The sequence below is a fragment of the Haliotis rubra genome, unplaced genomic scaffold, assembly GCF_003918875.1.
Source record: "Haliotis rubra isolate DU_JTF1 unplaced genomic scaffold, ASM391887v1 Scf121, whole genome shotgun sequence".
NCBI lineage: Eukaryota > Metazoa > Mollusca > Gastropoda > Lepetellida > Haliotidae > Haliotis > Haliotis rubra.
In genome coordinates this window covers 1,630,659-1,774,837 of record NW_025765126.1, presented here as the reverse complement: position 1 = coordinate 1,774,837, position 144,179 = coordinate 1,630,659, and the positions used below count along the sequence as shown (strand labels likewise).

General features: G+C 40.7%; 1 protein-coding gene across 3 annotated transcripts; it reads right to left on the bottom strand.

The window, feature by feature from the left end:
• Positions 1–47,106: 47,106 nt before the first annotated feature.
• On the bottom strand, positions 47,107–109,206 carry LOC124265115 (protocadherin beta-3-like). 3 transcript variants are annotated; one of them, XM_046699924.1, is made up of 4 exons: positions 109,147–109,206; positions 61,892–64,718; positions 52,513–52,636; positions 47,107–50,578 (listed from the first exon to the last, which is right to left on the bottom strand). In XM_046699924.1, exons 2-4 carry the CDS (start codon positions 64,676–64,678, stop codon positions 50,085–50,087), a joined length of 3,405 nt encoding a protein of 1,134 aa, XP_046555880.1. In that variant the 5' UTR covers positions 64,679–64,718; positions 109,147–109,206; the 3' UTR covers positions 47,107–50,084. The 3 variants fall into 3 exon arrangements, with proteins under 3 accessions (XP_046555880.1, XP_046555873.1, XP_046555867.1); XM_046699917.1 differs by lacking the exon at positions 109,147–109,206 and adding an exon at positions 97,835–98,315; XM_046699911.1 differs by lacking the exon at positions 109,147–109,206 and adding an exon at positions 84,167–84,323.
• Between the last annotated feature and the right edge of the window lie 34,973 nt (positions 109,207–144,179).

Sequence of the window (144,179 nt, the reverse complement as noted above, 5' to 3'; positions counted from 1 at the left end):
TCCTCATCCTTCCTCCTCTTTCCTCCTTCCATTACCCCTTTCTATCTTCCTCTCTTCCTCCGTCCTTTCCTCCCCAGCTTTCTCTACCTGTTCCTCCTCTCCTGCCTCTACTTAATCTCCTCTCTCCGTCTTCTCATCCTCTCATTTCTCAGTCTCAATCCTCCCTCTCCTCTGTTCATTTATCATCTACCTTCTAATCCACTAGACCCGGGTTCGATTCCCCACATGGGTACAATGTGAAGCCCATTTCTGGTGTCCCCCGCCGTGATATTGCTGGAATATTGCCAAAAGCGGCGAAAAACTCACTCACTCACTCACTCACTCACTCACTCACTCTAATCCACTTCTCCTTTCTCCTCCACAAGCTCACTCACATATGTAATGTTAGTACTGCTGTTTGGCGTACACTCTGCAATCAGAGAACTTCGAAGACACATCCATATATAGATACGTAACATGAAACACAAACGATTGCAATTGGTATTGCAAGGACAATGTGATAAGGTAAATGAAGTAAGGCCAATGTATCTTTCAGAAAAATAGCATAGTTTATTACATTCGACATATTCTGAAATGATGCGAGAAGGATTGCAAACCACGCCGCTGTCAAGGATCTAACTAGAGTCATCATGTTTCCTGCAGCTAGTGGCGAGTGCTTTTTCACCGGAGCGCATATGTTCCCGTATCGGCCAACTGCAAACAGTCAATGGGCTAACTGATGTCAACATCCAGAACGCAATAGGTTTCTCCCGTGAGGAAGTACCACCTTGATAGTATATATGGCTCCAGTGGAACGAAAGTGAGACAGTTATAAAGATCCAAAGTAGCAATCACAATGAGAAGCTGACAAAAAACTTTCTGTCGTAAAGTTACAAGGCACGCCGACCATTCCATACATCCCAACGACTTTGACAATACCCAGAAACATAGATACGTTCTAGAAGACAGGGGAAGATCCTGATTAGACTTACTGAGCCTGACAGTCTGGTCTCCCTCAATGGTTATACACTCAGTTCACCATACGCTAGGTCCCTGTTTAAAAAGAAACGCAGGTTGTTACGGTTTAGAAATTACTGAGGTAAAAAGGCTTGTGGGTCCCCTTTAAACCAGCAAAATAAAAATAATACTATTCAATTGTATATTGAATACACATGGTTACAATGAATGACAGTACAGATCTAATACAATGCTATTGGATCAAAAATCTAAAATATTGGTTTACAATCTAAAATATTAACTCACCAAAGTATTGATATTCCCAGTAAAAACAGATGTACTGATTGAAGATTTTGACAGTTGTTGAAAGTTCAATGTAGACGAGGCCTGTTGGGAGTTCGGTCTTGAAACGTTGATGTTAGCAGACAGATGAGTGTAAATCGAAATAAGTAGCCCCCATACATCTCAACAACCATCCCTTATATATCTATTATTCAGTTCTAGAGTCATTTACGGAACCCAAGCCTGTCGTAAGTGAAGATTAGGGTTTGAAGCGTGTCATCGTGATATCCTACCGTGATATCAATCACTGGATTGTCCGATCGAGACTCCATTATGTACAGACCTCCATCACATAGCGGCATGGCTGGGAGCGGTGTTAAACATGAAAGGCATGAAGCAAACACGTAAACAAACATCTTTCATAGAAACAATGAATATGCCAGTGTAATCCGATAATAACAAATACATCTAGTCCATACTGTAATCACCACACGAAGAAGATTATCACGGACTATTGATATATCCTGAATATGTAAGTCTGAGAAATGATTATGTGTAACATCTCACGACGTGTTCTATACACATACACACACATTTATTGTGAGGTGGTACATTGACAAAAATGTAAAAATGATAAAGAAATGGGAATGTTTAATATAAGTCAGCCATGTTGTACCAATATGTGTTATGAGGGTATGGAAGCCACTTTACATGTACAGTGGAAACCATGTTTGTAACTCGTCCTATATATTTCGAAACTGCAATGTCAAGGTTGGGCTGAAACTTTGTGCATTGGCATTATTAAAACAACGTGCTGCACTATTGGCCTTTAGCCTCATATGCAAATAAACTGTCTAACTGTCTAACCGCTCGCCCATCCGACTAACCGTCTACCTGTTAGATCAGATGTTGGCCAATAATCGTTTCCAATTGATCGGAAGTATAAAGGCTTGTATTACCTGCGGGTGATTGTTGGTGTGAAGGAATCATGTTTGTAATTACTACCACAGTGCAATGCTCATTACCACAGATCAGTCGACGTTACTGATTAAGCTGCACGTGTCTCATCCCAGACATTATCGACGAGCTGCATTGAATTGGTGTGTGTTCATGACAGAAGGGTGGTCTCAATGAAGACCGATGTCACAACTGTGAATCTGATAATGCAAAACATCTTCATATACATGGAGGTTATGTTCATCCAACGCGTGAAATACCAAAACAATAGCCGTATGCATATTTTGTAATCACAGCATTGCGATACAGAATTCCAATAAGACCAAGCCAGATTATGGTCCAACACTTTCCCAGACATTTCTGTCGGAAATGCTATTTTCAATGACGCTCAGTCTGATCCGCTTTGTCCAGGGGATTGCAAAGAGACAGGGAAGACGGTGGGTTGAATATGGACACCACTGTTAGCCATGAGGCTGAGGTACTCTCGGGCTTTAAGTGGGGAGGCCACACAGCACCATATGTCACACAAGGAGAAGAGGGGACAGATTGAGAGTCTAAAGGGTTACAGATCAACTCCATTGATGACACAATGTGTATGGGTCCTTCCAGCGATCTCTTTCATAATCTTCCCACGATCACGTCACATCGTTGTGAACAGCATATCAATTCACGAACGTTGCGGGGATCCTTTGAGATAACCATTCTTACAGAATGTCTACTTCCAAAAGGTCGAAAAAGATTTGCACCATACCTTCAGTATTCATTTCTGAAGTTTGACCTTCAACATTTACTGCTGAAGGTCAACTGCCTGTTTGCCCTTGGGATAGGACCGCATCGTTCCATATGCCGTTAACATATACAGTCCAAATTATTTCACATTCGAGAGATCAATTGTAGTCCTCTGATATTGTCCAAGCCCCTAGCACGTCATTTTACCTAAGAGACGTTCAATGGGCGGATTTTAAGGCCATGTGGAGCCCATTTGCCACAAACATTATCTCCATGTTGATCCAACTACCTTGAAAGTGTGTGCTTTGTACAGAAGTTTAATTCTGTTTGAACGCAACAATATAGTCCGGTAGCTTCTGGACAGCAGTGCACTGCTTTTCAAGGCTTTCGGTAATTGGATTCCTTCAGATACGCGGTTACTCACAGTGCCATTCACTGTCAATGTTGAATCATGGGTGTTTTACAACCTATTGTCCAACTATTTGTTAACTTCAGTGCCAATCACAAAATGCATGTCATAACTGAATTGCCTGAAAGGGATAGTACAACTATTTGGAAAGCACAAAGATATGACTTAGAAATCTACAGTTCCTCTGGTGGAGCAATCTCCCAGCAGTTCCGTTGTTGGAGTCCATATTCCTTCGATAGTTTTAATCGAATATGAATAACGTGTCATGGCTGAAAGTTCACTTCCTTGTGTAAATGATGGTTCCAACGGTGGTGCAACATACGCCTAATTTTTCGCGAACACTTGGTATAATCACTATAACATGGTCATAATATCGTAAATTTGCACAGTGGAGATATGTTGTAATTTGGGGAAAGGTTTTAGCGCTTATTTAAATCAGACACAAGTACTATGGCAACTAATATTGCATACTCGTTGACAAAATATTATTTTTAACATATATTTTTAAGATTAATTTTGATCTTAGAAAATGGAATCAATAAATGTATCGATTTGAACGTCGTTGTGATCCATATTTCAGTTCAGTCCTGCGAGATTTTTTGACGAAAATGTCTACCATTCCAGCAGAAACCGCTGGGATACGGCTGCCAATCCACCAAAGACAATAATAAAACGTTGAGGAATTCCAGCCATCTTTCTTTTACCCTGGTGCAACTGGGGAGCGAAACCTGCAGGGAAATCCCGGCTTCCAGGACTATTTGACAAGCAGTGCCTCAATACTGAATAAATATTGAAGGAAATATTGATGAATTACTTTGATTCCATGTCTATTTTACAACTACAACGTGTCACCCAACACATACATCTTTGCTCTGTATGCACTGACCACGAACCAAAATGCACGACGTTAGTTATGTCACGTATAATTTCATTACTGATATTCTCTGAAAGACCATCAACTCACCAACCTTGGGCCTGATATATCATTGTTTCTCTTAACTACCTCCAAAGAATAATCCAGTTAGATGTGTACATTTAATTCTCCAGCGTGACCGTAGACTAATGTGAAAGGGGATAATTACTTTCCCCGTTACAGAGTCTTCATTGGGGATCGCTGACGGTGGATTATCTGTAGCTTACCTCAATTCTTTGTCTGTGAGGGAAAAGTATGTCAGCAGTGTGTTTAGGACCACGGCTGGAATATATGTAGCCAACCTTCTGTCCACAAGACGGAGGATTTGATGGCCATGATCAAAGAGTGTAGTAAAATTACATCTTTGGTTATTATTTTCGACAGTTATTTAAAACAATTCCGTAATTCGTGATCTTTTTCTCATACATACTCTCATGACCCATCGAAAGCGCGAAAGATTTTACATCAGTGATGTTGTTTTCTGCAGTAGTGATCCACATAACTATTCCGTTCAGCGCCTTAAATATCATTTCGTCCCTCGTCCGTTCTGAAAAGAGTTTGATAATGTGGGAGGGATTAAAACGGAAGGATTTATATTTAGTAGCAAATCTTGAGGGATGATCCTATTCAGAAATAAAGTAATAAAGTAAAGACCTCTCTGGGTATTTTCATTTTATTTTCCAGTCTGACGATTTCAACAAACGAAAATGTAAAAAAAAAATTCAAATACGATTTATCTTCAACTTTACCTAATTTATTCGTCCACTACCCTTTCGCAGGAAATGCTAATTGAAGAAATTGACTGAATAATACGAAATATACCATGATAAAAAAATAACCATTTTGCATTTAATGTATCGCAAAAATAAGAACATTAATTGGTTCTTTTCAAAATTCAAGTCTGCATTCACCGTTACAGTTCAAACAGTATAAATACTTGAGATTATTTATCAATTGTGGAGTATAAGGGTCACCAACCACAAAGCGACTGTCGGACATGACGGCAATACTGTCTCTGACACACATTATCGAACTGCATTATCTCCTGTTGTGAGCTAATGTGTCGCTTCCATATTGTGACAGGAATTATTTCTCATGATAATGACTGGTGTATTTCTTTAAGCATTTAAATGCTTCGGCTTGATATCAATATTGTGACCGCTGATTATTCACGTTTAACTATTTTTCTGTTCATTCACATATTTTTGATATTTTTATTACCGAACAAAAATTCAAAAGTAGGAAGCTATCACAAGGTCGCATCACAACTAGCCACTGGGCTACCCAACCACCCAATGTACGACAGGAGAAAGACGAAGGATTACCGAATCACAATTTAACCACTAGGCTTCCACAGCGCCAAAAGTCGTAGGATTACAGAACCACAATATAACCTGTGGGCTACCCCACTAGTCCGTGTTGTACGTATAATTAGTCGCGAACAACTACACGTAACAAAGACATACATCATGTCTAAAAGTCTGTCTGATATTTACACAATGCGGTTGGATGTTGGTGGAGGAGAGAGACCTGGATACCCCACTGAAGAACTGTATGATGACGTTGTTTTAGGATTCTTTCTGAAGGATGCAATATGATGAAAGAACTCACAACGGAGAGGGAGTAGGGGAAATAACACGTTAGAGTAATGTCCAAAGTAGCTGTTTAATTCAGGAATGTTATGTAGGGAAACTTTGACGCCAGGAATTAGTGTGTTCGCAGTGTTCCAATCTAACGTAACATCAGTGTTTGAACAACGTTACTGTATTGTCTTGTCCATGAGAACAGATGTTCTTCACTGACTTCACTTTTACAATAAGCAAGTACATATTTTGAAGCTGTGGCCCAAACAGCTAATCAGACTGCCGGTGATGACACCTCCCCCCCCCCCCCCAGCAGGAATGCACTGCTCCAAGCTTCAAGCACATGAACGCATTTCTTCCAGATTCATTAATAATAATAATAATTATTATTATTATTAAGGTGTTATCACACTCTAACACCGTGGTTTGTTTCATTATGTCTGTGTTGCGGTGGGTAGCCTAGTGGTTAAAGGGTTCGCTGTCATGCCGAAGACCCGGGTTCGATTCCCCACATGGGTACTATGTGTGACACACCATTTTGGGTGTCCCCCGCGGTGATATTGCTGGAATATTGCTAAAAGCGGCGTAAAACCATACTCACTCAGTCAGTATTACATTATTAAGGAGCAGCATGAAAAGGCTTTAATTAATCTTGTGATCTTGTAAATGCGAAATGACATGTTCCGATAGAAGTGTTTCATTCTCACCAGTGTCGTACACTAAAGGAGTAATACTGTTTACATTATTTTCTGTGTTATGTGTAGCACGTATATGTTTTATCTCGGGTTATGTTGTTACGTTATGCATTGCTACTATAACCATCAAGACAAATACTTGTTTCTTATCAAAGGATCATTTTATGTTGCTTTAAGTGTGATTCTTCTCTGATCCAAAGCCATACACGCGATATTTGTAATACATTTAAGATTATAATTACAGCCATTGCGCAGAAAATCTTCTCTTAAAATGCTTTTACATGATCAGCACGATAGTTGAAGTGTCATATCACAGTCATATAAGCTGCGCCCATTATTTTCTCATTATTCATAATTAATGAAGTGGTTTTGGAAAACACTATACACGTATACAGCCTCCAATATAGGAATTAACCAAACTCATTTGTAAAAATGTTTTGATCACTCAGTTACGTCAATATCTGATTTCAAAAGCACAATATCCAAAACCATCATTAATTTTCTATATAACGCCATTGTCAGTGATAATGCCAATCCCACTGGTGCAGAGCTGCTCACACATTCTGCATTCAAAAGACCAGCTCGTATTTTTGGCTTTGTCGAGAAGTGCATTAGCCAAGAGCACCATGGTTCCCAAGAGGTTTGGTTTAACTCAATTGTTTGTCACGAACGCCGAGGCGTTGCACGAGCCCATCAGCCAACCATAGACGTTCAGGGGTCATAGAAGCAGTATCTCTTCCACCCATTGTCTCTAACTCAGTTTCAATGAATCTATTTCAAGTAGCCATTCCTCCAGCTCAGTGTTTTCCAGTGTTATGTTAACAATTCGCTTCAGTGCCGTGTATTGATATCAAGCACGTTTGCTCTTTTCGAGATTAACTTGTACAAAGGTAAAAAGATGAAGAGTCAATATTAACTATATTCAGACCAATCTAGAATTCAAATGATAATTTGAATATGGGATTTTTTAAAATACGTGCTGAATTTTTGTGAGCATAAGATTCTCCTCACGTGTCTGGAGAACGCCTTGTAAAACGGATTACCTCATCCGCTGAACATTTTTCAATAATGTTACAAATAGTATTTTCAGACAAACGATAATTGTTTTAATTCTACACATTTAAAATACAAATAATTGGCTTAGGTTCTGTTTCAAATTATAAAAAAGCCCGTCATTTTGTAAATTTCCTAATCTTTCCTTCAAAACAGAATTATTGCATTTTGTTCCTTTATTACATATATCACTACACTGAATATTCAATTCATTGGAAATCTCATAAACATTACATCGAAAGTAGAGTTAGGAAACAAAGAAACAGTTTCATTATCTGGAATATTGATCATGTCGACTTAGTGAAGGGGTGGACTTGGTTAATTTACTGATGTCATATTACCGTACTCTGACTTGGGGGCGGTGGGGTAGCCTTGTGGTTAAAGCGTTTGCTCGTCACGCCTAAGAACCGGATTCGATTCTCCACATGGGTACAATGTGTGAAGCCCATTTCTGGTGTACCCGCCATGATATTGTTGGAATATTGCTAAAAGCGGTGTAAAACCTCATTCACTCACTCACTCACAAAGGTCATTGGTCATTAACAGGTTTGTCTGGCCTAGACATGTTTGATTGGAAGATTCGGACAATTATTGACCTTCATTTTAATAGGTTCACAATTATTTTGTTTAAGGCGCTTTGTGATATTTTAAAAAGTTAAGATAATATCATCAGCGTACAGTGTAAGTATTGTACAGTTATGGATGTTTGTGTCCGCTAATGTTTTGTGGGGCACTCAGGATGTTGTAAATATATATATCGTTCGTCCTTGTTTGTAATATGGGTTAAAACGAACTTTTAGACGCCCGTATCTGTGTCTCTCTTGTCATTGTAAATAACTAATCGCTTTTAGACCACAGTCTGTGTGCGTCCATTACGCAGAGGTAACTAAAAGGTTACACCAATTACTGCCTGTGTTTGCAATGTACACGTTGCTGTTTACCCACTCCTAGCCTCCGGGCAGGCTCCAATGTACGTGTGTGTACGCGGTTGCCATACTTTGTATCTCTAGGAGCGAGATAATTGTCCTTTGTGTAAAATGTGCCAATCATTGTCTTTCTACATTACCTGCCAATGGAATCTCCTCCTTGAGTATTGCGTAAAGTCATGCTGTCACCTACCCCCGATATGTTGCAAAAACTTTAGGCTTCGGCCACAACCGCGGCTACCGCCAACGTCACGAAACGTCTGATGTGATTATTTACATGTGTCATTGCCTGGCTGCCATTAAATACCTCTCAGGGCAATGTGCTTCTTCTGTCTGCGTGTGTCTCTATCGTAATGACTCCAGTGGTGTTGGCAAGTATGTTCATCTATGACTATTGACGCCATCACCATAGCATATCCAGTCTGAGGAACAACTTCAATAAGGAATAAGAGGTCAAATAGTGAGGAAAATGATATTAACAGATCACTGGAACTCAGTGGTGACACCAGGTGTTACCGGAGAGGCATTTAGTTTTCATAAACAGATTTGTTGTAGACCTGCAACATTACTGCTATATAACTGTGGATTGCAAGTATGTACCAGACAATCCAGTGATCAGAATATATCATGCGCAATGATCAACGTCATCTGTGTACAGCAACTCGCTGTCACCCAGGTTTGTGTCCCCAGTAGTACCAGCGAGTAAGGAGGTGTTAAAACCCCTTTAAAGAACACAATATGGGATTGCCTCATGTTAAGAACACAAACGAAAAATGACTGCACTGTAGTCATAATACTATACCGATTCCGAAAGTAATCTTAAATATAAATTTTAAAAGCAGTGTCTATTGTACGACTCCGACTATAAAAATATGCATACGTCATGTATGAATAACGATCAAACCGTGCTGAAAACCAGGTCTTCGTGAAATGTGAGCGAATCATGTTCTAACCGATGGTTATCACCAGAAGTGCAGGTAAATAAATTTTCCCATACGTTTCCATATTCACAAGAGATCCCCGCTAAGAACAAGGTCGATTGTACGATTTCGCCTATGTCATGAGCGCGTGGTTGTAAATATTGCGTGCCATACATGTATTCAGTAAATTCATGTGAATGTACAATGCAATATCTGGAATGATTGAACCAGGGTTTTATGGTGAAACCTTCAAGTAAAATGTGTCATTCCTCCAATTTGATACGAAGTTTATGCTCTTATCTGCGCAACTGGGAAATATAGACTCCACCAAATGATCTGATGGTGCATTTCTCAATATGAAGGAGACACTGGGAAATGAAACCACCGCCCCACTTCCCTTCAGCACAGTATGCTTAACTATGTCAGTATGTCATTCCCCTATACTGCCTTCAAGGGATACATTATCCGTGCCTGTTTACGTGTGTCTCTGTGTCTGTTGCTATTTGCTTCAGCTTAAATGCCGCCAGTGTCTATGGGGGTATTATTATGTCTGAAGTAATAAAGGTGTTTGTGGAATCTGATGCAAATATATATTTGACAATACAGTAATTATCCGTGGGAGCAAATGTTTAAAGGGCTTATTAATTTTAGAGTGTTGTCGTGACCAGAGACGAGTTATCACCCTTTATAAATGGACATGAGGCTTGATCGAATTAGAGAGGTGGTACCAGGAGGCCGGAGGGACATAAATACGAGCGGTAAGAGAGCGACTCGGTGACCTTTTCGACACAACTTGCGTCACCGAATTCTTGCCATGTTGCAACATTATTCTGGAACAAAGAACGGAGACATGCCTTTCTATAGACATATGACAGTATTGAAAGTGTAGAAAACTTATTTTTTTGTTTATTCATTTATCGTTTATGGAAAAGGTACTGGTTTCTTAATATAGTTCTGCATGTTACACTTTTTGGGTTAAGATCATATTGCGTTTCAGTTTGGATATATACAGAAAATACAACTAAATATGTACAGTATACACGGCGACAGGACCATGTACTAGAACTTACTTGGTTAATAACCATTAAGGTTTATTTTACAGGGTATACAAATATATGCGACAGAAACATTCCATGACCTGAGGAAATATCTGTTATATGAATAGTCACAGATTCGGCTGTATGATAACAATGTGTTTATAAATCACTATCACGATGATGCCAGGTTTTTTCGAAATGGTAAGCGTTGGTCAAGATACATAGGTGCGTCATGTTTTAAGTGCCAATCTGTGATATACAAGTAACGATAACGAGCTAGTGTTTACCTTCCACACCGATGGAAGCAATCACACGAGCATTATATTCATCTTAAGACCTGTGATGATCCGGGTTAGAACTGATCTTCAGCAACCCATGCTTGTCGTGAGGCGACTAACGGGATCGGGTGGTCAGGCTCGCTGACTTGGTTGACACATGTCATCGTATCTCAATTGCGTAGATCGGTGCTCATGCTGTTGATCACTAGATTGTCTGGTCCAGACTCGATTATTTACAGACTGCCGCCATATAGCTGGAATACTGCTGAATGCGGCGTTAAATAAGTACCAACCAACTATATTCATCATGTTGATATTCGTCTTGTAATCCTTTTACACACGGGTTCATATTCCATTTGATGTTTCCTAAACACTGTTTGGCCATCAACTATGTCAACCACAGCGTACGCCTTCTCAAACAGTATTTTGTAGCTTATTGTTGATGAAGTAATACAACGTTAGCAGTTTTTGAAACAAACTATAGGAACTATATTTTAAACTATTCTGGAACTAAGCATTCCTGGTATAACATAATGATTGATCTTCCTCCACTTTCCAAACAGAATGAAAGAACGATGCAAAACAAAACCCATGTGCTAAAATCAATTCTCGCGTTTGAGCACTGAATATTTTTCAAGATACTGTCCCAGTATATAATATTTTTCAATTTTAGATGTTTTGCTTGTTAATAATTTGGTACCCTAATCGTCAACATGAAATGTTCGAGTTCATAAATATAACATTCCTCATAAAAATATAATTGAAGGTTTTGAAGGAAAGGATGAATCCATATAATGGAGACTTTCTACTTTATCAAAATACAGTACAAAATAATCAAATCATCCATCGTTCTCCAATTTTGCACAGAATGCTCTCAGTGACTTTATGTCATTACAACCAGCGAATGATTAATATCGTCATGCGTGTTATTGTGTGTAATATATCACTTTGGAAACAAATACCATAACTGGATAAATAATCAGATAATACACACATAAACGTCCTGACCGTATCTCAAACAACATATTGCCTACAAATTACATTTAGATGAGAAATGTCCAGATAATGTATATTTTTGTCCATTCATCTTGCTAATGGCCGTTGGATGAGTTACAGATCATATAAATATAGTCTCTTATTAGTTACAAGTTTCATAATTGATAGATCTGAGTCCCTAATGACAACAAAGTGGGGATTTAAGCTGTTTTCGTTAAATATGATATCATTAAAAATATATCGAACCTGTTAGTTTTAACTTACATTAGAGATTTAAAAAATGTCAAAAGTAAAGATAGGAAATGGACAAGGTAGCATTTCCTATTGCCTCTCATTAAAATTCCTTTTATTGAAACATGGGACATCATTCTTTCTAGAATTTTCATAAAAGCCATTTCTACTTGTCAAGCAGCAGTTTACGTATCGTCAACATTAAAATTGCATGACTTTCATCTTTGCAACTATATTTCCAATACAGGGCCAATCAATCAAGAAAATGTCCCAAACAGAAGATTTTCATTGGACGAAAGTTTGTCTCCAGATCCCTCACACGGCCTGAAGTGTGTTACCTCGGACCAGTATGCGAGCATCCCGATATAGCATATGATATATGACTCGTCGGAGACTAAGCATGACAAGCCATCAACTGTTAAGACTGTTTGTTAATATTTAATGCAAATGGAGGAAAATATCGTATTTGCTTGATAAAGCGATGAGATGGGTGATAATAGAAACTACTCACTGTTGAGTGGAGATAGGCCAAAGTATATACTGATTGTCCCAGCATTGTGTTTGGTTCCTGGGAAATGGAAAATTGATTTATATATTCTGTCGATCTGCTAGCTATTTCTTCTGTGTAGTTATCTGCTTTTTTAGCATAGCGAGTGCCGTATAAAAATACATACCAGTTGATGTTATTGTTATTGTTACAGTTTTAGTTATAGTATGTTTTTTGATATTACATCTGAAGAACAAGTAGATTCCATTTACTCACAATTTCCCATTATATGTAAGCTGACAAAGTTCACCCAGTCATAACATTTCATGTCACAAACATTTACACAAAACATCGTAGGTTTAATGGCTGCAATTCAAAACACAAGCAATAGATAACAACGTAATATAGTATCATATGTATAACCATTTTGATCATATATTTTTATGTGACAGAAATTTGTTTCAATTACTTACATGACTTGGACCGTGAAGTGTATGTAAAAAAACAACGAAAATATCAAATGGTTTTGTTCACATTGTTCTGTTTTAAAATATCACAATAATAACTAGTAAAATAGTCTGATTAATACACTCGGAATTTAAAAACGCTTCAAGGGACTGTTTAACTGTTTAAACAGCGAACTTTCAAATTACTCCAGAAAAAACAAGTATGTGCTATGGTATATCATTCTCCGAGATCCAAGGCTGATCCCTTGAAGTGATGCTTCTGTATGTATATTTACTTTAATAAGGGTTCCAACTGAACGGTCAAGAACGTACAACTGTAATTATATACTGACATATACATGCGCTATGTTGCTTCAGACATGTGACGTGGAGTTTCTAAGGGGAAATCCGGCTTGCACGTACATAAAAGCGACAAAACCATTTCCACATCCACAAGAAATTTAGAAATCAATAAAAGTGGAGAGTACAAGTCAAGGGATGGTTTATGAATCACAATCAAATGGTGATGGTGGCAGGTGTTTGCGCGAATTCTACCCCACCGGTGGCATCTGTTAAATGCAAAAGCAATTCATTACTGCATCTGGGGAAAAACCACGGGAGCGCATAGTGTTAGTCAAACCAGGGAACTGCATCGGGCATCATTTATGTCACTGTTGGGTCAGATTTGGAATTACACTCAACATGTCCCCCAAGACGTTTTTGAAAGCTTTACTGATTCCTTGAATGTTGTAACCTTGATCAAACACTTCTGAACAAGAGTGGTATGACGTTCTGTGAAATCTTGGTAATAAATACCATGCAGGAACGTATCTCAAAAGTTGTGGAAAGACTGGAATATGTTTGACAAAAATTAAAAGTTGACTGTTGGAAAGTGGAAATGCTGGCAAGGCACGTCATTATTTCCAAACAACCACTTCACGTCGCTGCACACATCTTACACTTCCACCACATCTTGTGAGGCAACACGTCCAGTCCTGTTTTCCTGATAAAAGCAATCACTTTATTCACATCGCTGAATTTCTGTCCGTTTTGACGGCAGTGTGATTGACAAGATTGAGTATAAACGGCCACAAAACGCAGACCTTCTTTTTTAAAATGTCAGATCAAAGAGGTCTCTCAGTCTGACAACAAGGGTGCGTCACATCTTGCTATCTGTACAATGCAGAACGGCGTTGATTGGTTCAGCTGGTGCCTACAGGACCGTGGTCTGTCAGAATGGCGTTTTGATCTCACTGCTGGATGAAAGGAATGTGTGCTGATCCCGAACAGTGTAAAGCCACTGACTGCTACCAAATGTCCTGCTATTGTTATTACAAGCAAATACACTGGTACTATTACCACGACCACTGCTTCAACTGCAATACATTCTCTACTACTGCTGCTGCTACTGATACTACCACTACTAGATCTTCACCTCCTCCCCTTCCTCCAACTACTACAACTACTACTACTACCACCACCACACCTATTACAACCACGTCTACGCCGTTGCTACTACTACTACTACTACTACTACTACTACCAACACCACATCTATTACAACCACTTCTTCTACGCCGTTACTACTACTACTACTACTACTACTACTACTACTACTACTACTATTACTACTGTTATTACTACAAACACCACATCTATTACAACCACTTCTTCTACGCCGTTACTACTACTACTACTACTACTACTACTACTACTACTAGTACTACTACTACCACCAACACCACATCTATTACAACCACTTCTTCTACGCCGTTACTACTACCACTACTACTACTATTACTACTGTTATTACTACTACAACCACATCTATTACAACCACTTCTTCTACGTCGTTACTACTACCATTCCACCTACTGCCGTTGCTGCTATTATTACTGCTACTACCACTACTGTTGCTGTTATTACTACTGCTAGTACTGCTGCTGCTACTATTACTTCTACTTCTACTACTACTGCTACTGCTACTGCTGATTTTACTACTGCTGCTTCTGCTACCGCTGTTTCTATTACTACCATGTCCACCACCACCATCATAAAGAATATCCACAATACCCTTCTGTATTTCCCAGAGTATCTGAAGACCTATCCTCTTGGTACAGAGTCAGGTCCTATTCCTAATTTGCATCAACAGATCTGACACTAGATCCAGTGCTCGAGAACAATGGGGAATTTAACATCATACTTCGTGCGATATTTCGTAAGGGAAGTTTTCGTCCTAAATCAATTACGTTGGTGTCAAAATGGAATGAGAGAGTTCAGTAATATATAATATTTCAATGAATATCTCATTAATACTATCCGATGGAATGATTTCCATGGGCTTCTTAACCTGACATACGGCGGTCCTACCTAGCACAATCAATTATCGATTTATATGCTCTTTTTCTCAGCCTCCTGCTTGTCTTTATCCAACATGTCGCATGCTTTGCATCTCCGTCGGTAATTAATGTGCTCACGTCATTTCTTACGGAACAACTTTGAATAAACGTCCATGATTCTACCTTCCTGTTGACAACTAACATAAACCGAACGTCGGTTTCTTAGAAGCTCGTTGACAGAAGGTATATTTCTCTAAAGGAAATCTGTAGCACTAAGGAGTAGCGAGTCATATAATCCATTTTGCACTGCACATTCTGTATGTATATACACCATGCATAATTCACACATTGTATTCACTTCATCACGGCTAATGTTTAAATCATTATTATACATCTAATGTATTTTTTATGTATTCGAATTATTCAAATATATCCAAATACAGAGGCGATTGTAACACTAGTTCAGCATCTTGTCCATTTCATTGAATTTCATTTCCATTTTCTATGGTTCTCAGCCATCAAAACTATGAATATCTTAGTGATAGGCTTCTCGTCAAAGTGGGTATCATCACTGGCTTATACAATCTCTGCAAACTGGGTGTCTGGGACCCTGGGATGCAATTCTAGTTTCTGAAGACCATCTTTCAGACACCAGGGAGATTCAGAATATCAGGATTCCTTGCTGCACTGTGCAGTTCCTGAGGCCCCTTTAAGTCTAAGGTCGCCTTGAGAATAGAGAAAATGACGATCGTGAAGCAGACAGAGCCAACATGGGAAGATATTGTTGGGTATTGTGATCTCCTTGTGATCCTTGAGACCACAGAGATCTCCTTGTGATCCTTGAGACCACAGAGATCATTGATGCCTTTAATATTATTTCATCAGATCGGGGAGCTCGGAGAACCTGTACCTCCTTGATACAGGGCAGTTGTTTCAGGTCATGTTTTGTATGGAGACCTTGGCCATTGGACACTTGTAGGAACTGGAGATCAATGAGATCCTGGAATACTCTCAGTTGTGTGTTTCCTGCGTTTTATTCATAAATACTGATCATAACTTAAGACCAGTGAAATAGGAAATATGGCAATTTGTATTTGATGCTTTGAATTCTGTTAGGTCAACATTTGTACACTGAAGCTGAGTAAGCATCATTATTCATCATCGATAAAATACCAAACAAAGGTTAGTTTAATTGTTGAAAGATTTGAGTTTTGTTGTTCGTTTACTTGTGTCAAACTTCGTAGGTAGACGTGAGTTAACGTTCATGTTCTCCTTCATCCCATTGATACTGAGTGTTGAACTTATTGGTTTGGCCAAGTTCCAACCACACGATCCCCATTTTGTTTGACTATTTATCTAGGTATCTGCATTTGTTTAGAAATACTATACCCCAAACTGTTGTGATATCTCGTTAACCACATTACCCACATATGTGAAATTTTGTATATGGCTTTGCTCATGAATTCTTCGGGAAAAAGTGGAAGCTTTTCAAACATTGGACAACGGGGATATAGTTAGGCCGACTACTTTTGATCGTCCCTCGCATGTACACATTAATACCGTTTACGACAGGCACTGTGCGCCAGATTAACTCACCAACTTTGAAATAGCTTTATTGACTGGCTGAGACGCAACATAAAATGAGTCTGTGCAGCAATACTTATGGGGAGATACTTCTGAATTATTTCCCTTGTATTCCAACGTCCAGTGCCTCTGTGTTGAATAAGCATGAAATATTTTGGTAGACACAACCCTGGAACAATGGGGGTAGCAGTGAATGAAGCTGAGGTTAACGTGTTGATAATTTGAATTCGAGAACACTATAAATATGGATTTGAATTCTGAAAGCCCCCGAGTTTTTCGCGATTATGCCAGCAGTTATCATTACTGGTTCAGTGTTCCTTGACAAAAACGTAATGTTGTGGAACAATGATGAGTCGCCGTGATATATATGTAGCCGAAACAAATAAATATCTACATTTCTACAATATTACTGTATTTGGCATTGTCTGTATGTTATGAAGATGTCCAGAACCAAATCTATTTTATTGTTTTTATAATTGATAATTTTTATTTCCTGCTTCACTTTTACTGAAGGATACATTCTTTTCAAAAAATACCTATCTTGTAAATAATGTTTAAAACTAAGAGTAGTTTTAATACCTTACATTTATATATGAAGAATTTAGCTAACAACAATATTAAATCAAACACATCATCAGTATATACATTTGTTCTCATTCCAAACACACTAAGTTGCAGGTCCAATTTCATGTTGTGAACATGTTGACATTTATTATTCAATAAATGATTTCCAAAAGGCTTGCACATGTTCACAATACCAAAACTATTGTTTCAACCTAACATTGACAAAAGGTACATAAGTTGCTTTCAGCTAATTTGATCTTAAATAAAAATGAATTAGTTGATAGAATACCATGTATAATCCTGAACTGAAACCTTTGAAGATTAGTATCCCTTGTAGTCTTTAAAGGTTTTAAAAATATTTTTCCTATTCAAGTTCAGCAAGCATGCCATCCTTCCACTCATTCATGAATTAAACAAAGTACTATTTAAATGTTTTTCCAGGTACACTCTCCAAAGATATTAAGAATGAATTTTGGCTTGATTGTATTTCTGCTTTTGACAAGTTTGCTCATAAGATTCAACCATGTTCATTTGATGAATTCATCACAGAACCAATCTATTATAATAAGCACTTAAAAATTGGAAAAGAAGTTATTTTCTGTTCTGCTTGGTTTGAGAGAGGTGTTAGATTCGTGATTTTATCAATTTAGGCGGAACATATCGTACTCTCGAGGAATTTCAGAACACTTTTGAACTTGACATACATTTTCTCCATTATCATGGTCTTATCATGGCTATTAAAAGTTATCAAACTAAGTTAAAGCTAATGAAACCTACTTCTTTTGAGCAGTTAGATGGTAATACAGTTAATCGAAAACTGATGTCTGTTAAGAGGGGAGCCAAGTGTTATTAGTATGTTTTTGACTGCATCGGATTAAAACTTAAAGAACCAAGTCTAAATAGTTCTTTTCTTCGTCGTCCGGGTCATTCAAAACATTGATTATGGCCGATTGTGTTCAGTAGTATATGGTCTTGTCTGGTTTAAATGTTAGTTCAACAATTATGGGAATTTTAAAGTTTTGATGAAACACGTCTGATTGGGTTCATTATGAAACAAATTACTCTAGCCAATTACCTTTTATTTTGTTTCAAGCATAGTCGGGACTGGGTGTTCTTTTGTACATACAGCATGAACCTGGTCGATGTTACTGCTGGTGGACTGAAGTCCCGGAGTTCCATAAGAAGTTGAATAGTATTTATCTATGCTGAGTCAACTACAACAGAACTGTTTGGTCCAGTACTATCCCCACTGGGTTTAAAACAAAACGGTGTAAGCGTGGGAATATCTGCCCTTCTACCCAATTGTCGGAATTCAGAATGAACAATTGGATTTTCCGGTCTATTGTTTGATAGTCTGGTTTATTTTCAGGCCGCTTTTCCATGGTATAATTACTTCTCGGCAGGTTGTATATACTTAGTTGTTAGGTATATCATTCTGTCATGGTGGTCATATAGCAGCAGAAACGGGGGGATCTTTACCTTTAGTTTCAAAACATGCTTTTATGCCAACTGAATGTAACATCGTTTTTAATTGTAATTTCCTTTCATCCTAACACAAAGGTTCTCTATAATATCATCAGTGTCACAAAATCTGATGCTTCCCTCAAAAAGGCGTCTTTGAAAACCGGACACACAGAACCGCGGTTATAAGGATGCCTTACAACGGTTTGTTTGATCTTTGTGATAGACAGTAGTTTTCGATACTTTCAAAATGTTTTTCAGTACTTCATCTCAATTTGATCCAGGGAAATGAAATACGCAGCGTTGAAATGATGAGAGTAATCTTTACTGTTACCATCGAGGCTTCAGTACTCGGATGCTATGAGAAGGGACATCCAAACTCAATACAGGCTGAGGTAATTCTAGATTAAGTTATAGAAGATTCAGACCAACCTTGCAAGCATGATGTTAATTTTCTTCTGTAAAATGGATAGAGATGTCATCGGCAGCTATCAAACTTCAACAGTACTGGTATAGATATCATGTATTACTTGAAGCAGTAGGGATTTCTTGTAATGTATCGCCGTGTTCTCAGCAACAAAAGCAAGAAAATGTCACAGAAGATGCAAACCAAAGAGGAAACTTGATGTTCGTGTTCATCTATAATTGGATAGAGCACGGTTCCTTCATTCGCAAAAATGTCGAAATGTCATTGGCAACTTTCAAACTTCGACTGTACTGATATGGATCTCGTATTTCATAAATGAACTAAGGTTTCGTGTGTTGCAGGAAGCTGTTCAGATCCTAGGGACCCAGTGTTTCAAGCCATCGATGCAGGGTTTTCAGAAATAAATCATTTTTTCCTCATTTCCGTTTGGAAATATTCCTGTAGATGCCGATATGTAGATAGTGAACATTGATCCCCACAATGAAAATGAATAGTTAATTGGGAATCAGACTGCAAGAGATACCCGTGAATATCCGGGTTAGAGCTGGTCTCCCGCAACCCATGCTTGTTGTAAGAGGCGACTATCGGGATCTGGTGGTCAGGCTCGCTGACATGGTTGACACATGTCATCGTATCCCAATTGCGTAGTTCGATGCTCATAGTGTTAATCACTGGATTGTCTGGTCCAGACTCGATTATTTACAGACCGCCGTCATATGGCTGGCATCTTGCTGAGTGCGGCGTTAAACAACAGCCAAACCACAACTGCAAGAGGACTTTGCGTGATTCCAACAAAGCTATGTGACGTAACCAACAATTGCACTCTAACCTTAACTAATTTTACTGAATTACTACAAATCAATATAAAGGTTACACTATGGTACTGTGTGGCAGTGATTTTAATAATAAAGACAAAGATGGTAATATTCAGAACTAAACAGAGAGTATCAAAGTTGACCTTCTTCTGAAATGAGACGCAATAGCTAGCTCCCTTTATATACACAAGAACAGGATGCAACTTCTACAATACTTTCTAAGGCAGATGATTCTGGAATAAGCCCATTGGAGCACTTTCCAGATAATTCTGGCTACATCTAGAATAAGTCTAAACATAACACACCCCTGTCACTTACTGAAGCTACAGGTATAATATAAACTGAACAAAAATAAAAACTTGACACTGTATTTTCTGAGGTGGAAAAATATCGAATGCAAATTTCGAAATATTGTACAGTCAGTGAACATCATCAGTAAACATTCGCTGCAACACAGCCAAAAGTTTTCACCAAATGCCTTTATTGCTAGTGCAAATTGCAAAACGTGGAAAAAAACAAAACTTGGTGTTACCCCGACAAATTTGCAATCAATCACGAAATTGTTTGTCTGTACGGCTGAAGGTGATTGTTTCATACCGGAAAACACTTTAAAATTGGAATAATTTCAAAATTGTTGAAATGCAAAGACTGTCAAATCAGGACCGGGAGCGCGCCATTGGTAGGCTGAACGCTGGACACGCGCCTTTGGATGCAGCAGACTGACAATTCATAACCTCAGGACACGTCTGCTTCAAACAAGATCAACAGCTGATCACCCACGGCCAGGGGCGCCCCGTGTGACGTCACAACGAGATGACGTTGCAATACAGCTGCGTCATCTTCGTAATCGATTTGTGACCGCTACTTTCACTAGTAGAGAAATGTTCAATGGTAGAATGACACCACAGACAATACGCAATCGTTTACGACGTGCAGGCATTAGGACCCGGAGACCATACACTGGACCCGTTTTGACTCATGTTCATCGACGTCAACGTTCTCCCAGGGCGCGACGTCACCTGCGATTTACCCAAAGACAATAGAACAGAGTAACATTTAGTGATGAATCACGTTTCAAATTGCGTTTTGCCGACGGAAAAGTGAGGGTATAGCTTCGGAGAGGGGAACGACATGCTCAGTGCTGCGTCAGGAAAGTTGACAGGTTCGGAGATGGGAGCATGATGGCGTGGGATGCCTTCATGGCAAATGGCAAATGGACGTACTCAAATCATGATTGTTCAAGGCAACCTAACTGCCAGAGAATACAGAGATCAGATTCTTTTTCCCTTTCTTCTTCCTTTCTATAGGCAGCATGGCCCAGGTCTTACGTTTCAACATGATAACGCTACGTTTTTAACCAGAAACTTTCTGCAAAATGCTGGTGTTGACGTCATGGAGTGGCCGTCTCGCTCACCTGACCTCAACCCAATCGAACACATCTGGGATGAACTGGGCAGGCGATTACGCATGCAAAGGATTCAACCACCGACGTTGCAGGATCTGGGACATGATTTGGTGAACCAAAGGCGTCGACTTCCGGTGCGATTCTTTGTTCAAGTCTTGGGGTCAATGAGGAGACGGTACTAGCGTCTGACGGGAGTCACACACGATACTGACATTACTTTGATTGCCTTTGTTACCAGTGTGATTTCCTTTCCTGACAGTCACTATACATTTACCCTCTTCGTCGATTAAAAATGCTCTAGAGAACAACATTGTGCGTGTCTTTTTCTGAGTTAATGCTGTCTTAAGCGCAGTTTAGGGTGAAATCATCTATTTTTAAAAAGAAGTGTTTGTGGGGTCGAGTTTTACCAGTGTCAAGTTTCTAATTTTGTATAACGGGGTATATGACGGGGGAAACACTGTTGCACAACGTCTAACACTGCCACATAATACAACGGTATTTCAACGGACCTACTTAAGGATTGAATGCCAAATTTATGAAGAGGTGGGATGGTCAATTAAAAGCCTCATATCTGATAGATATTTATTAACGGATGAGAGCTAATCCATAGATGATAATGACGTGACGTGACGGAAACGACAATTTCTTGATGAATGAAAGAAAAACATATAAATAGATGTATGTTAATTCTTCGTTGAAAATGCTTTTAATTGGTTCTTTGAAGGAGTTAAAAGACGGTAGTAGACATTGTGCTGTTGATTGCATTGTAATTGACTTTGGCAATATAAATGAGTATGCTAATAAATGACTTCCAAACAACATCGTACAGCTGTAATACTGCTGAAACAAATACATAGTTTACTCATGGTATAGTCACAATTGTACAATCGACGCTGCTTTTAGCAGATATTTCTTATGGATGTGGAAAGGGTTTGTCGCTTCTATTTAATGGAGACACACAATACCCAATGTTGCACACACTAACTCCCCTATACTAATGTGCCGCGAATAGCTGCAACCTTGTTCACGAGGCGTGAAGCAATGTTTGCTCACCTCCTATACTTGGGGTATTCTATGCTGGACGCTGACAAGGGGTTCAGTATCACTGGTTTCTTGTTTCTTCTCATAACGGCAGTGGAAAGGAAACCATATATTTAACGTTCATATCGTCTCCTAGTATTTCCCGAAGTAACCAGTCCATGGAAATGAACGTGTACTCGCGATCCTTGTAATATATTCTCTGTTTCATTATTCTACCATCAATAACCAAATATGTATGCATATACATGACAGAGTTATGTGAATGTAGACACTATGTTCATCTACAGTCTGCTTTGTGTAATAAATGTGTATGGGCGTTGGTGTTGTATTAATGGAACTGTATAAAGGAGCCGGAGCATCAAACACTATGTATCACGACAATATAGATTAGATAGATGTTCCCAAGGATCATGCGGATAATCGTTAGAAATGTCCTCATTATGCAAATTCCGTGTCAATATTTTCTGCCCCATAGCTGTGTGCATAATGAACAAATTTCATAAATCTTTACCTCCACAGTAGAATGCATTGATCGCTGCTTTAAATCTGTTTAAACATGTCATTGTGGGCATTTTAGGATTCACATAGATAGCGAGAGCTTCATCGGTATGGACACTGCGATCGTTGAATGGGAAATGTATTTAATCCTATAGACTGTTGATTGTCATGTGTAAGTTTCTTTCTGGTTTCACCGTACGATAACTTATGACTCCCTGTCTATTAACGTCCCATGCACGTCTCATGTATCGTTAACTGATGGCAACTCGCGGAGTGATGTGTATTAGACAAGTGTTTTAGTTACTGCTCAGTGCAGTAGTTTCTTACCGCCCGTGACATGTTGTTTATGTATTTGTCAGTAGACTCTTTTGAACAAAACATTAAGCCGCTGAAAGATGCCCACTGGAGAACGCACTTCACACATTCTCAAAGATTTACTGAACGATCTCGGCCAAATGACTCTGATCTGGTGATCCTCAGATGAAAACAGATTTGGTTTTCGAACTATTAACTTCTCTGCCCATCGGAACACCGATCCTACTGGCCTTGCAGTGGCATTATGACTTTGAACATCGTCCCCTCTTAATACACTCAATCAGAATCAACAGGATCCTTTATTCAGATCGCGCGAAGCGTTTCCTTGGACGTTCATCATATTCACTGAAAGTATTAGAGACACGTGGAAAGCACTGAGTTAGTGACCTCCCCGAGAAGAACCAATGCCAAGGCCGTCAAACAGTCGACTTTTCAACTTTGAACATCACTATTCCACATGATCAACGTAATGAAACATTTCATTCCTTGATCACAATCCATTTGGTGACTATAGATGCATAACTACCTTCAAAGGGGTGCTACAATTTGCCACACATGAACACAAAACTAAGAACACAAAACGTGAAATGATGGACTTTGTCAGGGATAGTCTCTAGTATGGTGATCTACCTTCAGTTGCTGGTGATCTATAGCCAGTTTATATTGTATTGTCTTGGATTATAGTATATGGTTTAGTCACATGCTGGTTTTATATCTCTATCTGTGATATACTAGTAGTTTTACTGTTCACCGTAAACAGTTTTATATCTCTATCTGTGATACACTAGTAGTTTTACTATTCACCGTAAACAGTTTTATATCTCTATCTGTGATACACTAGTAGTTTTACTGTTCACCGTAAACAGTTTTATATCTCTATATGTGATACACTAGTATTTTTACTGTTCACCGTAAACAGTTTTATATCTCTATCTGTGATACACTAGTAGTTTTACTGTTCACCGTAAACAGTTTTATATCTCTATCTGTGATACACTAGTAGTTTTACTGTTCACCGTAAACAGTTTTATATCTCTATCTGTGATACACTAGTAGTTTTACTGTTCACCGTAAACAGTTTTATATCTCTATATGTGATACACTAGTATTTTTACTGTTCACCGTAAACAGTTTTATATCTCTATCTGTGATACACTAGTAGTTTTACTGTTCACCGTAAACAGTTTTATATCTCTATCTGTGATACACTAGTAGTTTTACTGTTCACCGTAAACAGTTTTATATCTCTATATGTGATACACTAGTAGTTTTACTGTTCACCGTAAACAGTCTTATATCTCTATATGTGATACACTAGTAGTTTTACTGTTCACCGTTAACAGTTTTATATCTCTATCTGTGATACACTAGTAGTTTTACTGTTCACCGTAAACAGTTTTATATCTCTATCTGTGATACACTAGTAGTTTTACTGTTCACCGTAAACAGTTTTATATCTCTATATGTGATACACTAGTAGTTTTACTGTTCACCGTAAACAGTTTTATATCTCTATCTGTGATACACTAGTAGTTTTACTGTTCACCGTAAACAGTTTTATATCTCTATATGTGATACACTAGTAGTTTTACTGTTCACCGTAAACAGTTTTATATCTCTATATGTGATACACTAGTAGTTTTACTGTTCACCGTAAACAGTTTTATATCTCTATCTGTGATACACTAGTAGTTTTACTGTTCACCGTTAACAGTTTTATATCTCTATATGCGATACACTAGTAGTTTTACTGTTCACCGTAAACAGTTTTATATCTCTATATGTGATACACTAGTAGTTTTACTGTTCACCAAAACAGTTTTATATCTCTATATGTGATACACTAGTAGTTTTACTGTTCACCGTAAACAGTCTTATATCTCTATATGTGATACACTAGTAGTTTAACTGTTCACCGTAAACAGTTTTATATCTCTATATGTGATACACTAGTAGTTTTACTGTTCACCGTAAACAGTTTTATATCTCTATCTGTGATACACTAGTATTTTTACTGTTCACCGTAAACAGTTTTATAGCTTCTAACTTTATTGATCTTTACTGATAACTAATTGTTCTCGTCACGATGTGGCTGAAATATTGCCAATGTGACGATAGATATTAACTCACTCACTCACTAAGTCAGGGATAACACCTTCGTAACATTTCGGCAAGACGTTTAGCTTGAATGTTGGCGAAGTCAAAACAAGGCGCTTTTGGGCATACACTTAAACTGCTGTTTCAGATATATATGTGGTCCAACATCCATCAAATATCCAATTCCCATCCTCTGATTAAGCTCCTGAAGTAGACGGCGAGCAGTTACACCGCCTCGTCTGTTGAGATACATGCATACTGATTGACACAGGAACTCTCCACAAGATAATGACTGAGCTTCCGCTTTCCAAAAATCAACTTTCCCTTAATGTCAAACAATATACCCCAAGCTCCACTGTTTATATTATAAATAGTTCACGTACAATCGAATATGATCTCTCTCCTAAGATGTAAAAGAGTGTCCTCTGTGCAACATCTAGGGGTAAAACTATGTCAACAACTCCAGCCCTGGATAGATAGGCCAGAAGGATGGTATTGAGGAATCGGCTGCAAACTGGAGTTGAGAGCAGGGAGTGGTGTCAACAGGCTACTGGTGTTGTGCCAAGACGGTACGTAATCGTGTGCGTAGATCTCATGTGCGTGCACGGTGTCCTCCTGCCATCACCGTCTTTTTGCACGTTGAATCAGTGTTATCAGTGGTGTAAGTACGTCAGCGATGGGGAAGTCGACACTCGGCTGGGGTTGTGTTTTCTCACGAATCGAGGTCCACTCTCGATTTCCATGACCATGTCAATTCAATTTAGAAACTTCCTAATTATCGTTTTATGGACGTTAACGTAGTACAGCTTTATCGTTTTCAATGTGGGTCAATAATGATATGGGGTCGTAACACAGTGACTGACTGAACTGTGCTCCATATTGTCCATGACACAGGTCAATACTGTCGGGACCGTTATAAAACTGCGGTTATTACGTGATGGCGTCGATGCTGTCGTAGATAAAACATATTAATCGTGAGCAACAGAATGTATAACACTCTTAAGGTATTAATTAAAGTATGGTCATGGAATGGTGTAACTTCTGGGGAATCAAAGAGGTCCGAGGTCAGGCTCGGATTTCAAAGTCAGCAGACTATCGAACCTCGGTCGTTCCAGTTCCCAATTTTGTGATGAGCCTGCCCTTACTGAGTCAGTCAGTAATGAAGAAAGGGATCGGCCCACAGTAAAGGTTGTTTGGATACGGAATCTGTGTTCCGTTACTTAGTGAATGAATGTGCGCCAGTCCATGATGTGTCGATAGTTAGGAGCAGCGGTCATGCGACACCCCTTGCCCATGCAACGGCAATAAGTTAGAAAACTGTAGCGGGGCTTCCAGGCATCTCAAACCCAGGAGATAGACCCCCAACATGCTTGCACCACTCGTGGTGCCATTTGCATATCGTGCTCGTGGTCAGCACTCAGACCTGACTGTTCCACCATTGGGCAGCGCTTGGTCATCATTAGCGTATACGTCAACGTGAAAATACATCAATCACTCTCAATGAACTGGGTGGAGTGGAACACCATTGGTCAAGATGCAATCAGTCGTCTCATTAGAAACATGCCTCTAAAACGTCGGGCATGTCTGGCCAACGCAGGAGGTTTTTCCAGACCGGTATAAGTGACATTGGCGACAAGACGCATATTTCGACAATTTGTACCTTGAACGACCTCGACCGCCACCATCTCATCACACCAAGCATAGAGAACACACTACGTCTGATCACCTACCTCCCCAGCCGATTTGGTTATATCATTTCAGTTTGCCAACTGAAGATGTGTCTTGACGATTCCCACCATCCCTTACCAGATATGTAAGTGAATGAAGCTTACTTACTGCAGTTGTGTCACCTGGTAGACCATAACACAGCCATGTTCTCAAATCCAACCGATTGTCTATTATCAGGAGGATAGCAATTCTGAACGTAAGACCACAATCGGATTAGAGACGTGCGTGTAGCGTGCACAGACACACCACTTCACACGCACAAGGTCCCTAGCATGGACCCTAGCATGGACCCTAGCATGGACCCTGTGGGCTTCACAAGCTACGTGTGTAATGACAACTTTCACATCGGAACCGTGTATAGCCGAATCTCTGGTCCACAGAGTCCAGTCCAGGAACTCTAAAACATGCAGCGCTCTGTTGGGGCATAATGACCCGCATCCAGCTGATCCAGTTTGTAGTCCCCGCGTCCTCATTAGTCGGGATACAGTATCCGTGTCCCCTTGGCGATGGAGTACTTGGACAATACGTAAGTCCTATGCAACTGACCACAAACACATGCGTATGTTTCTTGCGTGGTGTTTTGCATGTTGGGCGTGAAGGCCGCATTCTTCCAGCGGCCTGTGAAAAAGTGGACTCAGATCAGACAATTCAGTGGCACCAGACGATCCGGTGGTCAATATCACGATCCACATGCAATCATCACCCAAGTGACCAACCTCATCATCAATTCAATTTAGTCGCCTCTGTCCAGGATGTGTTGCTGGGGACCATTATTCCTATCCGAAAACCCACGGGTCTCAGGTGATATACGCTTACCTCTGCACAGTTATCGCAGGACGAAAGTGTTGATCATGTGCCACTGCTGCTAGATATTCCCTTGATGAATGAATGATGGATGCATGTCTGTGAAACGTGTGGCGTTTCTGTTGAATCTTATGTTCATAAACTCTCCGAAATAGGCAATACAATCCAGTGTTAAAATGTGCAGCCATTATACAAAACATCATTCAAAGCACTTACAGAAAACAAGGCGATGTGCCGATAATTACAAAATGTGTAACTGTATAGCCAAACGGGATTTTTTGTCACTTGAGATCGCACCCAAGTTGTACTCTAGGTGTTTGTTTGACACTCGTAAAAGTACTTGACACTAGGACTGTCAGAAACTTCATACGTCCACGGCACAAACCTTAGAATGATGGAATGTTTAGAAAATAACTTACGAGCTGCAAGGAATTATGGATTATGTGTCACGAGTGAAATTAACATCCATAGTTCCAAGCATTGGCGAGGGATTTCAATATCAATTTCACCAGGAAAGTGCAACCTCTGTGTTCATGTCTTGGAATTCGGGTCAGTTGTCGTCAGCTGTTAGATCTACGACCCTTTTGTTATTACAAGTAACCATCCGCGTGTGCACAATCACCTAATACAACATTATTTCTCACCTCACTGATGGTGAGGTTGGCGAGCAGAGTGTCCTCTAAATAAAGTAATCTTTGATGAACAAAACACAGAAATGTGTATGACTCACCCCATCATAAAGATTTCAAAACGTATTTAGTAGAACATTTAAAGATTTTTTTTCAAAATGATGCCATATTTGTTTTGACTTGGAGCACGCTCTCCCTTGGGTTTTGTTCATTTGTATTTGTTCATTTTCATTTTGTTTATTTGGAAAGATCTAGTTAACGTTATATATTATCGTACAGTTATGTCATGGTTGCTATATCATTTGAAAATGACCTGTTTTGGCCGGGAAACAGTCCCCAGAACAGTTATTATTTAACGGTGGTAGCTATTGGAAGATGTGACAATCGGCATCTTAACGAGCATTTTCTGTGTACAAATATATTTGATTTCAATTCTAACAGCCCGTAACAGGTCTTCAACAATCTGTACTAAGCTGAAATATTTCAATTTCTTTTGAGGGGATTGTTTTATAGTCATGTATGCGCATAATGTATGGAAAGAAAGAGACGTTCTAAGTTCTTAGCCGATGAAGTTCCTTAATTTATTACGAGTCAGATACCCAACTAAAACCTGACAATTTCTAACAATGAATTCATCAAAAGATACGACAAAATTCTGTTTTTCCAGCACTTTCTTATAAAAAGAAACGCATAGGGGATTGAGATTTTTCTATTGCATTTTCATATCGGCAATCGATCTATAGACTAAGTTTATGGTTGAATGATGTGATGAATGTGATTTGTAATGGTTATGTCGCGCAAACACAACCAAAAAGTGAATGTTACCGTTGTAAGCAATTGTGAAGAAATTGCATGAAATTCGCGTGCAACGCATATGCTGACCACAATGCACGTGAAATGAGTGGAATTCATCAGTAGAGACAATGACTATAAAAGCCCGATACATTTACTCCATTGTATCACAAATATTGATGAGGAATGAACGACTCAAAATCCCAAGACTGAATGCCGCTGACCGGAACATTGCTCTTGGACGTCTTGAAGCTGGAGAAAGCCAGTCTGCCGTTTCACGTCATTATAACGTCCGCCAAAGCACAATATCTCGTCTGTGGGCCCGTTATACAGCATTCAATTCGACGTGCCAGGTGTACGTCGAGTATCCGACCAAACGATCCGCAACCGTCTGAGAGAGGCGGGACTTCGAGAGAGATGGCCTATGATTGGGCCTGTGTTGCGCCGTCTACATCGACGTCGACGTGACCGTTGGTGCACCACCGTACAGCCCTGGAATCTGGATAACTGGAGGAGAATCTGGTTCAGTGATGAATCACGTTTTCTCCTGCAACACCATGATGGAGAAAACGTGTGTACCGACGTAGGAATGAACTGCGTACGACAGGTCGATCGCTTCGGTGTGGGGAATGTTATGATGTGGGGTGTCATACCATACACCGATAGGACCGACTTAGTCAAGATAACGCGGGACCCCATACGGCAGGTGTGACAATGGCCTACCTTGCCAATGAGAACATTAATGTCTTGCCATGGCCGTCCAGGTCCCCAGACTTGAACCCCATAGAACATCTTTGGGATCAGCTGGATCGACGTGTTCGTCAGCGTCAACGGCCGCATACGCTTGGAGAACTTGCAGTGGCGTTACAGGAGGAATGGCGGAGGTTTCCCCAGGCAAGAATCCAACGTCTCACCCGGTCTGTTCCGAGGAGGTGTCGAGCAGTGATGGCAGCTCGTGGTGCTCACACTAGGTACTGACTATAACGGCCCCTGGGGCCACACCTTGTGCAGTGACTATTATGACAACGTAATGCCACTATTCAGAATACAGTTGTCAATCTGTGTACGAAATTTAGCTCTCTAAGTTCATTCTGCTATGAGATATGCTTGTTTGAATAAACACAATGTAATCCTGATTTTTTCCCTATGCGTTTCTTTTTTGGGAGAGTGTGTGTATATATATATATAGGTATGCATTCTTTCAAACAAGTACCTAATTGGTATAACACCACATTTAACCCACATGAATGGGGCCAAAACGACTAGATAACCATGCAATAAGGGTCTCAGAACAAACAGATGATGACCTTTCTAACATTTGCCCTGATCGCTTTCATGAAACAACAGAGGCCCGTGAATGGCAAAACACAACGTCAGATGCAGAGGCTTTCCTAAACATCACTCTACACCGAATGGGTTTAATCTGTAAACATCAAGTTCGACATTAAGCCTACTGGGACAATCATTTGGATTGCTTCTTCGCTTTTAAGTGTAATTAAATAAACGTATTGATTCGTAATATTTCATTAAGTTTGACAGCCAACAAAAGTGTACATATTAGATTATAACCCCTCGGGTGAAAGGTCATCTCTTGGCCATTGAATAAGAGCTGCCAGATTTCACACGAATGGCTCCCACGAGGAACACCGAATTCTTCACATGAAGGTTTTCCGGAATCTCAGCTCTCGACACAATTATACGTGTCAATTCTCAGGAATGATCCGGCAAAGTGAAAAATGGCTCGGCAAACGTTTTAAAAGGAAAGTTCTGTTTTCCAGTTGCTAGATACAACTATTTGTCCGTGGATTAAATGACGAGTTTATTTCACAGATGTAGTGAGTGATAAAGGATGCCAAATTTGATTAAGATTTGATAGGTCCCCTTTCAAATGCTGAAACGATTCGCTCCGCTCTGTGCAAGTCGGTCTGCAGTACAATGTTTCGGTAAATTTAATTACAATTTACAACCGTGTGTTGCTTTAAAAGGGGCTTATGGTGTGCCTTGATCTTAGTTCACAGTACTGGCTAGGTTTAATGCCGGACAGACTGTCGCTGTTTCCCTTTGTATCGAATGGGTGTATGGTGTTTCTTAAAAGGATCATTAACCAACATATTAAAGTCTTCATTCCATCAGATAGGACATGTCCCCGGGGTATTAGTGCCAAGTATCTGTGCTCATTACGGACTGCAGTCAAACTGCAAAACAAACATAATATGTGTTACTTAGAGAACATCGTGTATTTTCAGACTGTATTGAAATTCGAACAAAAAAAATAGATCGAAGTTGTTCTTGTACATATTGATCAAAGTTGATATTTACGGAACGTGGTATCCATTCGCCAACTGAATATAACTTTTTATAAATTGATTTCGAAGAACGATACATATTACGAAAAGTATCTCAATAAGGTGGACTTGAATACGTCCAAAATTCACATGAAAAGATCCAAATTGCAACCCACATTCCCCAATTCAAAACAAAATATGTTTGTTTAATTGCTTTTTACACCTTTCTTGCATTTGTATGGCAGAACTGGCATACGTCTTCACGCCTGTGGGTTTAAGATAGGGTGTGCATGGGCTGAGAAGTATCATTGGCCACGTGGATACGGGATGTCGTGACAGTAGGTATTGTCAGCAAGTTATGTTATAAACTTATCATTACTTTCACATAAAACAATCTGTATGCCATCAGTTAGCAAGGAAAATTGTCCATATTTCAGACGTTGAAAATAACGTAGATGACATAATTCAATATATTTCAAAATATTCATTATATTTTCAACCGTGAATAGTAAAGGAATGGTTGGAGTTGTTTCAGAAATGTTTTTAATTTCCCCAAAAGCTGTACCAAAGGTTAGAAAATATTAACCGAATTAAAGATATTTCAAGATGCCTGATTTGATTTCAAATTAATTTTAGAAAACCTATTTAACAGGTTAGAATTTGGTCCCTTCCGAAACATGTCTTAATGCAGATATAATTATATGATATTATGATTCACACAAGTTTTCACAAGCAAATAAAATATAATAAGGTTTGTATTTCTTGATGTCCATTTAGCAACTGCACGATTTCCAATTAATTTGGAGTAGTTGTGTTTCATTTCGTCCACATATGGGCACGGAAGGGTGATCTGTTGTTGTGGAGTATGTTGAAATAAGAGAAGTTGTTAATACCCAGAGGAACTGCGTAAAAGGGGGCATGCTAAATCTTTGACCTTCGATTAAATCCTCCATTCGCATCATTTGTGTACCAACTTCATCAAGAATCGACACCTAATAGTGTACCATTAGATGCTGAAACAATATCATACAGATACGCAGATACACAGAGAGCAGATATGGAGGGAATTAGATAACAAGGGACTTAGCGATGCTAATGAGGTTGAAATAACAACAGATGAGCATAAGGTCTGCGTTGTATAAATCCCAGACAAATGGGTGGCAGAACCAATCCAGCTCTCCGTTTGAATCTCTCAATGTAATATGGTTACATACTACATAATATGGCTGAATACTTGTGCTTGTGGAACGTCACAATAACAGAAGCATTCGATTGCAAGAGGAACAGGCGTTAAATCATGAACAGTCATGATGTGTGTACCTTTGATAGCAACCCTTTCTGATAACATGTGAGTCATTAGTTCTGTGTTGGTACAGTTCACACCAACGTTTACTCACCAATCAACCCTGTCTTAAACACCCAAGCAGGTACCTAGCAGTTGCCATCACGTGCATTGCAGTGGTGGTAAATCAAACAATTTCAAACTCTTCAACGTAAAAGGTTCTTTCATTCAATGTCATTATTTTATCAAAAAGGCAACCAAACCCTACCACACCCATAGAAAACCTCTGAATTCGCCATGATGAATTCATGTATTGGTAGAAAATAGTAATGGTCCAAGTGTTCGGGAAATGGTGAGCGCATACTGTCTATTTCTGCCATCCATCAGAAACACGTGCAAAGGCAAGTCAATTTGTTACCTGAAACAATCGGGAACGTGTGGCATAAATAGATATTATTACACGAGCAAGTGTGCCATACGACTTATACGAAACGAGAGCGAAATTTTGTACGAGTTTCGTATAAGTCGTGTGGCACACTTGCAAGTGTAATAATTTCTTTATTATCCATTTTATTCATGTACATTTTCAGTAAAACACGGTAAGTAATTTCTTTATTATCCATTTTATTCATGTGCATGACGTCACAGACGACGAAACACAGAAACCATGGTTGCTAGGCAAAAGTGATATGTACACATGTGCACATATGATATTTGTGACTCTGGTTATGTTTCGACATATGGATAATAAGTCAAAATAGGCTGCTGCATCGGACTGTTTTCTATCACTGATGTGTCAAACTGGGAAATGTCCTCCACTTGTCTACCATAAACGTTTTGAGAGCTTTACTCAGGCCTTGAATAGATCATACAAGTTATAGCCCTGAATCGTTGGGCACTTTTTTGAATAAACTTTAACATATAAGAGTATGTTCGATTTTACCGCAAAAGTTGTGACATACCGAATGGCTTCGGTTGCAATCTACCGCTGGACATAAAGGGTTTTCTATGGGGAAGCTGAGGTCACCCTCCTTATCATATATATTGTGCAGTATGTATGTGTTTTGATACACGGAATATTTATGCACAACTATGGGCGATGAGCATTCATAACAACTTTATTTCGCATGTGCTGTATATGTTTTGCATGATATAAAACTATTCTGGCAAGACTTCTGTTTTTTTAACCTGAGTACATGTTGTATATTCAAAGATCTAACATACAGTTTAATCGCCTCAGTGATTCTTTCCGTCATGTATGATCTGGTACATACAACTCACAAGACGTTAAGCAATACCCTATTGTTCATATGACCACAGGTAATGAGTTACGCGTTGACAGATTACATATGGTCATGTACGTGTTTTGCACGTGTTTACTTCTTTTACAATAGATTATAACGTGGAGGTACCGAATCACCTACTTAACAGACAGGCACACAAGATAACATGTTATTACCTTGTTATTACATTGCGCTTGTTTCGATGTTCGGATATTGGAGAAAATGATTAGCTACCTGTGCAGATATTGATAACAGCGGGTTGTTGCCATGGCAAACAGTAACGTTTTGCAGGATGTTCCTAACGCGTTACATGTCTAATTCCTTTATACTAGTCACGTACTCTATACTCGTGAGCACGCCACCATTCCCAAACCAACCAAGTTGCCACGCAAAATGGCGTGTGCTTACATAGGTCACCGAAACATGTCCGACGATCAAAGAGGGAGCCAATTCTTTGAGAGAAGAAAAAGATGCATATGTTTGTTTGTGTGTTTGTTATTGTTTAGCGACGCAAACGGCATTATTCTTGTCATCAGACGTTGGCACTCATTTCCGTGAACATCGCTGAGACATATGAGCTTCCTGTTCGATGTTGCTATAGTCTGTTTGCAGTGAAAACGTACCGATGAATTTCGCTTTAAACGAAAAAGTAAATAAAATAAAGTGAAATTAAGATTGCGAATCCTCTTACTTTTACCTTGCCAATTGAACATTTAAATCTCAGAATATTTTTCATCTTAGGATAAAAGTTGTTCAACAAACGATGATAGATTCAAATCGCTATTATTGGTTTGTATTACAAGGGGGTAAGTGTAGTAGTTGGAACAGTGAAACAAATGCACGTGCGGTACTGATGAGCGTTAACTTAGACCAACTATACTTGTTCTAGGTGTTTCATCTAATGTGAATACCCACTTGTAATACAAACCAATAATAGCAGTTTGAAACCATGATCGTTTGTTAAACAACTTTATCCTAAGCTGAATAAAATTCTGAGATTTAAATGTTCAATTGGCAAGATAAAATTATGAGGATTCGCAATCTTATTTTCACTTTATTCGATTTACTCTTTTGTTTAGAGAAATTCATCAGTACGTTTTCACTGCAAACAGACTATAAGTTCACGTCTACTCTGTCTGAAATCAGATACATTACTTATCCACAACCCGTGCTCACAGTAGGCCATGTGTAAGACTGACTTACCGAGCCACTGAACAAAAGGGACTCAATATAGGATTTGATACCTTTAATACCTTCAGTACTCCCGAGACAGCTTTGTTGATACTCCGTGCACCGTTCCATTGGTCTCCGACTTCTAAATAATAGCCTTAATCATTTCGAGGTCATTAAACCAATCCGTATAACTTCCAGCACACAAAGGACATCTCTCCTCCCATATCTGATTTAATTCCATTTATTTCCAATATGGCAAACATCGATGTTTTAAGCATATTATAATTCCATTAAATTCTACAACGACCTCTGTGGGAGTTATCCAAGATATTAATCATCGATGACAGTTCACGTCTCCAGTCTTGTGCTCTTTGATCCGCACCAATCATGTATAAAGAGCCCTGCTAAGGAGGTTATTTTGCACATCACCTACCTTGCAACTAATGGTTCATGGAAGGAAACTTGATAAGATGAGAAGAAGAAAGCCGAAAGCGGAATCCGTCATTGAACAGTGCGACGGCCTGAAAATTCGGGGATATCATTCTTTCCTGATGTTTAACGCTAGGGAGGTGTTAAAATATTGCATTACAAATTACGCTCTTTGAAATGGAAGCTTTGCTGGTTTTTTGGTCACCATACACGACTTTCGATATTGATTTGGGAATGTCGTATTGTGTTGTGCCACTGTTGAGCAATGGAAATCCTCGCAGAGTTTACGTGCAAATGCTGTTTATTAGCTGATATTTCCAAAGCCATCAGAGCCATTGTTTCTAGATGGCTTCTAAAAAGGCCAGACTTTATACTTCAGTGAGCATCTGTCCAAAATTGAAGCCGGTATGATAATGTCCTGAAAATGAAACCGGCAACAAACTGATTCCTGACACATTAAAAGTTAAACACTGCCTCCTACGCTATACTTCGGGTTTGTTGATGTGGAGAGACGATCGCTGTCATAAATATGAACGTGTAGTCCATCACTTTGCGGGTGTCTCACGGTAGAGGGTTTAAATCTTACCCTCTGTCAACATCTGCGACTGTCCAGGGTATTATGTCTCCATACTCTTTGGATACTCTGGACCCAAAGCTTCGTTTCGGAAGTGAAGTCAAGGAATTTGTTCAACTATGACTGAATTATCTCATGTATATTTTGATTGGACAGCAATTTCTAGCTTATTCGAATCTGAACGAGGTTATACCTGCGACCTGGTCCAGGTTATTTATCGTAATGCGATAGATGATTTGAGACTGTGTCAATAGAGACAAAACGGAAGTTGAGTGAGTGAATGAGTTTATAAAGCATAGTCGTGGTATCGAATAGGCCCAGTCACTCCTCTGTCCCGGTATCTGGTTAACACAGAAATGTATGACTGCTCAAAGTAATCCCCAAAGACCTGAGTGAGTGAGTGAGTGAGTTAAAATGTAAAGTCACATCGGCAATATTTCAGCCATATCGTGACTAAAACAAGTGTTTAACTTCATCATAAATACATAAATTACAGCCAGTCAACGAAGGACAGTAAAACCAACTGGAATACCAAAGACACAAAAACTAAAACTAGTATCGTATCTATCTCTAAAACCGGGTAACACATGCTTGTCGTAAGAGACGACTAACAGGATCGGGTGGTCAGGCTCGCTGACTTGGTTGACACATGGCATCGGTTCCCAGTTGCGCAGATCGATGCTCATGCTGTTGACCAATGGATTATCTGGACCAGACTCAATTATTTACAGACCGCCGCCATATAGATGGAATACTGGTAAACTCACTCACTCTAAAACTGGATTTCAAATAAGGACAATGCAATAATTATAAAAACGGGCTGGAGATCGCCAGCAACCGAAGGTAGATCACCATACTAGGGACCATGGGGACACAAAGGCCTGAAGTAAGGGAGTATGTTACGTATATTACGTTCTTTCAACAGTATGGCAGTCATTCCACGTCCTGTCAGCATGATGTAGGGTAAGAATGAATAAATGAATATTGTCTTACGCCGCTTCAGCAATTGTGCAGCTATTCGCGGCTGGTTGGAGACGAGGTAATTGACCTATTTCAACATCAAGGTGAAATCCACGCGAATGGGTATGTAAGACTGATCCAGACCAGTTGCGGTTGCCAGTTATTGCCAAAGTACTGATTCATTCAACACCTACAATAACCACTAAAATGAAGAAGTTTAGTTTACAACAGAACTCTTTGATCTCTGACAATCAATTCAAATTATTGTAACATTTTATGCAATTTATCTTTTGAAATAAAAACGTAAATTCGCTGCAATATTTTAGAAAAGTGAGTTTCCAGACAATTATCACTTCGCAATACCCAGGGATTGAGATGTCAATGTACAGGTGTTAAAAACAACAGTCTGTGATGTACAACGTTTTGAACTGTCCCATGAACTTTCCTCTGCAAACATGACGTCCTCCCTGCCCACGTTTTCAACAGCGAAGCAAACCATCACTCTACTCCTAATCCGGGCCCCTAGAACAACATCTCCTGCTATAAACAAATCCTCCAGCAGCGTTCCAGCAGAGAACAACCAAGATACGTGAGAAGACGAGGCTTCAGTCGGGGCTGCCCGAGACCTAGCACAGAATGATAGCCTGAAACACGTATCTGTAATGACAAGCAGTCTTGAGAAAACAGTGACTACAGCCCTACAGTTGGTTGAGGTTAGAATTACATAAATACAAGCTCTGCCGTTTGATTTGTGGCTTCTGAAACATGAAAGGTCTTGCTTAAGGTTTTCTTGTGTCCGTTGTCTTAAACCAGAAAAGATTAACCTCATGAAATTGTTTTCAGGTAACGACTTCTTTTGGAAAGTTTCATAAGTGTGCATCCATTTAAATGCTAAAAAAATTGTTGTGCTTTTTTCTTTGTTTGATTGTTATTTAACGCTGCATCCAGTATTATTCCAGGTAAATAAAGGTGACCTGCATGGTGACCTGATGTGGCCCAGGACACTTGCAGAACTGTTGTGGGAGTGATCTCCTCCTTGCGGATCTGTTTTGTTTTGATGGGTTTGTTTTTCAGTAATTTAATTATTTTCTGCTCGAGAAGGAAAGAGTGAAAACAAGTGAGTTTGGTCAAGAAGTTGAAACTAATCTTCAGTAATATAGATCAACTATTATCATTTAATAATAATATAATAGCAATAGTCAACTTTCCTTTCATGTCGAACAATATTCCAATAGTTCCAGCCTTTAGAGTTGACATTTCACAACTTCTGAGATACGATCGAGCATGCCCTTTACTAGTATTTCAAAGTCCGTCATACGACTCTTCCTCAGAGCATGCTGAATCAAGGTTACATCATCCAAGGCCTCAGCAAAGTGTGTAATACGTCTTATGGCAGACATGAAAGTTCCCTCAAGTAAACTATACCACACGTCCCCATCATTGTCATTTTGTGGAGGTAAACGTTTCAACAAACCAGACTCCATTACATGAATGGCCGCATGTCACTGATCTGCAAACTGGAAAGCAGCGAACCAGACATATGGAGTGAGTTCGTATCGTTTTATCGCTGAGCTTTGAGACAAGTCTGTGTTGATCACAAGCAATGGGTTATTTTCATGGATTATTTTTAAGGGTCGTTTTCATCACAACACGCAATTTGTCTTAGGTGTCTGAGGTACATTGCGTCCACAATCTCTGGTCGTCTTGAGGCTTCAGCTATATTCCATGTTAATCTCATTGACTTCGTGATTTCATTGTTATATTTGTACATTTATCCTATTTCACTAGCTTCATCATTACATCGTTATTTTTTATTACTAATCCTATGTGGACAAGTATATTATTTATTGTATCTTTTGAGAATCCTTAACCGTGATATTATATTTGTAAAGTTCTGTATTTCTGAACTCCATTCCACATCACCATACACCATTGGCTTTGTTACATTGGTACATTCTCCTTGTGTTGTATTAACATAACATGATATGTATATAACCTCCATGTACTTATCCAGCACCTACCTCACTAAGGAGCAACAATTAGATCTGGAACGACGTGATAAAGAAGTAAGAAAAGTTGTTGTCCATAAAAGTGTCATGTATTTATGTTCTTCAAACTTTTGAATGTCTACATGTTCATCTACTGAAGAGATTGAATCGTTGATGCTATAAGTCAATGTTCAAATTATTTTCAGGTCCTTGAATGACATTTAGAAGTGATGCACATAAGTAAGAGTGTTTTATGTATGTCACGTCTTTATTATGAGGAATACAACGTTTCTGAGTATGCATTTAGTCCTTCATTAGGTGAATGAATGCTATGAGGCAAAGGGCATATATGTGTACTTGTAAGAACAACAAAAATAAAAAGACAGCATATATTTTTGGGGGGTTGGTAATGCTACGATATAGTGTTTTATATTTGTTTACGCATTCGTAGAATACAGGAAGACCCATTAAACCCTCAAGTGTATGAAAGTTTACTCTCCTGCAAATAAATGGGACAAGGACACACGCATGTGTTTATGTGTATCGAAAAGTGATGATGTCAGGTCTTCGCCAAAAGCGTGAGCGTATCCTGTCCAAAAGGTACAAAGGTATTGTTTACCTGAACAAAACAAAGGAAGATATGGTGTAAGCCAAAAAAGGGAAGTGCATCTGACATCATTTTTTAACATCGGACAACAAATTTTGAAACTTAAACCACAAGTAAACATTTTAAAAGCTCTATGACCTTCAATATGGTAACCTTGATCAAACAACATTCAAAATTAATGGTATAACGTTTTCGTAAATCTGTTATCATAAAGGGATTTACCTTGGATCCGTATATACTTTGTGTCATTTTGAAAAGCTGTCTTCTCGGGGTGTTGTGAATCTTCACCAATACGTTTTTAAAGGTGTGCGCCGAAGACCCGGGTTCGAATCCCCACATGGGCACAATGTTTGAAGCCCATTTCTGGTGTCCCCCGCCGTGATGTTGCTGGAATATTGCTAAAAGCGGCGTAAAACCAAACTCAGTCAGTTTAAAGGTGTGCAAACTTTTATTCATCAATCAAAACGTTTTGTGTGATCATATGAGTTGTATCCCTTCCTCTACTTAACTTTCCTATCTCTTCTCTCTATTCTTTCCTAATATGTATATAATTGAAAATGTATGTATGTAAATATTAGGGAGCGGGTATTTTAAGTTGGATTACTTGTCCCCAATCCCTTTCACATTTGTGAATAAAATATGTTTAAATCAATCAATCTTCACCAATTTCAGCTTGTAAACAAATGGTACACATCCCACCAGCTTGTAATTGTGATATGCCTTCTTGATGACGGTGGTCTCTAAATAATCTAATATGTTATATTGACCACTTTCTAAATGGCATAGTCACAATCTGATCCGGTCCTGAGATCAACTGTCCACAGAGTCGGTACTAGATGACTGTCAACTGTTAAGTGTCGTGGTAGGACCAGCGAAGATTATGTTCGGAGACAACTGTTGGTCAGAAAATACATGGAAACCCATGAGGTGAAGGATCGCCCACATTCTGGACGACCCAGGGTGACGTCAGATCGTGAAGACAGGGCATGAGTGAGGCTAACTGACAACCATTCGCCACAAAGCTGTTCCAAAGCATCCCTGGTTACAATTGCTCTTGAAGAACATTCTGGGATCACCTACTTAAGGACAGACGGGTACACCTCCATAAGGGCTACTGTCCTTTGTGTGTCTTCTCTGGCAGTCAAGACATGTCTTTACAGAAAGCATACAGCTTTACCAACGTACTCTATATATGTACATCACAGATGTGGTGGATATGGATATGGTATGCTACGCTTTGCTCCGCTGTGCCTGTGCTGTCCCCCACCCACCCCCACCCCTTGACAATTTATTAAATGACCATTGAAACTCCCGTGGAAACGAACTGTGCACTCCTCCTTCCCCCCTGGCACCCCATGCATTGTGTTTAGGGGTGGTGATAAAGAGAAATGGTGGTGCGTTCTGTCTTTGAAAAGTTTGTTAACGCTTGTTCCCCTACTTTTTTTAAGAGTATATATTGCATTGTACTGTATTGTACCTCAAAGTTAGGTAATGGCTGAAATATTGCCGATGTGACTTAAAAGTTTAACTCACTCACTCACTCACTAAAAGTAGGTAGCGCGTGGTCATTTACTATTGTGCTGCTGAGAGACGGTCCATAATTAGCGCATCCTGACCCAACCAAGGGAGTTTAGACCACTAAGCCACACGTGCTTTCTTAATGAAGCAGGTAAACCAACATCTCAAAAGTTAACCTGACCAACAGTTTTTGTTGATCATTAATAAATATACCGGCGATATCACTGTTGCCGGTGGACGGATGGAAATCGTTGGCAATATGATATGCATGTTGGACAAATACCAGTGCTCATTAAAGGGCCGATGCCTGCTTTTGGTTGGTTAAATTGTACAGAATCGATTTCCTGTCTTAACTATGAAATATACCGGTACATCTGAAAACCTAGAAATACCATTGAAACATTCCGTGGAAGCCTTGAGTAAAACTTTACAGATCAATACTCATTAGGAGGCGAAAGTGTTAGTGGTTTACAGCTCTGTGGGAAGTCCAGGTTATCCCACAGAGTTCTATTATCAAGCAATTTGAAACCCCAAGTGAAAGTACGCATTAAACATTTAATATACTTTAGCAACTCGAGCACACAAACATAAAATGACCTATCAAATTAAATGTAGCTTACCTGAATACAATACCATTTGTGTTGCCCCCTACACACAGTCACCAGTATCATGATGAATCATAGCTATTTCAAAAGTAAATAGAAGCTATCTCAAATGTTATTATTTGGTTAATCAGTCACACCTGTAATGAGGGAGTTCAACACAAATGAACTTTACAATCAAATTCATTAAAATCTATTAATAGTATTACCCTTATAGTATTTTTTTAATAAGGATTTTGAATATTATTGATGTCATAATGCTAATCCTGACGTCGTAATTCCGTTATGAGAGAGTGAGTGAGTTTACACACACTGTACCCATGTAAGGAATCGAACCCGGGTCTTTGGCGTGACGACCGAATGATTTAACCACTAGGCTACCCCACCGCCCCAATTCCGTTATGAAGGTTTTTCATATCTTTAATGAAATCATAAAGAAAGGCTGTGAGCTATGTTTAAACAGTTTCGTACTGTTTTCATATTGAGCAAACCCCGCCTATTTTATCATCTAGGACAGTTTTGATTTAATTAAATGGACAGGACTAACTACAAACATAGAACCTATATATAGTTCATGGGCCAAGGGATGTGTTAATCCGAGCTGTGTAGGTAAAGTCTTTACTTTCCCCCTCAACATAGTATCGCTCTATCGCTACGTGTTCAGGTGAGCTTCATGTTGATGACAGATGGATAATGTAGTTTGTTTTAATAAACTCCGTTGTTCGAGGATATAAAGTCGCCGGATCGATGCGATAAAGCCATCCCGCGGTACTGCGAGCGTTCTAATACATCGTGTTTGTGATTCGGTCCCTCCAAGCCCCGTCTAGAGTTATCGCGATCTGGTTACTCATTAAGAAACTGATCTTTGAAATATATCGACTTGGGAATACGATAAGAGTTTCTTAGTGTATATATCGAGACGCCTGAAACATATCACTTAGAAAATGAATATGTCAGTAAATGAAATTCTATGTAAAAGGGGCTGAATGATGAGCTAACTCGTCTCTGACATTTGCTAAAGTCGTAAACATTGCACTATTTTCACACACGTTGTAAGAAGAGCGGCGGCAAACGTGTCATATAGATGGGTTCAAATCCCTGATTCGCGCCGATTATGATGCATGGTCTCTCAGCACCATACTCGTGGTCGTGGTAGAAAGAAGTGTTCACGTCGAGCCCCTGCATGTCTTGAGCTTTGCTACAATTAATTATACTGACACAGTGAGTTGAAACTGCAAAGAAGCGTTTATCCATACTCACAAGAAACTTGAGATTGATCTGAGCGAACATTGTTTCCCACCTCAGTCAGCTTGTATATGACTGCAGACACTAGAGAACAAGAACATGCCACTGTGACTCATATTATGAGCAACGATCCGCCTTATGTTGACCTAAAGCGTACAGTGTGAGGTCAGTAAAGTAGCAAGGTGCATTACTGGTACCGTAAAGTGGCAAGGTGCATTACTGGTACCGTAAAGTGGCAAGGTGCATTACTGGTACCGTAAAGTGGCAAGGTGCATTACTGGTACCGTAAAGTGCAAGGTACATTACTGGTACCGTAAAGTGGCAAGGTGCATTACTGGTACCGTAAAGTGCCAAGGTGCATTACTGGTACCGTAAAGTGCCAAGATGTATTACTGGTACCGTAAAGTGCAATGTGTATTACTGGTACCGTAAAGTGCAAGGTGTATTACTGGTACCGTAAAGTGCAAGGTACATTACTGGTACCGTAAAGTGCAAGGTACATTACTGGTACCGTAAAGTGGCAAGGTGCATTACTGGTACCGTAAAGTGCCAAGGTGCATTACTGGTACCGTAAAGTGCCAAGGTGCATTACTGGTACCGTAAAGTGCCAAGGTGCATTACTGGTACCGTAAAGTGCCAAGGTGCATTACTGGTACCGTAAAGTGCCAAGGTGCATTACTGGTACAGTAAAGTGCCAAGGTGCAGTACTGGTACCGTAAAGTGCCAAGGTGCATTACTGGTACCGTAAAGTGTCAAGGTACATTACTGGAAAACAACGGCTGAATAGTGTGAACTCCTTTGACTGGACATATGGTAAGCGAAATGACATGATTGCACAAAAACTATGGTTTCGAACTCGCGGAAACGTTCGACGGTTCAAGAACTTAGTTAACAAGGCTTAACGGTATTCTTTCCCTTATTGGAAAATCATTGCTGCGGGCGGGAAAATGAGGTTGTGGTGTTATCGACGCATGTACTACCTGCTGTTTGTGCTGAGTAAGGTTAAGACCTTGTGCAGGATAACAGTATTCTTAATGACGAATTTGCCAAACATGCAATTGTGCCGCTGGTTATGTTTACGCATGGCTGTCAAAGAACTAGTCGTGCTGGCGTGCATGGCGTGTAATTTCAGAATGCCAAGGTTTTCGATTGTTCTTGGTGTTTGGTTTTGTCTTGTTTTTATTTTATTTTGGGGTTTTGTTTGTGATTTCTTTCAAAATAACAGCTTTCATTGCGTGTTCCACTCTAGTAACTTTATTATATCTAAAACAGTCAACATGTTTTATTATGAACTACAAACTATGCTGTTCGCCGAGCTCTTCAGTGTGGCGGTATGAGCAGCCTGGTGGAGTATCGTCATCTCAAGTAAACAAATAAACAACATGAATGATCAAAAGTCGGGTGTCTGCAGCGTTCGAAATTAACGCCGGTCCTTAGGCCTGAAGCCGACTGAAAACCACTCGGACCTACAGCTTTTGTTTTTCTGCAGGTTCTTATGGCCGACAGCTTTTTATCCCCAATAACTAAGAGTATTATTTCCATTTTAAAATATAGGGTCTACACATTCTGATCAGGACCCACAATTTTTATGGTTCTGGGCCCTTCCAGCTCTATTCAATCTTGATGCCATTTGAAACAACAACATCCTGTTTTCAATTTAAGGCCGTGTCTCTCCTTCACCGGTTATGTGTTTTGTCTCTTAATTTGGCAATTCCGATCAACCTTGATGAAATGAAATATCAAATATTTTGTTACTTTCAATAACAGAACATTTACTTGAGTCTGCACGAAGTACCATTGTAACTGTAATATATATCTATATATTTTATAATAGAGCCTTCTAGCAGCAGACATAGATTTGACCCTGAAGACAGGCTATAAGAATTCTCAACACCTACACAGATTGTCTAGAACTAAACTGACTAATATCGTTTACACAGACGGTTGGCAAGGCCTGAATGAACATTTGGTTACCACACACTCCCGGCCACGACATAGCTGGCTAATGAATTGTAAAGAGCACTCGGCACGGTCCATGTCAGAGATGTAAACCACTTGTGTACGAAATAAGCCCGGAGTACCCGCTTCCCGATACATTAGAACGATATGTTGCCTGGTAATCTAATGGTGCGAAAGAATGATGGAGACAATCGTTTTTCGTAAAGTGCTGTAACTGTCTGGAGTACAACGCCGCTACCACGAACTGTCGTGAGTTCGGGAGAGAGATTTAGAAATCAAATATAACCAGTTGCCAGACCAACATAACAAAATCACGAACCAATAAAAGTATTGTATCGTTTTCCACTGAGGATTAAGGAGAGACATTCATTTGAAAAGTGTTTTTGAATAAAACAATGGTGACTAGTGACTAAAGGTAAATTAAATTTTGATAAGAGTGAGTTGGTTAGGTTGAACTCCGTTTCGGGGGGCTCAGACAAACTAAACACAGATCTCAATACCAGTTTGCCTGGACCATCCAGTCAGAGAAACGCCACTAATCCGAAACCATCAAATGGGAGATAATCCGGATTAACAGATGTCCTGATGAACTAATGGCTAGCACAACGTTAACATTGTACAAGGAACTTCCTAATAGTAATACTCCTCGAGAACAGTGAATCGGATAAAAGAGTGGAGACTAATGTTGAATGGGTTAGATTGCTGACGTTAGGTGCTGGCGATTAGGTGCCTGACTCTTAGAGTGCGGGTTCGAATCCCGGATGGGACTCAACCGAACAATAGTACTAGACTCTGTACTTTACTTAGAAAGTATAATCCCAAATATAACATATGTTACATTTGACCACTTTCTAAATGGCATTATGTATTCATTGTATAGATCTGGATTAAAACTAATCAATGATTAAATTCCAGGATGGATTGTACAATTATCTGGAGACAGTACACGCTCGGAAGAAGATTACCAAGTCACTGTACACACAGTAAATAGTGAACTAGTATTAACGTGGGCGTCAGTTACAACTGATGCTCTTAAACACAGACCTTCGACACTCTCAACACGGGTCGCAACATCACCTATAAATGATAAGTGCATTAGAAGGGTTCTGCGCTGTCCAGTATCTCCATATCCCAATAAATACCTCCACACTGCGCCAGAAAATTCCAACATGTTCACACAAAGTCACACTACAACAACCTCATCGTGATATGAAGTAATGCCAGAGAACGGAGAGTCCATATTACATATCAACAGTGAAATATGTCATAACCTGTTAATATTGGACTTTATTTACATTATTTTGAGGTTAATTCTCATTTTTGTAAGTAGCCCATGTGGCCAGAAGAAACAAAGCTCGGTCAGCAGCAATGAAGGTATTACTGATGAACATCTACCTCGAGGCCTGTTTTGTAGCATTACAATGACACCAGGTGGTCACTAATAACTAAACAGTGACGACATTTCTTATAAGGAATAATGTTAGATATGTTAATGTAACTAATATCTACCAAGATGCTTCAGATAGACATTTATTCTGACACCCGGTGTGGACAAAGTATCAATGGTGTCATCAGACATCCATCATGTTTGCTATCTTCTTGGAGGCATACACGTGTTCAGCATTGCCATGGCAACACAGTCTAGAGTAGCCTGCTATTTTGGAAGCAACCCTTACATCAGTCTTCTGAATACCCAATGATGTTGACCTTTGTGAAGACATTGGCTGTCCGATCTCCACCGACCTCTTGTATCAGGGTATGTACAGAGACATTCTGGATGTTCAATATTCCAGAATATGACATGAAAAACACAAAAAAAACGTCTTTTATAGAGATGAAATGTTTATTAAGGCAAGAATACTGTCGGGGCTGGTCAGCAATAGAGTCACATCAAGAGTCACACAGAGTCACATCGAGAGTCACACAGAGCGATCGCGGTGTTGTAGCAGGGAAAACAAATATTGTGCATATTCCACCTCCTCGTCCTCCTACGGGTGCCTAGTGGGAAATGTACCAGCCAGTTGTGCTGACGAAACGGTTTCATAAGGTTAGTTGTTATAGTTAATGCTATCATCTGTTGTACTGGAGACCTGGGTTCGACCTCTCCCACCCCCTACACACATTCCTCACTCGGTATATACATTACTCCCAAGTGGTTAGCCCAGTAGTCCATGTGTTTGCCGATGTCAGTACATTGGTGTAATATGTTAACTCATATCGTTGAAATACTGGCAGGGCGTGGAACAGTACCTCGGCATACTCACAAAGTCACTCCTGCATGCACTAAGTGTACAACTTGTAGAGCCATACAGTCATACAGCTGGCCCAAGCGCCACATCTGCGCAGAGTTGCCTCCCTTGTGCACGCTCAAATCCTATGACTCGGGTTTTCTGGTTTCAAGACTCACAGATTTTCACCAAACTGGTTAGCGTCTGTGGCCTGCATCAAATCGTGCTGACACGCAATGGTACATTGTTCCAGGTGACTTTAACCCCATCTCACTCTGGGTTACTGAGGGTCGAACATTCCCTGATTTACTGATAAAAGTCAAACCTATATTCAACTGTAAGTACATGATATGAAACTATCGCTAGAATAAGCCAATATATCAATTAAGGACAAAACAATATTACATGTATGTTTGCATTTTCAACATGGCATTTCTAGACGCCATCTTTAAAATATTGTCAGAAACTAGGGTGTGGTGAAAACGTTTGGCATATTACAAAAATGGATGGGTTTAGTTCCGTCAGCCTATAACTACCGAGTGTATGATTCAAATCATTATCCGAGGTACAGGAATTCGTCAGTATACGTCCCCAGTCGGCCATTTCCGTAAACTGAAAGAAACTTACACCCAGTCGATCGATGAGAGGCACCAAAACACGACAAAGCAATCTGAATGCATGTTAAACTACAAGTGCTTAAGTAATAGAATCCCTTCTTTTTTAACTAAATATACCCAAGTGGCAGCTACACGGCCTGTGACACAAAATGGCCAGAATTTGTTTTAAAATCCCTGTGCTATTAATAAAATTTTATCGGCGATAATTATCTTCATACCATTTTGCGCTGAGACGAATCCGAGCACAATTATCACAAGAAGGGTTCACGTCGATATTCGGATTGTCCCGGAATGAAACGACTGGTCACGAATGAACCCTGCGGGTGACATGAAAACTAGGGCGTTGTTGTTCAATAGGAAACGAAAGAAGTGGAAGTTGCACTAAACATTTCTTAACCCTAGCTACAACAACCCAGCGGGTGTGAGGACGGAGAGAGAAACATGGAGGCGTTGAGAAATGTACATCACTGAAATACGATTACACAATTCCTCATTAAAAGAAGCCTTACAATCGATACATTGATTATACAAACCATTAAAGAATATCGTGTTCTTTAAGGTAAGAATGGCTCTCCACTCTCCATTAAGTGGTTTGGGAATGTGTCGTGGTGTTATAGAGAAAGAAATCAATGTTGTTATAACGAGGTATGTATTGCAGTTGAAAGATACAAGTTATAACGACGGGTGTATTGCGATGAAAGATATATCTGTCAATCAACCAGAAACTGAATGTTGAAACGTTCTGCCGACAATTCGGGATAATATTATAATAACAATAACAATAGTATCTCACCAAGCATATCGACCGGCAAATAATTGTTCTAACAATGAAATTAATTATATATTACATTGATCACAAATCATAAACAATTTCATTGATCACGTCTAATTAGTGATTCAGTATTTTCATTGTCACATGTCACACTTCACTGATCAGACAAGTCGAAAGCTGGGGAGGGACATTTTATATACAACACAACGAGGATTCCAATTTAGCAACACATTTCGGAGATTGTCATTAAACGGGGTTACGAAGCTGAGCGAAGTCCACACAGAAAAAGCACAGTGAAAAACAGTAGAAAAATATATTGTAGACTCACGGAGCAAAGATCTGTTCGTTTACTGGCACTTTGAGCGTGTGGTCACCGTACACGGCATGTATGAAATGTACAAAAGTAGATGCAACATTTGCCTTGTCACTTTTTAAATGCACAACGCATCTGAACATGTCGATTTAACTGAATGTACACCGTTATTTGACCCAAATACTGTATGTGACGCAGAATACCAGCACCATTGGTTTGCTGGGTTTCCTTGTTCTACATGCTGAACACAATTACATTGTATAACATATTCGTCAATTTCTTAAATTGAGACGTATGAGATGTGGAGCTGCGATTACTATTTGAATGAATATATTTCACTGATATTAATGTTTTAGAATATTACTCAGTGAAAAGAGGTATGTTTATATTAAACAACCAAGGAGGATAGAATCCTACCATTTCCAATCATACTGGATGAGTTTTTTATTCATACCATGACACGGAGTAGTATATTCGAATGTTGAATCTAACGCAGCGAGACAATTATCCTCAAAACACTTCCAGTGAACAAAACGACAATCTGAGCAAATATTTGGCATGAACGATATCCTGCATGAACGCTTATCGATCGCACGGCCGATCGCAACGTCACCAAAGTAACATGACATATTTATCACGCACCTCTTTTTCACATTAACGAAATAAATAATGCATAAAAAACATTTGTACAAACTTTTGCAAAATACGAACACATACATTTACATATACCAACAGGAATGAAATACGGTCATGCTGAATAAGCATGTATTGTTCATCGCAGTATTGAAACTGTTTATTAACAGTTAAGCCCTCATGACTTGTATATTGTCTTCACTTCGTTCAGGCACTGTCACTATTCACAGTAGTTATTGTCATCTTTCACAGAACACTTCTTCAAAGTCATCAGGGTTTAACGTGTAACTCCCTGACGTTGTCGTGTTATCGTCATCCTCAACACTTCGAGGGAGGCTATGGTAAGAGCCAAGATGCGAAAATCCGGATTGGTCGTGTTTCGTATAGTACTCCCCGTTACTGATGATAGGAACATTTGTTCTTCCGTTAAACTCCTTCGGAAACTTCCCGTGTTTTCCGTTTCCTTGATATCTCGGCCCGTTAGGTATACTGTCTGTACTGAATCTAACTTTTGGTTGATTTCTTTGGTTATTACGAAATGTAGGATCTTGAATGGAATGGATGTCTCGAAACGATGACGTTGGAGGTAACGATATTTTGTTGGCCGTATTTGAGTTGGAGAAGGTTGAGAGAGTGCGGGACTTCTCCGGCATGTCTTGCGGGGTGGACTGGGGAGAAAATTCCTCATTTTCGTCGATAGCAACCGAAAATATCTGATGACTGCCGCTAAATCCTGAAGTAAAGCAGAAACATTCAGTTTGAATATAATGTCTAATGTGGCAAAAAACGTAACAAAAAGAACAAATAGTCTTACTTAGTTTCAAAATGATTTTCGAAGGTACTAAACAACAAAATTTAACGTCAACGTAAACGTCAGATCAGCTGAAACAGTCAGTGAGGACTATTGTTGTCCTGATCAACCAAGTGCATGTGTATATGTGTTAAAACTACACAATAAATATAATGAATCTCATTCACACATGCATCTCGATATATCAAGCTTTCGTATTTATAAATCATGGGGCGGTGGAGTAGCCAAGTGGTTAAAGCGTTCGCTCGTCACTTCGAAGACCCGGGTTCGATTATCCACATGGGTACAATGTGTGAAGCCCATTTCTGGTGTTCCCCGCCGGGAAATAGCTGGAATATTGCTAAAAGCGGCGTAAAACCCAACTCACGCACTCACATAATATATACATAATTACCTCATGTGCTTCTCATACCCGTGTGCATCTGTCGTAATCGAAAGTAGAAATACATCTCCCGTACGTATCAATACATCTCCCGTACGTATCAATACATCTCGTGTACGTATCAATACATCTCGTGTACGTATCAATACATCTCCCGTACGTATCAATACATCTCCCGTACGTATCAATACATCTCCCGTACGTATCAATACATCTCCCGTACGTATCAATACATCTCCCGTACGTATCAATACATCTCCCGTACGTATCAATACATCTCGTGTACGTATCAATACATCTCGTGTACGTACATCATCTCGCATATGCATTTTCAAACACGTGTTCACTCCACTATAGCAGAATCATCTCATTCACGTGTAGATCGCACTAGCACACATATCATGCAAGTGACCATCTCACTAGAACACATATCTCATTCACGTGTACATCTCACTAACACACACATATCATTCACGTGTACAACTAATCTCACTCACTCGTACACGATCAATACGTCTCAGAAGTAATACATTCATCATTTGATCTCGGCTTTGTTATAGATAAGTAACGTGGAAGGTTCCAGTCTTGCAGATAATGTCATCTGCAATGTCCAATTGCTCCCAGAGTATACGTCCTAATGTCTCCTGTGATAGATGACTGAATAGGAGATACATCAGGTATCTAGGCAACAACCGATCAGTAGAAACGATCGATCAACGGAACCACAAGCCGACATTTCGTATAGGTTCCTTCTTTGGATATTGACACTGCGTACACACTAATCTAAACATTGACTTTGATAATACAATTTACGTACTTCCTGCTCTATGTATACTCACATACAACCCTGACTGTAGGCTATTGTTGCTCGGTTTATAACTGAGGAAGAAAGAACTAATTGGACCATAGCCTGACCTTTCGATTTTTAACAAAATATTATTTTCTTCTAATCGTTTCCCTGGTCTTTGAAATGGGCTACGGAAACAGCATTGATTTCCGTTACTAGAAAAAATAAACGAGTTTTCAGTAAGAACATGGCTTAAGGCTATTTATAATTCTTAAATAGCATCCCTTTATACCCCGTGACGGTGGAACCACAGTGTTTCTTGAGGAAATACCACATGCAGTTGTGTCAGTTTTGTGAAATACAACTATTCTCATTGCTGGTTGTGGTAACCATTTGTATTTTTCTCCATAATGAATACGCGATCGCCGCACTGGTAATGAGGAATTCTTTTAAACGCGGATGTACAAATGTTGTTATGTTGTACCTAATTGCAAATGTCCTTCTACTCAAATAACGATTCGGCATAGAGCTAGAATCTTTGCAACTCAGCGATTCATTAGCCTTTTTATGCTGAGAAATGCGAACACGTTCACAAGAACCACACTAAAAAATGGATGAGATTAGTAGTAGTAGTAGTAGTAGTAGTAGTAGTAGTAGTAGTAGTAGTAGTAGTAGTAGTAGTAGTACCTTTCAGATCCGGGAGTGGCGGTAGTTGAATATCCTCCTCACTTCCGCCTCGGCCACTGTCGCTTGTGGTTGTCTCCCCTGATGCATCACTGCGTACATCTTCGCTGAATGGCGGCCCGTGCCCCTAAAACGGAACGTCATACATTAATGCCAATGCTTTACGCATCATTTTAAATCGATTGAAATAGGACCATGTTTTCTATCTGGCATTACAAGCATGAGCATGAGATTTCGTCTTTCTTTCCCGTATAACCTAGTTCTATAACCTAATTACCCTGTTACAAATGTACTTCACCATATCTGCCCTCAGCACCAATTAGACAGTCTCAGCACAGGTGTGATTGGTCTAGACTAGACATACGCACGGGCGGTAGTAGACTCCAACAACATTTAATTGCAATGGTAATGCGTCTAAATATCTGAAATAGATCTTACAGAATTAAAGGTAGGAGTTTGTCTTTGTACGAGGTGGTGGCTCTCTATCTGTAAATGTCCATCCACGTCAATGGAGTACCAATTAGACAAATTAATTGGATGATTATAATTCGGCTAAAACTCGACATTTGTGCAGCAGCATCAATAAATAGAATTAAAAGGAATTACAGACAAACACTCTCTTTTAATGATTCGTCAGAAAACAGTATACCACTAATAATTACAAAAAACGTGTGTCGCATAGCTTAAAATATAATTATATTAATAACTATGCAAGCAGCCACAATCTTGCATTATGTAATGTTTCGAAATGCCGACCAACCTGTAGATGACAATGAAAACCCCAAAGTGGGCATTACGGTTTTGCAAGCCAATCACATTGTGATTCTAAAAAAACAAACAACAGTCAAATACGCCAGCGTCAATTGCTAAAATGACAGCAATGGGTTTTCAGGGTTACAAATATGCTGCGGTTCCCTAAAGAAGATTAACCATATTTCATATTAAATCAGACAAATACGATGCTCAAAGTCTTATCAATACAACTGAAACGCTACCACCATATTAATACAATTCGGATAAACGCGAGTATTAAAGTTTTTAGATAGCTGCCTTTACACTAACGACGAAGGGTTGCATTTAGATATTAAATCTGTCTAGCTATTGTATTGCACACGACCTATCGCTTAGCTGCCATATAAAGATAGGACCGGAATCCGTCTATTGACACAATCACGTTTAGAACGTTCAGGCGGATAATTCAGCCTTTTGAACAGGCGTTTAGGGATCCCATTGAAGCTAAGTACAACCGATGACGTTAGATAGAGCTGCATAACGTCATGCTGGGGAATTAAACGTGACAGCTTTGGTTGTATTGGCCTCACAGTTATAGGATCTTTAGGGATATAACCATTGCAGGTCAGCTAACAGATAGAGGTTCGGGCTCGGAATCGTTTACAAAAAAACGTTCTTAATTTCTTTTTGCAGGTTTGTACTTTTAGATCGATGGCTTTGTTTGTCGTGAAAGAAATTCAGAGGGGAATAAGGTTTGGCACATAACATCAATTCAGAACAAATTTGTTTTGCTTGGTTGTTCTTAGATTCAATATAGTCCTTGAGGGAGAGCTTCTGCTGATTCCTTAAGACCATGTACTATGCTTCAAACACAAATCTGTTACCAAGAACATAATCACTTGGGGATATTGCTGAAGATTGATAATTCGATCTGGGCAGGTCTATGATTGTAATCCTTATTGTATGTGCCAGACTCCCAGTACACCGTGAGCGTAAAACAGCCGAACTGAAGGATACAGTAGAAGTGTCATTGCTTCGTATTATATCATAGTGCCCCGAGACGCTTGATAAACTGTGAAGGATAGCTCGGATATGTATTACTGCCGATCAAATTATTGCTACTGCCCCCTTTGTGTACCCGTGATCGTGTGTATTATTCAAGCCATTGACCGCTCATCGACTTGACGATGTCCAGTTTGGACAAACAACTGACATGGCTCATTCCTGACCATTGATCGCAGTCGATAGATTTCCGTGAATATGACAAAATAGGTTTTAAGCTTGAATCTTTATAACGATGATAACTCCCTTTGTAGTTTTAATTGCATGGTGTATGGTGTTTGGCTTGCCTCGACCCGCCAAGCCCCAGGGGTTCAACCAGACAGGGTATTCACGTCAGGGCGGTTTGATGCACCAAGCCTTTCAGTCCCGTAGTCAAACACGACAATGAAATATTATTTTTCGATGAAAATCATCAAATTGAATGTTCCAAAGATGAAAGATAATGACAAAGGCTAGATCCCGGAGAACATTTCTTTTAGTTGGAATTTCCTCAGGGAAATATCAATCCCGGTATCTTCAAACCGCTTGACACTACAGTGTAATGGTTATAGCAGAGGTATGTTCCATCAAAACAGGGTGCTCGCCACAAATGTCGCCTGCTTCTTGAAAACAAAGACGGCATCGCCAAGACATCTAATTATTTCAGTTCGTGAGTCAACATGATGAAATTACATTCAAACCACTAGTGCATTCCCACGGCTTTCTCTGCGAAGTCTCCAAAGGAGACGTGTATTTTGATTGACAGCAAGAAACATGATTCTAAAACTAGTGCAACGATAGTTGTCGCCGGCTTTAGGTTTTGCTGGACTAATATAGTTAACAGTAGAGCTGCGATGAGTCAACGTTTTTATGCACCATAGAAAATCCATTACTGCAATGGGCATTTTATTCACAGGCATGAGAGCTCAAGCCTTGCACACGCTGTATACAAACATTCTTATGATCAACCATTGTCTTTGAGAGCTCTTACGGTTCTAATTCCGTTGAAGGTGGCATGACAATATCCATGTTTTCTATTATTCATGAATTATTCGCAAATTGAGTTCGGGGAAAGTTCGCTTTGGAATCCTTCGATGCTAAATTCGTCGGGGCTGCAGGGTGTCATTCTGTATAATCAACCTGCAATCTAATAATCGGCCTTCGCGCAACAGATCTCAAAAACAATAAAACTGATCCGCGCATTTCTGCTCGATTTCTTCCATCAGTGAAATCCTTTTAAGTAGAGAAAGACAGGTTGATAGGTTTCAGAGAAACTTTGACAAAATAATAATGGTAAAAGCATGGGTGCATGGTGCATATTGAATCAATTTCAAATTCAATTTTGTTTTTAACTGAACCAGATATAAAACATGGCCGAGATTCGGCTGACCGTCTTGTAATGGCTTTTTTGTCTAAAATTCTTAACAGAAAATCTGTCATGAAAGCTTTTTAAATGACAATTATTCCAAAGCCGTGAAATTGACAATCGTATGCTATAGTGTCAGTACTTTGCCTCATGTACAGTGCCAAATTGGAGCAACAGAATGCTACAAAACAAGCCATTTTCCTACTTAATCGGGCATGGAATAGCGAATCATAGAAAAACAGCCATAGGGGACCTATCAGAATCCCGTCAATTTCGCCCTTTTAGTAGCTCCCCTGATTCGCTTGCTCATCACCCTTAAGAATCGATAGCCACACGGAGTTCAATGCAATAGCCCCCAAGGAACCCGAGTCGTGATCTTTCACACGTAACTTTAGGGCGAAAGTATCCCTGTGGCACCGTCGTCGTATGCCGAGTATCAAAGTGCACCCATAGGACTGCCATGTCTTATAATGACATGTGGACTCATACAAGTCCTCCGCAGGATTCAAAGAAAACGTTATAACGAACAGAGTGGAGACTTCAAAGACACGGGGTCGCATTTAGGCTTAGGCCTATGGATATAACAGACTTATCTTTTAGCCAAACACTTTAATTGGGTGCCAGGAAAGAGTTGAACTTCATGAGACGTGCTAATCCCATTGATTCATATGAGGGCACGTTCCTGATAGGCGCCTCGATATCCTGTGGTACTGAAATGTTTGTAGCATGTCACTGCCAGCCCAGTATGACATAAACTGAGGTCAACAGCCAAGGCTAATCGACGAACAATGTCTGGTTTTTCAAATCTAACATAGTGTACAGTTCGATCACCGTTTTATTTGTATATATGCTCCTTCTTCAATGCCAGATCCTACCGTAAATATATTCAAATGTTGTTGTAATGGAATTAAAGTTTAAGAATTACCTTGTGCTAGGGTTCACTTCAATGCATACGATATCAGTCATATCAGACAGAACACAGAATGAGACAACATCAAAACAGGAACCCGCATTTGAAGGAGTTTCAAATTCGGAACAACACCTCATATGCCGTTACAGTAGTTGAGGTAACCCGAACGACTGTTGGTACTTGTATACAGTGCCCTTAGTCCTGAAAGGTCGCATTCCGGGACATCACAGTAAGCATGTACCGGTATGAATTAATACTCCGTTACACTGAATCGTTAACCGGAAATCTATTAATCCTAACGATTTCAATGGGAACGTCCCCGCCTGTATTCACGGTTGTGGCTATATCTGAGCCGGACGCCTACTTGTGAAGTAGTTCGTAAGACGCCAAACAAGAAATCAATTTGGAAAGCACCATCGCATTATCACAAATCACACGAATAACCTCAAGAGAATACTTTGTCCGAGAACAAGATATGAGGAGAGACCGATTGGAATATTCATCATAGAAGAACAAAGAAAATCATTTTCCTGTCAATCCGTCATAACAACCACAGGCTGTGTATCTGATAGTTCTTGTAGTTGACAAATGTAGTTTACACACGTTTACCGCTGTTTTTGATTTATGTCAGTATGAAGCTGATTATTGTATATTCCTGAAGGATAACCAGGGGAGTATTTTGCGGGAGAGAATATGGTTCTTTTGCCATTGCTTCTAGACGTATGCTTTTTTTCTTAAACGAGGAAACGAACATTTTGCAACAACGCATTTTTTCACGTAACTCATTCCGTGGAAGATATTTCTCAGAATATCAAATTCCCGGTCGGTTATATCAGGGGATGTCAGTTTTATGTGAACGGAAAGCCCTAAATCGCAGATCCTAGACCTTTAGCGCCAGTGTTAGCAAGACAAATTGATGTCTCCAAGTCAAGCGTGCACTGTCAGCTAACACACAGGAGCATACATCAAAACAGCCAATCTTAAAGAAACCCGGATATGATGCATCAAGTTAGCTTTTCGTGGCGGCCTTCACGAACAACTAAGTCAAATCCAATTCATTAACTGTACTAACCACTAACACAATTCAACCTACGGTTGCTATGGTTTCGATGCCATTGTTGCTTTGAAGGGTCCTTACTTCTCCTTCAGATGGAAGGTAGTGTTTACAAGGTATTTGGCAGAACGAACGGCCCGGGTTCTGGATCAAGCGCACAATAAAGCTCGTTCACGTGGATGTATGGCATTATGTGAGCTGCCATGTCCTATACGTATCAAGCACGCAATGTCATTACTGCGCGATCCACTCTGTGTGTGTTGAATACACCCTTGGATGTGTAAGCCAGTGTAAATCATACCTTCATCTATGAAATGAACACGATATCAACACTACAAGGGGTGTAGTGTCTAGCCATCTTAGCTAATTAGTTAGTTAGTTAGCTATGGCTTCACTTCGAATATCACTTCCAAGATACTTATGCATGTGGGGTCAACGAATTAAGGGGTGGAAGTGTTTGAATTTCTTCTTGACATTCAGTCGACCTCGTTGAAGTAGAAATCAAGAATGGAACTTCAGCCACTTCACACAGGTCGCTGATTCCGGAACACAGTGGTTGATGATTTAGGAAAGAAATATAACAATTGGGTTTGAAAATTTAAAGTTTGTCTTTTGAAGCTGAGTGCAAGTCGGCTGTGCTTGAAGGGATAATTGGAATAACTTGACATGGTTGCGTTGACGGAGAGGTCATCTTGTTACACGTGTTGGGATACCCATGGGAAGCAGTGTCGAGTTTGATGTGGAAAACCCACCGCTAATACCCTCCGTGTCCACGACCTAACATTGGTGAATTGTGTAGTTTGAACAACATGGAAAAGGCGTTGGTAACACACTACTGTCGACTATGGCCATCTCAGGAGGTAATTATCTCACGTGTTAGGACAGTTTCCTTAATGAAACAGGGAAGCCGGAGCTGTGCCGTGGAGGTGTGTGAGCTCTCCTTAAGCAAACACTTCAAACAGAATAGGGGTTATATGTACACGCGAAAGACACACACAGATTATGGGCTCAGACCGTTTATTAACTTTCTTCTGATGGACTTCGTCAAGGGTTTTTGGAGGCCAGAGACACTGGGCAACGGTCAAGAGGGAAGGGGGGGGGGGACTTAAGAGGGGTGTTTTGGGGGGGGACTTGGAGGGCGGATTTGAGAGATTGATGAGGAAAGTTTGGTCGTGTAGTAGTCATGTTAATATTTGGGTATTGCCGCGTTTGGGTATTGCCGCGTTGTAAAACATGTTTGATATTCTCAACAGGGGTACAATGTCACCCTGCGCCATTATCATCATCCAAAATGCAAAGACACGATCCGGTTCGTCCAGGACCCGCGTTATGGCGTTTCTTAACAATTGCAATAGGCCGTTTAACAATGGAACAGACGCCTTGTGAATGGGTGATTCGTGAAAGCCGTCACATTCAGTATGATGAACGGAGTGAGTGAGTGAGTGGATGAGTTGGGTGGGTGAGTGAGTGAGTGTAGCATGACGCCGTTGTAAAACACTACTTGGTCAAAACCACGACGGGGACCATGAAGACATTTACACTGTTGGTAACCAACGCTTGATCATAGACGTTACGAGGCAACGCTTTAACCACCAGCATTTCGCTTCGTAGCGCACCATTTGTTCCGTAGGCTATACATCAATAACATATCTTTGTTCGTAAAATACATCGTATATATTTACAGCCGATGCAATAAATAGTCTTATCGGGAATCAAATTATGAATGATTTATTAAACAACGTCAAGCTCACCCATGAGCAGGTCTGCGATCACTGATAAACGCTAGGGATCCTATAACGTTTCCAAACCACTAACGGCGCAGAGGAACTGAGGTTGAAGCCTCATGCCCACTGTAGGCGACGAAAGTTACCACACCAATCCGGTGGTGTTGCTGATCGGCCAGAAAGGATAATGAAATAATCCTCATCCAAACAGACACCACAATTCAATTATTTATATATTCCGCCGTTTGTTCAAATACGCTCTTTGCCATCACGCTGTGTTCAACGATATGTCGTGCGATCAGCGTGCTTTATGAAATATGTATTTTAATAATATTTTCTTTCCCCTGAAAGGGAATTAAATACGATTGATACAATATTACTACTTCACGCAGTACGCAGTTTATATCAATCGATTCTGTCATAACCGAACACTTGCTATTCTGAATATAGGTTAATATTATTCACTGTGGGTGTGTTCAAACATGCAGGTTGTATATGCACTACAATCAAATTATTGTTTTATGACAAATGACCAAATATACAAGACCAAGATCTAATATAAAAAGACCGGTTAATACCCAAACTGTTTTTTCTTGGAATTGTTTCTTTCCTTCGTGTAACGTGGGTAAACCGTTTTTCGTTGCACTGTAACAATACAATGAAAAACATTGATGAAGTAATCCTGCTACACAAGAAGGGGTCGACAGCTTGTTTGGCGGTGGCTAGAAGTGAAAATACCAAATGTTTATTCGATAGAGATGTATTCCATACATGTATCTCAGCTGTGCTTTTGGACTTAGCTTGCGGTGTCTGTTTACAACCTAGTAACAATTGTATTTCTTGACCCAGCTTTCAAGAGTGTACTTTTTATGGTCGGTAGTTTCATATATGACGCGAGTCTACTGCTCTACTCTACTGACATCTATACTTACCACTCAACATCGTTTCCAAAGTATGACCGCAAAGCCTTTACGGTACAGCTGTACAAATGTGCCATGCCTTACTTAGGAGTTAAACAGCCAGGTGATGCCAACTCGTAATGTATGAGTGTAATTTGTGGGTCATTACGCCGTTACGGTCCTATATACAAGACTTTGTGACATTGGCATGCTCATTGCATTGCCCTTCTCTACAGTACAATGACCACTTACTCTAAATTCCCATTAGTGCTTGCACCTATCAGGATCATATGTCCCTCGAGACGTCCTTAAGTAATGTCGCTAATGTATGCCTTCTTTAGGGACATAGTTTTATGACTTGGTGATTTCAAATAAATCAGAGAATAATTATTTGCAGTTCGACAGGAAATGGATTGGGCATTTTACAGCTCCCGAGTGATATGGAACATTGTCCTTAACCACACTATAGTGAATCTTGCCAGAACCTGATGTGAGGTGGTCAATAATGTATCACCTCCTCACATCAAGTTTAATGCTTCATCCCTCTGAATCCAGCATCGCACAGCTAATATCACTATTCCATAAACTCTCTTAAACTAACACCACCTTACGTTTCCACACATGTAAATGACAAAGGATGAATAATATATAGATTATACAGACCTATGTTGTCACAGAATAATTCGGTGCGACAGTAGAATTCTGAACCTTTAGATTCAAGCTGAGTTAATGCGTTTGGTCTTTTCGCTATATTATATCTGGGATATTTTTCACAACAAGATTCCTTCCCATCACATTTCAATTTTTGTAATAATACTTATGGCGAGATCCTGATATCAAATATAATACCGTCTGTGAAACAGAATTCTATTTTCTCTCCTGGACATTTAGTTGTATAAATAATGAATGTAGGGACCTTGGGTGGTACTATTTCCATGATTATTTTCCTCAAGGCAGTTCAGTTGTATTTACGCCTTGACTAACAATGAACCAGTAATGGATAATTTCATTTTTTTTATGAAGTTTATCGATTTTAGAAAAGCAATAACAAGATCTTTACGAGCTGCCAAAAGGTCAGTCACGCTAAAGGAAGAAATTGATATATAAGACAACCCAAAGAGAATAATTTAATTTTCAAGTTATTTTTAAATCATTGTCTTTGCGTTGTGTTTTGGGGTTCAATTTCAAATTTGCAACACTGATCGCCTTTCTTGAGTATAGAACATTACGGCCGTCTGTCAGCGTTACCGTGCGATCTCACGGCACAAGGCAAATGGTGCAAATAAAAAACATACAAAAAGGCAACGAAACTAATTTTTTAACAATTTGAATACATTTCTGAAAACGTGCACAAATGTGAATCAGCAGGACGTTTGCATATCGATGCTGTTACCTATCTCAAAACAGTGACTAGGTGAGTATGGGTTTACGCCCCTTGTAGCAATATGACGGCGGGGGACGCCAGAAATGACTTCACACACTGCACCCATGTGGGAAATCGAACCCGGTTCTTAACGCTTTAACTATTAGGGCACTCCAGTCTAAAAATAGATGAAAATGGCTAGGTTCGATTCTCAAATTTAAATGTATTTTCAAGTATCAGCAGTAAACAAGTGTGTTGCATTAGTACCATTAGGATAGTAACTCGCATCTTACCTTTCTAAAAGTAAAGAACTCAGGTTTCCCGTACTGGTCCAGGGCGGCGTGACTTAGGAAGGAATCGCTCGTGTTACGGTCGGGATCAATCGTAAAACTACGATCTTTGTCCATTTTTGGTTTATAACACTTATCCCCTTGTTTTTCTCTCTCAAAGCCAGCCTTTATGTCTTCTGTGTTGACTTCCTGCCAAATCCTTCTCTCCATCTCCCTTTTGCCGCATTCCTCCTGAACACCCATCTTCTCCTCTGTGTCTCTCCTTGCGTTGTCATTCCGTCGTATTAGCAGTATGATCGACACGATCAAGATTGACAGTATGAATGTCACCCCGCCAACAATGCCAGCGATGATCCTGTACGTATGCGCATTCTTTTCAGCATTCCAATCAGCCGCTATCGTATTGTTAGTATAGTTGACGTTAATGATTAACAATGTTTGCGATTCCTGTGGCGGAGAACCACTATCTTGAGCTGAAATAGTCAGCTTATATTCTTTTTCGTCACTTGTTGTCAAGGATCGCGTCAGGCGAATTTCACCAGTGCTTCTCCCAATGGTGAACACATTGCCACGGTTCCCTCCTGTTATAAAGAACATTATTTCCGCGTTTATTCCGATGTCGTCATCTGTGGCCTCAATTGAGGTGAAGGTTGTAGCAGGGTCGGTGTCTGAGATCAGGATGACACTGTTGTTGTCATCATTGGGGAATAATATTGTAGGGCTATTGTCGTTAACGTCCGTTACCTCTATGATGACGGTACCGTTTGAATACAGTGGTGGCTGACCATTGTCCGTGACGAACACGTGAAGGGTATACTTGTCCTGGATCTCTCGGTCAAGCTGGCGTTCAGTTCGGATCACACCATCCGAAAATACTACAAAAGGAATGGATGGATCATTGGTCAAGGTCTTATACTGAAGGGCAGCGTTGTTTCCTATGTCTTTATCTATAGCGGTCAGTTGTCCGACCCTCTTGGCGGTTCTTAGATTCTCTGGGATACGGAACTTGAATGGTGTTGGAGGGAACACGGGTCTGTTGTCATTGACATCCAAAATATTGACTGTCACTGTAGCTGTTCCAGTTCTTGATTTAGAATGATGATCTACAGCTTTCACAAGAAATGTCATTTTGTTCAATGTTTCTCTATCAAAGGCGCCATTAGCCTTGATGACCCCACGGTGAGAGTCAATTGAGAACATTGATCCAGCCTCCATGCTCAGAGAATAGGACACTTCGCCATTAATACCCATGTCCGCATCATTGGCTTTCACTGTGATCAGGTTGACTGATCTGTTGATGTTTTCAGTCACATTGGCAAAATACGTCCTAGACGTGAACACGGGTGCGTTGTCGTTGATGTCTGTAACCCGCACGATGAAACCCACAGAGGCTGACAAACTCGGGCTTCCAGAATCTGAACATACAACTGTTACATTATGCTTATCCTTCGTCTCCCTATCCAACGCCTTAAAGAGGAGGATGGCAAAACTATTAGCGTCCAGTTTGTTCAAACTAAAATGGTCATCAAGAGATGAACAGTGGACATCGCCATTTTTACCAGGGTCAGTATCCTCAACTTTGACCCTGCCAACAAATGTACCAATGCTTGACCCCTCCGACAAAAGTATAGTATCACTGTACACGACCGATGACGCAAGATTAAGAGTCACGCGAGGTGGCGTGTTTCCGTCGTCAATGATATTGACAACCAGGATGGCCTGAGATGCTTGGGGTGTTTCCCCCTTGTCCACGGCCTCTATGACAGCTTCAAATGTATTCCCTGATTCGTACTGCAGCGGTTTCTTTACAATCAGTTGCCCGGTAGTCTCATCCAAGGTGAAGAGTTCCTCGATCTTGGATGTTCTGAGAGTGCTGAAGCGGTACAACACCCGGGCGTTCTTCCCAGAATCACTATCCCGAGCTGAGACTCTTCCAACAACTGAGTTTGGGGCAGTGGTTTCTTTAACGATGATGTTGTAACGGTTCAATGCAAACGCGGGAGCGTTGTCGTTGACGTCAATGACTTCCACATTGACGGTCAGCGTTCCAGTAAGGGAAGGTGTACCTCCGTCCTTGGCCAGAATTGTGAATTGGTATCTGTCCTTCAGCTCTCGGTCCAGTCCCCTCATAACGACCACCTTGAGGCTTGAGCTCCCGTCAAGCTTATGGACAAAGTTGACGTCAAACACGTCCCTGTATGACGTTATCTCGTACGACTGAACCGAATTCCGCCCAGGCGTGTCCTTATCTGTTGCACCTTCTATAGGAATCTTCGACCCAGCGTTCGTTGATTCCGAGACATAAATTTTAATTTCGTTGGGTACAAATGTCGGCGGGGAATCGTTGATGTCCTCTATGATCATTTTCACTGTGATGATTTTCAGAAAGGAAGTGTTCTGACTTTGTACCGTCACGTCAAATTCGATTTCACACTCAGCAAAGAATGCACACACTTCTTTGTCACTTCTTTTCACAGTCTCCCTGTCAATCATGGCAGCAGTATGGATGGCACCTGTCCGTCTATTGATGCTGAACAGAGATGCTGTTTGCAGACTGTTTGGATTCAGGAAGTTATACGTCAGAGTTTGAAACACAGCATTGGATAGATTTCTTGCAATGTCACTTTTAACAGCTACGTTTCCGACATATGTTGCGTAAGGTTTCTGTTCTTGTAACCTAAACGTTATCTCATTCAGTTGTCCAGAACTGAACTGAAGTCCCACAATATTAAACACAAGGGTAATATAGATGTTCCAGAGGTGCATACTCCGCCTGGGAACTCCCATCATGCCTGTCCCCGAGTCCTCAGTTAACCATTGCTGTCACCTCCTGAAACAAATGAAGCCTAAAATTAGATGAAACCACGTGAGCCATCACAGAACCTCATTAAAAACACACGGGACTGGATCTCCTATCCTGTCATTATCAATTAGGGTAACAAATATGACTAATTTAGCCTCAAAAAGGGATTTAAATGGGCTAGGGATTAGGAAAAAGCGACTGGCCTGTGCCATAAATGAATTGGGGACGTTTGAACCCCCAATTCTAAATCTTCCACAAGGGATGGGCCAACGGCTGAAGTGTCATATCGCTAACTCGGTATCCCAGCATTTTAATTAAGTTCCCAGGCAAAGTTTTCTCCTTTCCGTATGAGGCATTTTTTTCATGGAGAGTGAAATTATAGCCATTGGAGACCTCGAACAGAAGCTAGGTGAGGCAAGTCAGGCAATTAGCCTTTTAGCCCGCGGGTATGAAGAGTATAATATATCGGTTGGTCGGAATTTCTGTATATTTAACTAGCGTTGTCATTGCGGGTAAAGATTCCAATCGCTGAACCCAAGAATTTATAATCACATTATTGCGCACTGTTGTTGAAATATATGCAGACATATTCCCCGCGGAGCTGTTGAAAAACACCATCGCTCTCATTTATGGTTTCGCTGTCGCCTCGAGAAATCGCTAACACGCGCGATACATGTCTGATAGGGGCTGTTAGTATGCAATACATGGTCTCCCCCGGAAGAAAACCTGTGATCTTTCCACCCAACTAAGAAAAATATCTCTTATCAATTTGTTTACCGGCTATAAAGCTCCGGTCTACATTGTCTCTCCATATCCCTGAATTTCTGAAAAGCCTTTGTTGGCTTAATCTGATTAAATTGTTTCTTGTTAAGTCAAGACGCCTTCCCGCAGTAGCGCTTCTCGCGGTGATCATAGGCTCCATAAAGCCTAATGTTTGCATAAGGGTGAAGGGGGCCTTTCACATAAGGCCCACGTTAAAGACCTTAACCTCTAATATTTGACCACTGATCAAGTTGGGATATTGACGGAGATTTATCAAAAGAATATCTAAATAGTTCAAACAATACCCTGGATACCCAAGGTGATAAAATTAAAACAGCCATTATGGCTATATCTTGAAATAACTCCGGGAATGTTTTGACTTCGTAAAATAGCAAGGTTGATGAGAAAGTTTGTTCATTTGTCGCCTCCAGGCTCAGATTCCCACGTGGTCTTCCAAGCATTTCAAACAAGATGTATTTGAACAACAGCTAGCTCCGCAAACCGTAAATTTGTAAACGGCCGTATTTTTACACAAATCATGCGACCTGCCCTCGCCCGACGTGGTGTTATTGTCCCACGATAATTTCATTTACCTGGCAAATATAACACCTGTGAATTTACCCATCACTCGCATCGTCGCAGGCTGGAATTCTACGTGTAGCAACTTTGGTCAAGCGGAGTGTATATTAATTGACATGATTGTGAGAATGTATTCACAAGCATACCAGAACAAAACTCTTTGTATTGTTCATGCTTTTACGTTTTCCTTCTAGTCCCCTTTTTGGGGGGGAATGGGGGTTACGCTTTATAGAAAATGAGAATAGTTTAAAGTGGCTTTTATTAAGTTAACGTCCAAATATTTTATATACCCTTTCGAATATTAACAAAAGTAGCACAGAGTCAATATGTCAGAGTTATTCAGCACGATAAACTGGTTTTCTTCAATTGGAATATTTGTGGTACAAGCTCACTACAAAATAATTAAATGCCACTCCAAGAAACTATGTCCATGGCATGAAAATACTACTTACGGCAGTGTATCCCAACAATAAGCATATTCTGTATTCATGACTGTACAAAACCATGCTGTCAACTCCCTGTGTATATGGCTTCATTCGTGAAAGAAACATACACCAGCTATCACAGTGGAGAGCTATCAGAGAGAGAGGCAAACGTCAAAGTCGATGAACAAGTTGATAAAGACAAGATACGAGCGTTGTACATATCAGCGCCCCTTGCTGCTTAGCCAACGAACAACTGATATACAAGCAGTAAAACTTTCATGACAATTCCGGAAGGTTTTTATTTGACTTATCGAGAAATGTATACATTATTCAAGCACAACTTAAAAGCAGTTTATTGTTTTAACTTGAGTTCCAGAAGCGAAGTTATCAAGATGCAGTGACATTTGGATCACGAGCAAAAGAATGTTCACTTTCTGCATGATGTTTCTGATACTGAGTACGGTGTTCTCGCTGATGTACAGCATGTCAAGCTGTTGCAAGTGGAATGAATTATTTATGTAGATCTAATTGTCTGTTTTCACACACACCAGCGCCACATCGACAAATGCAACATTAGCAGGAATATGTAAGCAAACCACGAGCCAACCATAACACAACATTGTTTACAAGATCCAGGAAACGGCAAAGTAAGCTCAGTGATATTTAGAAACGAGGTGGAACGTATACAATCAATTTTGAATTCATTCCTTAAATCCTACTTATGGGTACCACCAATGCATTTCAAACTGCCAAGACTGATGATTTAAACACAATCACTCAACATGTACAGAAACTATGAATGCCTATAATGTGCCAAACTCTTCTCACTTAAAATCAAACTGTATATTAAATTTAATTAGTTATATAAACATCACTATCAACTAACAACTCCCATTAAACGTTACAACTGAATTATTTGACCACAAGTATAACACACATCGTGTCACAGGACCCAATATAAAAAGATATCACGGACATTGTGGTTGTTTAAACTGATAGCATTTCAGCGGTTGAGGATGGAAAGTTCACGTTTGGACATGCCACAAAGATACAGAAAAACAAACAAACCTAATAGAATCGGTAAAAAGCATCGACTGCCTGGACTAATTGTATCACTGTAACGTAAAAAGTGGCGCCACTTTCGGTGAAACAAACAATTTTTCAAAAAAGTATAGTTAAAACTACATACCTGTCGAGTCGGATATTCCCACACTGTGGAAGGAGCTGTCACAAGTTAGAACAGATATTGTCACTTGCATTGACATGAACTAACTCTGGCCCGATTACCACTAAACATCGTCTCTAAGTGTGCGTGCATCAGGTGAGTATAACACCACATCAGCTGTCGACAACTCAACATATTGCCCTCGAAAGCTACGTACCTCCCCTAAGATGTAAACCGATACTAGGAAATTAAAATGTTCATCCTATCAAGATAGCTAAGTGTACACATTATCGCTCAGTCCCATCCAAATGTCAAAGATTGAAACGTTGAAATGAACAAGACAGGTCGTATACATTGATCTGGCAGATACGACTGGAAGATGTGGAAATTGAACATAAATGTTTCTCGAAACAATTGACGTAAATTTGATATTGACAAATTAGGCTGATTCTTGGTAAACTGGGGGATGCAGCTGATTTATTCATGGTCGAGTCTCAAGGCTCACATTCTGCATCTAAGGTTCTAGAGTCGGGGTGAAACATAAGACCGCTAATGTTGCGATAAGCGGGACAGATGCTCGGGTTATGGGATTGATGGCGGAATGGAGTGACATCTTGATGGAAATTGACACGTTTCAGTAAGCTCGTCAATTTCATCTATACTTTCTCCGATGGTTAAAATGCAAGTATCTAATATCTCAGTGTTGTAACATTTTCTGTTTTCTTTCAACATCAAACAAGAATCTGAATTTATGTCCATACATGTCTGTGGAATGTATGAAAAGAACACTTTATATAAGCATATATGTACTTATATCATTGCATGAAAGCATTCATGAAATTGTGCATGTGTATTCTGTAATACGTTTTGCATGTACTAGCTGTTATTGATAAAATCATATCGGGATTGTGGTCATTTCGGTTTTCAAAGAAACTGGAAGTTTCACACTTATATGAACACATACATTGTCCCTTGATCAGAAACTATTTGGTGTTTTACGATTTTATTTATCTGCATATACAAATGACACCTGAGAGAGTGATGATTTTTTACACACTTTTAGCAATATTCCAGTAATATGACTTTGGGGACAACAGATCTGAACTTTGTCCCCTTGTGTGGAAGCGAACCCGGGCTTGCGATGTGACTAGTGGACGCTTTAACCACAAGGCGACCCATGAGCCTCCTAAATACAGATAGCATTACACTGTAACAATAACGAAAGAGGAAGCTTAACATGAGTCGGATTAAGTTTGATAAAAATTCCTTTTTTCGGGAGAAATGTAATTGAAAAACGCCCTTTTAGGTCGTCCCACATATTGCATCCGACACGATTTGGTTGAAGGTTAAACACTCGAAAACGTAGACTGGTCTTTTGGGCATTTTTTGTTTGAAAAAAGAAGAGTTTTTTTGAGTATTTTATTGGGAAATGTCTTCTATTTATCACATAAGCTGATCATGATCGATGGGCGACAGCGATAAAGCGATTTCGTTTAGAGAGCACGGACAACCATGGGAAGCTTAGGAGCTGTGTTCTCGATCTCGATTGATTTACAACTTAAACGAACTGATAAAAATTTCAAAGACGTACACTAAAGTCTTTTCCATCAGTGTAAATGCATTGTATACCTTTTAACATACTTCACTAAAACACGCATTTGACAGATGGACTTTACATATTGAGAATTTACATTTATTGTTCTGTTAAGGAATAGGCAATCGTCATTTAACACTGAGTGCTTTCTCCTGGATGTTGTTAAATGGCCTTTTAGCTAATATTAAATATTAAAGCTAATGTTTTGTGCCTGCTCTTGTATAATATAAAATGTCCAAATGTAGAGAGATCATATATATTCAAGCTATCAATCGACAGATCGCCAATAGAATCGTTTCACCGTGAGTTGAAATCTGATAACTATCAGCATGGCATATACATAGGGGGCTTTTAACTTACGGGCTCTCATATATTTTATTTTAAACCGATCTCTTAATGGGCTTTTTAATCATTTATGGACATAATCATATATACAACATAAGTGATCTAGTCACTCTGGGATGTCTCAGTATCCCCAAAGACAAAGATGGTTGATATACATATATGCATACATTAATATATGCAGGCTACCACAACCATTTCTAGATTATCTATACTACAAATGATTTACATAAGTGGACTGGGAGGTGTCGGACATCGGGAGGGGTGGGTTTTGGGGGAGGGACGGCTATGTTATAATGTCAGTAGGTGTGTGTGAATGGCAAAGGGACAAATATGGCGTCTATGTAAGAGCGTGGGTTAATGTTAGGGGTAGAAATCACATCTTTCAGAGCACAATGGTTCTCAAATACCTCAAATACGAAGGTGAAAACAAATTCCATCACCAAAGTGGTACACGTGTGGGACTTGCATCACCTTGAGCAGTCCTCCCAAATATAATGTGATGCAACTGGAATACTGTTCAAAGCGACGGTAAACATCACTCACTCACTCACAGCTGCTAAACTTGGTGGCAATACCTGAATCAGATCATCTCCGGCAAAATGTCCTGTAAAGACTCACAATGTACGACTTCACCCTAGCTACCATCAAGATAGGAGGACTGTCATACGTACTGAAATATGTGACAAATGCCGTGATAGCGACAATGCTGTAGGTATCAAGCAGTCTGATATGTACAACATTATAAATGACACCTACTTCACTGCTATCACAACGGTCACACCTGGAGATTTAATATTAACGCCAATGGCTTCAGTATACCCCCCGGTAACCAAGTTCCACCGATTACAATTACATAAGCTTGGACATTTATCTCAATTGCTGGAGATACCATTGAGATTGCCTACACGCATGGCACTGACCATTGTCCAGCAGATCAGTGATATTTGCAATGAACAGGTCGTCAAGATCGCAGCATGGCAACTGCTCTTGCCACTTCTCCCCGTTTCAGTGCTAACAATGCGTCCACAACGCCGAAATTACACACTTGTAGTAATTACCTAGGTGTCAACTCGTGAATAATTCACCAAAACAGACAGGAGGGGCACAGTCGGATATATTCTTATAATACACTCTCGCCAACCATCTGCTTGTAAAGTGTATGGATATATCACTTATCGAATGCATATAACCACGCGCAGACAATTAAGACATGATTTATTCACTATCTATACATTCGACATCACCTTCATATCTCAATACTGTTCAGAATATTGATTGACGATTTGCAATCATTTTGGGTGGTTTAATAAGCAACGGGGGCAGTGTCGACCTGGTTGGATGAATTCCAAAGAATAAATTCGGAATCCCAATCAAACAAAGCAAATTTGGAATTACAGAATAGCTGCATGGACGTTAGACTGAAATGTACAGGACCCACGTAACAGTCTTGTAGTATAGGGTACGACGTATGCAGGGGTAACCATACACTAACGCTTAGTCCCTGAATATGAATAGTTTTGATAATCCCATTTAAGTTGCAAAGGAGCCCCATTGAGACGGGAGAACCTGCGGAAATCTAGACTTGGGCTTTAGCATTGAAGCAAGGGCTAGGCAGTAGGGAAAATAATGCGGTCCAGACACTGTGAGACAGACTAGGATAACCGACGATATATTGATACGACGTTCTAAGACAGTACGCATTAAATCTTTAAGACACCTAACACATCCTCAGATTCCCACCCTCTCCATCTCCTAACACACCGAGTTCCCCGGTACAAACGTTCACAACTGGAGGAAGCGCATGATCTACATCAGAACAGCCAAGTCATCCATTAAACGTGATCGGCGAGCTCTCCTTCCCAGCGCATGGAACATTACAGTTTATTCACTATGCAATCAGCTCATATATTGTATTGTTAATGTCTTTATTACAATATATAGGTTCAAAACCCAGACTAATATCTAGTCTCCGAAATGAACATTTCTTATAGAAACTGTTGTAATCTTGACTTGCCACATACTTGCGAGGGATTTCATGGATATATTTGTTTCAGGGTCTGTACGACAGACTATGGTTCCATAATATTCATGTCATATTTACGCTACTAGTGAATACGGGATATACACATATATGATGTACAGTAATGAAAACTGTAATTACAACTTCGCGTTTGCCAATCTCGTCATAAGGATTGTTTCACAAAATAAGTGTGTTGAACACGATCTGTCTAGTATATATGGAGTTTGATGAGAAGACATGAATAGAATACAACATTTATTAGATCAACCAAATCGACCAGGAAAATTCACCACGTAGGAGAGGTGATCCATGGATATCTTCGAACTATCTCTTCGTATCTATTGCAAACGTAGACTCAATAAAAGCGTCAGTGTTAAAACTGGCTCGTCGGGGCTCAATACTTTGTCCGAGATGTATAACAGGCTCCGTCCTTTGAGAGTCGACTTTCAAAACCTCGTATAGCATATTATTAGGGTTCGAGGCAACAGCAGCGAGACATATGGTCAGTTAAAAATAACCACATATTCGTCATATCCAAAGGCAAAGACTACGAATTACGTGTAATTGAATCTTTTAGGCGCTTCGGGATAAGGTATTCCAACCATCTGGGTGGATTACTGACAGCTTCACGTGTCCACAAACCACAACGGCTATGGCAGCTATACGTGTCGATTGCATTGTCAGTTTCAAAAGATAGAATTCTCCTTTATCAACAGGGTGGTGATTTAGTGAGTTAAAGACAAGTAAAATGTGTGTAAAATCCCCAACCCGGTCATCTGACCAAGCCACAGATGATGGGATGGACAATGGGGACGTCCAATGGTGGTCGTAACCTTCACGATATCTGAAATGGACACGCTATTGACTCGCATCAATTTCACCCGCGGATCTTTAGCATGGTATCTCATTGTCCCTGCATTAACTGACTCAGAGGGGATGTAATTATACATCATAAATCTCATGGCTAATTTTACAGATAAAAAGGAAGGCCAATTAGCAGGGTTGATGTAAATGTAGGAATAATTATGCAGCTTACAGAAATGCAGAAGAAACGGAAACAAGAATGGATTTACGAGACAAGCTGTCACCAACACATTAACCAGAAATAAACATTGAGAAAAACTTTCAGGAATGGCTCGGACCTAACTAACAACTGTATATAACTATACGCGATGTAGGCTTATACTTTGGGTTGTCAATTTCAACGATCGCTATGACAGCTGGCTAAGTGACGTTTTCCGGGGTCACAGACTCAATAGAATAAACGTTCTCCTACATTTACATAGGCGACATAATCATGCTGGTCAACAGTCAACACCTTGCGAAAACTGTGGTCCGGCACGCAACGGTTTGTCTGAAATATATACCCTTGGGTCCTTCTGGAATATAAGGGGATAATCTGAACTTTGACACATGAATTGGCATAAGCAATTAAACCCGATCTGCATAATTTATGACCCATATAACTGACAGCCTTTGTGCAGGAATTATAGGGACGTTGGCTAAGAACAAAACGTTATCGTCAGTTGGCTGAAAGTCAAGGTTGTGAAATATGGCTGTCGTTCAGCTTGGTCTTTATTCTGTGATAATCATGCTATTTATATCATGGGAATTTCGTCACAAGGGGTTCTCATAATGGAGACCTCTTGCCACGTCGTATAAATATACTTGATCCTGCTCACATAGTCGTACGATTGACAGCTAAAGGTGGCATAACTACAGTATCATGGAAATGTGAAATGTACATCACGTTAATTACATGTGCATTTCACTGCAAGGAGTGCTGTCTGTCCGAGCGCACTGAGCCATACTGGGATCCTGATTAGTGAGGTAACCACACAGGAATATGGATGTCATTGATGTGCATGAAGATGACATAACACCTTTATACCACTGGGGCATATAAAACTGACATTGTTTCCCTGGATATGTAATAAATGCAATATACAACAGCCACATGTGCAATTGACATCATGTGCCGGGATGTATTACCGGAGCGCATGGAATTAACATTCATCCTGGAGAGTGTCGGGTTGAAAACCTCAGGGACGTATGAAATTTACATCGTGTTGAGGAAATTTACATCGTGTGAATAGAAATGTGCGTCGTGATAATGGTGCTACTGCTGATGAATAATAAATTAGATTCTGCATGGATTAATATTCACCATTGTTATCGTTGCAGTGACGATTGACATACACTACTTATACCGGATGAGTTCATATAGAAATGTGCACCTCAATTATCCGTATGCATGAAATTTCGTATTAAATTCGTTTAACTGTCAACCTGTAAAGTTCTCATCACTAAAATAATCTGAAGAGCACGTTTTTTATGTAATGAATAACACGCGACATCTCTGATCGAAATCCTGTGTGAAATAGATTAGATAATAGGCGCAAGAGAATAGATACCGTGTTTGCATTCACAATAGCCACGTGAGTAGAACACTAGAACAACAAATTATTTCATAATTGAATAAATATCCATCATTTGATCCAAATGTGGATTATTTATACACACGTCTGTGGCTGTAAACAAAGCTACGCCATCGACCTCGTCATCGGTAACATATGACAAAAGCGACTCTTCCTTTGTAAGGCTTGAAAACAAACAATATGAAATTCTGGCTTCGGGACAACTTACCTCGGGCATTAATTACATCACAACCCAACTCATGTTCAAAGCGCTGGTCACATTTCAGGAGTCACTTGGTGTTTAGATTTGGAGACCCGCTCTAAACAGAGCCTGCTTTAATTAAACAGACACCCAGTAAAACAAACACCTTCTACCTTTGATGGACAAGCATTACCGTTCCGAGTAAGGGAACTACCACCACTGGGGAGGAGGGAAACGACTCTGCAATAAAACACGTTACAAGCCTCGGGATATTTTCATCCTCTGAAAATTGCGATTGACAGATTAGTGGGGGGATGGTATTGTTTTCTATTTGGCTCGGAGAGTCTTTGTCTTTCAAGATGTTTATGGCTATCCGGTGTGGCCACGGTCTACGTACGCCCTTGACATGGAGGAAGTCTTTCTTTAAAAGTCGCATCACAAATGAATAGGCTGGCGAGATTCTATAGTTGTAATGAGACAGAAAATTATTGCTCGTATTCTGTTAGCGGTAGCTAATGGCGTCGTAAAACACAGCATTAAAGCCATCATTCGGCAATCTGTCAGAAGGACTTCTTTGAGCAAACACAGGAGGCTTGGCATTCCTTGCATCAATAAATACAGAATACTTCCTTAATTTGGTCTTTGATACAAGAATAATGAAAACGGATATTTACGATGATAGTGTGTGAAAAACGTGGAAAGGAATCACTGCAGCGTAGCCACCTGTTTCGCCGGTTTGGTCCTACAAGACCGATCAAAGTTTGACCAACTTGGCCACGTATAAAACACTTCTTCTGAACTAACTCACCCATTGTTAATAAAAGATAATCCGTGACACATAACATAAATCAAACAAATAACTAGTTTGAAATGAACAAGGATAGAGAGATCAAAGCGTTCAATTATCTCTATATTGACCTGCCTACAAGTGTTTTCCATACGTTTTAACCCACGGGGATATTTGTTATGACAAAGAAATGCCTCCTTTATGAAGATGCTATGAAGATGCTTATGATCAAATAAGGATTAGCCGAGATCAAAGAGCCGACACATCATCCCTTGTTCTGGAATACAGGTGGGTAAACATGCATTATTGATCTCAATCAAAACATTGGCGTTCTGTTGGGAGCTACGCGGCAGATATCTATAAGTCTTTACTTCAACACGAGATAACCATACACAGTTAAAGGGGATTATTCTTTCCGATTGAGATAAATATCACTAGAGGAGACAGTAAGAGTTCATATTATCCACAGTATTGATTCGGAGTGATGTAGTTATATGATTCAATCGATTCACACAACACTATATCGATAAATGTGGATCGATACCCATATATACGTCGTGTTAAAACACAACCTTTCCTCCGCTTTGTAAACATAAGGATAAAAGATATGCGTTATGATTAATGTAATTTCAAATATTGAAATATACAAATCTAATTAATGCAGAGAATCCTCCCTATACTCACATTCCCCCTATAGTTCGTGCAAACAAGAAAGCAAAAGAAAACACATTCAGTCAATGTCAGGTTGTGTACACCTTAGTGACAGTGTTCAAACACATTGCTCAAACTTTGAACTCACCTTAGGTACTTATGAACATATAGATTATATCGAACTATTTGCTGTAATTACTTAAAATCCCAACTCAAATCAGCCTGTATGTTTTCGTGACATGCACATATTTGTTTATGCAAAAGGTATGAGTGGTGGGTGCTACCGGTAGGTGTCGTCACTGACTTGAGGAGAGCCTTCCTACACTTTAGATTGCTTCTTTGCCTTTATGGCGAACGGGATCTGGGCTGGTGGATAACTGGGACTCGACCGGCGTTGAAGGTTCATGCTATTTTTTTTTACAAAAATTTATTCTTTCTTTTTTTGTTAAATCTTGCAGTCCTTCCCAACTTCATACTCTTCAGTCCTTGCGGATACAAATAAACACGTCCTCAGATTCCGACTTGTTACATCAAACGTATGATGATGATGATGATGATGGTGGTGGTGGTGGTGGTGGTGGTGATGATGATGATGATGATGATGATGATGATGATGATGATGATGATGATGATGATGATGATGATGATGATGATGATGATGGTGGTGGTGGTGGTGGTGGTGGTGATGGCGGTGATTATAGTTTAGAGCAACATTCACAATAAATATACCTCACACTCAGTATACAACAGTGTTGAAACGTATTAATATTGCAGCATTATTGAACATACACAGACTGACAATGATAAATCAACTGAGAACGTATTCTGTCGGTTTTGCCTTACTAATATCTTCACAAATTGTTATCCATATTGCATACTTCTCCACGAAGCATTATCTCCAAGAGTTTCCAGGTTCGCTCCATTGCATCGATTAAATATTCATGCAAATGACTTTAGTAATGGCTATAAATAATCAGCTGATGTTCCCTTCAGTAATGTCATGATCAATTTCAACTCTATTTTTACCAAATGCCTGTCTAGTGAAATATAGAGAAACATGTCTAAAAATGTTGGTGCCTAATTACCGGTGTACTGATATATTCTCAAGAAACTAAATATATAAGAAGATTCTATGGTTCTAATTTCGTGAGCTGTAAAGTTATACTGTTTCGTGAGTTGTTTTTCTTGTCTTCTAATCCACCTGAATTAAAGCAGTAATATTCATCATCCTTTCAAACTTCTTCAGATCATGGAACTTGATGTTTCAATAGTTATTGCAGCGCATTACGGAAACGGAACAGGAACCTCGCACCAGTATGGTTTCTTACAAAATTCAAATCTAACAAGGAATGGGTTTAATTCGAAAAAAAAAGATTAAAGAATATTTCTGAGAACGAAAGTTAACATTAAGATGTAAAAAAATACCTGATTGGGATAAAATCGAAAGAGATCAGTAAAATCCTAGTTTTCTGTAACACCAGCAAACAAACGATTAGTTCGAATGTAAAGATTTGGCAAGGATGTAAATATCAATCTACCATGCAGAAGGCGATGTTCAATATCACTCCAGTCAGTAATTACATTCTCCAAGTTCTGAGTCGCAGTTAATTCACAATTATTTCGCTAAAAAACGAACCGGGATCTGATCTCAATTGCAGAGTTCAGTTAAAAGCTGAAAGGACCTGATTCAAGCGCGAAGATAGCCCCAATCATAGCTACAAAACCTTCAGTGTAATCTATTTACACATGTGAATTTCATTAACATGTCAACAAATGCTTAAATTTTCTTCATTAATCTCTTTCCCAGCTTTGCCAAGATGTTTCATGCTTAAAATACTGGCATGAGTCACGATATTTGAAATGAATCGCATCATTTGATTTCGTAACGCGAGTCGGGAAATATCTCGTCGGCAAACATCACAGGTAAACGACAGGTACCACTTATTGTAATAGACAACAAAACAAATTCACCCACCTGTGGTGTTATTTATGATGAGTGGGACTAATTTATGACCCAAGCTTGTGGAAAATGTTTAAAAGTGGGACGGGTACACACAACCCTGTGATTAAGGGGCAATTAAAAACCATTAAGCGTCCCTCGCTGTTGAGACTCAAGTGAACGGGGCAATATACATGCAGCGACCGGCAGTGGAGCTCCTACATTTAACTGTACATCGCGCCGTGCTGAATTGATTCAATGTTATGTAATCTAACATCAAAGGCTGTAATTGCAATCAACGTGGTCAGGTACAAATGCTATGCAGAGGGCAATAGTTATACTACCTGGACAGACAAGGCTACACTATCAGCTGATCGAACGTAATCAAGCATGATGTCCGGATTAATTGAGGCGGCGTTTTGAAGAGGCATTTATTGCACCCTGTAATCGCATCGCGAGAGGATCTGTTATGTAAACATTTGTTCACTTCAGCTGTTACTGTTGAAGATATTTTGGTTGTATTTTTTAAACTGGACATGACAAGACAGCAGGGGTGATCTATTTCTGTATTACAAGTCTACCGACATATATCAACTTGGTTACTTCCCGTGTTAGAATCCACCCGAAACGTCAGTATTAATGTAAAAAAGAAGTCCGAACGAACTTCTGGTTCATCAGCGACTCATGTTTGCCGTAACAAGTGACTAACGGGGTCGGGTGGTCTGGCCTGCTGGCTTAGTTAATACACAGCATCAATACACGTACACAGATGCTCATTGTGACTGTCACTGGATTATTTACAGACCGTCATCACATCTCTGGAATACTGTTGAGTGTAACGTTAAACAGCAAGAAAATAATAAAATCATCCATCACATACATCATCAGTTATTTCTGTTGATATGGAAACATGAGAACCTGTAAATAACTTTTTTCAAGAAATCTTCATGACATGACAATGTTGAAACCAATGAGACAAGCTATGTCAACATTTGAACATTGACGTATGTTGGCTGGTAATGCTGCAACGTGGCTCCCTGTTTTTGTGCAATCTGAGCTTGAGTCACGCCCAGCTGTTGACCATGTGCTTAATAAAGGTGCTCTCATCGCCGAAACGTAGCATTGGCAGAATATAGAAGTTGGAACCCAGTGTAATGGAACTATGTACATTACAGTTGCTCTTGAAATTTCCATGTTTCCATGGCTATGACACTAGCTGCAGACTGACATTGTAAGCGTTGTTGTAACAACACTCACTTCATCGTTCAACATCTGTTCATATACAACATCTCCAAACAATATGATGAAAATGCTAAAGCACACATACAAATTGTATCACATATCTGAATGATATGAATGTTTAGAACAGACAAATGTTACTATAGACGATCCTATATGTTTCTTAGACGTTACCTGAAGACAAATTACTATCTCAATGAAACACCATTCTCTTGCGTGATGAGGCGGTGAAACCTTCGCGAAATACCCACTTATAGTGTATTTGGCTAGTGAAACCTACTTGAAATACGCAGCTATAGTTTTCTAGTGTAGTGAAACGTATTCCAAATAGGAATAACAAGTCTTTATGGCTGATCAACTTGTTTATTGTACAATAGCGACATTTCGGTATAGATACTTATTCCATTTCTTGAAAAGGGCATAAGTAAGCATACCTATTGTACAATAAACAAGTTGATCATACATAAAGACCTGTCATTCCTATTGCTTACAACTTCTAGAATGCTTCTCAAACAGTATTCGAAATATGCACCTATTGTGTAAAGTTGATCATACATAAAGACCTGTCATTCCTATTGCTTACAACTTCTAGAATGCTTCTCAAACAGTATTCGAAATATGCACCTATTGTGTATCGGGCGGTGAAATATACTTGTAATACGCAGCTATAGCGTACCAGGCGGTGAATTGTGCTTGAAATACGCATCTACAGCGAAATGTACATTAAATACACTCCGCTTTCCACACATGTCACTCACTATGATGAAACCACCCAGCGTTACACCCAGGCCCCTATGAAGGGGAAACAGAGCGACCTATAACAGCGCAGTAATGGCCCCGCTCACAGCACCTGAGCAACAACATTACCCTACCATCTGACATGATGTCTATTTCATGCAGTGTTGAGTCTATTTCAGCTCCCGGTGTTACATTCTGGCAATCCATTTCATGTAAATTTCGATCAATTTTCTCTAATTAGAATAACGCGTGTGTAACTGGAATGGCCTTGCAACACCTGCAACGCTCCTTGTGTGACTAAATCATCATTATTTACCACCACAGTAAGGACACGACTTCCGAATAAGTATATTATATCCTATTCACTATATTATATTTTTAGAAAAAAATAAACTGAAGCCAAACAGCGCTTGAATAATTAAATTGTTGGCATTAATGACCAGAAACAATTTATACAAAGAACTCTCGAAATACATATTGCAGATCATTGGCAGTCGATACCGCCATGTACAGCAGGTGTTAGCCATAATATTTCATGTTGGGTTTTTAATGATTTTTACGCATGTAAATGTGGTCTTTATTATGCACAATGCCGCATAATATAAGTCAATTTCAGCTTATCTGATACTGAGGACGTAACAATAGCGCCGAGGTGCAGCCTAGACATAACACGCCACTAGCATGTGCTTGTTAATATCTGCTGAGCATGTGGTAATTGCTTGATGTGTTGTAGATAGTTAGCACTGGTTACGTACCGACTTTACTGGTGATAAAACCCTCAATAGCCGTTTGTCTGTGTCGACCTTTACTGGTTAGACTCAACATGTGAAATTTGCATCCGTATGGGATAAACGGTCGATGAGCTGGAATGACATAATCTAAGTCTAAGGCCTTCATCGAGCACTGTTGATGGGTATCCAGATCTACAGTATCACATGACATAATCGCGTCTGATGATACATGTCCTTATGTATCGTTACGTAGAAGTGTGTGAGTTGGGCGAGAATGGGTAGGGGTGTGAGGGTGGAGTGGCTTGTATTTGGGACTTACTGCATAGGGGTGGGTTTGATAATAGTTTGGTGACTGACGTTGGAGTTGGCATGAGCTGGACGGTTTAGACAGGTGCAGTTTGACCTGGGTGGCATGGATGTCATCTGCTATTGCTGACGAATTTCATGACCTCCAATGTCAGCCTTTACAGAACCTAGATCAAAGTTCACCAGTCGACATTATCATAGTTTTCCTAACCAGTATAAATTAAGAATCTACTTACCTCAAAACAAGTGTCCGTATTTTAAAAAAGCTGTCTAAATTTGTTGCAATATCAAATTGTACTATTGTACGACCAATATGTCGTTAACTGCCATGTCGATCACGTTACTTGTAATACTGCTATTTGTAAATATATGCTCTTGTACCACCGTTGATGGTTTTTGAGAATAAAAACCTTGAAAGCTTGATGTGCGTCATGTTAAGATGTAGATTGTAGCATGGCTGGGCCGCTGTTGACAACAGAATTTATATATTACAGAGTTTTTACATTATTTTAATTATTATACATATCTAAGCTATGGCAGTGGCTAACACTCACGTACCGACATGACTAACCCGCCGTGGCTGACAATCCCGAGACAAACTGTGTTGGCAAGGAATGATTACGATATATGGATAGACTGATGGATAAATAGATTCCGTGTTTTGATGTCCGAGTCTGACTCCACATGTACGATTCTAGCTAATCGTACTTGAATCACTTTCAGACATGAAATGTACACGGTATGGACTTCGCCAGTGTCATACCTACATGACACGTGTCTACAACCACCGGATAGGAAAGAAATGAGTCAATTTCCTTCTGGATCATCAGCTGAGACAGACCCGCTTAATAGTCACACTAAGAAGAAACTGAAAAATCGATCGGTGATTGATTGAAATCCGCGCGTATGAGAAAGCAATGTACATGCTTGCTCGTCCCGACTCCTCCAACAAAGCTCAACCATAATCAAACTTAAAAACAGATTATTGATCAGGAAGTATTTCCGTGCAATGCATTGGCTAACTGGGATTATACGTTGCTAAAACACAGCTATCCAGTTACCCACGTGGGACATTAAAGCACTGGCTGATTAGCACGGCTCACTACTTCATCAATCTATGATGTATAACTTACACTATAAACACGGGATCAGCTGATCAACAGCCATCATTTCACAACATATGCGTCGGTTGCACAAATATCTCACCTACATATAGATTTTCAAAGAATGTGTTGTCTGCACGATGTATCGTCTCTTTGGAGGTACAATAGACTTATCGATTTTTAGTTTTGCCATTGCCAACGAGATCCATTAGCTTGGGATCGAGGTACACGTATGTATATTTCAGTATATGTATATTGTACACGTTTAGTCAACCGGTAGTCCCGACACAGTGTTTTATACCGGCGGGCAGGGTACCAAAGGTCAGTGGATTGTGACATCGTAGTGCTATTAAACTGCATGGACAGCAAGCAGCGATTCGCGGGGATGCACGCTAATCGCTGCTGTGTAACTCAATATGGAAATGACATACAGCAGACTGTACTTTAACATGATACCTCGGACACTGACAAACACCGGTACACTGGCTTTGCTGGTTTACTGAATTACGGTTTTCGGGCATAATACATATTCATAGTTTATAGTTTGCATAATCATCATTTACTCATACGGAACAAAGTGTACAGTGAACCTGAATATATCAGACATCTGTCAATAACGATGATTGCAGAATCAACGATAGATTAATACGAGCTGGCTTGTTGCGTGTGTTTAGAGCTGTTACGCTGTATTGACAATAGTTATATCTAACGTGATATTGATGCGATTAAGATTTGCTCCATTACTTCCGAGGAAGGGGCAATTTTGCATTCGTCTGAAGGCCTGTTATCGCCAGTTTTCAGTGGTCGTGTCTGTACGGTTTTCACCACAGTTTTGCCTCCTGCGCCCCGTGAAGTCTGTTTTTCCGGATACACGAGTGTGGTTTTCCTCTGCTGTTGGCGTGTTTCATACGTTTGTCTGAGTTTTGATTATCATTCAATGCTTTCAAGCAAGCATCTACACGGAAACGTGGCATATACTCTAATAGAGAAGTTGTATATCCCTAGAACTATCCCGCTTGTACATCACACCAACTTCTATAAAATGAAACTCAAAGTTTTGATTAGAATAAGGATATATTGTTTTGGAGTCCAAATTGTAATAGTTCTGTGTTCGAGCCTTGGATTAAAGTCCCGTGAGTATTTTGTTTGGGGCTTTACGGTTTTGGAGCGTTGATATATATCAGATGGTTATTTTTGTATATATTTACCAGTTGCCTTCAAACAACTCGGCTTTAAATATCAAGCTTTATGATATAGTGTTTAGTTCCGTCCCATGAAACATGACGTCCATCCCGCTAATGTGTATGTATATTGCTGACATTTTGTTTGAAACATTAGCCTCTTCTACACGTCTCTTTAAGGACTTATGTCTCTTGTCGTGATCAGTTGTTATATAACTGCAGAGTCAGCAAATACATTGTTAACATATACTTTCCCGAAAACGATCTACCATTTGTGACGTATATTCATGTTAATTTGGGATAATTAGTAAATTACAGAAAATACATGCATGACATTTATGGTAGAATTAAGTCCACGGAGGGTCGTTAATAGACTATTCGCGATGATGTCACTCTTTTCAAACTTTTTTTAAAAGAACATTTTTATCATACTCGAAATTAACATTTTCCTCAAAGGCAACTGTCATTATGAGTTGTCCGTTACTGATGAGTTTAAACGTCTATAAGCGGACAGTCAATCAATACCGTGGCTTTAGCCAATAATACCCAGTACGGATTCAGTTTAACCATCAGTCATCCTGCAATACGCCCTTCATCATCATTAGTAAAGAGAATATTTTAATAAGCAAAACATCGTCACCAAGCATGAACACGTGTCCATGAGATGTCAGTCATTCCTTTTGTCGGCATTGTATATTGCAATAGCGACAAACTACAACAGATGGTGCTGTTGCCGTTTAATGAGTATGTAAAATCTATAAATAATTATAAAACCCGTGCATAACAATCACGAAGCATGGCAACGCATCTGGTGCGATAAAAAACGTGCTTTGGCGAAATACGGATGGCGGTGATTTACGACGCTTCGATCAAGTTACGCTACATGTGACAACCCACTGCCCGTTGTGACGACTTCAGAAATATACGATCAGTTTGGTGCTTGAAATCAACACATGTCGATTTCATGTTATGGTTGTCAATATCATCTAACGCATATTTGATAAAATCACAAAAACACTGACTATAATATTATATTTTAGTATCAGCAAGTCGATCATGGCGTTCAAGAACGTAATTTCCTTCAATAAAAGCTTTAAAATAATTTGCTTGAATGGCAGGGAAATAAATTATCCTAAAGACAACACTCACCAACTGTCGTGAAAACACTCGTAAAAACATCAGACATTAAAGTATTGATTTCTGAAGCACATGAGAAACTTCATACTAATATGGTGTGAGTTAGAGCGAGACGAAAACCTCACCTCGCGCGCTAAAATATTAATCCACTCACCGACACACTGTCAAGCTGTTCCCGGCAAGAGTACCACTCGTAAAATATTAAAGTCCAAAACGCCAGGCTATCCTCTCCTGCAACTAGCCGCTCGTTCTACGCTTCGCTATACTCTACTAAAGTGAACCATCGGTTGCCAAACATACTCACGGCGAGCTCCCGTGCTCAGCCAATCAGACGGCGCTTAACACTGACAGCGTGGCCTATGAATGGAAGGGGGGCATCCGCGGGGGGACTGACGTTATTCAATCGCGGGGGACTATTAGCCAGTCTCCCTATGCATGGCTCATCCTGACTGAGGATTAAGGAAGGATGTACCTGCTCTTGTCAAATCGTACCTGTTGTCGATAATGTGTAATATTCTCGCTCCGTTAGAGTAGAGGCATGTACACAGCAGGATGGATGTGGAGCGCGTTAATAAACTGGACCTGTCTTTCAGCTGGGGTCGCGTCGTGGTGGGTTCCGTCCCTGACAGCAACTCTGCTAGGTCCCTCGGGAGTTAGTATACCCCCAGGCTTGCTCCAAATCGGTAGTATCTTTTCTAAGAGGATTTGATGACACACTTCCAACAATAGAAGATAGGGCCAGTTTGAGCGACATATGTCTACGGGATCTCTAAAGAGTGTTGGGTGGGATTAAAGTCGTGTCATTTTAACAAAGCTAATAGTCGTGCACGCCAATATAATTGTTTTATTTCCTGCAATATAAACTTGAATTGCAAACATTGCTGCATGTTTTGATGCAATCACAGCCAAATTCAACAATAAATTGAATACAAGCAAGAATGCACCAGTCGTTTTTGATTGCCGCGATTAGATCGTGCAATGAGACGAATGCGTGTGAAATAAAATACATTTGCAGAGCCTAAACACTAACGATGGGAAATTTAACGCCTTGTGTGAAGCTATGCGCAGATTTTATACCACTTAACAAAGGAAAGTTTCTTGTATAAGATGCATTAACAAGATAAAACCCGATTTCACATATAGAGTTTCTGGAACAAGATTTAATATATCGATTAAGTGGTGTTCTCAACGGAAACGAAATTATCCTATACCCTTAATGTTATGTACAAGCAGGGTTTATTTACATGGTTTTATTAGTATATCAAAACTACAGCTTAATGTAATGTAACTAACTCTTACAGGAGATCGAAACTTGCCTAATTGCCAGCATTGCATGCACACTTTAATTACCCGTTTCTACAGTTATTTCAGGATCTGTCGACGAGAATTTCTGGTTACATTTATTTATTATAATGCATGATGGAAAACGAACACTTTAATGGCCTGATTATGCATTTGAATTAATGGTCTATGAAAGCTTGGTAAACTGGGGTTCTGTTTGTAGTGGACGCACGCGATGACGGTGTCACAATGTACAGCGAGCGTTGAAGGCATCTATATTCAAATATATACCCAGAACGTGGTGTGCAAGGCCCTACTTTTGACGAGAGAATACAAACTGGCGATAGAGTTGACGAATGTCGTTAAAGGGTTAGTTGGCTGCTTCGTGTGGATATTAAAGTCTCAAAGTCCAATAAATGCGGGCATAGGGAACCACTAAATGTCACATTTCAATATTGAGACGCCAGAAGGGGACATCACTGTCCACGACGGTAATGAACCTGGACAGAGACACCATAGGGGTTAGAGCGACGTCTCTCTCTCTCTCTCTCTCTCTCTCTCTCTCTCTCTCTCTCTCTCTCTCTCTCTCTCTCTCTCTCTCTCTCTCTCTCTCTCTCTCTCTCTCTCTCTCTCTCTCTCTCTCTCTCTCTCTCTCTCTCTCTTGCATTTTACTCATTATCAAACTACCATTGCGGCGATCAAGTATCCTCGGATACACATGTAGCTGGATGTTTTTCAAGTTTAAAATCACAATTTAGCTTTAGGCGGCAACTAAGTGCCCTTACAATTTACTAGCCCAAGTTATTTCTAGGTTTTAATATGTTCCCTTATAGACGATCTCCGACTGAAGATGTGATTGCGATATGGATCAAGAATAATCTACAGCATCCGGTTGAGAGACAAATGCAAAACCAAAACATTTGCATATAAAAACACCATCTGTGTGAGAAAGTTTTTAGAAACATCAATAATTCCATACACAAATATATGCGTTTCAGCTTGCTGGTGTTTTTGATGGTATTATTGGCGCGCTGGGTGAAGGCACCGCTCCGACTGTATTGATGCTGATCAAACTATTTCATTATATCAAACCCGTTTTAAACTTTTATACAAATGACAGTACTGATGACATTGATTTCGCTACCATTATGAGAGACGGCGTGATGAGTATTTTCTGTTATAGTATTATACTCATTGTAAAGCATTCCGTTACGTAAATAATACACCCAGTTCGCACAGTTAACTGAGCCTACGTACACAGTTGCGCTTCCATCCCCCGAGGGACATGCTTCAAAACTGTTCCCAGTTGTGAGGAGATGTATGCTATTGAATACACGTCATGGCATATATACACAGCAGATGGGCTTAAAGCCGTAAATGTACAACCTTTTATATCAATAGCTCCTGACAAATTTATTTCACCATTCCCTACCCGGACTCCATTAAACTGCTATCGATTTCTCTCTGACTATTGCATACTGTCGTGGGAGCAATGATAGAACGGTGTCTCATTTTCGCCCTACCAAAGCCCAGTTTCATATTTACAGCATTATACTTACCGCCACATACGGAAATGAACGACCTAAGGTCTTGCATATGTCAAACAAACATGACATCTATTGCGAGACGAAAAGAATCTATTTCGTGCTGCACTGCATCAATTTCACTTGTAATTGGCACGTGTCATCGCCGTAGGTCAATGTTAATAGTAATTGGCATGATGCTCGTGAAATCTGCATGCAATAGCTATAGGGGATGGGTGGTCACACGCCGTTTGTTTCGGTAATGTATGCTCCACAGACCCGAAGACAATACGCATCTATGTTCAGCTGATGCCAGTGAGTGACTAATGTAGGTTGCTGCAGCGCTTGGTGTGCCGGAGACAATAGTCACAACGCTGTTGTCTATTTCAACAACCACATTGTCTATGACAGACTATAGTCATTTCTGTCTATGGGTTAAACCCTCAACGGGACACACATAAATGAGTCAGGGTACAGTAATGGATCTATTATCTTTCTTCAGCAAAACTATAACGTGTATTTTTTATTGACAATTTTCTTCTTTGAAACTATCAGACAAAACGTATCCGAATGACAATTGAATTCGAGTATTCTCTTCAGCGTTACGACCCTTTCAGTTTTATTTCAGCTATACAGTGATAGTGAACATACGAGTTATATTTACTTCCAAAGGCTTGATGAGTTACAGCTTTCTTGATATTACATACTGTTAATATACTCACTGTAAATACTTACAATGCATAAATGTAACTGAATCAAATGAATGATCTATCAGTATAAGTAGATCAGATGAGAAAATCAATGAATTTATCCAATAAATGGTGAATAATGTAAGTATATTAAGTAAACAATGGATCAGTATAAGGTATATCCAATAAATGGTGAGTAGTGTAAGTATATCAGGTAGACAATGGATCAGTATAAGGTATATCCAATAAATGGTGAGTAGTGTAAGTATATCAGGTAGACAATGGATCAGTATAAGGTATATCCAATAAATGGTGAGTAGTGTAAGTATATTAAGTAAACAATGGATCAGTATAAGGTATATCCAATAAATGGTGAGTAGTGTAAGTATATCAGGTAAACAGTGGATCAGTATAAGGTATATCCAATAAATGAATGGTGAGTAGTGTAAGTATATCAGGTAAACAATGGATCAATGGATATAAGGTATATCCAATAAATGGTGAGTAGTGTAAGTATATCAGGTAAACAATGGATCAGTATAAGGTATATCAAATAAATGGTGAGTAGTGTAAGTATATCAGGTAAACAATGGATCAGTATAAGGTATATCCAATAAATGGTGAGTAGTGTAAGTATATCAGGTAAACAATGGATCAGTATAAGGTATATCCAATAAATGGTGAGTAGTGTAAGTATATCAGGTAAACAATGGATCAGTATAAGGTATATCCAATAAATGGTGAGTAGTGTAAGTATATCAGGTAAACAATGGATCAGTATAAGGTATATCCAATAAATGAGTGAGTAGTGTAAGTATATCAGGTATAACAATGGATCAGTATAAGGTATATGGATCAATAAAATGGTGAGTAGTGTAAGTATATCAGGTAAACAATGGATCAGTATAAGGTATATCCAATAAATGGTGAGTAGTGTAAGTATATCAGGTAAACAATGGATCAGTATAAGGTATATCCAATAAATGGTGAGTAGTGTAAGTATATCAGGTAAACAATGGATCAGTATAAGGTATATCCAATAAATGGTGAGTAGTGTAAGTATATCAGGTAAACAATGGATCAGTATAAGGTATATCCAATAAATGGTGAGTAGTGTAAGTATATCAGGTAAACAATGGATCAGTATAAGGTATATCCAATAAATGGTGAGTAGTGTAAGTATATCAGGTAAACAATGGATCAGTATAAGGTATATCCAATAAATGGTGAGTAGTGTAAGTATATCAGGTAAACAATGGATCAGTATAAGGTATATCCAATAAATGGTGAGTAGTGTAAGTATATCAGGTAAACAATGGATCAGTATAAGGTATATATCCAATAAATGGTGAGTAGTGTAAGTATATCAGGTAAACAATGGATCAGTATAAGGTATATCCAATAAATGGTGAGTAGTGTAAGTATATCAGGTAAACAATGGATCAGTATAAGGTATATCCAATAAATGGTGAGTAGTGTAAGTATATCAGGTAAACAATGGATCAGTATAAGGTATATCCAATAAATGGTGAGTAGTGTAAGTATATCAGGTAAACAATGGATCAGTATAAGGTATATCCAATAAATGGTGAGTAGTGTAAGTATATCAGGTAAACAATGGATCAGTATAAGGTATATCCAATAAATGGTGAGTAGTGTAAGTATATCAGGTAAACAATGGATCAGTATAAGGTATATCCAATAAATGGTGAGTAGTGTAAGTATATCAGGTAAACAATGGATCAGTATAAGGTATATCCAATAAATGGTGAGTAGTGTAAGTATATCAGGTAAACAATGGATCAGTATAAGGTATATCCAATAAATGGTGAGTAGTGTAAGTATATCAGGTAAACAATGGATCAGTATAAGGTATATCCAATAAATGGTGAGTAGTGTAAGTATATCAGGTAAACAATGGATCAGTATAAGGTATATCCAATAAATGGTGAGTAGTGTAAGTATATCAGGTAAACAATGGATCAGTATAAGGTATATCCAATAAATGGTGAGTAGTGTAAGTATATCAGGTAGACAATGGATCAGTATAAGGTATATCCAATAAATGGTGAGTAGTGTAAGTATATCAGGTAAACAATGGATCAGTATAATGTATATCCAATAAATGGTGAGTAGTGTAAGTATATCAGGTAGACAATGGATCAGTATTATTGCATCCAATAAGCAATGCATCCGCTACCTGTATCAAACACCTGAACACATGTCGCAATGCAGCCAATAAAAACTCTATCAGTAGAAGTGTATCCCATAAACATTGTATCAGAGTAACTGTGTCTAATAAAGTGTATCAGCAAACGTCTATCTGATAAATAATGTGTAAGTGTCAATGTCTCAGAGAATGTACCTGTGTATCCAATAAGTAATATGTTAGCGTAAGTATCAGATAAACAAACTACAGGTGTATCTAGTAAACAATGTATCAGTAGAAGTGTATCAAGTAAGAGTACGTGAGTGAGTAAATGTTTACAACAGGTGTATCTAATAAACAATGTATCAGTAGAAGTGTATCAAGTAAGAGTACGTGAGTGAGTAAATGTTTACAACAGATGTATCTAATAAACAATGTATCAGTAGAAGTGTATCAAGTAAGAGTACGTGAGTGAGTAAATGTTTACAACAGATGTATCTAATAAACAATGTATCAGTAGAAGTGTATCAAGTAAGAGTACGTGAGTGAGTAAATGTTTACAACAGGTGTATCTAATAAACAATGTATCAGTAGAAGTGTATCAAGTAAGAGTACGCGAGTGAGTAAATGTTTACAACAATATAACTGCCGCCTGTTATTAACAGAGAAGGGAAGAAACGAGCGGTGAGCAGTAATGATCCTTTGAGTGTAAGATGACACACAATTCCCATTTCTAATAGATGGTTTCACATATGCTTGATACTTCTCAACAAAGTTACTTGAGCCAATACAAAGTTATTTTTGTGGTACGAATAACGTCATTTACGACAAACAGTAGACACTTGTAGAACTAAGACCACTCGTTCATCCAGTCCGATGGCATTTAGAAAAGAAAAAAACATCAGTAAAAAAACGATCTGAAACTATACGCCAGTATATCATAAAACAATTTCTGTCCTTGGACGAACTAACAGCGCACTGGCACAACAAACGTGGTAAAAATCTAACATGGTAATAAACTCACATAACAACCCATTTGGCCGGCCCCAGACTGGAATGTATACCATCACACGGTGCTGCCTAAATATCGCCTGGACATTGCCATGGCACCCGCAGCAAAAAATGCATGATAGATGTTTTTGACCTTTCAGACTTCCATACAACTTGGTGTTTATAATTACTTCTCTTATACCATGCTTGTAAGATTTAAGGTGACGTGGTCGTGTTCAGGCAGCTTGGGCTTCTCAAATGACCTTTAACGGGATCACCTGTCAATACATGCTTTTCAGATAGGATCTCCTACAAGTATCACCATGAGCTATACCTACAGTACCACCTACAAGTATCACCATGTGCTATTCCTGCAGTACCTCCTACAAGTATCACCATCAGCTATTCCTACAGTACCACCTACAAGTATCACCATGAGCTATTCCTACAGTACCACCTACAAGTATCACCATGAGCTATTCCTACAGTACCACATCCTACAGTATCACCATCAGCTATTCCTACAGTATCACCATCAGCTATTCCTACAGTACCACCTACAAGTATCACCATCAGCTATTCCTACAGTAGCTATTCCTACAGTACCACCTACAAGTATCACCATGAGCTATTCCTACAGTATCACCATCAGCTATTCCTACAGTACCACCTACAAGTATCACCATCAGCTATTCCTACAGTACCACCTACAAGTATCACCATCAGCTATTCCTACAGTACCACCTACAAGTATCACCATGAGCTATTCCTACAGTACCTCCTACAAGTATCACCATGAGCTATTCCTACAGTACCCCTACAAGTATCACCATCAGCTATTCCTACAGTACCACCCAAGTATCACAAGTATTCCTACAGTACCACATACCATCAGCTATTCCTACAGTACCACCTACAAGTATCACCATCAGCTATTCCTACAGTACCACCTACAAGTATCACCATCAGCTATTCCTACAGTACCACCTGCAAGTATCACCATGAACTATTCCTACAGTACCACCTACAAGTATCACCATGAGCTATTCCTACAGTACCACCTACATGTGTCAATATGTGTCATTCCTATAGTACCTACTGTATTTGTCAACATGTGCTATTCTCGAAGAAGCATCTTCAATGTCACTGTATGATGTCCCTAAAGGATCTCCTGTATGCGCCACTATATGCTGTGTCTATAGGAGCGCACTTGTCAGAAATTATTGAGAAGTTTAGGAATATGTTTAATTGCATTTCTAGTATAAACAGCCTTGACCAGCTATCACGTGTTTGGTTTCATTCAAGAGAGACAACTCCGTTAATCCTTTTTCATTAGTTTGTGAAGAGTTATCCCCCTTTGTTTACTTCCTAGCAGACACCATTTTCAGTGATCCTCAGTATGGATGATTTAGAGAAGAGAAAGTTGAGTTTAGAGTATTATAACAAGGACATCAGATCAGATAAAGTGATTTCAAGTAGAACAGGCATCCCTTTGTCCACTGTTTATCGTGTTTTGAAAAATATTGCAAATGGATATGGCATTGAGCACCAGGGAGGCGCAGGTAGGCCCAGAAAATTGACTGTCGGTGACAGGAGGCAGCTTGGTATTCTTGTTTCTAAAAACAAACGAAAGAGTTTAGAAAACTTAAGGCTGGATATGATTGATAGAGGAACTGTGGCTGTCTGTAAGGAGACAATTAGAACTGAGATGCATGCAATGGGTTGGCAGAAAAGTCGAGAAATTCCATGACCGATCATGAAACCTGAACAAAAGGAGCGAAGATTGAACTGGTGCTCTCAGCATAGAAATTTTAACTTGGACAATGTGATTTTCTCAGATAAAAGTTCTGTGTGGCTGTTTCCTAATACACTGAAATTCTGGACCAAACAAACTGAAAAACCTTTGTATCAGCGCCCAAAGTACAGTCCGAAATCTAACGTGTGGGGTAACATATCTGTGTTAGGGGCAACGCCCCTCAGTGTATTTGAAGGGAATATGAACAGTGAGCGGTACACATATATTCTTGAGGGACATTTACTTCCATTTGCTCAAGTGTTCTATGGAAATGTTTGGTTTTCCAGCAGGACAACGACCCAAAACATCGTTCAAAGCATTCACAGGCCTGGTTTCGGACCCAAAATATGACATTATTAGATTGGCCAAGCTATAGCCCTGACCTAAATCCAATAGAATAAAAAATGTTTTGGGACTTATGAAGGAAAGTGTCAATAAGAAAAATCTGACAAATATTGCTGAAATGAAAGAAGAGGTGGTCCGATATTGGGACAGCATGGACAACGACTTTCTAACATCTTTGATCAGTAGTATGCCCCCCTCATTGAAGCCTGCATTGATGCCCATGGTGACTTGAGTTATGTTCTGCTAATATTCACATTTAATACGTGAGCAATGAGTGACAAAAATTTAAAAATTGCAATCTTTAAATTCGCAATAATTTCTGGTTGTATGTGTATATGTGACACAGTGTTCTCATCCTAAACTAGACACAAGTCATATCATGACACATCATGTGTTTTTCGACGCTGTACAGTATTATGAAATAAACCATATATACCTTTAGTTACCAGTGGAGTTATTTCAAGTATGAGGAAAACTTTAATATGGATATAGAACTTCTTTATTCTGTATAGGTGACGTTTCGACATAGATTCTAATGTCGTTGTCAAGCAGTGTCCTCATTCTTCATCTCCTCAACTTCTAAAATTACAATCAAAGAAGTGGAGTTATTTGATAATACATGTATATCATACGCACATGCAAAACGCGTGGTTCATGGTGACGTAAACCAATCCACACGTTCCATCGTAGGTCCAATTCATTTCCTGAGAATCTGGTTTCATTTTATAGAATAGCCGATATGACATTCCCGACAAACGTAACAGAATTATGTGTGATACAGAAAGTGAGAGAATTACCGTTATGCAGCCAACACTCGTCAGCTGCAATATTACTAGTTATTGTATTATATTACCTATCCAATCTATACTATACAGCGCGACATTATTAGAATGCTGTGCTTCTAGAAACACAAACAGTTTCGTTATTAAAATCATATTTCGCCTTTGTCACGCGTTCATTATAAAACATACACACGTACATATGAATAGCAATTTGACATGGTGAGCAATTTCCTTTTTTTAAATCAACATCAAATTGCAATTGCTTCATTCGACACGTGGATAACAATCAAAGTAAAACTACTTTTCGTTCCAATGTGAAAATAATTATCTGCCGTCACAGCTGTCTCCGGCGACCTTGTTTTGAAAGCGCGCATGAACGGATGCTTCGTGAACCATCATGGTGCGTTACAGTTAACTCGCCAAAAACATCAGCTTCCGCATCTACCAAGTTTAAAGCGCGCTGACCTACTTCGGAGAAATGTCCATCGCATGTTTAATACTTCGACAGCGGTACGCTTATCAAAAATGCTAATGTCTGTTATTCGGTCTACTTGGAGCCGGGAAGTGCTGTTATCGAGCCGCAGATCGCTACCGAAGCTGAAACCAACCCACTGTCCATGTTGATAAATCACAAATGACACCCTGAGTTAATGTCGTGCCGACCATGTTGCTGTCATTCTATTTCAATATATCTTGACAGAAATTTGCTGGAAGAAAAAACTGTTTTTGTTCAGTTACTTTATTCCAATTTGATTTTGTTATGGGGAGGTGGCGGGGGGATACGGTGAGGTGGCGGGGGACACGGAGGTGGCGGGGGACACGGTGAGGTAGGAGGTGGCAGGGGGATACGGGATACGGTGAGGTGGCGGGGGACACGGTGAGGTGGCGGGGGACACGGTGAGGTGGCGGGGACACGGTGAGGTGGCGGGGGACACGGTGAGGTGGCGGGGATGGCGGGGGATACGGTGAGGTGGCGGGGGACACGGTGAGGTGGCGGGGATACGGGAGGTGGCGGGGACACGGTGAGGTGGCGGGGATACGGTGAGGTGGCGGGGTGGTGAGGTGGCGGGGGGGGACGTGAGATAGCAGGGGTGAGGTGAGAGGTGGCGGGGGATACGGTGAGGTGGCGGTGAGGTGGCGGGGACACGGTGAGGTGGCGGGGATACGGTGAGGTGGCGGGGATACGGTGAGGTGGCGGGGGATACGGTGAGGTGGCGGGGGACACGGTGAGGTGGCGGGGGGACACGGTGAGGTGTACTGAGAGTAACGTCTTACACAGTCTACAACAGAAGTCAATCCATCTCAGGACAAGATACACTGGGTGGCCGGGCCAGTGAGTTTCTACATACGGAATATTGTCTCTGTCAGATGTGCCGCCAGATACTCCCTAATTATAAATATTCACAATTCATTCTTATTAGACACACTAGTGGTGGTCCAATTGATTGAAATAATCGAAGATTGGTCGTAATGACTAAACGACCAAGCAATCGATCACATTTTGCCATAATCGAACACAAACAATTTTGGAACACTTGTTTGCATTGACAATATTTATCACAAGGTTGGTTTTGTTTGTTGCGTTTCATAAGCACTACAAGCTCGTTCCAAGTCATGATTAAAATTTATCTTGAAGACTCCAGGAATTTTTTGTTCCTAACATATTAGTCATCCTTTTAAAGACATGAAATTTGCCAAAACAACCGAAAGAACTACATGTTTTTTTCTTTATTTTGTGTACATTAACAAACATAACCAGGACAATTTGATAAATAACGCTAACCAACTATTTTCGATGATTGATCGGTTGTAATGAACCAATCATCAATTATAAGATTTTAACCAATTCCCAACACTAAGACACACCACACTCATCTAGAGACTCTAACCCGAACGCATTAACTACCAGCTACATAAATGCACACAGGTGTATGAGATATATAGATGGTATACGAAGTATATGTGACTATACTCAGTATGCTAATTAATCAGCGTAATTGATATCCAGTAAATCTGTCAGACACGTTGGTGCCTTTTGTCGGTGATTTCAGACAACGTCGTAACGGTAACAGCAGTATACACGATGGACATTGTTACTGTAACAGTCTCTGAAACATTCACTGCTTCCTGCTGCGGTGTTCAACATTACTCATTAAAGCGGTAGAATGGCTATGTAAGTTTAATCGTCACGTGAACGAGAACGTTATCTTGGACAAGTGCGGAAGTACCGAGCGACACGACTGGCGACCTAGAAGGTGCTTTTGGAATTTGAGTTGATAATGACGGATGTTGTTCACGGTTTTGTCCCTGATCTCGAAACACATTTTGCGTTTAACGTTGTACCAGTTTGTTGTCTCCTTTGCGTGACAAATATACGAACGTGACGTGACGTGCAATGACTACACGATACTCGAGTCTGTGTCAGTGCTTTGCTAACAGTATCCGGTTACACTTGCGTGTCTCATCTTCAGGTGGAGGAAAGTCTCAAGGTGATGAGCGGTTTGGCTTCTACAACTTTGTTTGAAACAGGGCCCGTAAGTAGGTCACGGCCCTTCGCGAGACCTTGATTTAGTGCTCCCGGTGACAAACAACGTACACTTGGTCCGGTCTAGTAAAGTCATATTTGGCGGTCGCGCAATTTGGAACCAGAACTGGTTCTTGAATATACGCTTGTCACGGGAAATCTGGTACCGGGCGTAAGTTGGTCCCCGTCTCGTATATCGCAAGTTGGCGAGCGCAAAAGGAGCCGGGAACCAGCTTAGTAACGGGATTAGCGTCTCGCGAGACTTACAGGAGTGTTCAAGAGTATGGATATGGTGTTCAGGAGCTGACGTTATCAGATCGTACTGGAATTCGAACGACGCTGATCTAGGTCCGCGAATGGGTCAATGCTGTGAGGAGGTCAGTACAGCCAAGGAAGACAACTCTGCACACCGAGCCGCAACGTCCTTGACTGCATGACCAGACATGCAATTATGACAACAACTATTGCATAGGTCAACATTATTATTGTTATTATTATTATTAGTCCTACTGGGTCATGTATACTGTCGTTCCCGTCATCGTTGATTACCCACTACATATAGGCGCTGTGTCAGTATCCGGTATAGTAAAAGGAAAGGTGTTAGTTGAACACTGGAGTGCAAAGGATAATTACATAACATCAATCTCTCATACCCCGTGATCATTACCATAGTGACTATAACGCTACTGAGGGAAAAACCTTCGCAGCAAACAGATTCGGTGTCATTCAACTCTTTAACAATTCATGACAGTTCACGAGACTGCTTAAAACCAAACCAGAGCTCCGTTAATACTTTCCTTTCTGTGTTATATATTTGTAAGGCTGTTTCATATCTGACTACTTCAACTAAAGGATACAATGGCAATGTTCTGCCGTAACTACATCCAGGAAGATGTATTGTCATGTTGCCATTACGAGCCTATCCCCCGCGTCGCCATGCATCTCATTCCATCTTTTCACTGCCTGAGAGCATCGGAATTTCACTGAATGAGCGCAAACAAACCCATCGACATATCACCCCTAGATTTCACCTGGGGATATATTGTGGCCCTTTTGTTAATGTAATGAACACACTTTATCTTTCCTTAAACCATACCACTGTACACAAAAGATATACACTTGTCGATAAACAAGAAACAAATCTTTGACTGCTTAGCAAGTAACGGTCTCAACTCATTCAAACAGTTTCTAGATTTGGACTGGAATCACCGACAAAAGGCCCCAATGTGTCTGACAGATTTATTGGATATCACGTTTGCTCTGATGAAATCTTCGCAAACGAATTTCAATTCCCTTTTACTGGGGCATAATTTGGAATCGATGCGTTACCAGACCAACAGTAGTCTGCATAAAAACGAATCTCATATATACGACGTAAGAAAATAAAAGTCTCAAACATAAGTTCAATCTAGCTGCAATGCACAAGGCGATAAAGGACACACATCAACATGTCTTGATAACGGTAAATCGTATTGAGAGCGATATTAAGCAGAGCGTCATGGTCGCCCGAACCTGTCATTTGATAGTACATAACTAAATACCTACCGAAACCTCCTTGCTGTCAGTTATTATTGGTAATCAATTTTCGGATATAAATTATTGTCAGAAGCTGTTGTTCTGCAACTGCCGATCACAAGCACTATTGTTCTGCGGCGACAACATAATTCACGGTGAGTGATAAATCAAACTCAGGCAAGCGTATGTGACTGTAAGAGAAAGCATGAAGGAATACTGAAGTCTTTACCTTCCACAGAGGAACTGGTTCCGGCATGAGCATATCCCAGCACCGTACGAAGTGAATTGAACTGTCAAACATATATTATCACGTTGACGACAGGACATCGTTCACAGAGGCTGCTTATCGATCGGAATAAAACAAAAAACCGCACTTGAGACTTGCCATTGGGTGTAAGCTGTAGCATGAACCCAGTGCGTATTTTGTATACAAAACAGCTGTCCTCGCATTGTCGATAGCTTCATTGTTGGAAATCAACAACTGATGTCGATTTCACCAGCTTGTAGAGAATCTCGTTAGTTTCATCTGGGCCCGATCCATCTATCACAATTGGAACTTAGTGTCTCTTTCTCAATCACGAACTGGCTTCCATCTAAGTACGGTCTCCAAACTGGTTCTCTCATTACCACACAGTGTTAGAACATAAGTCCAAAGTGTTATAATATCCGACCCTTATTAAAGACATGCTTTCCGTTGCGACTTCAAGGTGTCGAGCGACATGTCAACTGAGCTATCAGTCTTCATCCGCTAGGCTGTCTTGAAATATTTATTGGATTCTGAATCTAATGAAATTTTAATTGATATTGTTTCTGTTATGGTTTTTATGACAGGACTTTTATATAGCGTTCCTCTCCCCAAGCGCCCAGCGCCGAAGCTACGGTAAAAATCAATAGGTAATTAGACAACTGCTAGTGATACGGTAGAGATGGACCTCTTAAAGTTAGACTTCGAGACTGCCCATTTGAAATGATGATTAGTTTGTTTGAGGAATGAGAGTCCAGTGATATGTTAAATGTCGTAATCGAATTCCCCTCTATCTGTTTGGTTAATAACGTGTCTGTAACACATGACTCAGGTAGAGCCGAGTGCAGCCATAATATTATTCATAATGGAATTTCGTGAACGTTTGTGATGTGTTTCATGATTCTGCGACAACGTATATTAAGGTAATAAAATTGTAATCAAGCCTGACAGTGTCTGTTTAAGAACCGGTCATATACAAGGAGTCTTGAATTTTCGTGAAAGATTAATTATTCTTTGGTGATTGCAATCAGACTTCATGATCAGGCAAACATATTTCGTTTGGTTGATGTTGATCTGGTGCTTTGGCATCAAACCAGCGTTCGCGGTTTTTACCTTGTGAACTTCAACCATTAGAGCGTTCTTTCCGTTACAAGATGTCTCGCTAACTCACTAGGTCTGCTGTCGATCACAATGACGATCACTGACCTGGAACCACTGTGCCAAAGACGCCTCCACAGTTATGATCGTTGACCTGGGCCCGTGGCGCCTCCATATGACAGTTATGATCCACGTTGACCGTTGGCCGTGGCGCCCTCCACAGTTATGAGTTATGACCTCCACAGTTATGATCGTTGACCGTGGGCCGTGGGCCGTGGCACCTCCACAGTTATGATCGTTGACCTGGGCCGTGGCGCCTCCTCCAGTTATGATTGTTAACCTGGGCCGTGGCACCTCCACAGTTATGATCGTTGACCTGGGCCGTGCAGTTATGCTGGCGCCTCCACCTCCACAGTTACCTGGGCCGTGGATCCACGTTATGACCTGGGCCGTGGCGCCTCCACAGTTATGATCGTTGACCTGGGCCGTGGCACCTCCACAGTTATGATGTTGGGCCTGGGCCGTTATGATCGTTAACCTGGGCCGTGGCGCCTCCACAGTTATGACCGTTGACCTGGGCCGTGGCACCTCCACAGTTATGATCGTTGACATGGGCCGTGGTGCCTCCACAGTTATGGCCGTTGGCGCTCCACAGTTATGATCGTTAACCTTGGACATGGGCCGTGGCGCCTCCACAGTTATGATCGTTGACATGGGCCGTGGCACCTCCACAGTTATGATCGTTGACCTGGGCCGTGGTGCCTCCACAGTTATGATCGTTGACATGGGCCGTGGCGCCTCCACAGTTATGATCGTTAACCTGGGCCGTGGGCCGTGGTGCATCGTTGACCTGGGCAGTTATGATTGTTGACATGGGTCGTGGTGCCTCCACAGTTATGATCGTTAACCTCGGTCGTGGCGCCTCCACAGTTATGATTGTTCCACACAGTTATGAGTGGGCCGTATCCACAGTTATGATCGTTGACCTGGGCCGTGGCGCCTCCACAGTTATGATCGTTAACCTGGGCATCCACAGTTATGATCGTGGTGCAGTTATGATCCACAGTTATGATCGTTGATCGTTAACCTGGGCCGTGGCGCCTCCACAGTTATGCTCCACAGTTATGGTTGACCTGGGCGTGGCGCCTCCACAGTTATGATTGTTAACATGGGCCGTGGCGCCTCCACAGTTATGACCCCTGGGCCGTGCTCCACAGTTATGATCGTTGACCTGGGCCGTGGCGCCTCCACAGTTATGATCGGTGACATGGGCCGTGGCGCCTCCACAGTTATGATCGTTGACCTGGGCCGTGGCGCCTCCACAGTTATGATCGTTGACATTCGTTGACCTGGGCCGTGCCTCCACAGTTATGATCGTTGACATGGGCCGTGGTGCCTCCACAGTTATGATCGTTGACATGGGCCGTGGCGCCTCCACAGTTATGATCGTTGACATGGGCCGTGGCGCCTCCACAGTTATGATCGTTGACATGGGCCATGGGCCACATTTCTAATAGTTGCCTCCACAGTTATGATCGTTGACCTGGGCCGTGGTGCCTCCACAGTTATGATCGTTGACCTGGGCCTCCACAGTTGCCTCCACAGTTATGATCGTTGACCTTGGCCGTGGCGCCTCCACAGTGATCGGTGATGGGCCGTGGCGCCTCCACAGTTATGATTGTTAACCTGGGCCGTGGTGCCTCCACAGTTATGATCGTTAACCTTGGCAGTGGTGCCTCCACAGTTATGATTGTTGGCCGTGGCGCCTCCACAGTTATGTTGCCTCCACATGGGCCGTGGTGCCTCCACAGTTATGATCGTTGACCTGGGCCGTGGCGCCTCCACAGTTATGATCGTTAACCTGGGCCGTGGTGCATCCACAGTTGGCGCCTCCACAGTTATGATCGTTGACCTGGGCCGTGGTGCCTCCACAGTTATGATTGTTGACATGGGCCGTGGCGCCTCCACAGTTATGATCGTTGACCTGGGCCGTGGCGCCTCCACAGTTATGATTGTTGACATGGGCCGTGGTGCCTCCACAGTTATGATCGTTGACATGGGCCGTGGCGCCTCCACAGTTATGATCGTTGACCTGGGCCGTGGCGCCTCCACAGTTATCATCGTTGACATGGGCCGTGGTGCATCCACAGTTATAATCGTTGACATGGGCCATGGCACCTCCACATTTATGATAATTGACATGGGTCGTGGTGCATCCACAGTTATGATCGTTGACCTGGGGCCATGGCGCCTCCACAGTTATGATCGTTGACCTGGGCCGTGGCGCCTCCACAGTTATCATCGTTGATCTGGGCCGTGGCGCTCCACAGTTATGATCGTTGATCTGGTCCGTGGCACCTCCACAGTTATGATCGTTGATCTGGGCCGTGGCACCTCCACAGTTATGATCGTTGATCTGGGCCGTGGCACCTCCACAGTTATGATCGTTGATCTGGGCCGTGGCGCCTCCACAGTTATGATCGTTGATCTGGGCCGTGGTCCATCCACAGCTGTGATCTCAGACCCGGAGGTTGTCCGCCAAAGATGAACAAAACTGTTTACCTTCTTATGAATTGGAACTTATACAAGCACAAGCAGCGTAACTTTGCAAAACATGCAATGATAAACATATACCCTTTTCCATCACATCATCGTTCGGAGAATTAATTTGAACTTACAAACTTTGAAAGCGAAATGTGTATTTGAAAAACCAATTGGAACAGCTCCATCTCCTGAGGTTCGGGTCTCTGATATATTTTATAGCCTTTTTATAGAATTACCTATTCCAATGACACCCTTGTCAATGAGTCAGACACATATTTCTTTTGAATTCCATTAGAGAGTATTATTTGGCTAATCTCAATAACGCTTCACGGTGATGGAACAGCGTGACTGTGCTTCTTTGGACGAGATGTGAACAAGTAACAAACTCAATTATGACCCCTAAATGGTTTTATTCCATTCGACATGTCAGGTGTCGTACCTTGCCTCTTCTGTACTGGTGAAAGTGCATTACCTTACTAACATTCGTGAAAGTCAGGAGTCCGTATTAACAAAGTCCAATTGATAAGATCTTCATCATACATATTGCCTGAAACTCATAATACCTAGTGTCCTTTAGACAGTTATAAATGCATACCCGGGTAATATGAACATAACGCGATCTTGGAAACCGGCGGCCGCTTTAGCCATGGTTTCCATGTCTGACCATTAGGCAGAAGACGCAAATTTGAGTTTATATTGTTTTGCGCCGCCGGCAGTAATTTAGTATCAAGTTGGAGCCTGCACAATCCACGGCATACGGTTACTATGACTACACACCTACACAACATATACGCATTACTACTTCTGGATGTTATTGCAGAATAGTCTTCATTTCAATAGTATCAAGTTTTCACATTCGTTGTGACATACACTCTTTGAAATACAGATTCCGAAACCATTTACATATGGTTGTGCTATGCCAGTATTTATTTGACATATTTTCTGTTCAACCTCTGCTTCAACACATCTGTATCCCAGTCCTTGCGACCATCTGGACAACCACTGCACCAATCAATACCATATAGTCTTGTGTGTATATGAGATATATGAGATATAATGTTACAAGTAGATATATCTAAAAGATACAAGAATTCGGGCTATATGAAAACAAAGTAGTGCGCTACTTGTTTCCATGGCAATATATTCCTCGGGTCCCACCCAATATGGATGCGGGGACAGGAAGCGTGTCCTATTCAGCATAGCACCATGAAAAAATACAGGAGTTATACTTTCCTTGCAATATAATTATACCGCCAAATTCCACTGTCGACGTGGACCAACGTTTGAACATTGAAAATCCTATTAAAAGGCAGTAAATTATCAAATTAATCAAATCAATTCCTCTTGGAGTTTATATACATCAAGAGCACGATATAACTCCCGTCAGAGTCTTGAACACGGGGACTCGGCTATGAAGTGCACGTTGATTACAAGTCAAGAAAACGAAGCACCTCAATTAAATGTAAATTTATCAGCTCGAGCGTTCCTGCTTCGTGCATCGTATACAGCCTCATTTACAAATGGGTCTTCTTTGTGGACTCGCCGCTGCATTGTGGGATGACGCAGTTGTAATATTGACTAACTGTAAATGATTAAGACCTTCCCAAAGGATTAATGCGCTTGCCTTTGACTGTAGGTTTTTATGGAGTCGACCAAATGGAAAACTCTCTTTGGTTGTTCATTACAGCGGGAATATAGCAGGGATATCGATTACATTGGAAGTGTGGATATGATGAAAAAGTAAACAAACCCGTTCGTTTTTCACTGATCGTCAAGGTGCACGACCCGATCATCAAAATGCTGACCTTGATATCTAAGGTGAACGACTTGAGATTCACGATGCGTAACCTTGATCTTCAAGACGCGTGACCTGGAAATTCAAGATCCGACCTTGACCGTCAAGAGGATTGACCTTGTAGTTCATGGCCTTGATTTTGATCTTAAAGATGCAAGTCACTGATCGTCAAATTGCAGTTTCTTGATCTTGGTCTCTGAGATGCAGGGCTCGCGAATAAAACACCAGTTGATAAACTGCCATTGCAATACAGTCAAGTTAAGTCAGTGGCGGAACTGGATTCGGACAACTATTCAATGAGCAGTTATCGTCAAAGTCCAAGGGTAAACAAATGGTGAACTTCGTGTATAGGACATTGTCACTCTCCTACCCAGAGTTCCATGCGGCAAGCCAGCATAGTATCTGCCACAGGCCAGAAAAATGTGACGATTCGTCACATCTTGCACCGTCCTTTTAATATAATTTCCTTATTTCTCAACTCTTTTATTTTTGACGAGTCTACACAACTAATTAAACATCTTTGATAGAATGGTTTAGTTTCATTGAGAAAATATCCTAAAACATGTAACACTATTTCGATTTGCGTAGCGATCCTTTGTTTACATAGGTTGTACGGCTCCACGTGCTGTCATCGAAGCCGACGGACGGAGAGCAAACGATGCAGCCAGTTTGATATCTAAATATGTACGGTCATAAACGTTACTGTCGCAGTTGTGGAAGAATATATATGTAACAATGCAAAACATTGTGAAGAGCTCGCCGAAAAGCTTGCGTAAGGCCAGTCTCTTCTTATTATGAATATGCGCGTTTGTTTACAAACAAGAGAAAAGTCTGGTCACGTGATATGCAAATTAGCCTGTGGCAGTGATGTTATGCTAAGTCATCACTGCGCCGGAGTGTGGGACATTGTCAGGCCATCGTCAAACATCGTAATTGTCAAATTGTGAAACAGTGATGAACTTTGATATTTTTAAAGGACGAAAATAGCAGCAGTTAAAGGAACGGCAAATAATATACAAGCAAAGGATGTCGACCAAGTCAAATTATATGTCTACACATACTATTATACACCTGCATATATAATTACACGCCTGCATATATGATTATACACCTGCACATTTTCTTACCTGGTCGTGAGCGTCTGTGTCATTGCTGATTACCTCTGATCCATCCGTGTACTTTTACATAGCTATTTCCCATTTTACACCCAATGGAATCTGTTCAGACAGATATTCGAGACTGATTGTTCCCTGGTATTGACGTTTTTCAATTTCCAAGATGTACGGTTAGTGAATTAGAGCATGGTTTGCCTGTGAGATCCAATCATATCATCTTCACTGCTGTTTTGCCTTTCACGGCCAAAGGAATCTGTCTCGTCTGATAATCGAGTCTGATTAGTGTTGACTTTTCAATTTATCAGCAAGTGAACGCGTCAACGCCACCCAGCTTCAACTGGATCACCAGTACACTAAACCCACCCGTATGTACTTGTTGCTCTCAACATGGTTTGATAACACGGCCACTTTTACCTGTCTGATTGAGTGGTTTTCTACGACATAGTGTTTATAGGGTACCCTGCTAATCTGTTTTAATAATGAGCCAAACAGGAATATACAGACAGCCATCATAACTCACATTCAATTTGGGATCCGTGAAGATCCGGGTTAGATTTGGTCTTCAGCAACTCATGCTTGTCGTAAGAGGCGACTAACGGGATCGGGTGGTCAGGCTCTCTGACTTGGTCAGGCGCGTAACAAGCCGTTTTTTTCGTGTAATCCCGACAGGTTGCAAGGCTTTATAGTTAGATAGTATTGGGGGCTTGCCCAACTTTCATAGCAAAACTCCTGGCTTTCTTTATAACTGCGCCCCTGTTGGTTGACACATGTTATCGTATCCCAATTGCGTAGATCGATGCTCATGATGTTCATCACTGGATTGTCTGGTCCAGACTCTATCATTTACAGACCGTCGCCATATGCAGCCTTAAACAACAAACCAACGATCCAATTTGAGATCCCGTTATCTACGTGTGTTACCATTTAGTCAAGTCACAGAGGTTCTTCAACTACACATAAAGCGTTCAATCACAAATCAGTGAGGTGAGAAATATTTTGTCGACAAACAGGAAAAAAGCATATCTAACCGCAAAACTAAAACATAGCTCATATCTTTTTAACTACAGTTTTGTATGCAGATTAACTTTCTATCCAAGTTTCAATCAGTTAGAGCAGCCATGTGCATTTTACTCGTAAGCATAAAATCTTCTCCCAATAAGTTGAATTGCCACAAACGTATTCGTATTTGTCAGCACAACGATTATTCAATCCTTTCACTGACTAATGAAGTGGAGAGACACTTTGTGCCAGAGAGACGTGGGATGGAAAGCGAAATAGGGTCTTAGTGTCAGTGCAGCTATCGTACCTCATTACACGGGGAGTCGGTGTTGTAGCCGGGCGTCCTAAGATTCCATTGGAACATCCCTCGATCCGGTCTGGGGACCCGCGTTACAAAATGCCTAATCGATAATTTTCTCATCTTAGATCGATAAATTGGGAGGACTTGATTGAAAATAAGCGAGGTCTTGCAAAATTTGGAATAAAGATTATTGGATTGCTGTTGTAAATTGTCTTTATTTGATGACAATTGTCGGTTGGGGGACATATCACCAATCATAAATTGCATCCAATCTGATGTCAAACAGACTCTAACGAATGAACACGTTCCTAAAGCTGTTTCCGAGTGTTGTCAATTATTTCAAATTTTAAAAAACAGTTTTAAGGACTTGAATCTATATTTCATGACCTCGAGGTCGATGAGGTCAGCGACTCTATTATGGCAAACCATTTCATCTATAAAGGTTTTATACTTGGCGCTAACAAGCTAAGACCGGCATTGTCACACGTTTCAAAAACTTGTATTGATTGTGTAGCGAAACATATTATATACTTGATGTATTCGTCCCATGCTTCAAGCGCAGTATGAATAATTTAGTCGCCTTTGACAATTACGTTAATATCTTTCATACGCTGTGGTATTGCGTCGATCAAGACAACCAAAACAAAGCCATCAGCTACGAAGCGCGTGTCGCGGCCTAAGAATAATTCATAGTCGTCATAGAAATTCTTCAGCCTCTGCAAAACTCGTGGGAATCGTAGGAAAGGAGGTTTTGTGAGCCTAATCTACGGAGAATTAAGGACAACCTGCGCGAATAAGAGGAGCCTGGTACTCAGACTTGTAAAGAGACATTGATTGTGCGTGTATTTTTCACCTGTTGTGACTTAAGAGTAAATCAATCATCCTTCAAAATTCACTTGTAAGTTCACATCACATTAACATTAAAGTTTAAGCCCCATTATGACAGCTTTTCCTGCAGTGTCATACGGCGTGACCAGTATGCACCTTCGGGGCTGAATGTGTGAACGCGTGGCCCCAATCGAGGCTGGGTAAGGAGCATGTTGTTTCACACCCTGAAGCAGATTACTCAGCCGGTACATTGCCCGTGTTTCGTGGTTCTGGATCGCCGTCTATCTGGCAACGCAGTATTTGGATCGTAAATACCAACGTGTCACACAATGGCATCTTATCTGTAATGCATTATAATACTGACCCTTTATAAACCGGTATCCGTACAATTTGGTCTATTTTGAAAATGCATCTGCCGTAGTGATTTAAGTGAAAAATTAAAATTGGCATATAGTGTTGTATACTCCCCAGGAAGATAAGAATGAAAATTGAGTCCACGTTGGCTGGTGTAAGGTTAGCTGTTGTGTTGTTGTTGTTGTTGTTGTTGTTGTTGTTGTTGTTGTTGTTGAAGTTATCGCTGTGCATTAGAAAAGAAACTTTGAATTTATCATTGCACAAAACGTTCGGTAAAAAATGTTCTTTAGCTTCATTTTATTGATACTGTAGCCATATATAGCGTCATTAGGTATATATGGCTACATCATTGGCAGATTCTGTCGAGTCAGCCTCATTCATCATACTGGCGTCCATAGAGATCTCTGCTGGAACATGATTTGTCGCTGTCGTTGCAAAGCATAGTTAAGAAACTGCTGTGATATGCCGTGTTATTAACACTGTGTCCCTTTGGAAAAACGTTCATTCTGGACAAAGGAAGAAGAATACATTTTATGTATCCATATGAAGGGCTGTTAAATTTCCTTTAGACGCACGTTATGATATACCTCATATCCATGTTATAACATATGGGAGTCGTCATTGTTTGAACACAGGATATAAAACTGCCATCGACGATGACGTTCATTGGGCAGTCGCACACTTTACGATGTGGACAAATTAGACTTCCTGGTATACCATGTTGGTTCCATACGTCCCTGTTGTGTGTTAGTCACCAGGAGCTGCAGCCGACGACCATGACAGCATGTAATCTGTGCCGTCGTTGGCCATGTCCACTGTTACATTAACGACCCGCGTTCCACGTGATGATGATATGCTTTATGAGCGGTGTGTCAGTTGCCGGCAGACTGGTGTGCAGGAATATAGGGTTTTAGGTTGAATTAGAATTAGAATTATGCTGCAGGGGTAGCGGCATAGGAATTGGTGTAAGCATATTTAAATGGGCGTTGGCTGATGTAGTTTGGCGGATGGGTGTGGTAACAACAACCCAGCATTCTTTTATTAACGCCCACTTCATGACTCACACCACATCCACTTCATGACTCACACCACATCCACTTCATGACTCACACCACATCCACTTCATGACTCACACCACATCCACTTCATGACTCACAACACATACCCACTTCATGACTCACAACACATCCACTTCATGACTCGCAACACATACCCACTTCATGTCTCACACCACATACCCACGTCATGACTCACAACACACCCACTTCATGACTCACAACACATCGACTTCATGACTCTCACCACATCCACTTCATGACTCTCACCACATACACTTCATGACTCACATCACACCCACTTCATGACTCACATAACACATCCACTTCATGACGCACATAACACACCCACTTCATGACTCACAACACATCCACTTCATGACTCACACAACACACCCACTTCATGACTCACATCACATTCCCTTCATGACTCAAAACACATCCACTTCATGACTCACAACACATCCACTTCATGACTCACATCACATCCACTTCATGACTCACAAACACCCACTTCATGACTCACAACACATCCACTTCATGACTCACATCACATCCACTTCATGACTCACAACACATCCACTTCATGACCCAACAAATCCACTTCATGACACAACACACATCTACTTCAAAACCACATTCACATCACACTCACAATACATATCATTCTGGGTACCTGGACGCTGTCCTTACACACACAGGACACTCCATACTTGTTTATCACTCAACTCATTATTTTGAGCATTTCTATGAAAGAGATATCTTGTTTACTGTTATGATTCTAAAGCGAATTCCAAGATTCTTATTACTTTGGACACTAGGATGTTGATTATGTTGCGCCAACATTACCGTAACCATAAGACCGAAATATCACCTCAACCATCTTTAGTCTGGAACCTATTGACATTTGGAAATCTACCCTTTAAGTGCCTGCCCGAGGCGGGAACAGCGCTGCAATATTAATTACAAAACAGTTCCAGACACAAAAAATAAGTTGTAAAATTTAAACTACCCTGTAGCATAGAACGTTAAGTCTCCCTGGAGGAACCCGACGTTTGCCGAACTCATTCGCACATAGTATCGAGTACGACCATGAGATTTGTTCTCTGGATACATTCAGTGCACAGAAATCGATTTAGAAATATTACAAGACAATTTGAGAAGTAAATCAATTTCACCAACACACTAAAACAAACACTTGAACCTACCACGCCAAATCCACCAGGCAATGTACCCTTCTCTGAGAGCAGCCATCCCAGTGTACACCGCTTAACGAGTACCTGGTAGGAGTGGGGAAATATTGACAACTTGCTGTGACAAATGAACGACAAATATAACTAGGATATTCCCAGCAAATACTTGACAGCATTCACTACAACAGTGCATTACGACTTTTTTAACTTCGAAATTAATCATGATGCGTTTCTGTGACATGGTCAGTAATTGAACGTGTTTGTGCTGAAGACATAGTGGAAAAGTCCCAAAATAAATATTGACCTGGGAAATTTCTCAAAAACATACAGGAGGATGATTGTTAGAAGTCAGAATAAGTTGCCATGTAAACACTATCATTTCCGCATGACAACGCACCTGACACAAAAATAACTCAAGGCTTGGCTGACAAAAAAATAACTGTTAATACTAGCCCTGTCTTGCCCCTCGTGTCTTATTGGTGAATTAACAAGTGACAGATACGTTGTAAATCTGAAGTATTTGTTAAACCGTTGTTGATGTTGCTGTTGTTGATGTTGTTGCCGTGTGTAGCTACTTGCGTTGATAGAATATCTGAGGATAACGAACTGAAGTCAGGGTATAGTTATTGGGAGGGCGTGAGTAGGACTTGTGTGGGTGAGCCTGGAGCTCAGTGGGTGCGACTGGAGCTGGGGGGTGATGTTGTGACGGCGTGAACCCAGGGGTCAGGGCCCCGTTTCACAAAGCTCTCGTAAGCATAAGATCTCGTAACTTTTCTCGTAGCATTCGTGCCTCCTATACTGTAACATATGAGGTACTAATGCTACGAGAAAAGTTACGAGATCTTAGGCTTACGAGAGCGTTGTGAAACGGGGCCCAGGTGCTTTGTGGGGTGGGGTGAAAAGGTGATTAAAACAATCAACCAAGTAATATACATCGACAAGGAAAGTTTCACACGTTTGGATAAGAGTATCCTTTATCACGTTGTCTCACACCTTATCGGGAGTAGTAATGTTTTTTTCAGATTATTAAAACTTCTAAATTAGCGTATTTTCCAAATAACCGTATCCACAGTTTCGAAAGAATGAAATTCGCCAGGTGATCATAGTACACCTTAAGTTGAAACAATCATAATTTCGAGATAACCATAAATTCGACCTGAGCGTAGCATCGAGACAGTTGATACCTTAATTATCCTCGTCATAAGATAACAATATGTTATGACAGAAGGTTCGGCTGTAGCTTCATTGCTTTCAATATCAGAAACAGCTGAACCTCTGGAAACCGAATACCATTGAAATCAACACAAATTATATGTCGAATTAAGACTCCACAAGTATTGCCACACATACATTCACATTCTGAAAACAGTTTTCCAGGAAAAGTCTATTCCGATAAATCATTCTGCGTCAATTTCAATGTCGTGTTTCAATAATATTTCATTAGGGCCTAATATGACTTATTTATAACGGTAAGTGTTAGAGATAACTCACTTTAAGTGAATATACGATGTCAGTGAGGAATCACAATCATCAGAATTATAGAGAATTTTCTTGGAGATTCCTCCGGTGGTAAACTCTCAGGGGTGCTACTTGAATGACACGAGAGTGTGACTGTCTGTAAAGTAGATCACATCTTCGAGCGAATCAATCCCGTCAGACCCCGACACCTAACACCAAGCAACTTGCTAAAATGTCCCACTTGGCTATTGTCACAAAACCGACATATCGCGTAGAGTTCACATAAAGCCATTGTTGTCACAGCAATAGTGCTTTCCTTACAACGTTCAATATTTTGCCTTAGCTTGGCGCGTTAAACAACACCGAGCAGCGCCATACGGATTAAAGTTTGTGTTTCGGAACTACACCGGAGTTTTATTTCACCCTATCACAGCGTTGTTCAAATATAGAAAAGGGACAGGAGGATCAGACTGCGTTCGGTTGAAATAACCAGTAGCTAAGACCACGAACAAAAGGGTCAATCAAAACCCAGTGGCGGGGATAATTGGTTTGGCATTGTTAGACGCGACTGAAGAACAATACTACAGGACAGCGAACATGCTTTCAATCAAGTCCGGACCTTGGGTCTGTGGTTAGAGCCGTTCCAGCATTGTACAAATAAACATGAACTTCTTATGGTCGCCTTTGGAAATGACATTGTCATTATATCAAAATGAGCAAGAAACTTGAATGAAGGTAATTTGTGGTCGTAGACTCGGCAGCTGTTCCATGTGGTGTGCCCATGATGTATGGAGGTACATTAAGACGTTCACGGCGGCGTAACTAGCCTGCTAGACGAGTTAGGAGAAATGTTGGAAGATAGATTGTTGAGGAAGGAAGAGGTTGTAGTGAGATGGTAGACAGGCTTCTGGAGAAGTGAGTTGTTAAGGCGATAGAAAGTTAGACGCTTGGTGATGATTCCATTAAAAAGTTGGGAGTCACGGCGCCAGACTCTTGGTACTGAGGCCGTTAGAAAGTTGGGCGTCACAGGCTCTTGGTACTGAGGCCGTTAGAACAATGAGAGTCACAGAGGTTTGGTAGTGAGGCCGTTAGAAGATTGGAGGTCACATGCACTTGGTAGTGAGGCCGTTAGAAAGTGTGGGAGTCATGGCGCCAAACGCTTGGTAGTGATGCCGTTAAAAAAAATAGTACCGTGACCGTAAGACGCATGCTGGAGGTACCCATTCCACGCAGCGACCGTAGCACTACGACTGCCGCGAGCCTGTGTTGACGTATGGGAGATACCGGCCCCGGCAATCACTTGGATGGTTAGTGAGAGAGATAATCAGAGATTAATTAAGTCGGTAGTCACGCCGTTTGAAAGACGTCAAGTAAACTTACACGGGACGCTTTTAAAAAACAACTGGACACCGTGCCGGTTATTTGGAAAATACGCTAATTTAGAAGTTTGGTCGGAAATGTTGTATATACCATAACAAAGTTTGGTACCGATTCACTAACAATACTACTGAGTTTGTCGGAACCGCACAGCTGACTCTGGATTTAGGAGGGATTTCATATACATTGGTAAGGGCTGTGTTGCTTTTGTTTACACTTGGTTGCTCCGATAGCAAGTTTGATAGATGTTATGGAACTGAGAAGGACCAGTCTAATTATGCAGGTATGCATACTGTCCAGCTAAAGGGTCACTGGCGGCTCGGACAAAGTGTCAGTGAAATGGGATTGCTTCCTGCATATGATTCTGCTGACAGGCTGCAACTGCTGGGCCACCAACCGCTCCTTACCAACAAGGGCACACACACTTACAGGCTACCCAATGATCTTCTATCGACTTGCAGCACTGGATGCATGGAACCTAATGAAGTTAACGCTATATTGGGATAACAGTTGCAACTTAAACAAACACGATGCATGTTATCCTTTGATGTTTTAAACATGTTTTATTACGAGATGAATAATTAACAGCAAGTGAGACTGCCGCTAGATGAAACGTATGTCTAAGCAATCCCAAACAGAGCATCACAAACGTCAGCATCAGTAGTTAACGCCATCTTTCAACACCAACGTGTACGTCGCACAACCCTTGAACGTTCCAGGAACTACACAGGAGCACGATAAACGCCTATATTCATCAAGGGGTGTATTAAAGGTAACTCACACAGATTTACTACAACTGACAGCGCGTCCCAAAGGACATCGTTTTTGGGTTTCTATGAAACAGATTCTTTTCTGGAAACATCCTCTAATGGTTGGTGTCACCGTTTAAGGGAGACACGGTACTGGCATATAATTCAGTCAGTAGGTCAATGACATCACTAACTGTAACATACTGATGATACAAGCATAACAGGTCAGGTAATTCAGTTCGTTATATGGGATATTTATGCTCAACAATTAACGGCAATTATCCCTTTTCAAATTAAAAATCGTTGAAGCATGTCCAAATATTCGTCATATCCATGATACAACCTTTAGATGTCATATCGCGTCTACATTCTATATTTGTTTATCCGAGCATAAGTAATTCCAAAATTCGTTTCTTCCTTCAAAGTTGGTTGTAGTTACAAAGTAGTGAGTTTGGTTTAACATTGCTTTGAATACAGATTGTTATTTCAATCTAGGCGTGTCATATTCAGTCGGATGTAGAATAAACCCCATATTGACCCGGGTCTTGGATATGGCTCTAACGCAGAATCTCTCTGGGATTCGAACCCACGAACGACCACAGGTTCCAGACACTCCACATCGACCTGCGACATCCCCGACCACTACACCATTTGCGTCCATGCTTTACTCAACCCAAGCTATTGAGTATACATTCCTGAAAGGCAGTCTCTGGTGGACATAGCATGATTCCATTGAACAACAGGAAGTATTCTGGCCCCTTCGACCTGCATCCCACAGACGAACTCTAATCTTCTGCGAAAACATTTTGTCCTAAGCTTGTTTATGTGTTAACAGCGTGGAGCGCAGGACTGAGGGGATTTGCGGAGGAAACCGATTTGGGGGCTACAAAAAACGCGATTTGCATAAGAACTAAAGAGGATTTGTTGGCCCGTTGAGCGATAAACACTTAGTCTAGTCGGCAGCGTGGTCCTTAATGTCACCAAAGTAGATGAGTATTCTGGACGTGGAGATGTCATCCCTAAAATAGCATCAGAGAACTCAGCATTACGACGATGGTGTGAATTAATCTTTTATCCCCTGAGAAAAGAGAGACGTTCTAAAAAATCTAGGCCAGAGCTCAAGAGATTAAGTTAATCCATTTTCTGTGTATCTTATGGTCTTCAGGAATATCCGTAAAGAGGAACTAAGTGTGAGCGACTGTCGGGTTCAGCTGGAAACAGCTGGTATTATGGAAGCAATAGTTACCGATATAAATTCCGTTTTAAACCCGTTATGTGCTGAAGGCGGACATTAAAGACAAATCTAGGACTGACTGAAGGCGAGGTTTGTACGTGAAGTTCATCGGGGATGGCACAAGTACGGCCTTTGTTTCAAAACTAACCTCATCACAGGATTTTACGCCAGTATTGTTTAATTGCATACCATCGCCAGAATGATTAATCACATTTCAGCACACGGATTTCGGGATGTGTGATCAGGAAGTTGTTTCAGAAACCACATTAATTAGCGGTCAATCGTAACTCAAACTTTATGTCGTAGTCGTAGAGTAGTCGTAGTTTGCGACGTGTGACGATGTCGTGAATTGTAGCGTTACGACTGTCGTAACTCGTTCTCACGACAATGGCTTAACTGTCAGACCACCGTGGGAGCTAGGCTGTGGTAAAATTGCTTTGATGAGGAAACCGCATGGGGACTGCTCTGTAGCAATGACCATGGAGGTCGCTTGGTTCTCGTAAATGCGACTGAAATACGAATTTGACTGCTATAACGCCTCAATTGAGGATTGCCCGCGTACTAAAGACCCCTCCTGACCATCAGAATCGGCACACTTTTAAAAACGAGAACATTCTGCTACATTAAGGCCAAAATGGGATAAAGCTCCCTTTTGACCAACAGGGTCGACAAACTTTTATAATGAAAACATTTTGGTACACTAAGGCCAAAGCAAGATAAAGTACCCTTTGACCCAACAAAATCTTAAAGAAAAGGGCGAACATTTAGAAATCCAGATGGTCACGAGACATGTTCATGAGAATTGGTCTTTGTTATATTCGATATTTGTAAGTTTCAGAAATACAACAAAACTCAGAACTTACTGAAAATAAGCATGACAAAGCTGACTTTCAACGGCTTCAGGAAGCTGCTTTCCCTAATAGTTGAACAGAAGAGAAGGTTTTTGCCTCAGGTTGTTTTGGGGTTTGTTTTGTTTTGCTATTTGTGTTTTTGTTGGTTTGGGTTTTGTTATTGAGTGACGGACTGGTTCCCAGAATATTTCTCAAATCAAACCAGGCATTTTACCAGAATTGAACCCATAAATGAGTTCTTGACCAAGCCAGGAGTTCAAGACCTGCATGTGGTAGGGAGTGGGAAAGCTTGTCAACTATTTGAACATGGCAGTTTCACGCCAATATATTAAGACATGACATTCACTGTTGGCATTTCACATTAGAATTATCACCATGGTTCAACAACTGTTTGACTCATGTCAAATAACGCCGCACTGCGGTACACTGAGAGCCTGGGCATTAAAACTTCCGTTATGTCACAGCAGTTTCAAGAGAACCCATTGACGCAGGCTAGTATGATTGACGTGTACCGCTTTGGTAAAACGCACGACTCAGATAGGGTGCTTGCAAACCAAGGCAAACAACACGACCGAACCTTGAAGTCGAACATACGAACAGCGGGATGAGCTAGCCGGGGCCCCAACACACAGAACATGTTGAGGTACCTTACATCTCTTCCACCCACCCCCACCCCCAGATAAGGGATACAGATACGGAGGATGGCAACGTAGTAATGTTGCAACATGAATCATGTAAGGTGAAAAAAACATAGTAGGCCTAGTGGTATTCGTTCGTTCACACAACAAGTTTAGAAAGATCAAAAGGAATTGTTTTTGTATTTCAGTGTTTCTGCTTTTGTGAACGCATCAAGAATGGTAGGCTCGTGCTGGAAGTGTTTGCCCGAGCAGCCAGGCGCGTTGCAAGCATGTATAATTTGTGGATGTAATTACTGATGTTTCCCGAAGTGGTGCCGGTGGAAAACAGCTACAGATCGTGTGTTTAAATAGCTACTCACTTAGGTATTGGTAATAACGTTGCTACCAATAGCTGCGTAAGACAGCGAGTTCCCCAGATAGGCACATTCTTTAGTTGAATTAGTTGACTATATTTTAAGTATCATTAGTTCATGTTTTAGCATTATAAGGGCGGAAAACCAGAAATAACCTTCACCCATTGTACCTGAGAACGGAAATAAACACGGGCATCCTGCGTGACGCTTTAACCAGAGTCTACCCAATCACCCCTCAAATAATAAGAATTATAAATTTCAAGACCACACGGTATAAAAAATCATGAATTGGGAATGTGAGTTTTTTACACGCCGCTTTTAACAATGTTCGAGTTACTTGTGCTACTTATAAATGTAACGAGCCAGGATAAGTGATAAAAGGAGCACAAATCTACGTTGTCGTGTGCGACAGTCGTCCGCATCGACTTACGTCTGTTTCGATGTCACTTCATCCATGTCTGGATAACCGCATCTGATATCATCAATATCACTAATATTGAAAGACGTCATACAGTTTATAAAACATTTAAACATTGAAAAGATACAAAGGTTAAGATGACCCACAGTCAACCGTAGCTGGTTTCATTCAGCTTTAACATATCTTGCACATTTAAGACAAATCAAGATAATCTTATTGTAAATGATTTTGTTTGACGCTGCACTCAGCACTGTTCCTGCCATATGACGGCTGTCTGTAAATAGTGGAGCATGGACCAAACAACCCAGTGATTGACATCATGTGCATCGATCTCCGCCTGGCACCGTCAACATCATGTAACTTAATGGGTGAGTGAGTGAACGAGTGGAATACTACCAGTACATCACTGCGTTCTGTACCTAACGGAGTGAGTGAGTGAGTTTGGTTTTACGCCGCTTTTAACAATATTCCAGCAATATCACGGCGGGGGACACCAGAAATGGGCTTCACATATTGTACCCATGTGGGGAATCGAACCAGGTCTTCTGCGTGACGAGCCAACGCTGTAACTACTAGGCTACCCCACCGCCCCTGTACCTAACAGAACCCGCGTCAGGAAATAGTGGTCGACAGTACGAGCACCAACCCAAGCTGTCGGAGAATTATAGCGTCACACATTGTAATGACGTAATCCTTAGTTAGTTCTGATGATACCCTGGAATCCTGTAGTTTATATAGAAGGGGATATGCATTACACATCTTCATGGTTCTGCCTTCGACTTCTCTGTTTGAGGTGAGGTTAAATTGGATTTTACGTCGTGCTTGAGAATATTTCGCTCATATGACGACGTGCATGCGTGTGTATGTGTATGTGCGGCTGCTTGTACTAGCCCAGACTTAATAAAGCTGGTTTTATAGTGCTAGACCACTGAGATACCATGCCGCAGTGAAGCATGAATACCCTAATCAGACACATTATACTGACTCCGAGCCGACCAGTCCTTGTTGTACCCATTAATGTCGAGCGCCAGGCAGGGACCAACAAGTACCATATTTTAACGTCTTTTGGTATGACGCAGTCGGGGATCGAACCCGCGACCTTCCGCTCTCCGGGCAGACGCTCTTACCACTACACCACGGAGGCGGTCCTTTTCTGTTTGAGGAATGGACATATTTAGATCTGTACAGAATACATCCTTGAAATCATCAAATGTTGATGTAGAGCAACTTTATCATTGTTTCAAACGACATTCAAGGGTTGACAAAAAACACAGAAGTTGTTATGCATGGAAAAGTTTAATGTCTTCATGTTCAACCACCTCTGTATTCTGAGCATTTATTCATCTCCTACGCTTCTAACAGTAAATGGGCACTCCTTTCAAGCACTGACCCAAAATGGTCCCCCCAAGGTTGGTAATGTGACGTACACCGACATCAGAGGAACTTCCCCCAGCTGAATTACAGTATTAAAACCTATCATTCGCAGTCCAACGACTCTCCAACATGGAACGAAGGCAGCGCTGGCATATTGTCATACATTTGGGCCGGAACTGTAATCACTGGATATGATCACGGATGAAATATCATTTAAACAAACCGTTTAAACAAACCATTAGGACCTGCAAAGAAAATACAGTGCATGTATGACTATTATTGCTAATATCATTCGTTTTTAACGCTGTTTGGACAGATGACAAACACTGTTATCATAGCTTTCTGACGCAAGGATTGAAAAGTAGGATCGTGGAACGGATTCGGAACAGCTATTTATTCCGATGAATAGCCACAACGCCTGCTTAATTATTAAGTACACATAAAAAGTTTGACACGTTTAACCTAAGTGGAAATGACGGCATTTAATCAACTCACAAATCTCCACTGAATCCATGTTTAAAGAATCCTGCTTCAGTTGTCACGAAATGTGATATTGGATTTTTTCTCCACGAAAACCTGACTGGTAGTCCGGCAGCTCTCTAGCTAATACAATCAGGGCTTGATAATCGTGTTTGTTTAACAATTTGTTTCTCGTGCGAATGCTATTAGCTGCAAGCACATGACGATGTGCAACGGAGCAGTGAAATGCTGAGAGGTACACACTTGCACATTCACACCAATGCAACAAAGCCTCAGAAAAAAATGACTTCAAAAATGAAATTCAATTTTGAAAGCACGCAACACACTGGGATCTTTTTGCTTCATTTTTTGTCCTGTTGATTTTTTTAGATATCGGTGTATTGTCATGTGAGGGAGCATTCTTCATTGATGCTCTGTAAACATCAACGTGTAGGTCATTTCCGACAAGGCTCGACTACGTATTGGTGGTTTTTTACTGAAACATAGAATGTTATTTCATTTGCCCATCATCGTCATTGTCATCTTCAGACACGTGCGTTGTAGCACAGTGAGCGTCATTTGACATTATTATATTGAAATATGGTCAAACGTGTCCACGATGTCGCAGTCTTCATCCACACCAGGATCCGCTGTCCCTAAGATTACGATCCCAGGTCTCTACGCCATGACTGTACTCGTGGGGTTTACGACATACGTCTTACCAACGTTACTTTGAGAGTTCCTACAAGTTGTAGTGAGTGGGTGAGTGAGTGAGTGAGTGAGAGTGAGTAGTGAGTAGTGAGTGAGTGAGTGTTAATGCCGCTTTGGAATACCGTATTTCAGTTCAGCTTGATGTGGAAGGAAAGCTCGAAGTGATACGCATGTTACATGGATATGCGTGGCAGGAATCTAGTCAGTATACACCCAGGTCGCCTATTCTGCACGATAAAAGCATTTCAAGAAGCTACACTAAATAAGTAAAGACCCACGGCGGGTCCCATCAAACACAATTAACCAAATCATCATTCCTGACCACCCGATTCAAAACCTCCTCTATTGTATAACGTACAGGCGAACTGCGATACAATCTACAGTAAAACACCATTAAGACGACATATCGATTGGGACGAAGGAACAGTATAGATAAGTAACATTGCGTGTACCACTTGTTACCTGGTAACGCTTTCTCAACGAGCATGAGGTTCTGGTGACTTTTTCTCACCCGGAAATCCCCTAGTGATCTTGAGAATTGTGTTAACCTATAGTTGTGATTCACATACACATTACAGAATATATTTGCAAAACATCTGATCGTGTTTCACCTCAACAAGAGACCAAGAAGTTTGTTGCAAATAACAATGCAAAGATATGTCCCTATCGCATGCCAAAAAACGATCAAGGTGGGTCTGAATCGCAGATTCGCCAAAAATATGTTAACCCTTGTGAAACTCACTCACTCAATCAATCAATCACCCTCTCACTCACTCATTCACTCACTCAATCACCCTCTCACTCTCTCGCACTAGTACATATAAGAGCCACTTGTCTTCCTGGTGACACATTCAATGGGTAGCGAGACTTTCCACAAGTATTTCCTGTGCTAAATGTCACAATGGTATTTATGAATCTGGACATATGTATCAGTCAAATCTATTATTACATAAATCATATTCATCTTTTTTGCTGTGCAACAAAGAGATGTTTAAAGGTTCTGATTCCTGCCATGCTGTGTCTGTGCCGTGGCTGATGAACGCCATCTCATTAACCGACTCAACGTGTGGAGTTAATAGTCACTGACATTTGAATATGTTACTGACGCTGAATTCCATTACTAGTATGGCCACACACATCTGATGTAAACCAACACTAATGGTATTTAATTACTGCACTTTCCTCACCATATGGGTTTGGTCACCTTCATACGGTGGTTGTAATCACGTCAGATCCGGTTTTGAAGACGCATCGCTGGGAGTATGAAGGCAGCATTAAGCATGACACCCTCCACAATCGGGAATACCTTGCTATTTTACCATTGTGTCGGCTTGATGTGCATCAGCTGGTTGGTAAGGTGAAACAGTACGGATGTAGTGCTGGCAAACCTCACGACATTATTAGTGAGTGAGTGAGTTTAGTTTTACGCCGCACTCAGCAATATTCCAGCTATTCCAGCTATAATCGAATTTGGACCAGCCAATCCAGTGATCAACATCGTGAGCATCGATCTACGCAATTGGGATACGATGACATGTGTCAACCAAGTCAGCGAGCCTGACCACCCGATCCCGTTAGTCACCTCTTACGACAAGCATGGGTTACTGAAGATCAGTTCTAACCCGGATCGTCACGGGTATATAACATTATCAAGGCAAACTCAGTTCTTCACTGTGAAATGTCAGTACTATTTCAGGGTCATGTGAACGTATGCACCATGTTGTCTGAAGGTCTGCCACCATGTTCACAATCTAGCGATTCCGGATTGACGTGAACATGCCTATATTGTAATACCGTTTCACAATACATGCAGCGGTATATTTAACTACCGTTTGTTGGTTAACGGTTACATGCACGGACGGTTTATTGTAACTACCGTTTGTTGGTTAACGGTTACATGCACGGACGGTATATTATAACTACCGTTTGTTGGTTAACGGTAACATGCACGGACGGTATATTATAACTACCGTTTGTTGGTTAACGGTAACATGCACGGACGGTATATTATAACTACCGTTTGTTGGTTAACGGTAACATGCACGGACGGTATATTGTAACTACCGTTTGTTGGTTAACGGTAACATGCACGGACGGTATATTGTAACTACCGTTTGTTGGTTAACGGTAACATGCACGGACGGTATATTGTAACTACCGTTTGTTGGTTAACGGTTACATGCACGGACGGTATATTGTAACTACCGTTTGTTGGTTGTACGGTTACTGCACGGACGGTATATTGTAACTACCGTTTGTTGGTTAACGGTAACATGCACGGACGGTATATTGTAACTATCGTTTGTTGGTTAACGGTAACATGCACGGACGGTATATTGTAACTACCGTTCGTTGGTTAACGGTAACATGCACGGACGGTATATTGTAACCACCGTTTGTTGGTTAACGGTTACATGCACGGACGGTATATTGTAACTACCGTTTGTTGGTTAACGGTAACATGCACGGACGGTATATTGTAACCACCGTTTGTTGGTTAACGGTTACATGCACGGACGTTATATTGTAACTATCGTTTGTTGGTTAACGGTAACATGCACGGACGGTATATTGTAACTACCGTTTGTTGGTTAACGGTAACATGCACGGACGGTATATTGTAACTATCGTTTGTTGGTTAACGGTAACATGCAAGGACGTTATATTGTAACTACCGTTTGTTGGTTAACGGTAACATGCACGGACGGTATATTGTAACATGCACGGATGGTATATTGTAACTACTGTTTGTTGGTTAACGCCACACAAGGTATCCGTGTCATATGTACACGCCCGAGTCTGAAGTCGAAAAACTAATGGCCAATATTACAAGCATCACTCTGCGATGCGATGACATGTATCAACCAAGTCAGAGAGCCTGACCACCCGATCACGTTTGTCAAATCTTGCCACAAGCATGGGTTACTGAAGATCAATTCTAACTCGGATCGCTACTGGGCAAACTGCATATGTCTGTTTTTAGAAATGATAAGGAAAACAAAGATGAATGGAAAACCCACTTTCCATCTTGACTCGTCAGCGAGAATGGTTTTACGCCGCTTTTAGCAATTTTCACGGTGGGAGACAGCAATAATAGACTTCACACATGGTGCCCGTGCGGGGAAACCTGTTCTGTTTAAACATTTACTTAGAGTGTTTCATTTGTTCTCTCGTCGATACATCATATCAATATTACGCCGTGACGTACAGGTGCCCAACAAAGTACTGGCACGTCTCCCCGAGAATAGGTCTTTGGTAAACTATGTTTCCGATACGAGGCGTCAAAATGGCGTCAGGCTTGGTCACGTGTTTGAACGTGTCAACACCGACGGATTTGTTCATAATATCAGTCATCGGTTCGGCTGGTTGCCATAGACTATTGCTGGCACACACAACATGAAAAGACCCACGTGATTAGGAAAGGTGTGACCGAAAGCCAGCATGTTCGATACCCGGCCTTGTCATAGCTAGATACCCGTGAAGGTCCGGGTAAGAATGTGCCTTCAGTAACCCATGTTTGTCGTAAGAGGCGACTAACGGGATTGGGTGGTCAGGCTCGCTGACTTGGTTGACATATGTCATCGGTTTCCAGTTGCGCAGATCGATGCTCATGCTGTTGATCACTGGATTGTCTGGTCCAGACTTGATTATTTACAGACCGCCGCCATATAGCTGGAATATTGCTGCGTGCGGCGTAAAACTAAACTCACTCACTCACTCACTCACTCATAGCTAGACCCTAAAGGTTTCCACTTGTTATTCCCCAGTCCGAGGTTGAGCATGAAGGATTTCAGTCAAGAAACATACGTGAAGCCCATTTTTGGTGCTCCCGATCGTCATATTGCTTGAATATCGCGGGGTAGAACCTTGCTCACTCACTAAAGAAAACGTCCGCAAAAAGTAGTTCCGTATTGACCAGGTTCCACTCTATATACTTGTGCCGCCGGTGCGGGTAAAGGCAAACATGCCCTTGACAACAACAGCTCCCTGGGTTAATCTGCTTTCAACGTAGCACCAATATAATAAAACCATTGTGGTTTCGTACTTCAAGTCACAGAAGTGCACTATCTCCGAGAAACCAGGTTTAAAGCACTAATGTAATTGCTGCCTCTCAAATTAAAACCTGGCAGCTTGTTTGAATCACTTATCTACCTGTACAGCAGCTACGAAACAGCCTTCAAGTAAAGGTTTCAATCAAATGGCCTCAGATCGTATTTATCTGGCTTTACAGTGCTATCAGATGGCGGCGGCTATTTAAGCGGCGACACAATGATCTGCCCATTCGCTCCCCAGACTTTAATTCACAGATATTACATATAGCTCAGCTGTATCGAGTGACACGGAATTAATGCATTTCTGTATGTTGTTCCATTAGAATCTTATTTCAAATACCACCATGTCTAATGTCTAACCTTTCCTCTTAAAACGCACTCCTTCATCCCGGTCCGACGTAGTTCGTTTTAGTTGAAAGTCGGCTAGACGGGTGGTGCTAACACTGAGATCACATGGGCTGTTGTCTCGAAAAACGCTTTGTTTTGTTGTACAGCCATGTCACAGCTGTTTTATCTTTCGTTGAATATTAACTGCCAATTGCTACCATGTACATATGTATGGTTTAGAATCATTGGCTGTCTGTTTTTGCTCACATCAACGATGCGACTGGTCCACGTTTGTCATTTATGTGGGACAGGGTTCAGTGAGTGAGTGAGTGAGTGAGTGTGAGTGAGTGAGTGAGTGAGTGAGTGAGTGAGTGAGTGAGTGAGTGAGTGAGTGAGTGAGTGAGTGAGTGAGTGAGTGAGTGAGTGAGGTTTTATGCCGCACTCAGCAATATTCCAGCTATATGGCGGCGGTCTGTAAATAATCGAGTCTGGACCAGACAATCCAGTGATTAACAGCATGAGCATCGATCTGCGCAATTGGGAACCGATGACATGTTGTAACCAAGCCAGCGAGCCTGACCATCCGATCCTGTTAGTCGTCTCTTACGACAAGCATGGGTTGCTTGTTACAAACATGCTCATCGTCATCTTCTTTATCATGACTATAATATCAGTGCTATTCAGTAACAGCAGCAGCAGCACTGGTTGTTGCCATCTTTTTCAACGTCATCTGTTCGGCTATAATTATATAGACATATTTCAGTTATCATGCACACTTAAAGGTCGCATGCAACCAAAAAATCAAACATAATTAAAACACAATTATCACTAATTCATGACATATAATATACATTGCTGATTATGAAAGAACATATAAACAAAATTATAAGCGTACAATCGCAAATCAAAAGTGCAATATTTTGTACTTGGGTTTACTTCCCTGGAAACGAAGCACCCGGGATACCGAACCCAGTCAGAGCGGGTGAGTGTGCACTCAAGTGTAACGAGGGCTTTCATTGGCTGGTTCATTTGCAGATGCCCCCACGGCTCATTGTGTGTGTATATATAGAGATGTTGGGTTTTGTAAATACATGCTCATTTGCATTTGCAATCAACATACATCATAACATGTCATGTGTACAAGTATCACACCTGCCTGTCTGTCATTACATAATGTGACAGAGACCGAACTCGGGCCATAAATCAATGCGTTTTGTTTATGGTGTATAGCCTGATAGGTGTTAAGTTCAAATTGCATGAGGTCAGTGATCGAAGTTGTGTATTGAATATTGTCATTAGCCGACAGGCAGACAGACACATAGGTGTCAATAAAACAGACATTGAGTTTGTCTGTGACAACGACATATCTATAACACAGTTAGAAATTCTGTCAACGCTAAAAAATGACATTGTTTTTTAGTATGGAACTGAGAAAGTGATTCGGTAAGAAGAACGTTTGGTGAAATAGACAAATGAACTTATATAAACAGTAAAATCGGTAATCTACTGTCATAAAATATCAAAAGCTCGTGCCTGTGAAATATCAACAAAACATTAGAAAAATAGCTCACATCAAAGCCTTCACCGAGTATTCACCGCCAGCGAATGTTTTCCGTCTTGAAATGTCGAACGCCTCACTGGTTGACACATAGCTGAGTCGATCTAGATCCTAACAAGGTTCTTTTATGTAATGAGTAGATTATTTACTATTTGTTTTGATTAGACTACTCCTGCTGTTGAAACCACTTTTCACGTGTTTTACGTTGCATGTGACTTTTAAGATATTGTTGTAGCGATTCCTTTTACTAGTGTCATCATCATCATCATCATCATCATCATCATCATCATTAGCATCATCTGTCACTGCATACAGGACACGGCAGCCTACAGTCACACATACACAGGTGCTCCGGTTGTGCAGACAGAAACCCGACAAGGGAGTTTGAATCACATTATTGATAGACAAATATATTCCGATTACCTGTTGCAATCTAGAGTTGATGTGACGTTAGTCGTGACCGGGCGTCTAACCCTCGCATGATTTCCCTCCAGTCTGGAGTCTGGCAAAGTGAGTGTGTTGTACTCGTCCTTGCTCTTCCATAGTAACGTTATTTCACAAATGGTATTTAATTTACTCCATCTGATTTACGTTCCATAACTGGACCTAAGCACGCAACCATGAGAGCAGGGCAAATCCCAGGACAAAAGCAATGTTCATTTTCCGACGCCAGTGCAATGACATGAAATCTACATGGTGTTATGGACACCATGGAAGAAATTAACATCGACTCGCTCGTCTTTATCTCAGAATAGTTGTGTATATCAACACTGTCATCACACAGAGCAAGAGTGTATTTCAGGAGACACGAAAAGCTAATGAAATATATATCAATTCCGAAATAAATCCCGTCGTGATAAAGATCGAATGCAGGCCACAAAGTACACCACATCACAGCGTGTGCCCAGAACTTTGGAAATTGAAACATGACGATAGCAATGAATTGTAATTTTCTATTTATTGAAATTTGAATCATATAAGATTGTTACAATAAACAGGATGTTGCTTTTTAAGATGTCAGTATTGTGAAATTAACAAAGAATTTTACTTGTCACTCATACAAATAATTGACAGCTGTGCCGTGTTTAACTCTAACAAAATTGTCAGTTATACATTCAGGTTTCTATTGACCTGTGAATTATTAACAACAGTTATTTCCGATTATTATAAGCTTTGTTCTTATTCTTATTTAGCGTGTAGTATGAGTGCCTGCTATTCAGGGATTAACAATATAAGAGAGGCGGAAATTACATTCATATTCTTTGTCCTATATGCATGAGTGGGTCCTTTCAGCACCGGTACACCCGATGGTATTACACTTGTCCATTCAACAAGAGACGCATGACACGTTAATGTTTGATGTGTTGTGAAACAAGTTTACCTCGTCATATTCCGAAACATCGTTGTTTCTGGACCACATCAATGTCCTAATGTTCTGGGACAATATCAGTGTTTTAGTGTTCTGGGATCACATCAAGGTTCTAATGTTCTGGGACAATATCGGCGTTTTAATGTTCTCGGACCACATCAATGTTCTAATGTTCTTGGACAACATCAATGTTCCAGTGTTCTAGGACCACACCAGTGTCCTGGGACAACATCGATGTTTTTATGTTTTAGTACAGCATCAATGTTCTAATGATGAAGGACGACATTCACTATTCAAAAGTGATTGCACCAAAGATAATACTTTACCTGTGTCAAACAATATTTAATATTATATATGACTTACCAAGAGCATTTTTCGTCATTATTATCATTTTTGGATTCGGTCAGATTCAATTAAAAATATTGTTCTTCATATGTCATAAGCCGAATAAGAGGTCTTGCAAGGAAACATGTTTCAGACGTATATTCGTGATGAGACATTTGTATCGCCTGTCTATCATGTGTGTCACCGCAGGAGTTACTTGTTGAATCCTGTACATGTTTCGATAAAAAGTATATTACGATGATGGTCTAAATGCGCGTGGGAAAAGAACGATATCAGAACAATATACATGATTGCGAGTGAAAAAGTAGAGAAGTAGAAAACATACCACGTTGAAGTAGTGTAGCTGCTCTGGAAAGATAACAATCCCAGCAGCTCTATCGAACTGGTCTGCACATACAGTTAATGTCTTCATTGCGACATTAATTCAATTACTCGGCGACGGTGTCACGAGGTGTGTGATTTCGTGTGTGTGTGCGTGCGTACGCGTCTGAGTGTTGGGGGAAGATCTCTCTCTCTCTCTCTCTCTCTCTCTCTCTCTCTCTCTCTCTCTCTCTCTCTCTCTCTCTCTCTCTCTCTCTCTGTGTGTGTGTGTGTGTGTGTGTGTGTGTGTGTGTGTGTGTGTGTGTGCATGAGTGCGTGTGTGCAAGTCTGAGTGTTGGGGGAGGGGTTGTGAGTTGTGTGCGGATCAGGATCTAGACGTTTAAGAGATATTAGATAAAACACAGTATTTTAGCAATAGTTTTTTAGTTTCAATAAATTGCATACCCACACAAATTGAGCTACTATTGATCACAGTAGGTGAAATGGGTAAGGTAACCAGGTTCGGTGACCCAGTGGCAGTGTCACTGGCCCGTTAGTAAAAATCCAGTCGGGCCAGTAAATCTCCACAGTCACTGGCCGGACTGGCTAGTGAATGTTTATGGGGTCATTTTGTAAATATATCACTTTCTCCGACTTAATAAGTTATAACACACTTTAAAATCATGCAAGATTATCACCTGATAAAAATGGTCATCATGTTAGCAGCTTAATGATGAAACCCGTGTGTGCATTCAAATTTCGGGCTAGTGAATTATTTTATGGGCTAGTAGCGTTCAGGTATAGCTAGCCCGACTGGCTAGCAAATTTGGAATCTATATCGCGCACTGCCTGGTGGGTCATGCCATCTCCCTAGGAGAGTAGCTCATGCTATCAACCCCAGGTTTTTCCGTCCAAGTTTCGATTATCCGAGGGCCGCGGTAGTACAGTTTGAATATGTTCGAAAAAAGTCCACTTACTCCCTCTAATGCAATCTATTTACCATCATCGCCAAGAGGTGAATCAAATTATTTGAACATCACGTAAACCCACGCATGACTTTAAGATCCATTGCAGTATATATATTCGTGCAAATGTCAAGACATGCCATTTGATCACATCACCTTGAGATAGTCGTATGTAATACCATTCAAATAAAATACCGCTCTGTTAATAACGTGCCATAAATGAAGAATCGATTTAGACAGGCAAAACGTCACATACAACTCGGGATGTCACACAAACTAACGGATCTATTAACAACCGTCACGTTTTCAATTTGCTACGTCCCTTAGACGATAAGCACGGCACCTCAATATGTATTTCTTGGAATCAATTCGGCCATAGTCTACTGGATTTGGGCAACCAGGATTCCGATTTCCCCCGAGTCGGCCATAAGATGGCCTACCACGTGATTGCAGATCCTATGCTGAAGATGCAGGAATATCGGAGTTAAAACAAGTTAGGTCGGGAGGGATGGCTGGGTCAAATAAGATGTCGCAAAGATTGATGCTTCTAAATGTTTTACGTACTACCTGCTTTAATCTTGAATTGGTTACACTAAATGTGGAAGGGGTTGCAGAATCGCTTGCCTTTATCATGTCAGAATCATGTTGTCATGGGTGATGTGGTAACAGGCCATGGTGTGTCAGTCGTACTCGTGTTCCGTGTATCACCATGTTGGTAAAGTAAAGGAGCGCTACATGACTCCGGGCTTTCCTCCCAAAATAAACAGACACCTCTTACACTAGGCCATGGTGTGCCAGTCGTACTCGTGTTCCGTGTATCACCATATTGGTAAAGTAAAGGAGCGCTACATGACTCCGGGCTTTCCTCCCAAAATAAACAGACACCTCTTACACTAGGCCATGGTGTGCCAGTCGTACTCGTGTTCCGTATATCACCATGTTGGTAAGGTAAAGGAGCGCTACATGACTCCGGGCTTTCCTCCCAAAATAAACAGACACGTGGTGAGGGAACTCTTATACTAAACGTAACAGCTGGGTCATCAGTGACTCGTCTGTCTGTGCGTGTGCGTGTCTGTGCGTGTGCGCGTCTGTGTGCGTGTGCGTGCTTGTGTGTTACTCCACATACCTTGATATCACAGTATAGCAGCCCGTCTACAGTGGCGTCATGGCAGGCAACCCACTGGTTGAAAGCATGAACAACCGACCCATGCAGTTAGGTAATGGTGGTCCTATTGGTATCTGTTCCATGCTGGAGACCCACGAAGGTTCGTGTCAGTGAGATGACAGTACGTTCCATGGACTGATAGTAAACAGTCTGATAGTAAACAGTCTGATAGTAAACAGTCTGATAGTAAACAGACTGATAGTAAACAGTCTGATAGTAAACAGACTGATAGTAAACAGACTGATAGTAAACAGTCTGCTAGTAAACAGACTGAAAGTAAACAGTCTGATAGTAAACAGACTGATAGTAAACAGTCTGATAGTAAACAGACTGATAGTAAACAGTCTGAAAGTAAACATGCTGATAGTAAACAGTCTGATAGTAAACAGACTGATAGTAAACAGTCTGATTGTAAACAGACTGATAGTAAACAGTCTGAAAGTAAACATGCTGATAGTAAACAGTCTGATAGTAAACAGACTGATAGTAAACAGTCTGATAGTAGACAGGCTGATAGTAAACAGTCTGATAGTAAACAGACTGATAGTAAACAGACTGATTGTAAACAGTCTGATAGTAAACAGATTGATAGTAAACAGTCTGATAGTAAACAGACTGATAGTCAAAGAAACAAACTGTGAATGCACATAAATACTGACACACATGTACAACCAACGGTTAATATGGGATATCATAGCCACACATTATACACAACTGAATTGATGTGGTTTGATGCTACCAGATATGACCCAGATATTATACAATTATAGAATCTTGTAGAGGTCGATATCGGTTTTTATTGACCTGAGAAAAACAATATCGACCTCGCAAGCTCGGTCGATATTGTTTAACTCAGGTCAATAAAAACCGCGCAAGCTCGGTCGATATTGTTTTACTCAGGTCAATAAAAACCGATATCGACCTCTACAAGAGTCTATAATTATATAATATCTCTCAGTATCAACAACTTTGTTGTAAATTAGCTAAATTTAAATGTATAAGGCAGCCGATCCTAGGAAACCATTTGTTACACTCAAAGTCCAGTCTGATTCAGCCGTGATCAACCCTTGGGTTTCACGTAGGTTTCACATTTCGGATACATCGAACTGATATCAAAGTCAATTGTGATTGGCTATACCGGAAGTTAGTTTAAACAGGGTTCCGTTTTATCAGTAGTTTCTTGACAAAATGACACAACAATATATAGATATAAGGGTCTCTTTCCAGAGCGACGTTTTCTCTCTAACGTTGCTCTTATTGTTTATCAAAGAAAGTCACTGTCTAAAAGTGTGCTTTATACAATCAGATCAAAGAGATTGACACAATACATCAGTAAATACGTATCAGTTTTAATGTCTTCTATATATAATTGATATTTTGTCCAAAGAAGAAGCATTATCCAACGTTTGACAATTGACATTTAGATGTTACCGGAGATGTGTATATATAGCACGGAGCATGTTGGCGCGATGTGATGCGTGAGTACAGCGTTGATGTACAGTTGAAGATGATGAGCGTTCACCTGTACAGTTTCTCATGTACAGTGTACACAGTATCCCTTTCATAATGCATTATGCAGGGTCGTTATCAAAGAAAACTGACAATGTTAACGAGATCCCTGTTACTATGTCACGTCAAGGTCACGCAGCGTGACATTTTCTGGTGCATTGATCATTTACTTTGATGTTGTGTGTCAGCTTGCAAAATATTTTTGTGATTTTTAAGAAAATGTCATGAGAAGGAATTGTTGAGTAGTATCTTCAAGGTGGGTTGAAGGATGAATACCTATTCACTGAACCCCATCAGTCTGTGTAATCACAGCTTCACAGATGATTACTTTGGGGAATATCTATGCGTAATTAAAGCGATATTGTACTCATGACACTTTAATAGAGATATCATACTGCGACGGTGTCGTGCCAGTGACAGGGTTTCGTTGCACCAGCGATGAAGTAGTGAATGTTTACTTTATTACCATGGCTGACTTTTTCATTGTTCTTTTGTTTATGTTTACGACGGTATTCCAGCACTAACCCGACAGGTTGTTGATCATTCAGCCTAAACAGGGCATACAGGTGGATGATATTTTGAGAAACGTTCAACGCCGTCTATGCGCGGTCGTACGCGTCGCCGAGCCAGACTTCTCGTCCACTTTAGTCGCCTGTAGCGAGCTGTAGGGTGATGCGAACCTGTTTCAGCATGTTCCCAACATTCCCGATTAGAAGGTAGGTGACAGAACCTTTAATAAATGGAGAGAAATTTGACATATAAGTGTCGATTTCGAAAGGTGAAATATATATTCAGTGTGACGGTTTTGTACAGATGGGATTACTTTTATCGGCAATTTTGTTTGCTTCGAAATTAAAAAAAGGCTTTAATAATATTGATGAAACGACCTCTTTTATTCTATCGTTTCTGAATATCACTGAGATGCTTCGGGGTCTCACTTTGTCGACGATTAGACACGAATGGATCAGTTAAGCGTTTTGCATTGTTTCTTTGAAACACCAAAAAACGCACTTATTCAATTCTGATGCGAATATGTGCAAACTGATTTTATCAGTGTGGAAGGAGGGAGCTGTAGGTCAACGTTGAAACAAAAACCTTCATTGTGCACTTGAGAATAGGACTTGGCGCTAAACCACCTCGGGCAAATGATGATGTCACTGCGCGTAAAAAGGGCGGTTCGATTCGATTGTCCGGTTTCTACGGATAACATGTTTACTTCCGCCCGTATCCCCCCCAAATTTTAACGATGAGGAAAATTTCTTTGAGTGCAATGTTTAGAAGTTTGATATGTCTTTCAGTATGTTCATATACAATTAACATGTTAAGTGTTTAAAATTAGCATGTTAAAACTTATCCTTATCAGATGATATGATTTGACTAGAACGAAATTTAAGGGGGGATACGGGCGGAAGTCTTTCCGTCCCGATCACAGTGCGGGACACCTTCAATGGAATCCATTGTACGGAAGTGATATATAGAACCTGGGACGAAGTCGCGAGAAGTCAACGAAATAAACGTGACTACTTGACAGAATTAACGACCTGACACTGGAACCCGCGGAATACCCGCACTCAACAACAACAGAAAGGATGGATGGTACGCCCCTGGGTCGGTCAACGTGTCGCATTGACAAATACACGCTGAGCATGAACTCCACGTGCAGCGTTACCGATCACTGCTCTATTGAAACGGAATCTTCCCTTTGCACACGGAACACTTTCTGCACGAAAACGTATTGTTATCGCAAAGCTACCAAGAACCAACGGAGTATATAAATGTATGCAGTAAATATAGGGTAAAAATTAATTATAGCAATGTCTTGCTGCAAGTCATATTATTACTGGGGAAAAGGTGTGAATAACTGAGTGAATAATATTTCACGTCGCACTCAGATTTATTCCGGTAACTGTGGCTGCATGGAACTCCAATAAAGGGGCTTACATATTATATCTGTGTGGGAATTTGAACCAGGACGCTTTAACCACTGTTGGCATCACCAATAAGGAAATGGGCCCAATGATACCAAGTTAGTCATGATTTCTGTACATTCTACTCATATACCATTACATGGGATTCTTGGAGAGAATAAATACCTACCACACACCCTTATCCTGTCAGTAGGAGCAGGTGAATGAGTATCTGCCGCGTTCCTGGCTGATTAAATGCCACTAAAAACGACGTTATAAGTAGACGGTCATGTTATTAAACAGGTGTTTAGACAACAACTGTGACATCGCTGGAATATTGCTTGCTGTCACTTAACGAATTCAACAATTTTCATGTTAACAGAGAATATTGTATAATACCAGAACGTCTGTGTTTTTAGAGTGTTTCGCTTTTGATTCATTACTGACTAATGTATGCGTTCTGGACACACCTGTGAAAAATACATACCCAGGAATCAAAGCGGAAATGACTATGTTGTCGCGGTTTGCTAATCATCATGACATTATAGTTAGACCTACCTTTGCTTCATTGTTTTAGAACAACAGCAACGTATAAATTGGGTGGGAATAAAGCTGAGCGGGAAACCAACAATATAACGATGTAACATCAACAATGTGTATTATTCTATTATCATGCTGATTATTGTTTCCAACACCGCTATTCGGTAGTCTACGTTCCTGTTTGCATGAGCACGTGTCTATTTACGTTATAATTCTATATGTGTGAGGCGGTATTATTAATATTGCGATCACGGTTCAGGGTTAATAATGATATACCCATTTCAATAATGGTTGTCACCCCCCTTCAATTGTATTAATAGGCTGGGGGTGACAACCATTATTGGCATGAGTATATATTCAAATGTGATTGTGTTAGCAACGTGTGTTCAGCCTGTGTGGGCTCCGTGTCACGATATACCGATTCATAATGTCGTACCAGCCATCATAATGTTGTTCACTTATAGTCAGACTCTGCGTTCATGCTATCAATCATTGGTTTAGCTGGTGAGACTTGATAATGTACACGTCACTGATTTATCTGAAATATAGCTAACGGCGGATTAAAAAAGCAAATGCATAAAACAGCAACAGTTATTACATAAGGTGTGGTGAAATGAGCTTCAACGTGGCGTCCTTAATCGCCGTAGAATTCCCCAGGCCCATGATCTGATCTGAAGCAGGGTCAAAAGCCTCGCTCACACGACTTAAGAAGTTAACCCCGTCGGAAAGCCAGCAATGCAAAGCTATTACATGTAGGATGGCCATTAGCACCTGCTACTTACTCCACAATCAACAAAAAGCAAGTTGGGATTTTCACTTAGAACATATGAACCTGCTCGGTTTCACATTAGATGCCAGAGCAGATACAATATAATTACCGATGCCAGTCACGGGATTCTAACCACAAACTTTCTGATTTGAAGCCGGACGCCTTGTCTCACGAGATTAACCCGGGCCCGTTACCTGACAGGAATGACATCGTTTGGGGGATGTCTCCATGCCCAGATACACGTTCAGAAGTAGATTTCAAGTCTGGAGCCATATCCATGCATATATACAGATATACAACCAGCATCTCAGATGTGTGTTTTATTGATGAGCACAAACAGATGATGGCATGAGACCACATTGATACAGTCAATGTTAGTACGTCCACACCATTCTGTCAGAAGCCGAGAAGTGATGTTGTCACATTGTGTTCCCCAAGCTTTCTCCGCTTTGAAATTAAGTCCAAAAAGTTTCACCAAAACACCATAAAGAGCAAAAGTTGGAGTACGAACCACTTTTTTCACGTTTAAAACCGCTCCAAAGCGCATGTTTTTCTTCCGTAAATCACATCCATACATTCACGGATTGGCGCCCCTCAGATTGGCGCTGTACTCGTCACCAACGCAGCAGTGGTTTTAGCCCATCTAAATCAATTACCGAACTGTGGGACTCTCCAGGGATTGGTCCTGTACACACATGGTGAGTAAAATCTCAACACAGACTAAAAGTGCGAAGTAAAGTAAAGAAAAGATTTCACAAAGACCCCGCGTGGCAAAAGAAGGAATGCGTATTTGCCAAGGCAGAGTTAAATATTTATCCGGTTCACACGAAAAGTGAAGTTCCCACCTAAAACGAACAGAACACGTGCCGAATAGCCTTGCATGGCGAAAAACCTTTGGTCACGTGATGACTCTCTTAGGGCGGTGAAATGGCGATATTTGCTTATGCTACCAAATTTTCGTGATACCCAAACATGTTTCTTCACCTTGTGTGTTAAAGGGCACATATAGCACTGGACATGTGTTTCGCCTGTTTAGGAACATAATTATACCGTGTTAAAGAGCGTTTAGGACGGGGGAAGGTGAGCTGGCACTTATGTGCAATAACGCATGTTGAAAGGACGAGCGTTTCAAAGTAAATAGGAATTTTTGAACTTAGAAACCCGTTAAGTAACTGATTATTCAGCGTTTGAATACTAACGGGAGATAATTCGGAGACCTAATTTGATTGTTGGATTCTTTTCCAACTTCGGACTGCCCAACATTAGTCACATGACAGCGGTCTGTAAAGTTGCAGTAGCTGGCAGCACCAGCATCGACCAAGGCGAGGGGATACGATGACTAGCCCGACCACTCTGCGCGACGTTGAACACAACGATTACCAATGTACATCAAAACTTTTTAAAAAGCACTTGCAAAAGTATACAAAACACAACTGCAATTTATGTTTTGCAGCTTTGTAATTTGATATTTAATGAAATCATTTGACCTTTCCACGTGCAGAAAAGCGGTGGAGTTTTTGTTGGTTATTTTCATTTTAGTTTTTAAACAAATGTTACATACATACTTTACTGATTGGTAATCCAAGAACATGATCATCAGCTTACTTAGACAAAACAAAGTCATTACACCCGTTCAAAGAAGAGTTAGGTACAACTGACAGACACTGACGTACAGAGGAAAACAACAAACACATGGAGCATTGGGATCAATTATAAAACAACAAACACATGCAGCATTGGGATCAATTATAATACAACAAACACATGGAGCATTGGGATCAATTATAAACACATGGAGCATTGGGACAACAAAACACATGGAGCATTGGGATCAATTATAAAACAACAACAAACACATGGAGCATTGGGATCAATTATAAAACAACAACAAACACATGGAGCATTGGGATCAATTATAAAACAACAAACACATGGAGCATTGGGATCAATTATAAAACAACAAACACATGGAGCATTGGGATCAATTATAAAACAACAAACACATGGAGCTTTGGGATCAATTATAAAACAACAAACACATGGAGCTTTGGGATCAATTATAAAACAACAACAAACACATGGAGCATTGGGATCAATTATAAAACAACAAACACATGGAGCTTTGGGATCAATTATAAAACAACAAACACATGGAGCATTGGGATCAATTATAAAACAACAAACACATGGAGCTTTGGGATCAATTATAAAACAACAAACACATGGAGCATTGGGATCAATTATAAAACAACAAACACATGGAGCATTGGGATCAATTATAAAACAACAACAAACACATGGAGCATTGGGATCAATTATAAAACAACAACAAACACATGGAGCATTGGGATCAATTATAAAACAACAAACACATGGAACATTGGGATCAATTATAATACAACAAACACATGGAGCATTGGGATCAATTATAAAACAACAACAAAACAGAGTAAATATTTCTTCGATTGGCATTTCTAGAAGTTGAGGAGATGAAGAATGAGGTCAATTTTAGTGACACGTGTTTGACAACGACATAACAATATATGTCGAAACGTCGCCTGTACAGAATATAAAAGTTGTGTATCCATAAGATTGTCCTCATTCTTCAACGTAAATATAATGAAGGGTGCTTTAATCGTGACTTACAAGTCACAAACCAGTTGTGTACTTTCTTTTATACGTCAGTCTATTGACCCACCTACTTACTCGTGTAACCTGCTTTCTGACTAAAATGGAATCCATGATATAACCTAGACCCAATTAAGTCCCAGGAATGAAAAGGTAGGTCATCTGAAGAGATGCATGCAAAATTTAAAAAAACAAAATGGTGTCCAGAACAATGCTTACTTTCAGCCGAGATCTGAGGGGATATCTTACCGAATCATTTCAGACTGAGGATTTAGTTTACCCTCCAGGGTGTGGAAGACAGACAAGATAGAACTGTACAGGATTAAGTGAAACATGTCGGCTTCATATCGATACCCCGGAACTTGGTAATATGGTTAGCCTTGATGCAGACTCTTTGATTCGTCTTTTTGTCATTTCGTTTTTGTATTACCCGAGGGAAGGTTTCGGTGATGTCTCAAATGCAAATGTCATAATCACAGGTCTTAACGAATCATCTCCTTCAAATTGTTAAATTGTCTTTCAAAAGGTTGAAGATGTATGGGTAGTCCATGATATGTGAGATGAGAGCGGTTGGTGTAGGGTTGGGAAGTGTGGGTGGAAACTGGGACGTCGGCTGTGGGCAGGAGTTCTGAGGGACGAGTGGAGAAAGGCAGAGATTGTGACCGCACGAGTTGTTCAATTACGGTTAGTGTGTTTCGAAAAACGAGCGGCGCGAAGTGCGAGTCGAAGTGTTGTGCGGCAAGTGTAGTAAGCGCGTAACCTATAGGGGTTGGTGTGTTGTAAGGGCGAGCCGGCGCGAAGTGCGAGTCGAAGTGTTGTGCGGCGCGTAGTAAGCGCGTAACCTATGGGGGCTGGTGTGTTGTAAGGGCGAGCGGCGCGAAGTGCGCGTCAAAGTGTTGTGCGGCGAGTGTAGTAAGCGCGTAACCTATAGGGGTTGGTGTGTTGTAAGGGCGAGCGGCGAGAAGTGCGCGTCAAAGTGTTGTGCGGCGAGTGTAGTAAGCGCGTAACCTATAGGGGGTTGGTGTGTTGTAAGGGCGAGCGACGCGAAGTGCGCGTCAAAGTGTTGTGCGGCGAGTATAGTAAGCGCGTAACCTATAGGGGTTGGTGTGTTGTAAGGGCGAGCGGCGCGAAGTGCGCGTCGAAGTGTTGTGCGGCGAGTGTAGTAAGCGCGTAACCTATGGGGGTTGGTGTGTTGTAAGGGCGGGCGGCGCGAAGTGCGCGTCAAAGTGTTGTGCGGCGAGTGTAGTAAGCGCGTAACCTATGGGGGTTGGTGTGTTGTAAGGGCGAGCGGCGTGAAGTGCGCGTCAAAGTGTTGTGTTGAGAGTATAGTAAGCGCGTAACCTATCGGGGTTGGTGTGTTGTAAGTGCGAGCGGCGCGAAGTGCGAGTCGAAGTGTTGTGCGGCGAGTGTAGTAAGCGCGTAACCTATGGTGGTAGTGCGTTGCAAAGGCGAGCGGCGCGAATTGCGAGTTGAAGTGTTGCACGACGAGTATAGTAAGCGCGTAACCTATCGGGGTTGGTGTGTTGTAAGGGCGAGCGGCGTGAAGTGCGCGTCGAAGTGTTGTGCGGCGAGTGAAGTAAGCGCGTAACCGTAACCTATGGTGGTAGTGCGTTGCAAAGGCGAGCGGCGCGAATTGCGAGTTGAAGTGTTGCACGACGAGTATAGTAAGCGCGTAACCTATCGGGGTTGGTGTGTTGTAAGGGCGAGCGGCGTGAAGTGCGCGCCAAAGTGTTGTGTTGCGAGTGTAGTAAGCGCGTAACCTATGGGGGTTGGTGTGTTGTAAGGGCGAGCGGCGTGAAGTGCGCGTCGAAGTGTTGTGCGGCGAGTGTAGTAAGCGCGTAACCTATCGGGGTTGGTGTGTTGTAAGGGCGAGCGGCGCCAGGTGACGAGTAAGGCCGCGGTGCATGTGTGGCAGGTATGATATGTCGCGGACATCTCGTATGTCGCAGATAGCGTGTGGCGCGGGAGGATGGAGATGGGGTTTTGCTGCTGGACGCCATAGTCAATACCACACACGCTGCATCACAGTAGCCTGTGAGTGATGGGTTCTGGGTTCGACGCCGTAGGAGTTTGATGATGTGCAATCAGCCAAAAAACATGGAGTTAGACAATATGATCAATCTTCTCGCCTTTGAAGACAAGCAACAGATTTCTGTGATCGTATTGTAACCAGTATTCCGGTAATTTAGTTTTCACCAGCACATGTGCAGTGTCTTGTAGATTCGGCAACTGTTATACGTTGGAGGTACAGGGGGCGGTGGGGTAGCCTAACGGTTAAAGCGTTGGCTCGTCACGCCGAAGACCCGGGTTCGAATCCCCACATGGGTACGATGTGTGAAGCCCATTTCTGGTGTCCCCCGCCGTGATGTTGCTGGAATATTGCTAAAAGCGGCGTAAAACCAAACTCAGTCAGTCAGTCAGTTGGAGATACAGTAACATGTCTTCACAGAAACATGGCAGGGGATATTTTTCCATACTTGCGTTCATGAGTATTTACGATATCTGTACACACGGCGGTTACATGTCGACATGATAAGATTCATGAAGATGTTAGGAGATTTACAGTGTGTGCGTGCGCTCGTGTGTGTGTGCGCGTGCATGTGTACGTGCGTGTGTTGTATGCAAACAACACAACAGGTAATGGACGAAATGGTTTCTTTGTAAATATCGTCGTTACTGAATGCTTCATATAAAATTGTCTGCCTGGTATTGGTGGTACATATTTACTTACAACAGATATGTGGGTCACTCCCCAGCTATCATCAGTGCCACTATCATCCGTCCACCGATACATATCGCTGAAACGATACTCCACTGTGAATCTCGTGCAGGAAATAAGGTCTTCGAATTATACTGTAACCAGACTTACGCAGGTTGGAAATCTGGACAAGGCATCGCGCAAATTGGAACACGTTCTACATCCGGGTCTGCAGAATAGATCACACGTGACTGTGTGTTTTCGTGGAACCCGTACGCATGATCTTGTGAATCACTTGGCCACGTGTGCAGGGACGGTATGTCTGTTATGGCTAATTAATGGGAATAATCGAGTTTACATTAACTCCACCTGTCATCAGGTCTTGAAAAAAAGAATAACAATTATAGTACTCGCATATGGAAATGGAAATGTATCGTTATTGACGATATGCTTCGAGGGATCCAGCAGGATCCTTCTGGACGAAACTGTTGTCTCGAACTCTGATATCTCGACGCATCGTTATTGACGATATGGTTCGAGTGTCCAGCAGGATCCTTCTGGACGAAACTGTTGTCTCGAACTCTGATATCTCGACGCATCGTAAATGGCGATGTTCATCTGGGGTTCACCATGATCTTTTTCAACACTACGACTGTCTCGGATTATAGTATGTCGACATATATTCAATGAATCTGGGGTTCCAGTTTGAAAATGTAACGCTTTATGACTGAATTGCTACTGTGAATGAAGAACTCAAAGCGTAATACGATGAAGCCCGCGAAGATCCGGGTTAGAACCCATGCTTGTCTTAAACCACGACCCATGCGATCGGGTGGACAGACTCTCTGATGTGATTGCTACACAGTTTTCATATAAATGGTAAATTGAATTATGTCACCGGATCGTCTGATCCAGACTTTAATGTTTACAGACCGCCGTCATATGAATAGAATATTGCTGAGAGGGCGGTTAATACGACCTTATCAAACACTGCTGTCAAACCGGGAAAACAATTTTGAAAAGTGCAAATGGGAGCACCTTGAATTTGTTACCTCGCTGTAATTTCGTTGAATAAACATTCACAGTAATCCGAAGAAAATGGAATTGAAAAACTATTTTGGAATAAATGCATGAATTCAATATGTCGTGTAAATGTGTTTTTGCGCATTTTGCATACGTATTTGTAAATTACTTTGAAGGCAAGGGCCATCAAAAAGGATCAAAACTTTAGCTGAATCACAATTTTTTTAGGTAAAGAAATTCCCTTGTAATTTTTTCTGATGTCTCACTCTCTTAATAAATTAGCAATAGGATTTGCTCAGCGTAGTCTATGCTTTCATGTTGCGATTTAATTGAATTTGATCCTCTCAACATCGCCGGGGGTCAACCATTTGAAATGCAAGGAGCTTGGGATGACCTTTAATCTCGTTTCTTTCCACATCTATCTCTGGCCTACTCGAGTGTAAGTTGACAATCGCTAATGAATCTATCAAATTATTCTGAAATAAATTCAACAGGCTCTTTTAAACACCTCTTTGCTTCTATGCTTTGATTTTTCGCAGACCAATCTCCCAAATTGAAGATAAAAGAAAACATAGCCCTTTGAGTTGCCACACTTGTCTGTATTTTGGATGTACCGTGTTACACAGCGTTACACATTGTGACAGGCAACGTCACTTTAAGAGGAAGAAAAGAAGTCATTGTTTTTATCACTTCAGCGAGGACGTCACTGAGAAAGGCTTCAGAAAACTGGGAACAAGAAATATGGTGTTCGTTCTCAGGTGCACATATTGGCTGGAACAATACTTTGTTTAATGCCCAGAGCACCACCTGCTTACCATCGGCCCACACAGATCATATCAATCCAATCAGAGGGTTAGTGACTTGCCTTTGACTATTACTTCTCCTGGCAAATGACATTTCTGTCAGTTTCAATTTCGTGGATTGAAATGTTCAACCTGGTACGGAAGTAGACACGTGCTAGCGTTGGCACGGGCAACGAGGGGGTTTATAAATTCAAAAAACAAACTTATTGAATTAACGTATACCCATGACTTATGGGATAAACATACATTACTCGTCAGACAGTTTACGAACGATATTTAAAAGTTTAAACTGGTTGTACATCCTAAGAGGTGTGTTTCTGTTGTCCTGTCTGTGTGGTGCCACGGAAGCCCTGACTGACGGAGTCTGGGCGTGGTCCTGATTGACCAATGAACATAAAGGGTCCAAGTTCAGATGCTGTAATATGCATTTCATATTCTTCCCCACCAAACAACTGACTTGCTGTAGCACGTGTCTGTTGTTGCCTGCCAGCAGAATACATTCATATTTGGCGAACACTTGATGTCATTACTATTTGACTGTTTAATGGTCGATTCTGCTGTCGGTAGTGATTTCTTGTGGCTATGAAAAGGGTTCTATTTGCAACAGAGATTTTTCACATTTGCGCATTTTGAAATGTATATTAGAATCTGGCAAATTAGGCTCCAACACTGTTTCGGATCTTCCCTCCAACACTGTTTGGGATCCTCCCTCCAACACTGTTTGGGATCTTCCAGTCATATCGGAATGATCAATGATAATAACAATATTTAAGTAAGCGAGTAAGCTTGTCACCATTTGGAACACATTAGGTGCAGTTATATTTCAGTATATTTGCTTGTGAGTGAAACAAATGGGGAATTGCGACACCTTTGCTTTCGGCCATTGGGACAACTTGGAATTGGAGTGATATAAGAAAATGTTCACCACGTGACAATTGTGAACAAGATGAAAACCACTCAATGACCAATCAGCGGATCCTAGTTACTGAGAGACACAACCTCAAACTTAGACCTCCAAGACCTGCATAACTTCAGGCCATTGTAAGTAAACTTCGGCTCAGTATTATTGGTTACACTACTATACTGAGTCTAACAAACCCTAGTAAAAGGTCGCGTTAGCTAACCTTTGAGCGACCTATGATCACCCAATCAAACGCGAGACGGCAGAACAGATTCAACCAATCAGACGAAGCCTACTATTTAGGGTTCGGCGGGACTTATGGTTCCCTTTCAAAATCACCAATGACTAGTTTAATCTTCTCAGTTCTTTCGGAATTCAGTTTGAGTTTCTGTGTGAAGTGTTTTTGGATTTTCCCTTCCCCGGTCGCTGACACGGATCTCTCAGAAAACGAAAATCTGCATAAAACACATATCTGACCTGCAGTAGATGCGCTTAGGGGTTTCTCGTGACATGGTTATTATTAGCTTATATTTCCGCAAAATGACATCCTGGAATATTGACGAAAAAACGCTATGTTTACTCACTGTTGGGAATAATGGGGTCATCCATGTGTATCACTCGGACGCGATTGTGCGGAAAAGAGCATTCGGAATCGTTCGGGTAAAAACGTTTTTGAGGTAAAAGTTCAAACGGTATGTGCGAATGTTAACTTCAGCGATTTGGTAAGCTGTGTTCTGATTGGTCAGTTCAAAATGTTAGCTGACGCGACCTTCTACTAGGGTTTGTTAGACTCAGTAAACTATAATAATAATAACGAATAATTCTGAGCCTAGGTTTACTTAGACTGAACTTCAGGCTGTCCTACATCATGTTGACACAAACTGGAATAGGTTCAAAGCTGCGTTAATACTCACTCACCGACTCACTCACCCACCCAAACAACCAGCCAACCACACTGTGAGCACTAGGCGACCCATATCCCACGGTTCTCAAAAAGGAACACTTACATGAGAGATGACACCATCATCAAAAACATTTTCCGAACGTTTGTAATAATTTGGTCAAATATAGCTTTTAAGTAAATACATTTCTTTAGTTAATTACCTTGTGAATACAGGCCCCTGAGTAGCATGAGCCAAACCACGGTGAAGTAACACATGAATTCATGTTTGTCATACCATGGCAATTACAGTTCATAGCCCTATCATCCTGGACCCCGTTAGAACCACACACGCACGCACGCACACCCCGCCCGGTTTGAAGGGTTGCAGGTTACACCGTGCGTGATAAACGACACGTTTAGGGCTCTTGAATCTGGATAAAGAACCAAAATGCTTCTTACGTCAATGCTGCCTGTTAACGCTCTAGATGAAAGGTGCCAATTTTTTAAATATCCATAAAAGGTATAACATATCACTCCTTTTAAACACACGATTTGTCTTACTCAATTGTGTGATAACTCAAAATGACCGGACAGAGAGAGTCACATTTTAGTGAAACCCTTCGTCAATTTTTAGTGTGACATTTACAAGAGCTCCTCACAGCAATGTATTGATTTGCCTGTCTTCTCAAAATCCATGCCATGCGGTGCACGAAGTCCTATCATCTGGCTCCAGCTATGCCTCGACTGCGCCACGAGTCCAACTCTCCTTGTGACATTTCCACGTACATGGTTCGTAGCAATCACAAATCAATAACAAAACAAGTTTGGTTTTTCTCACGGCAAAAACGTCCTCCCTTGGCCAAGACGTTTAAGAAGGTATTTTTTCCTCTTGTTGTCGATGTAAAGATATATACAGTGCTGTATCTGGTTCGCATATAAAACATCACGCACAAACTAATTACACGATTTTCACCATATTTTCTCCGCGTGACAGAAATGTTGGCATTTTAGCATAATGTCTTGTCGAGGAAGATGAATTGCCACAAAATAAGGAACATTTTTCATCATAAAACGTCTTTTAATTGCCTTTGGAACACCGTGTGATTGAGTACTGGTTTGATGTAAAGATTTTGCATTGCTCAAATTACCAATTCTGTGTTCAGATCCGCGTCTGTTATGCGCAGTGCCATGTGTTTGTATGTCCATCTGTTTCACATACAGTGAGATGGTGGCTGATTCTCATTCCGTCCATGTATATGTATTCTGATAATTAAATTCTGGTGTACGTATGAATCATTTATAAACGGAAGAATGGGTAGGCGTAGTAAAGGCCAATGAATACAACATATTATTGCAAATACACCTGTTTACATGATGGTATGCGGGACCAGTCGACTAGACACAAGACGCTGAGTACAACAAACACAAGGGAGGCATCCGCGTTATGCCCCTTTCACTCACTCACTCACTCACTCACACCACCCCTGTGTGATCATCACAGGATGACGCATTTCGTTTGGTATTATGACCAATCTGACACTGGGACGAGTCTGTTTGACATTGTGGCGGTTTGACCTGTTTGGCATTATAATGAGTTGATCACAGCAGGGTCACTAGCTATTATTAGAGAATAAAACCAGCAGGGAGTCGTAATGAGATTTGAAAGAACATACACTTGCAGCAC

Excerpts from the sequence above, each read along its gene's own strand:
- LOC124265115 (XM_046699924.1), bottom strand. The coding sequence starts at position 64,678 with ATGATGGGAGTTCCCAGGCGGAGTATGCACCTCTGGAACATCTATATT. Across the intron at positions 52,637-61,891 it reads AGTTCTTTACTTTTAGAAAG|GGGCACGGGCCGCCATTCAG; the intron begins GTAAGATGCGAG and ends GTTCCGTTTTAG. Across the intron at positions 50,579-52,512 it reads GCCACTCCCGGATCTGAAAG|GATTTAGCGGCAGTCATCAG; the intron begins GTACTACTACTA and ends GCTTTACTTCAG.